The 120,467-nt window shown below is 39.7% G+C and overlaps 7 protein-coding genes and 1 long non-coding RNA gene across 14 annotated transcripts; 5 read left to right on the top strand and 3 right to left on the bottom strand.

The window, feature by feature from the left end:
* Positions 1-1,230: 1,230 nt before the first annotated feature.
* On the top strand, positions 1,231-13,197 carry LOC117991449 (sodium-coupled neutral amino acid transporter 9 homolog). Its single transcript, XM_034979047.2, has 12 exons — positions 1,231-1,532; positions 4,592-4,666; positions 6,331-6,463; positions 8,059-8,162; positions 8,406-8,563; positions 8,929-9,090; positions 9,582-9,785; positions 10,515-10,711; positions 11,355-11,459; positions 11,560-11,628; positions 11,930-12,093; positions 12,997-13,197. The coding sequence occupies exons 1-12, from the start codon at positions 1,453-1,455 to the stop codon at positions 13,163-13,165; spliced, it is 1,620 nt and encodes a 539-aa protein (XP_034834938.1). The 5' UTR covers positions 1,231-1,452; the 3' UTR covers positions 13,166-13,197.
* Positions 13,198-14,266: 1,069 nt separating this feature from the next.
* Pgm1 (phosphoglucose mutase 1) lies at positions 14,267-23,953 on the bottom strand. Its single transcript, XM_034978796.2, has 10 exons — positions 23,592-23,953; positions 23,315-23,396; positions 21,380-21,579; positions 19,710-19,866; positions 19,004-19,192; positions 17,965-18,165; positions 17,346-17,553; positions 16,890-17,073; positions 16,192-16,271; positions 14,267-15,250 (listed from the first exon to the last, which is right to left on the bottom strand). The coding sequence occupies exons 1-10, from the start codon at positions 23,829-23,831 to the stop codon at positions 15,112-15,114; spliced, it is 1,680 nt and encodes a 559-aa protein (XP_034834687.1). The 5' UTR covers positions 23,832-23,953; the 3' UTR covers positions 14,267-15,111.
* A 3,375-nt stretch (positions 23,954-27,328) lies between these two features.
* LOC117991237 (fatty-acid amide hydrolase 2-A-like) lies at positions 27,329-42,814 on the top strand. 5 transcript variants are annotated; one of them, XM_034978804.2, is made up of 12 exons: positions 27,456-27,592; positions 31,731-31,975; positions 32,889-33,012; positions 33,562-33,733; positions 34,482-34,606; positions 35,163-35,252; positions 35,551-35,696; positions 35,783-35,865; positions 38,037-38,214; positions 38,946-39,068; positions 40,282-40,419; positions 42,652-42,814. In XM_034978804.2, exons 2-12 carry the CDS (start codon positions 31,751-31,753, stop codon positions 42,793-42,795), a joined length of 1,548 nt encoding a protein of 515 aa, XP_034834695.1. In that variant the 5' UTR covers positions 27,456-27,592; positions 31,731-31,750; the 3' UTR covers positions 42,796-42,814. The 5 variants fall into 5 exon arrangements, with proteins under 5 accessions (XP_069361289.1, XP_034834695.1, XP_034834694.2 ...); XM_069505188.1 differs by lacking the exons at positions 27,456-27,592; positions 42,652-42,814 and adding an exon at positions 27,329-27,451 and having other exon boundaries at positions 35,542-35,696; positions 40,282-40,443; XM_034978803.2 differs by lacking the exon at positions 42,652-42,814 and having other exon boundaries at positions 35,542-35,696; positions 40,282-40,443.
* Positions 42,815-42,931: 117 nt separating this feature from the next.
* On the top strand, positions 42,932-43,647 carry LOC138403700 (uncharacterized). The gene is made up of 2 exons (XR_011237896.1): positions 42,932-43,195; positions 43,351-43,647. It is a non-coding gene; the product is annotated as an uncharacterized lncRNA (long non-coding RNA).
* Positions 43,648-44,496: 849 nt separating this feature from the next.
* Positions 44,497-66,876, top strand: LOC117991233 (fatty-acid amide hydrolase 2-like). The gene is made up of 12 exons (XM_034978797.2): positions 44,497-44,687; positions 46,043-46,309; positions 46,702-46,828; positions 50,076-50,247; positions 59,086-59,210; positions 59,829-59,918; positions 60,827-60,972; positions 61,682-61,764; positions 62,749-62,932; positions 64,573-64,695; positions 65,078-65,215; positions 65,659-66,876. Exons 1-12 carry the CDS (start codon positions 44,622-44,624, stop codon positions 65,803-65,805), a joined length of 1,668 nt encoding a protein of 555 aa, XP_034834688.1. The 5' UTR covers positions 44,497-44,621; the 3' UTR covers positions 65,806-66,876.
* A 735-nt stretch (positions 66,877-67,611) lies between these two features.
* On the bottom strand, positions 67,612-102,568 carry SamDC (S-adenosylmethionine decarboxylase). Of its 3 annotated transcripts, XR_011237855.1 has the most exons (10): positions 102,244-102,568; positions 99,741-99,827; positions 80,685-80,886; positions 78,267-78,363; positions 77,355-77,518; positions 76,034-76,126; positions 74,702-74,722; positions 73,951-74,106; positions 73,023-73,791; positions 67,612-72,974 (listed from the first exon to the last, which is right to left on the bottom strand). XR_011237855.1 is itself a non-coding variant. In XM_034978821.2 (9 exons), the coding sequence occupies exons 1-9, from the start codon at positions 102,363-102,365 to the stop codon at positions 73,654-73,656; spliced, it is 1,080 nt and encodes a 359-aa protein (XP_034834712.1). In that variant the 5' UTR covers positions 102,366-102,568; the 3' UTR covers positions 67,612-73,653. The 3 variants fall into 3 exon arrangements, 2 of the variants coding, with proteins under 2 accessions (XP_034834712.1, XP_034834713.1); XM_034978821.2 differs by having other exon boundaries at positions 67,612-73,791; XM_034978822.2 differs by lacking the exon at positions 74,702-74,722 and having other exon boundaries at positions 67,612-73,791; positions 102,244-102,566.
* A 1,791-nt stretch (positions 102,569-104,359) lies between these two features.
* Positions 104,360-105,951, bottom strand: LOC117991271 (uncharacterized). The gene is made up of 2 exons (XM_034978848.2): positions 105,566-105,951; positions 104,360-104,688 (listed from the first exon to the last, which is right to left on the bottom strand). Exons 1-2 carry the CDS (start codon positions 105,827-105,829, stop codon positions 104,410-104,412), a joined length of 543 nt encoding a protein of 180 aa, XP_034834739.1. The 5' UTR covers positions 105,830-105,951; the 3' UTR covers positions 104,360-104,409.
* Positions 105,952-106,569: 618 nt separating this feature from the next.
* On the top strand, positions 106,570-119,984 carry LOC117991223 (activating signal cointegrator 1 complex subunit 2). Its single transcript, XM_034978780.2, has 13 exons — positions 106,570-106,731; positions 106,819-106,896; positions 107,434-107,585; positions 107,996-108,176; positions 108,532-108,729; positions 109,164-109,414; positions 110,094-110,273; positions 111,463-111,603; positions 112,268-112,581; positions 115,005-115,242; positions 115,949-116,099; positions 116,767-116,921; positions 118,642-119,984. Exons 1-13 carry the CDS (start codon positions 106,705-106,707, stop codon positions 118,796-118,798), a joined length of 2,223 nt encoding a protein of 740 aa, XP_034834671.1. The 5' UTR covers positions 106,570-106,704; the 3' UTR covers positions 118,799-119,984.
* Positions 119,985-120,467: the final 483 nt, after the last annotated feature.

Here is a 120,467-nt window from a genome sequence, read left to right as displayed (position 1 = left end):
AAGATAAATCACGTTATCGATAATAATAAAAAAACAATAAAAGTTAGACCTTCACTGCAATCTCACCTGGTGGTAAGATGAATGCGTGCTAACTTAAAGAGCTATGGCAGTTTTATTAAACCCATAGGTACCACCTATTTGTCTCTACACGGCCACAACACAGAGAATTCAACCTCAAGAGTACGCATATACAAGGTTTTGCATTAAAACAATATCGTAAAATGTTGGCGGGGGACAGGGGAGAATGCTTTGTTGTGATTGGTGGACTCAAAAGTCACGTAATCAAGATAATGTGCGGAATGAGGGTACCAAACGGGCGTGGGCCAACTTTTATGTTAAGCAACTGCCTAAGCTTTGCGATCGGGGGTGCCCGGCTATTAGGCGTCTTGTGCTCTAATCACTGCTTGTTCGACTTTCTGTCAATTTTAGGACACTAATCATCATCATCATCAACCCATCGCGGGCTCACTACTGAGTATCCTATCAAAAAGAGAACTGTTTAGGCCAGTGGTTCCCAAAGTTGACTGGGCTACGACTCATCTGATTTAAGTTTACAAACTCGGGACCCACCTCTAGGAAATTTAAGCGTTAGCAATATTAATAAAGGACTTTTGAAATAACAAACTGTTTTAATGAAATGAAATGAAAATCTTTTTTATTCGTATAAACTTTTACAAGTGCTTACGAATAGTCGGATGCATCTACCACTGGTTCATCTTACAATCTTATACAATCAATAATACAATCTTATAGGCCATAGGCCACCACGCTGACCAAGTGCGTATGTAAGTTTCCTCACGATGCAAAGTTAAAGCAAGTGATATTTAATTGCTCAAAAAGCGCAAGTCGAGCGAAGTTCGAAAAGTTAGAGGTGCTTATCTGAAGTTTCGTATAGTAGCATAAGTACTCACGCTATCACTACATTAAATAGGTATCTATATATATAAAAGGAAAAGGTGACTGACTGACTGACTGACTGATCTATCAACGCACAGCCCAAACTACTGGACGGATCTGGCTGAAATTTGGCATGCAGATGGCTATTATAACGTAGGCATCCGCTAAGAAAGGATTTTTGAAAATTCAATCCCTAAGGGGTTGAAATAGGGGTTTGAAATTTGTGTAGTCCACGCGGACGAAGTCGCGGGCATAAGCTAGTTATGTATAAAATACCTACTTATTTATTTACCAGACGATTGCCCGATTATCTTCAGTTCCTACGTAGTAACGTGCCTATGCGCAAGTTAACTAATTTTTAACATAAATATTTCTAAATGGACGTTTAAATTTAAACTTAAAGCCTATTTTGTTTGTAAACCGGAATTTCTTTAGTCTAAACTTTAAATTTCAATGTGTTAAACAATGGTTTTTATTTAACTTTCGTCAATTTTCGCCAGTGTTTGAAAATTAATTTTAACAAATAAGTACCTATTACTTAATTAATTAAACAATATGAGGTTAAAAAGAAATTCTACGAAAAACAGCGAAATAGATTCGACGGCCAGTTCAGTGAAATCTGCTGATAGTTTTGGGTAATTACCTACTTTTTTTTTGAATTTTGCACTTGTATTCTTAAATTACATCGATGTCAAATACCTACATATCTAGGTAAGTTTATAATTTTTAGGGTTCCGTACCTCAAAAGGAAAAACGGAACCCTTATAGGATCACTTTGTTGTCTGTCTGTCTGTCAGTCAAGAAACCTACAGGGTACTTCCCGTTGACCTAGAATCATGAAATTTGGCAGGTAGGTAGGTCTTATAGCAGACATTCGGGGAAAAATGTGAAAATCGTGAATTTAGGGTTAGATCACACAAAAAAAATGAAAATATGTTCAAGAACAAGTAATTAGTATTTTCATCTTTCAAAGTAAGATTGCTATACTAAGAGGGGTAAAAATACGACTGTGATAGGGAACCTTCGATGCGCGAGTCTGACTCGCACTTGGCCAATTTTTTAAATATTATTTTTCTCACGAGCAAAGGGACAGCTAGGTAGTATTACTTACTTGGTCATGAACTAATAATTAGTATTTTCAATTTTTGAAGTAAGATAACTATATCAAGTGGGGTATCATATGAAAGGGCTTTACCTGTGCATTCTAAAACAGATTTTTATTTATTTTTATGCATCATAGTTTTTGAATTATCGTGCAAAATGTCGAAAAAATACCACTGTAACATACGGAACCCTCAGTGCGCGAGCCTGACTCGCACTTGGCCGGTTTTTTATGATAGCGTTTTACCTTTAGTCTAAGTACACTTCAAGTTTTATGCAATAAATAATTTTAAATAGGTAGGTACCTACATATATACATATTATATCAAAAATTACGGAACCGGCAGGATTTTTGATATTGTATACCGACTAGGTAATATTATAAAGAGGTAAAGTTTGTAAGTTTGTTTGTAAGAAGTAATCTCTGGAACTACTGAACCGATTTTGAAAACTCTTTCACCATTAGAAAACTACATTATTCCTTAGTGACAGGCTATATTTTATTTTCAAAAAACCGGCCAAGTGCGAGTCAGACTCGCGCACCGAGGGTCCCGTACTCATGTATTTTTTCGACATTTTGCACGATGAATCAAAAAATATTATGCATAAAAATAAATAAAAGTCTGTTTTAGAACATACAAATAAAACGTGTTCACGAAAAATTTTGTAAACACATTTTAATTTTTTTTTGTGATGCCGGTTGTGAGGTTCCTGGTTTATTACGGAACCCTAAAAACTCGTTGCAAAATAATTCTGCAACCACAAGGTTGCATACCTTGTGGCTCCAGAATTTTGCAGAGTGCGATCACCTTAGCTTGTAGATTTTAAAAGCTCCCAGATTACATCTGTCATTCATGACTCAGACTTACATTGTTACCAGTTCAAGAGCTAGTATAGAAAATATTAAGGATTTTGATAAAAGTTTTTTTTGATTGGTTTGTATTTTAATAGGTAGGTACCTACTTATTGTTATTTATTTTCAAAGATAATCTAAAAAAATCAATTAATTACTTTAATAGATATAGTTCGTTGGAAGACAGACCGATAGACGGATGGACAGCGGAGGCTTAGTACCTAATAGGGTCCAGTTGGCACTTTTCAGGTACGGATTTACGGAACCAAAAGCCTATCCCTAGTGGTAATTCAAGAAATAATGATAGGTATTAGGTAGTAAATATCTATATATAGTATTAGCAAGTTGTTAGGTTATTCTTTAACGAAAACTGATACTTATTAGGGTAAATTTTTTTAAAAGTACTTACTACGTTTAATCTCATCACGCACGGTCGACTAGTCGCCCGGCAACTTAGTCGACGGTAACCGTTAGAATTTGTAATTTATATGGAAGTTGCCGCGCGACTAGTTGACCGTGCGTAGCGGCCGCGGCGTAGCCAATACGTAGACTACGTATCGTAGTACTCGGAGCGAGACCAATAATTAATCTATGGTAGTACTATTATATATTCTGTGCCAAGGTATGATTCCGCAGCGCTGCCGCAACAGTGCTGTCGCCAGCTGTCACAGTCCTGTCGCGGCACTGTGGCCCTACCGCGGTTGTTTGACAGCTACAATGTCACGATCGCAATCATCTCTGATTGGTTAATGCTCGCTCACTATTGGCCACAATGCATTGTTTCAACAAGAATCGCACAAATTCAGCCAATCAGAATAATTGAGATTGTAATAATGATTGACGCAGGTTTTAGACAATCGCCCTGCAGGTCCCACTGGTCCCCATGCAATCTCTATAAGCTTTATGACATTATATTCCGAGCTAGGCAGCAATGTTCCGCTACATTGCTGCCGAGACAGTGCTGCCTAGCTCAGAATGTAATGTCATATAACCTTATAGAGATTGTATGGGGACCAGTAGTGCCGCGACAGGACTGTGACAACACTGTTGCGGTAGCGCTGCTGCGTGCAGCGTGGTTCGGAATCATACCTTAAATAATAATTGAAAACGCATACAGCTGCACAAGTGCATAGTTTTAGCTTTTATCAAACATCTGAAATTCCTACGGGCTCTCAGACCAGTACGGAAATGAGCAATAATTGTTTACGATTACATTATTGATATAACAATAATTATTTATTAATATACCGCAATAAATCGTGCAAACAGCTTGTCAATCGTCGCGTTATTATCTGGCAAGCCAAGGATCAAGGGAGTTCGTGTTATCTCCTTGAATTTAAATAAAACTTGCTGCTAAATTAAAATCTGTACCTACTTAGAAATGACTTCAAATATATTAATAAATAGTTATTTATGTGACACTTAATTTAAAAGTCCTTGGCTTGCTGTCCGCGTAAAATTTGGGTCAAGCTCTTTTAGCCAATAACTTATAGTATACATATAAGTCATTGCTTTTAGCCTATAGAACGGGTCTCCAAATTTTTTTAGCCTACGAGTAAGGCAGATCGTTAGCGATGCGATTCAGTAAGTATAACGATACACTCGCAAAAAGACAGTAATACAGTCGCGAGACTACCTCTGGTATTTTACGGTCTGAGACTCTGCGAGTGCCTTATGCGGGTTTATGTCCAAGTCTACTGAATGCCGTAAAGTAACTAAGTATGAATATTTTCTTTACAGAATATTTGCAAGCGCGTGTTCTGATTGCTCAGAATGCGAATACAGCGCGGCAAGAGAAACTCACAACCACTACGGGTAAGTACTTACCAACTTACCAACTTTTATATTCGACTAGCTGATGCCCGCGACTTCGTCCGCGTAGATTTAGGTTTTTATAAATCACGTGGGTACTCTTTGATTTTCCGGGATAAAAAGTAGCCTAATGTCACTCTCCAACTTAAACTATACTTCATCATCATCATCATCAGCCTGTGGACGTCCACTGTTGGACATAGGCCTTCCCTAAAGAGCGCCACCACACCCGGTCCTCAGCCTTCCTCATCCAGCCACTTCTAACTATACTTACTAATGCAAAAAATCACGTCGATCCATTGCTCCGTTGCGACGTGATTGAAGGACAAACCAACAAACAAACACATTTCCGCATGTCGCATTTATAATATGGGTAGGTACCTACTCATGCCGAGGCTCGAACCCCCGACCTCCGAACCGGACGGCTCACGGTTTTTTACTAGGCTATCACAGCCTAATAATATGAGAGACAAATAATGTGGCTTGAAGTAAAGTGGCAAGAACCTACCTAGTACTTATCTAATTGTGAAATCACCCAGTAGGTAAGTGTTCAAACATGAAACTGCAATCACGTGTACCCTCTGGAAGTTTATTAAACCCCTAATCGGTTTCTACGCGGCATCGAACGGCATCGAACCCGAATCTCTCAAAGTCGTAAAAGTTCTCTCGTACAAATCTCGTTTCGTAGAAAATCGCGCCACTTAGGTACTTATCGCTTGCAAGCTTGCTGATATTACTTTCCTGGATACATACTAAGTAATATTGTTCATGATACTAATATTTATGCTAAGTATGTTATATCTGTCTGTATGCCTGACATTTTTTTCCTATTTTCACGGCCCATCCGATAAAAAAATTCTGATGTAATTTGGCACAGATCGATTTGATATTTGCAGATCTGGTAGTATCGCGGAGTTGGACATAGGCTACTTTTTATCCTGGAAAAACAGGTTCCATGGGATTTTCAAAAACCTAAATCCACGTGGACGAATTCGAGGCATCATATAAGTAGTACCTACTACAGAAATAGATAGCATCACGCTTGCATCCTGGGAATTGACGTAAGCTACTTTTTATCCTGGAAAATCTAAGAGTTCCCACGGGATTTTTAAAAACCTAAACTCGGTGAAGCCACGGGCATCCTCTAATTCATCATCATCATCATCATCAGCCTGTGGACGTCCACTGTGAGACATAGGCCTTCCCTAAAGAGCGCCACCACACCCGGTCCACAGCCTTTCTCATCCAGCCACTTCCCGCCAGCCTCTTTATATCGTTGGTCCATCGTGCTGGAGGGCGTCCCACACTACGCTTGCTTAAATGCGGTCTCCACTCAAGAACTTTCCGGCTCCAACGGCCATCGCATCTACGACAGGTATGACCTGCCCACTGCCACTTCAGCTTGCTAATAGTGGGCAATGTCAGTGACCTTGGTTCATCTAATCTCTATATAAAAATGAATCGCTGACTGTGTTGCTGATCGCAAATCTCGAGAACAGCTGAACCGATTTCGCTAATTCTTTTTTCATAACATTCCTTGAGGTACGAGGATGGTTCTTACGAAGAAATTTTTTAAAAAATTCCTGAAAAAGAATCGACTGTTAGGCGGTACGAAGTTCGCCGCGGCAGTTAGTTACTAAATAATAATTAGTTTTGTTATTTTGTAGCAATATATCGAGTTCGAGTTGCACAAACCTGAGTTTCCACAGCGCGGCGGATCGCGAGACGCATCCTCTGCTGCTCAGCCCCAACCTCACCAACAATAATTACAAGTCCATCAGTAGCAGTACAGACACACTGGTAAGATACAAGTACTTATAAGGACAAACCTTGCGGACTTCCACGCGTGGAATTTGAGGCCAGAATCATAGACCTACGAGTACCTATGGAAGAAGTGGTCCATAATAGATCGCGTATTTTTCGAATAGGTTTGAACTTTTCAAACCAACGCAGTAAAGCGAAGTTCGTTCACTCTTAACGAAAATACCTACTTACTTAATTAAATAAAATTCGTTAGGTACCGACCAACGTCATAAACTTTATCAGTTACCGACCGTCCGACGTGTGAGTTTGAACTTTCTGTGGGTGTCGATTCTACTAATTATCTTCCTTATTATAACAATAAAGTAATTGCTAAACATGTAACTTAAGATAAAAAAATATTGTAAACAATAGTGGCCGTAGCCAGAGAGATTTTAGGGAGTTCAAACTTTGGTTCCCTTGAAATCACAGACAAGTGGCAAAATTATTTTTAAAATACACTTTTTTGAATTATTTAAAAAATTTGTGCTCGCTTCGCTCTAATTGTTTTTCTGGCCATTAAAATATCGTGGGACTTGGGAGACGACTGCCACGTGGCTGACGTTCCCCCTTCGTAGTCGCTTTTGTCGTGCAGGTTTGGATGATGCGTACACTGGCATTTGCAACATTTAGTTAGTTGAGTTGAGCTATCATTGAGGTACATTTTAGCTTAATTTTCTCAAAAAAAAAATACTAGCCGGCCCTGGTTACAAATGACGAGCGGACTGTTCCGCTGGTTTTATCTCCTCTCCTTATTTGCTCATAGTAGGTACGTATGTAGCCCGTGAGAATTCGTTGCTTGACAACAGATATCGGGCATTTTTTGTTTAATTAGGACAGTAAGTCTTTAGTAGTCTGTGTAATACTTCCGGATCATTCATCAATGCCTCTTTGTATTTGGGGCGGAGGGGAACATCAGGTCGCCTACTCGTTTGCTCACCATTAATATAAAAAAAACTGAAAGCTCAGCCGGTTGCTTCCACGCAACTTAATCACAGCGCATCACTGTCAAAACCTCACGTTTTTCCCTCGGAGCACTGCAAGAGGCTCCAAGATTTCCTGAACGACGGAACTAGTGTAAGATCACGTGTACGCAATACTGAGCATTTAAACGAAGTAAAAAATCACTATCTGTACAATTTTTGCCATTTATTAATAGTTTTTATCAGCAATTTACGATCTGAACCTTTGAACTGGTGGTCTGCAGATATTTCAAATATGTACCTACGTAGTTGCTTATCTAATATACCTATCACTTATTTAAATCCCATTACGACACTGTAAGCAATATGTACCTAATAAGTTAACTATGTATAAAAAAACATTAATAACTTCTTCGCAAGGTAATCAAAAAATCTCGATAGCTGAGCCTCGATAGCTCAACGATTAAAGGAGCGGACTGTCGACTCCGAAAGGTCGCCCGGTTCAAACCCCACCCGTTGCAATAAAGTCGTACCTACTCCTAGCACAAGCTTTATGCTTACTTGGAGGGGAAAGGGGAATATTAGTCAGCATAATAAACTTGGCTAATATTCTTTAAAAAACAATGAAACTGTTTAACTACTATTATATTAACTATACAATATCCTTCGCAGGGTCCCGGAGAGTTGTCAGCGAGTGATATTATAGCCACATACGAAAAAACTCTGAAGAAAACAGTCATTATGGAGAAGAACAGGCAGAGTTCACTAGTCACAATGTAAGTAAAATTTCATGTATTAAATACCTTATTCAATTGGTTTTACGCCTCCCTACTACATTCACTCATAATAATTACCAATACTAACATTTATTAGGTACTTGAACTCACTCACAACACGTGCATTTGTATGGGCCGGGTTAACGTTTATTTAAAGTCTTCGTTGTCTAAGGCCTAAGTTTTCGTGCCAAGCCAGTTAATTTTGATACTCGAAGTTTTCACTTCTCAATGTTTCTTTCGCAGTTTTTCAGTATGGAATACGATAATGGGTTCATCTCTATTGACCATGGCGTGGGGCGTGGAACGCGCAGGATTGCCGGCTGCGTTATTCCTGATCATATTTATGGCAGCCCTATGTCTATACACCGCCTATGTACTGCTGAGAGTCAATTATCATCATGGTTAGTTATTATTTATTATTATCACTTAGCTATTTCTAGGTTTGGATGTCCAAAAAGAGTAAGCAACGATCATGATAGACAATTTGAAAGCCGTAATCTTAGCGTCTAGATCATTCTCGCATTACCTATCGGTTCAGTGATTTAATCGTGAATTAATATTTGAGATTAGATAATAACATGCAAACTAACTATTATGTCGCAGTACCGTATTTCTCTCATGGTGATCGGCCAATCCGCTAATTATTTAATATATTTTAGTGTGCTTTACTTTATTCTTACCATAAAATGTGCGGTCCTGATCATTGTTTGAACCTTCATTTTATTTGTATTTTTGTTCTCCATTGCCGATGTATTGTATTTCCCAGGCACTGAGACCTGCGAGGTTCCAGCGCTCTGCCGCTTGTTGCTAGGCGCAGGCACGGCAGCGGTCGCACACGCCTTCAGCTTGATGGTACTCCTGGGCGCCAACGTGCTGTACTGGCTTCTCATCTCCAACTTCCTCTACTACACCGTCAACTACCTCATGGGTGAGACCACGGAACAGGAAATGCTTATTTTCTACGACAGTTTCTAAATTAATTTTCAGTTATTATCAGAAATTGAATATCAGAAAACTTTTTGACGCACGCTGAACGTCCATATCCCCGCACATTATTAGAAACGGTTCGACGAATCTGAACTTATCTCACTGATTCTGATGCAAATTTTGAATGGCCTGGTACCAAATGATTGATTGACAAACGAACATCCTCTAAACCTGCACGCCATCCTAACGCGACGCCTAATGGGCTCGTTGCGAGGATATGCCCGACGCTTTCAAGTTTCACTGTTGTGTTTCAATGGTTGCAATGATGATAAAAAAAATAGGCATTTGTTGGTACAATTAGTGAAAGCGCACTATACTTCGCTAAATAACTCCAGATCTTAGGCTGTCTTACACTTACTCCGAACAGCTTTAAAATAACTTCATTATATTTTATCCTAGGTTGAGCATTATAATTTTACCTGTTTTTTCCAGAACTGAGCTCACCAAACTCTACAGCCATCAACGCAACAGTCCTCTGCCCCGCTCAGGACGCACTCATCACTCCCTCCACCCCTCTCGCAGCACCCTCCCCCTACTGGGGGCTCCACACGACTGTCCCCTTCTACGTGGCAATCATCGTGTTCCCACTTCTGAACTTTACAAAGGTCTCCTTCTTCACTAAGTTTAATTCTTTGGGTGAGTTTATTTACCTATTAATTATTTATTTTTGTTGTCTTTGACTTTTGTCATCTTCCTGAAATAACGCGAGTTGAAAAGTTATCCTGAAACCCTGAACTGTAGGAAATTGAATATGCCTGAAAATCCTAGGATCTCTAAATACGTTTCTGTCTGTTTTTGGCTAAAAGTATGCAAAGATAATAATGTAGTTATATAACTAACTACCTAAAGCTTAGAATGGAAAAGCCATTCGTCAGAGAGATTCGATCTTGAAGGGGTCAAAGTTTGTAGTTGGACACGACTCCTTTGACACAAATTTTGACCCCTTCACAGGACAGAAGTACACTATTAATGTTACTAAAAAGTTGAACCCGAAGTTTAGATTTGTGGTCGAGAAAAATGGACTGTGCATATTGCATAACCGTTTTCGACTTCCTTAAAACCTTTAGTTATAAGTCCCGCAAATTGCTAATGCGCGTGGCCGCCTTTTAGTGACGTCAGCACTAGACTGAATTTTCGAGCTGATAGTATATCTTTATTTCGGCTGACGTCAAAATGACGTCATTTCGATGTTAATGAGACATGGTTCCAGCATAATAGCAATTTGCGGGACTTATATTACTGATACCATTCTATTAGAAAAAAAGATTCCGACGAATTGAGAACCTCCTTTTTTTTGAAGTCGGTTAATAAAGAGCGTACCTACATCCTACATAGAGGTATTTGAAGTAAATCTTTCGATTTCAGGTACGCTATCAGTATTCTACCTCATAATCTTCATAATAGTCAAGGGTTGGATGTGGGGCATCAACATGGGCGCGCTCACAGACGGCGTCCACGGCGGCAGCGACGCGGCTGTGCTCAGCGGCATGCTGGCGCTGTCCTTCTACATACACAACATCATCATCACTATCATGAGCAACAACGCACGACAGGAGAAAAATGTACTGCTAGTTATTATTCTAAGAATGTGATGTAAAATTGTCGATCCGTTGCCCCGAGCGAAAAAAGATAGATATTACAGAAACATTATATCATTTTTATAAGTCCCGCAAATTGCTATTGCGCTGGAACCATGTTTCATTAACATCGCAATGCCGAAATAAAAATATACCATCAGCTCGAAACTTCAGTCTAGTGCTGACGTCACTAAAATGGCGGCCACGCGTATTAGCAATTAACTAATCTGTATATTAAGCTCCGGCTACACGCTCCATCTTGCCTGTGAAATTACCTGCACAAGCCAGCGTGTGGACGGCAAGACGGTATCCCGCGCAGTTCACAGATTAAATAGAGGATACTACGTAGATATGCGCAGTTCCAAAAGCGCGGCTTGAACAATCGCCGACTTGCGATTGGACTGCGCAGTTCTCGGTCTTGCCTATACAGTATTAACTGCGCAAGCAAGACGGAGTGTTAGGAATGTGTACCTAAATTATTATCAGTGTTTAACCTAAATCTTCATATTTAAGTAATATTTATTGGATGTGGGCCCTCATAAAGAGCCCCACGTTGATGCCCCAGCTCTTGAGGTATTCAAAGATTTTCTTCAAAAAAATGTGAATGAATGAAATCTCTTTTTTCCAGGGTAGAGATCTGTCGATAGCATTTCTGTTGGTGACTGTGACCTACGCGTTGGTCGGTGTGGTGTTCTACATTTGTTTCCCGCTCGCCAAGTCTTGCATAGAAGATGTAAGTTAAGCAGTTCATACAATCACTTTCTTCAATAGGTCGGTACTTGTACCTACTGTTACTTTTGGTGCCTTTTTAACCCGCAAAATTTTGTTTTCAGAATCTTTTGAACAACTTCGAAATGCATGACGTCATGACTGCGATAGCCAGAGCGCTATTGCTTTTTCAGGTATGTAAGTTCTGTTTTCTGCAACCCATGGGGGGGAACGGCACGGTAGGTAATGGCATTCCGAACCAGTGGTAGATTCATCTGACGATTCAAAAGTACTTGGAAAAGTTTAATTGAGTAAAAAATATTTTTATTTATTTATTTAACCAATAGATAGGTATGCATTTAAAAATGGCTGCCTCCTTAATTCCAACTTTTGAAAAATTGGTGACCAGACCCTCAGACATAGGTACTTACTTATTTTTCGCGACGATAGGTCTAGGTAGACGTAACGCAAGCTATCTTTTTCTTCTCCCCACAGGTAATCACAGTTTACCCGCTAGTAGTGTTCATGATCCGTTGCGAAGCCGCACAGCTGTGTGCCAGAGCGGCGGCGCGTGGCCCCGGGCTTGCCATCAACCTGGCGGTGGTCGCACTCAGCATACTGGTCGCGTGCTTGTGCCCCAACATTGGCACCATCATCAGGTAACCACCAACAGTTTCAGTCAAAAGTAGGTACAGTACGCGGCAGAAAGCGACCTTTAGAAGTAAATAGCAGAGAGCAGTGTTTCAAAACGTCATATTATAGGTATGAGTGACAGAGACAGCGCTCTACAAAGCCGAAATGTCATTCTAAAGGCCGATGTACATTACTCTCTGTCGCGTACTGTAGTTTTGATTGAAATTCCGGCAACTCTTCGCTGGTATAAATCATCGTTAAGGTCATAAATAATGCATGATTAAGTCGAATGTGACCTAGAACGAAAGCAAAGCACCTGACTCCACGCAGTCTAGTCTATCCTAGCCCTAGTATTTTTGTGTCGCGTAATGCTAAAAATTTGTGAAAGTTTTGAGTAAAGAACGCCTATGAGGTGAGTGGGGCGGAAGGTGGGAGTGAAGCGACCCGGGAACGAAAGTCGAGTAGGTGAAGCTGAATGAAGGGGCGAAGGAGTGAGACTTCTGGCGTAGCCAATTCAAAGCACTCTACGGGTAGGACCTTGGACGAATTAACCACTAAATCGTCCAAGGGTATAACAGATATGACCTAGCTGGGGACCTCAAATATAAAAGCTTTTATATTAACCGATGTTTTTCAGTCAAAAGTACTTTAATAAACAACTTCTTATAGTTAAAAGGGAATCAAAACCTATGAGGTACTTCCCGTTGATCTAGAATCATGTTTGGCAGCTGGCAATGTCTATATAACACAAGTAAAACTCCGAAAACCGTGAATTTGTGGTTAGGTAGATGGTAGGTATATCACAAAAAAGTGGTACCTATTTCTTGTTTGATGAAACTGAACCCTTCGTGTGCGAGTCCAACTCGCACTTGGTTTTTTTATAGAATAAATACATAGATAATATTTAACCTGTCATATTTGGTTACCAGGTACACAGGAGCCATAAGCGGTCTAGTGCACGTGTTCGCGCTACCGTCCTTGCTGCAGATGCGCTCCCTCCATCTGCGAGGAAAGTTAACCGTATGGAAAGTACTCTTCTATTCCGCCATTATTGTATTTGGAACTGTCAATTTAGTGATGCAGTTTTTTATTGCGTAGCTTTGACTTTGAGCGTGTCCATACCAATCGAAAAACTGGAATCGCATCGTTGGAAGACCTTCCACTAGGTGGACAGTCGACATCAAACTAGTCGCAGGAAGAAATGAAATGAAATGATTTATTTGCAAGAAACATTGTACATAAGATGTTAACATAAAATTAATAATCTATATATATAAAAGGAAAAGGTGACTGACTGACTGACTGATCTATCAAAGCACAGCTCAAACTACTGGACGGATCACGCTGAAATTCGGCATGCGGATAGCCATTATGACGTAGGCATCCGCTAAGAAAGGATTTCTCAAAATTCAACCTTTTTGTAATTAGCAGTATGACATATTTTATTAAGCTCATAATATGTTAAAATCTCATAGGTAAAGATCAACCCTAAGGGTGTAGTCCACGTGGACGAAGTCGCGGGCATAATAGCTAGTTATCCAATATGTTTCGTCAATTGACATGCAAAATATGTTATCATAGCTCAACGGGTTGCGAAGCTGAAGTGGCAATGGGCAGGGTACATAGTTCGTAAAACCGATAGACGTTGGGGTCTCAAGGTGCTGGAATGACGACCTCGCACCGGAAAGCGCATCGTTGTAAGTTGCAAGATCTTCCACTAGGTGGACAGACGACATCAAACGAGTGGCAGGGAGCCGCTGGATGGCGGCGGCGCAAGACCGTGGCGTGTAGAAGTCTCTACAAGAGACCTATTCCCAGCAGTGGACGTCTATGGGTTGATAATGGTGATGATTATACCAAGCGCTATAGCTACACTATAGAACACGGATCTGCTCTCAGAATAGATAGATAGGAAACTCTTTGGTGTTAATTTCCTAACTTGTAGGACACGACAGTTCGAGATAGCAATCGGGGTGGGGACGCCCCGCACACCTCCCGCACTAACCCGGTGCGGGCGAACGCAGGTGTGCGCCTCATATCCCGATCTGTCGCGAACTATAGTTGCATCTCGAAAACGTTTTTTTTTAAACAATGAACATTATTTGTTCAGAACATACCCGTAATTTGTAAAGTAACATTTAAGTTAATGTCTATTGTAGCTTTTATTTAGGTTTAAGATTCTAGTCAATAAAACAATACTTAAACTTTTATTGTACATTTTATTTATGAAACACTCGTAATTTCTTGTAAAAAGGTGATAAAATTCAATCCATGTATAAAACAAAAAAAAACAGTAATTTCTCAAATTCTTTGGCTAAATAAGTACCTAACTAATAACAATAAATATATAAAATGCTATTTTTCGTCTAAATCTTTATACTTACTTATAAAATATAATGTTACTTCAACAATCCAATATACATATAGGAAACAATTATCTGGAATACTTACAGCTAAGAAATCATTCGAATTATCATAAAAATTTAGAAAAAAAAAAACCGGCAAAGTGCGAGCTAGACTCGTGCACCGATGGTTCCGTACTCGGGTATTTTTTTCGACATTTTGCACGATAAATCAAAAACAATTATGCATAAAAATAAATAAAAATCTGGTTTAGAATGTATAGGTAAAGAAAGCCTTTTTATATGACCCACGTGGTATAGTAATCTTACTTCAAAAGTTAAAAATACTAATTATTTGTTCAAAACACATTTTAATTTTTTTCTCTGTGATGTAACCACAAATTCACGGTTTTCAGATTTTTCCGCTAATGCGCTAATTTTCTGCTATAAGACCTACCTACCTGCTAAATTTCATGATACTACTACGTTTCTTGACAGAACGTCAGACAAACAACAAAGTAATCCTATAAGGGTTCCGTTTTTCCTTTTGAGGTACGGGACCCTAAAAAGGACCCCGGATGGGTTCGAACCTAGTCGCGTCGACGAAACATGTGAGTAAAGCCGGTGTGTGATATATATATACAATGAAAAATATTAAGTTTGTCTGTTATCCAATCGGTTAGTGTATAATATAGCTGTCGTTTATGTGATAACAGTGGGCGCGTCGCGGCCGGTATAGTGCTGCAGCTTGGAAATGTCCAACGCCACCTGTATGAGCGGCTGCAACATCTGCTGCGCGTCGCCCAGTACGTCCTTAGCCTCGTACGAGTCTATGTAAAGTCTGTGGGCATAATTTCCAGGGTCACTAAAGCTGAAATCTATATAGCGCACTTTGACTTTGCTCAGACTTAAGATTGAGTTAAAACGAGACAAACTTATATGAGAGATATAGCTCTGTCTCGTTTTAACTGTCTTAAGTCTAAGCAAACTCAGAGTACGCTCTATAGATCTCACCCTTAGATCTATTTATATGGGGACAATTATAGCAGGTTACTAAAGTTACCTCACGTTCTCTTTAAAGTTAGGGTCAAATATTGTGAAAACTCCGCGGGATTCCGCTACTGCAATCATTAAATCATAATCTTTATTGCCTTTAAGTTGCTGACATAAACATAAGAAAAGTCTAGGTCTAGACCTGATTAGCAAACATCGACTAACCAGGCATGCGTCAATGATTGTTCAAAGAAAATCTAATTTTGCGATCTACAAAATATGTAAAAAAAACCGGCCAAGTGCGAGTCAGACTCGCGTGCCAAGGGGAATTTTTGTCATAACTAACACGGCTAATGTTTAAAAAAGAAAAAAATTGCATCAATCCCCGTCAAGCACGTAAATGCTCAAGCATCAAGCAAACTTTGCAAACGGTCAAGATGCTTGGTTCAAGCAAAAATTTACGTGCTTGACGTCAAGTGGCTTGACCCTCTCGGAAGCCCATTACAATTTATACGTACAGATAAAATAAAGGTGCGAAAGAAGATACGTACCGGTTCAGGGTACCAGCTGAAAATCAGCGCTGTATGTTCTTGTGCAACAAGGCATACAGCATAATGCTGAGCTGGGACCCTTTTTTCGGGTTGTGCCACACAATATGACAGTTTGTTCCGGCGCTTCTTTTGCTTGTTCTCAGGTGGAAGAAGCGCCGGAATAACCAGCTCTTAGCTTAAGTTGTGATGTGTGGCATAATTTGTATTAATAAACGTCTTTTCTTTCTTTCTTTCTTACCGCACAGTGGCTCCCGAACTTCCCGTCCCGCTCAGTCGTACCACTATCCTTGAGCCGTCTTCGAACACTATGCGCAGACCCTGACAACAACACAAGTTCATACTTATAGTCGGACTAGCTGATGCGACTTCGTCTGCGTGGAATTAGGTATTTTAAAATCCCGTTAGAGCTCTTTTATTTTCCGGGATAGAGTGTAGCCTATGACACTCTGCAGGTCTTTATCTATACCCATGCAAAAAATCACGTCAATCCGTTGCACCGTTGCGACGTGATTGAAGGACAAACCAATAAACCAACAAACAAACACACTTTCGCATTTATAATAAGGGTACTGATTTTTAATTAAACAACACGTTTTGACATTAGCTAATGTCAAATCGTGAAATAATGATACCATATTGAAGATGTTAGTGATATATGTGGTTCAGTTGGTTCATGTGAATGAGTCCATGAACCAATTCCTGCTTTTCTATTTTTAACCGACTTCCAAAAAGGAGGTGGTTCTCAATTCAGCCCGTTTTTTTTCGACTTTTTTAACCCTTTTTGAACCCTATATAGCGGCGGAAGTCATTTTCTTACCTGTTTCATAAGTTTTTACCTGCTGCTACAATCTTGCCCGAATTGCTACGTTAAGAGCCCAACTTGATATCTTACTCTTGCCTGTTTCATACTTTCTTGCCTGCCTCGTAGCGCCTTACCTGCTTCATAGCCACGCTTCTGTCAACGGGGTCCATGTAAGAGAAGTTGTCGGCTAACGCTACAGAGTAAGTCTTGCCCGAAGCGCTATGTTGAGATCCAACAAAGCCAGTGGATGTCATTTTCTTCTCTAATTCTTGCATCATTTCGTTGCAGGGATTGCTTGGGCATTCTTCGTAGTCATACCTGGAGGAAAGAAAGAACATAAAGCATTTCAAGCGTGTTTGTTTACAAAAATGGAAATAATACTCCAATATTTTACTCAAATTGCTATTGCGCTGGAACCATGTCTCATTAAAATCGAAATTACATCATTTTGACGTCAAAGGAAATGAAAATATACCATCAGCTCGAAACTTCAGTTCTAGTGCTGACGTCACTAAAATGGCGGATACGCGCATTAGCAATTTGCGGGACTTATAACTCTCTTTACCACGGTAACTTCTAAACCTCTGTACCTCGTAAAGTAATTCCTGCCATATTTCTGCCAGTGTGCCACTAGCATCTCCTCAACGGACTTGCCAGTGGCTGCCAGTACGGAGAGCCAAGCGAGAGCGGCCCATAGCCCATCTTTCTCCCTCACATGGTCCGAGCCAGTGCCAAAGCTCTCCTCTCCGCAGAGAGACAGACGGCCAGCGTCCATTAGGTTGCCAAAGTATTTCCAGCCTGTAGGAGAATTCAAAGCTTAATAATTTGCCATTCTAAGATGTGACAAGCAAAATAGAATGTAAACCTCTACGAATGTGTGAAAAACATGTATGGTGTATCCAGTGGCGTGCAGCTCATAGAGGCATAAACGCACTGCTTACCCTCATTGTAATAAATCAATGCTTATTTTTCATTTTAACCTGCCGTGTAATAAGTTCATACCTAAATGCATACCCTGGTTTGAACTCCTGTGCACGCCACTGGGTGTATCACGTCTGCAAATCAGTACTTGGCTAGCGCGGCGGCGTGGTGGATTATGGACAAAAGCCTTTCTTATTCTGAGACACCCGTCCTCTGTAGTGGGCCGGTGATAGTGTTGATCATGATATTGTTCTGGAGTACGGAATGCCCTGGGGGTGTTGCACTCACCAGTGGGCACCTGGAACATCTCCTTGCCCAGCGCTGCAGCCACCCTGTCCACGGCCGCGGCGGTGGGCATGCTCCGCGCGAAGCCCTTGACCCCTGTGCTCTGGAAGTACGGGATGTGCTGCAGCTGGCTCGCCAGCACTGCGAGGGAATCCGAGGGGGTCACGAAGAAGGCGTCCCGACCGATTATCATGTTACGATCACCTTGAAATTTTGAGAGACACTTAAAATAAAGGTAAATAGAAACGGAAATCATTTTGTACGAATACGGTACTTTACACCAAGCAAGATAAAATCTAAAAATGTAATAAACAAGATAGTATTTGCAATAAGCAATCGAAAAATGTTAATTTCAGTTTATAAAATTATATTATAACTAGCTTATGCTCGCGACTTCGTCCGCGTGGACTACAAAATTTCAAACCCCTATTTCACCCCCTTAGGAGTTGAATTTTCAAAAATCCTTTCTTAGCGGATGCCTACGTCATAATAGCTATCTGCATGCCAAATTTCAGCCAGATCCGTCCAGTAGTTTGAGCTGTGCGTTGATAGATCAGTCAGTCAGTCAGTCAGTCAGTCAGTCAGTCAGTCACCTTTTCCTTTTATATATATAGATTAATATATATAGATTAATTTTAAAGATTTCATTTTTTTATCTGTTCTACAAAATATTCTAAGCGGAAGAAGCTGATGAAGCCATGATGAATTCCGACTGTGACGTCACATGAATTGAAATTGACAATACTGATTGAGTATACTGGCCGCTGTCACCGGGTGGGGTTTTCTGGTTTTTAGTTTTCGCTTTCAAATGCCTATTCAGATGTTAAAGAACTTACCATCTCCATTGAAAGCTGCTCCAAAATCAAAGTCTTCATTCTTCACTTCATTTACCAGCTGCATAGCTCAGGTTAGAATTGGGATGACCCAGCACTTCAAAAGTCTTACAGTGGTACATCATGCGCTGCCTCCAGACTTAAAGGGTTTTTCCTCATATAAGACACCCTATTGCCGTTACCTATCCTGGTGATAAAGAAGCACTTACCATCTCCATCGAATGCAGCTCCAAAGTCAAAGTCCCCATTCTTCACCTCATTCACCAGGTCAGCTGCATATGTAAGGTTAGGGTCAGGATGCGCTCCTCCAAAGTCTTCTAAAGGTATGACCCGACGCACGCTGCCCTCTGACGCGTTGAGTTCGTCAATGAATATGCGTTTGACGTACGGGCCCGTTACTAGAAAGATTTACTGTAGTATATTTCAGAGGATATTTTGAAAGGGATGGTAGTTTTAGTATAGGGACAAATAGTCGTCTTGTCCACGCAGATATGACTTTAAGGAACTCCTCATCGTCGTTGTCAACCGATAAAAATCTTTTGCTGGACATAGGTCTCTTGTGGGAAGACTACCACATGTTGCAGTCATGTGCTGCCTGTACCCAGTGGTATGTCATCGTTCCAGCACCTTGGGACTATGCCTTTTATGTTGCACAATGCCTTTTACAAATTAACACCAAAGTCTAAAACCCATGAATGATGAAACATAATAGAAAAATAATTATTCGACTGTCAACCAATTACGGTTTACGAGACACATCCCACTGACAGACGAGACAGACGGACGGACGGACGGACAGCGGAGGCTTAGTAATAGGGACCTGTTGGTCCTCCGGGTATGGAGCCCTACAAACAAAGATTTTAGGAGCCCATAAAACAAACAAGGAACTCTTAAAGTGTATAGGGTCTGACTCACCTCCACTCATAGAGTCGATGAGAACTTTGAAAGGTTTCCTCTGTTCGGATCCTTGCAGGAGAGTCTTGATTTTGGGGAAGTCGAATATGGATTTCATATATTCCACATAGTCCTTCACTGAATCGATTACTTCCACTACGAATTCACGGTCTTCTACCTGAAACAAATAAATATTTAGCACTATATTCTGGTCTGGTGGGACGACATGGCCGTGGCTAGTTATAGTGCATTCAATATTAACTGGCGTGTTTCCACTTGAGACCGTCAGTAGCAATAACAATAGGATTAAGTCGTGGCAGATGAATTCAAAAGTATCAACACTGGGTGGTTTGTAACAAAATATATAAGGTTGAACCCGCTCCTTTAAAAATGAATGGGCTCTATGAGTGTTTGGTTTATTAAATATAAATAAATAAATAATCTTTATTTTTTCACACAATAATTTCACAAACAATAACAGCTGGGAACGCCCCCTATTGTTTACGTGGCATGTCGAATGTAATCCTATGGTCTCAAGTGGAAACACGCCAGTTAATATTGAATGCACCACCCTACTGGCAAAGCTATGCCGCCAGGCGATTTAGCATTCCGGTACAATGCCGTGTAGAAACAAATGTTATTTTTTACTTTATAGTGGTTTTGGAAGTCGGTTTTTTTTTTTTTTCATAACAACTATTATATTTCCTAAATCCATGATACACCATTAAATTAATGGTGTACAAGTAAGCCTTTCGAAATTTGGAGGATTACAAGTTAAATTCTTCTAGATAAAATTGAAAATGATAAAAATAAAAACAATAAGATATCAATAATAATAAGTACCTACTTAGCCGTAAATGACGGCTACTTATTTGTTTTTACCTATTTTGGAAATTTTAAACTCATAAGCGACTGAGAGATATATCTTGTTGTTGAGTTAGTTTTGCTGTGGAATTTAATTCTGTAATTGCAATCGCGGAAAAGATCTTTGTACCTTGTTTGTATCTGATGACCTTGACCGCAGCCACATCACATAATGTTACAAAATTATGCTGAATCATCAAACTTAACGTAGGAAATACATTGTAATTTTATTTAATGCATTAAACGTATGTGTGTCAATTTTGTACCTTTGTTTTATGGCTAATCCGTTTCTGCCCGTGACTTGCTGGTTCTTCTCGGTAGGAACGGCATTCTGAACCAGTAGTAAATTAGTTTACGTCAATAAAAATATATTCTGTTCTATTATAGGTATTCTTCAACCGCATGGATTATGGTTTTTAACCGACTTCCAAAAAGGAGGTTGTTCTCGTTTTTTTTTAATGTATTTGATATTGGTCGCTGCTTTATTGAGTGAGTTGAAATAATATTTCGTAGAAAACCTTCAATGGATTAAAAATGAATGTAAAATGAGCTCGGTGGCTATCAGTCAGTGTTAGACATTAAGTTAGCGAATCAGTATGTCGGAGTAGAGACCACATACCGGTAAGTGCATTGTAGGTCGACCTCCAGCCCGCTGGGCTGATGATCCGAAGAAGGTGGCGGGAAGCGTCTGGATGAGGAGGCTGGAGGACCGAGTTTGGTGGACCGCTCTTGAAAAGGCTTATATCCAGCAGTGGACGCATACAGGCTGATACATTGTAAAGACGAGAGTTGAAGAAGAGAGAAGAGAGTTGAATATAGCAACTTACCTTGTATCTAGAAACTCCAATCTCATCAATATTACACTGTATGTCCGGTACAATCTTGTACTCTTTAATGGCGGTGGTCAGTTGGTATATCTCGTTGGTGGTGCCGTCGGGCGCGGGGCCTCCGTTGCTGCAGTTGAACTTGATACCAAAGTCGTTGTTGATACCACCCGGGTTGTGTGATGCTGTTAGTACTATTCCACCTGAAAAAATATACTTTGTATAGTTTCTTTCTGTATCTTATCTTATCTAAATATATAAAAGGAAAGGGTAACTGACTGACTGACTGACTGACTGATCTAGCAACGCACAGCTCAAACTACTGGACGGATCGGGCTGAAACTTTGCATGCAGATAGCTTTTATGTTGTAGGTGTCTGCTAAGAAAGGATTTTTGAAAATTTAATCCCCAAGGGGGTGAAATAGGGGTTTGAAATTTGTGTAGTCCACGCGGACGAAGTCGCGAGCATAAGCTAGTGAGTCTATAGAAGTCTAACCTTATCTTCAGGATGTAAAAATAGGTATAAAATCAAGGTGGTAACACATATTCACATTGATAAAATAATTAGCACTGAAAGTGGGTTTTTTCCACGGTTTCAAAATAAAGTTACATAGTGGTTTGCAAAAACTAAGTTTAGAAAAGGTCAATAGATAAGATAAAACTGCTCAGGACTTTTTTTTGTTTGTGTAAGTAAATATTTACCACATAATGTTTTGTTGTGTGAAAATATTTACCACATAATTAAGTGGTACAAGATAAAGAAATGGGGTCTATTAAATTTGCTAGTTTTAGGGTTCCGTACCTCAAAAGGAAAAACGGAACCCTTATAGGATCACTTTGTTGTCTGCCTGTCTGTCTGTCGGTCTTTTAGTATTTTCAATCTTCTAAGTAAGATAACTATATCAAGTGGGGTATCATATGAAAGGTCTTCATCTGTGCATTTTAAAACAGATTTTTATTTATTTTTATGCATCATGGTTTTTAAATTATCCTGCAAAATGTCCAAAAAATACGACTGTAGTACGGAACCCTCATTGCGCGAGCCTGACTCGCACTTGGCCGGTTTTTGTGATAGGAGAAAATTTCAGTATAATTAAGTACCATACACTGTATTTAAACAACAATTTATAAAGTAGTTTGTAACCTGTGACCAAAACATTGTGTACAGAACCCTAAAAAAGTAAGCTCCGACTTGCACTTGGCTGGTTTATTCTATTTTGTAGATGGTAGACCCCACTAAGAAAATATTTTCAAAGACCCAAAGCAAAGCTGGTGCAAGTTTGCTAGTCTAAATCTTTATATCAGTACACTTATTATAAATGCGAAAGTGTGTTTGTTTGTTGGTTTGTCCTTTAATCACGTCGCAACAGAGCAACAAATCGACGTGATTTTTGCATGATTTTAAGACCTGGAGAGGGACATAGGCTACTTTTTATCCCGGAAAATCAAAGAGTTCCCACGGGATTTTTAAAAACCTAAATCCACATGTACGAAGTTGCGGGCTAGTCTATAATATAAAAATGAATCACTAAATGTGTTGCTCATTGCAAATCTCGACAACAGCTGAAACAATTTCGCTAATTCCTTTTTTATAACATTCCTTGAAGTACGAGGATGGTTCTTACGGCGAAAATTTTTTGAAAATTCAACCCCTAAGGGCTAAGGGGGGTATAACCATCATCATCATCATGATCAACCCATCGCCGGCTCACTACATAGCACGGGTCTCCTCTCAGAGTGAGAAGGGAGAAGGAAGGGGACTTCCCACACCTTTGAGAACATTATGGAGAACTCTCAGGCATGCAGGTTTCCTCACGATGTTTTCCTTATAGGGGGTATAATAGGGGTTTGAAATTTGTGTAGTCCATCCATGGGCATAAACTAGTATTTTTATAAGTTTTGATGTTATTTATAAGTATGTACGGCATGGTTATTTACCCAATGTTTGGTATTTCCTGATGATATGTGACACAGCTGGAGTGGACAGGATTCCATTTTGACCAACTAATAGTTTGGCTACCTGAAATATTAGTTACTGTTAAGATAAAATTGAATAAGTTCTCCTACTAAACTTATTAAACTATTACTATTATGCGAACACTACTATCCATATCCATAATAGATTATAGAAAACTATATTAATTATAATAGATGTTTGTAGATAATTATAATATTTTAGAGTACTTAGTCTAAATGTTATCAGTTTATCACGTACCCCATTACCGGCGGAGATCTTAATTATTTTATCCACAACTTCCTTAACCAGATACCTTCCATCACCCCCAACAACAAGCGTAGAGCCAACTATGGCCTGTTTATTAGCGTCCAAGATACTCTGGATAAAGTTTTCCGTATAATTTTCTTGAAGAAAAACTCTAACTTTTTTACGTAAACCACTGGTGCCCGGTTTCTGACCTTCATAGGGATTTGTACTAACAGTTATAACACTAGACATTTTCTATGAATGAAGTAAAGACCGGTGACAAAACTGAGTTGTTATTAATGCGAAGTTGATAGTAAAATGATAAAATTCGTATCGTAGGTCAAAAACCGCGAGTTACAAAAATATACAAGAAAGAGCTGTCAAAACACAATGTCATTCAAGGTCGTTTGGTTAAGCGTTCCGTTCCACGCACAATGTATGTAGGTACCGTGGCGACGGGTAACATTGTAAACATGTCAAACATTTTGAATTGCAGGTTCAGAGGAAATATTGATAAAAAATTGATCGCTTGCAAAAAATAACTAAAAATGTAAAACATCCTTCGTTATAAAGGTACTAAGCACCTAAAGCTCTGAAGTAAGTTGCAAACCAAGCGCCTGAACTATTTTTAATAGCTTGTATAGTATGTACCTATTATGTACGACTTGTTAGAAAAATCACTGATTCGAATATTCATATTTAGCGACTTCACGAAACAAAGAATTCTGAATATTCTGGTAGATTTACTTATCTTCAATCTGTAGGTACCTATAGAAATGGTTGGAATCTACGAACAATTTGGGAGACTCGTGCTCAGTAGTGGGTCGACGATAGGTTGATCATGATGATGATGATTATTATTTTTCTTGGAAAAACTCCAAATTATCGTGACTTTCAGCTGGTTAGGTGAAAGTACAGTGCAATTTGATCCAATGTATGAAGAAAGCATAAAATATTGAAAGACTTCACGTATGACGAACACGGAGGTGTCCGATGTAAAATAGATAGGTAACATATTATGAGAAACTATAAATCTAAGTTCTTCAAGTGAAATAACACGCTTCCCATGTATACAGTTGACGTTTTTTAGAGTTCCGTACCTCAAAAGGAAAACGGAACCCTTATAGGATCACTTTGTTGTTTGTCTGTCTAACTGTCTTTTATCCACAACCTACAGGGAACCTACAGGGTACTTCCCGTTGACCTAGAATCATAAAATTTGGCAAGTAGGTAGGTCTTATAGCAGCCAATAGGGGAAAAATCTGAAAACCGTGAATTTGTGGTTAGGTACATCACATTAAAAAAATTAAATTGTGGTCATGAACTAAAAATTAGTAAGTTTTTCAATTTTTGAAATAAGATGACTACTTATATACCAACTGGGGTATCATATCAAAGGGCTTCACATGTGCATTCTAAAACATATTTTTGTTTATTTTTATGCATCATAATTTTTGATTTATTATACAAAATGTTGAAAAAATACCACTGTAGTACGGAACCCTCGTTGCGCGAGCCTGGCTCGCACCGCGCACGTGGCCGGTTTTATGGACCACTCACGCTTGAACGCTTTAATACAAGTGATGTTTCATTACTTAAAATGCACATAGCTCCAAAAAGTTAGAAGTGCGTGCCCGGGATCGAATCCCCGACCTCCAACTAGAAGGCGGAAGTCCTAACCACCAGGCTATCACAGCTTTAACAAATTATAGGTAACAAAGTCAGTAACAAATAATTATCATTGGTTCGCCCGTGACCCTTGCTTCTTATTGTGCAGTCAAATAATCATGTTTAAAAAATGATTAGAAAATTTAAATAACTAAGTAGGCATATACGTACCTACTCGTAAATACTACGAAAAGCAAAAACGACTTCCTTCAGCTCAAGATTCAATGGAAAATAGCTGGCCGAAAAAGCATATCTTGGCTGAAGAATTTACGCCAATGCATCATCATGATTAACCCATCGCCGGCTCACTACAGAGCACGGGTCTCCTCTCAGAATGAGATGGATTTGCCCATAGTCCACATTTCTTTCACCATTAAAGCAAGTGAAATTTAACAGTAAATATTAAATCGGTTGTTTAAATAACGTTTCGGAAGTAACCAGCCGGTTACCCAACCGTTGGTTGTGTAGCTTCTGATGAACTCGTTTTTTTTTAACGCTGAGAAATGCATTTACGCATCCCCCCCTCCTGGAAGCCCGCCAGCCAACCAACTGAAGGGAAGGTATGTGGGACTCGTCAGCCGAGAGGCGACCGGAATACCTACTAAAACCCAGCGGCACTCCTGCGCGTCGCCTGGTAACTGGGTCACGGGAACGCCGAAGCAAACCACCGCGACCCAGTCAGCGACATCCGCCGAGGCGGACCCTCCACCGGGGACCCGCTCACGAGGTCCCCAGTCGCACGTCCGAGGTGCACCAACTATGTGCACCTCACCTCCCCCGGAGACCCAACGGGCGACAACGCAATCCCGCGCACGTCGCCCGCGTCTCATCCTTCGCCTCGTCCACTGTGCCCTCTGCTAGTCAGAGGGACACGCGGAGAAACCTCCCCCCTGCCTAGGTCATTAGCCATGGCTAACAATATCCCCGAAGAGAGATTATTAGCCATGTTACCGGGGTGCACCGGCCCGAATACTGCTCTTCCCCTCGGATGCCCGATGCACCCAAAAGGGGACCAGCAGCACCCAGGCACACTGAGAGGTTACTTGGCTGGCACCCTTCTGATGAACTCCAGCCAAAAGTCATAAAACGCATACAGCTCTGAAAAATAGGTGCATGCCCGGGATCGTACCCCGGGCGCCCACCCTTATTAACATTATGTAATGGCGCTCACTTAAATTATAGGAAGCTGACTTTACCACTTCTTTTTAGGGTTCCGTACCTAAAAAGGAAAAACGGAACCCTTAAAGGATCACTTTGTTGTCTGTCTGTCTGTCAAGAAACCTACAGGGTAAGCAATTCCGGTGACCTAAAATCATGAAATTTGGCAGGTAGGTAGGTCTTATAGTAGACATTAGGGGGAAAATCTGAAAACCGTGAATTTATGGTTACATCACAGAAAAAAAAATTAAAATGTGTTTTGAACAAATAATTAGTATCTATACCAAGTGGGGTATTATATGAATGGGTTTTACTTTTACCTATACATTCTAAAACAGATTTTTATGAATAATAGTTTTTGATTTTTGTGCCAAATGTCAAAAAAATACGACTGCAGTACGGAACCCTCAGTGCGCGAGTCTGACTCGGACTTGGCCGGTTTTTTTTACGTAAAGAGTAGGTAGGTACGTAACGTATGTACCTACTTGATTTTAGTAGATACTTAGATACCTATTTCTAGGATTAGGAACCCTTATCGGATTACTTCGTCGTTTATACATGTACCTATCGTGATCGTTGTCTATCTGTCTGTCAAGAGTCAAAACTCGTCAAGGAAATAAAACCTACAGTGTAAGTACTTCTGTTACCTACAATCATGAAATAAAAGTAGGTAAATAAAGGGAAAAATCCGGAAACCGTGAATTTTTGCGAGTCCGACTCACATTTGACCTGCTGCGCGATTGTGGGAGAATGACAGAGAGCTACAATGTCACGATCGCAATCATCTCTGATTGGTTAACGCTTGCTCACTATTGGCTACAATGCATTGTTGCAACAAGAATCGCACAAATTCAGCCAATCAGAACAATTGAGATTGAAATAATGATTGATGCAGGTTTTAGACAATACCGTACAGTTAATCTATCTTTTGTTTTATACGTCCAATAGCAGTTGTGCGTCCAATTCACTTCCCCTGCAGTCTTTTATAACTAAGTATGTAAACATAGACACTTATCTAGCAAGTGAATGAAGGAAAAACATCGCAAGTAGGTAGTCATAGCCGCAACACCGGTGTTTTAACTTGTGTGGGCTCGTGTTTACTATAATTCAATTTGCCTATCAAAAATACTTAATATAATTTTACTGTTATTTATCAAATGTACAATTTTGGAGTGTTACAATTAATTGTAAGTAATAATTTATTTGTAAATTTCTAATATTTTGAGTTCCTACATATAAATGTACCTAGGTACCTAATGTAATAAATCATTCCTATACATCGCGTGGAGGTCCTTCGTCTAGGCTTACATAAGAAACGACGGTTTATAATGTCTTCGCCTCAGGTCTTTGCATGTTTTTCATTACAAATTGATTAAAACTTGCATTTTTTTCATTAAAAGTTAAATGGCCAGTTTTTTCAAAATGGGCTCGAATTCGAAGTTTATAGAAACAGACAAAATACATACCTAGTACCTTTAAAATTGGCTCGAATTTCTGAAGTTTATCCCGAACAAACAGAACAATTACCATACCATCAAAATACGTGAAAGGTCATAGTCCCTTCAAAATCGGCTCGAATTTTCGAAGTTTATCATGGAGAAACAAAGAAAATACGAAGTAGGCACTTACCACTACCTTTCAAATTGGCTCGAATTTTATTACAGAGAAACGGACAAAATTAAAATGGCGTTTGGGTTTCTATAACTTGTAAATAAATTAATAAAAAATTAAAGAAATATAGAAATTAAAGACAGACAAAGAAGTAAAATACTTAGGTAGGTACCTACTTTGAGAAACTAACAACGTTTTGGTGTTTTATTTTATCTTTTAATAGGTACCTAGGTATTTACTTATCGGTATTTATTTTAGGTCCAAAAAAATCGGATAAGTAGGTATAGCTAAGGCTAAGCGCACACTGAGATGCGGTTTTTTCCGCATGTTCAATGCGAAATTTAATTGCAATGCGAATATTATTCCTACGCGCACCACGATTTATTTTCGCACCACGAATGACAGGGAGCTGAAATCAGTCAATACTGTACCAACATGAACAAGACGTTAGACGAACATTTAATAAATTATATCAAATAGAGTGAACATCTAAATATGGATACAAAAAAGAAAATATGCATTATTTACTACTTAATATTACATAAAAGGATTGCGATTTTTTCCGAAGTGCGCGGGACTCAAGTATTTTTCCATATACTTATAAAAATTCTTACGAATTCGCATCACACCGCAATTGCGAATATTAATCGCATGCGGTTTTTTTTCGCAGTGCGTGGATGCTAATGTATTTTGATGGTTCACAGAATTGCGATTTTTTTTCGCAAAGATTTTTTTTCGTTGTGCGCACTTAGCCTTAGTAGGTAGCTAGTTCAGTTCAGTTGTGATTTTGTAACTAAAGAATTAAGTAGGTAGGTAGGTACCTATATAATTGCAATAAGTAAACCAGAACTGGTATGACGTAACTATTTCCTATCTTAGATTAAATTTCTGTTGTCGTTAATAAGTGACGTGTGGAATTAATATTCTGGATCATGTTGCAATATCAAGCTCAAACCAAATTGTGGGAGAGTAGAGACGTCATTTGACGTATATATAAGTAAAAATATACTATCAGCTTGAAACTTAAGTCTAGTGCTGACGTCACTAAAATGGCGGCCGCACGCATTAGCAATTTGCGGGACTTATAGCTGATGCCCGCGACACGTGGACATAGATTTCTTTAAAATCCCGTGGGAACTCTTTGATTTTCTGGGATAAAAAAAATTATTAAAAAAACCGACTTCCAAAACCACTACAAAGTAAAAAATAACTTTTGTTTCTAGTTTCTACACGTGTAGGTATGTATGTTGAAGTCGCGTGAGCTGGACGCTTTGAATTCTAGTTTCTTTTATGCTCGCCCGATTTCGTATACATACACGCATTTCACGTGTAGAAACTAGAAACAAGTTATTTTTAGGTATTTTTAGGTTAGGACGTCCGCCTTCTAATCGGACGTCGGGGGTTCGATCCCGGGCACGCACCCCTAACTTTTCCGAGCTATGTGCGTTTTAAGTAATTAAATATCACTTGCTTTAACGGTGAAGGAAAACATATAGTGAGGAAACTTACATGCCTGAGAGTTCTCCATAATGTTCTCAAAGGTGTGTAAAGTCTACCAATCCATACATGGCCAGCGTGGTAGTCTATGCCCAAAACCCTTCTGACTCTGAGAGGAGACCCGTGCTCTGTAGTGAGCCGGCGATGGGTCGATCATGATGATGATGATAGCTACTTTTGCGTGATAAACAGATATACTGCTTTTGCTTTGGCTAATAGATCACATTAGTAGTTAAATAACACACAATAATGAAGGCCCAGTATTATTGCCGTAGAAAGCAAGAAACTGGTTCATGCAGTTGGTTGCGTAAGCTCACCGCTATATATTTCTATGTGGTTACGAATTACGACTAGATTAGCCAATGACCGCGACCGTTATGAGCGACTCATAATATACCTACCTATCTAATTATTGCACCGGTTAAGTATGTTATTAGGAAAGCAAAAAAAATTAATTCACTTCTAAATTCTAATACTTATATGTCGTCTATTCCTCTCTTATTTACTGTTGTATTTTCATTTTTATATATATACGTATGTATATATATATATATATATATATACATACGTATATATATATATATATATATATTGTATATATATATACATACGTATATTATGTGTATTTATTTTATTTAATTAGTACACCCCTTCCGCTTTCTTTAATTTTTATAATATCCTCTACCTTAAGGTTGCCTCGAAGAGATCGCTATTTTAGCGATAAGGCCGCCTATTGTACATGCTGTATTTGTTATATGTCTATTGTTTTTGTTTTGGTGTACAATAAAGCATATTTTACTTTTACTTTACTTTACCTCGGTACCTACCCACCTGGGGTGCGAGCCAGGTAACCTTCCAATGTGCCTGGGTGCTGCTGGCTCCTTTTGGATGCGACCGAGGGGTAGAGCAGTATTCGGGCCGGTGCACCCCGGTAACATGGCTAATAATTTCTCTTCGGCTATGTATTGTCTATGGCTAATGACCTGGCAGGGGGGAGTTTCTCCGCGTGTCCCCCTAACTAGCAGAGGGCACAGTGGACGAAGCGATAGATAGGACGCGGGCGATGTCCGCGGAAACGCGTTGTCGCCTGTTGGGTCCCCGGGTCGGGGGCGCATTTCGTTGGTGCGTTCCAGACGTGCGGTGGGGGGACCTCGCGAGTAGGTCCCTGGTGGAGGGTCCGCCTTGGCGGACGTAGCTGGCTGGGTCGCGGTTAAGTGCTTCGGTGTTCCCGTAACCCAGCCGCCAGGCGACGCGCAGGAGCGCCGCTGGGTTTAGTGGGTATTTCGGTCGCATTTAGGCAGCGAGTCCCACACACCTTCCATGGCATCTGGCTGTCTGGCTGACTGACTGGCTGGCTGGCTTCTGGGGAGGATGTGTAAACGCATTTCACAGCGATAAAAAAATACCTACCTACTTAGTAGGTACTTACTTATTATAAATGCGAAAGTGTGTGTACTGTTTGTCCTTCAACCAATCTGCAACGCACCAATGTGATTTTTTACATGAATCGCTTAGCTAACTATATTTTATATTTATGGCATAGCATAGGTATGATTTTTTTTTTTATTATTATTTTTATTCAGATACAAGTTAGCCCTTGACTGCAATCTCACCTGGTGGTAAGTGATGATGCAGTCTAAGATGATAGCGGGCTAACCTGGAAGGGGTATGGCAGTTTTTATTAAACCCATACCCTTTTGGTTTCAACACGGCATCGTACCGGAACGCTAAATCGCTTGGCGGCACGGCTTTGCCGGTAGGGTGGTAACTAGCCACGGCCGAAGCCTCCCACCAGACCAGACCAGAAATTTAGAAATTATAAAATTCCAAACCCCTGCCAGGAATCGAACCCGGGACCTCCCACTATTAAGACCACAGCGCTCACCACTGCGCCAGGGAGGTCGTCAAAATAGGTACATAGTTAGCTGTTTTACAACAATGCGAACTTAGTTTATCATTGCATGTTATTGAAATAAAATCCCACGCAACAGTACAGTCTTCGAAACGGTGTCGTGAGTTTACGAGTACCCATTTACCTAGTTTTGTTTAGTAGTTAATTTGTGTAAAATTACTAATTGAACACGTAGTTATTTGCGTAACATTTGTCCTACTATACATAAGTTAGTAAGGTTTAAAGAAATTAATGAAACGGTCCTGTTGTATGCAAACATATTGTTCCTTGTTTGTTTTAATTTTATTTTATTTACCTACCCTCAGATTTAGTGTCACCGGTGAAAATGTCTGTATTAAGACCTATATTTGTATTAATTCGGCTGTACCTGGACAAAATGATAGATTTCTTCTTCTCCCTCTACTGGGAAGGAAAGAAGAAGGTTATGCCAGACCTCGAGAAGAAACATGCCTTCCTCACAGAAAGTGCAACCAGTTTAGCAAAGAAGATTAAACAAAAGGAATTGAAGTCAGAAGAGTTGGTACAAGCTGTTATTGAAAGGATTAAACAGGTATATCTAACGCTCATAGTGGGTACATTCTATATTAATGTACTTGTAGTATTTAAAAATTGCTTGATAGAGGCACACTGATCAAGTAGGTACATACTTTTTGGGCTAAGAACAAGTGATCGAATTCATCATCGCTCTGTAAACAGGCATAAATCATTGGTAATAAAACTCATCAAAGTTGAGATTTCACATCTCTGGCAGTAGGTATTTAATTTTTAATTTGATTTATCTATTTTATAGAGACAAACAGTTACAATTACATAAATAAGTAGTTAGTACATATATAAAACACTTAAACCTAAGCACTGAAAAATTTGTACTTATTATAAAAATTCTCACTAGCAAATTTTGTGTCTGGCTTTGGGATTGGGACTCATCTAATTATAGATCCTTACTTTTTATTTTGGATTTATTTACGAACAGGGAACTATTTTATTAACGCGGTTACTATCCTGTGAACCACGTATGACTCAGAAAATAAGATTTTGAACTGATAGAATGACTTTTTGCATCTGTGAGTCACATTTAGTTCACTGGGGTCATGCAAACCCTTCATCATCATCATCGTGATCAACCCATCGCCGGCTAACTAACGGCACGGGTCTCCCCTCAGAGTGAGAAGGGTTTTGGCCATAGTCTACCACGCTGCCCATATGCGGATTGGTAGACTTCACACACCTTTGAGAACATTATGGAAAACTCTCAGGCTTGCAAGTTTCCTCACGATGTTTTCCTTCACCGTTAAAGCAAGTGATATTTAATTATTAAAAAGCACATAACTCCGAAAAGTTAGAGGTGCGTGCCCGGGATAGAACCTCCGACCTCCGATTAGAAGACGGACGTCCTAACCACTAGGCTATCACAGCTTTTTAGCTGTGCAAACCCTTTAGATAATAAAAATTATTAAATGCAGGTTAACCCTCACCTGAATGCAATAGCAGCAGATCGCTTCGAAGCAGCATTAGAAGAAGCAAGAGAAGTAGATAAACTGATCAATGAGGGACTTTCGGAGGAATTCTCCAAAAAACCACTTTTGGGTAAAACATTTTTTTTGGTTAGGCGTTCAAAAACTTTTCGATTGCACATCTACCTACCTACCTAACTAACTACTTACAGCATTATGGTAGGTGACCAATGACATTATTGTGTGCGTCTAATGTCTAACATCTAGGTAATTATACCCGCGATTTCGTCCGCATGGACTACACTCAAACCCCTATTTTACCCCCTTAGGAACTATATTTCAAAAATCCTTTCTTAGCGCATGTCTACGTCATAATAGATATCTGCATGCCAAAAACCCGATCTGTCCAGTTGTTTGAGCTACGTGTTGATAGATCAGTCAGTCAGTTTTTCCTTTTATATATGTACATAGATATGTATGAATTCTGTACTAAAATGGATCATATCCCTTCGCCTTTTTGCGGAAGCGCTTAAAATAACAGTCAGTTCTGTATTTTTATATTAATTAGTTTTGGTATTTCACTGATAAAATTGATAAATAGTAAAAACAGTAAAAATAGTAAAAAAAAATTCATAATGTTGTCACCTAGTATATATATGATCGGGCATTATGCTTTTAATAGGAGTCCCATACACCGCAAAAGAAAGCCAAGCTGTAAAGGGCATGCCGCTTACCTTGGGTCTATGGTGTCGTCGCAATGAGAAAGCTGCAGAGGACAGTGAGGCTGTCGTGAGGATGAGGGCTGCTGGAGCCATTATCGTGGCCGTCACCAATTTGCCGGAGATGCTCATATGGTTTGTTGCTTAGATTTCTTACTATAGTATATGTACACGCTGAAATTGTAGTGGTTGTTTTCCCGAAGCGAAACGATTTAGTCATGGTATTACAATCGATTTATAAATATAAAAAATATTAGAGTTAAAAATGGCAAATTCACAATCGAGAAAAATAATACTTGAATGAGACCTCGAACCAATAGTAGTACCGCGTGCGTGCAGGCTAGTTTATGCCGTATCGTAGCGACGCAGGTTCGAGTCCTGCCGGTTCCGCAATTTTTGATATGTATTAAAAAAACCAGCCAAGTGCGAGTCAGACTCGCGCACTGAGGGTTCCGTACTACAATCGTATTTTATCGACATTTTGCACGATAAATCAAAAACTATAATGCCTAAAAATAAATGAAAATCTGTTTTAAAATGCACAGGTGAAGATCTTTCGTATGCTACTACGTACCCCACTTGATATAGCAATCTTACTTTGAAAGTCGAAAATAGCAATTTGTTAATTAACACAATTTTTTAATTTTTTTCTCGTGATGTAACAACAAATTCACGGTTTTCAGATTTTTCCCCGAATGTCTGCTATAAGACCTACCTACCTGCCAAATTTCATGATTCTAGATCAACGGGAAGTACCCTGTAGGTTTCTTGATAGACCGACAAACAGACAGACAGACAGACAACAAAGTGATCCTATAAGGGTTCCGTTTTTCCTTTTGAGGTACGGAACCCTAATTAATGTTATTACGTTATTTTGTTTCAGGCAAGAAACCCGTAATCCAGTGTATGGCATGACAACTAACCCGCACCACACAGGCAGGTCGCCAGGTGGTTCAAGCGGCGCTGAAGCTGCTCTAACTGCCACTTACGCCACACCTATCAGCATGTGTAAGTTTATAGTTCATCATGTTCCCAGTTATCATCATCATCATCCCATCGCCGGCTCACTACAGAGCACAGGTCTCTTACGGGTCTCCTCTCAGAGTGAGAAGGGTTTTGGCCATATTCTACCACGCTGGCCATAAGCGGATTGGATTGGTATAAATTATTTCAGCACAGCTTGCAAAAGTTCCACTTTTCTCACTTATTGCACAAAAATACAATAATAACGCACGAAAATAGAAATCAGCCAGATGTGGAGGTTGATATCTGTCTATGTACACTCATCACATCACATCACACGTGGTCGGTGGTAAAGTAACTAGACACAGGTAGAAATAAAACACAAGACAGATCTCATATCGAAGTTCGAACTGAACAAATCTAATAACGGTATAATATGTATATACAGGTACAGGACTTAGACAATTGCGCGAGGCAAAGGAAGACAGCGCCATCTAGTATGAATTCTTGTAACTAAATTAACTTTGACGAATTTGACCTAAACAGATATGCTGTAGAGTCTGCAAGTATGTATTCATCTCATTCATTACTTCCTGAACAGGTACTGATATCGGAGGCTCTACCCGTATGCCAGCGTTTTACTGCGGAATGTTTGGACATCATCCTACAGCTGGAACTACAAATACCAAAGGTACCCACATTTTGACCATCTTTGCAATTATTATTACGTGCTTTACGCACGAGTCAGACTCGCGCACTGAGGGTTCCGTACTACAATCGTATTTCATCGACATTTTGCACGATTTTCTGTCTCTGTTTTTAAAGGAGCCGGTTCAACCTCATAGTGTTGATACTTTTGAATTCACTCGCCACAACTTAATCCTATTGTTATTGTTAATGACGGTCTCAAGTGGAAACACACCAGTTTATTTTGAATGCACTATACCCAATTCGAGACTTTGACTTTGATAATAATTTAGTTAATGCAGGTTGCTTCTACCGCAACGGCGATGAAGACAGTATGTTTTGCCTGGGCTTCATATCAAAGCACGTCGAGGATTTAGCTCCCTTGACCAAGATCGTGGCAGGTGATAAGGCCGATCTTCTGAAACTGGATACAGATGTAGATATCAAGGTAAAGATACCAAGAAAGGCTGCGTCTAAAAATGTTTGTAGGTATACCATCATAGAAAATTAATCATTGTGTATTTTGTATTGTAGAATATCAAATTTTATTATGTGGAGACCAGCAATGATTGCCACGTGAGCCCGCTTAGGTCTGAAATGACAGATGCTATGCAAAGGTAATAAATAAAATAAAATCACTTTATTGCAGGTCAAGGACCCGTGTAAAACATGTTTAAAAAATTTTTTTACAAAAAAAATAAAAACCGACTTCGTTATATAAACACTAAAAATTGAAAAATAATTTAATTTATTACCGAATATATTATGTATACAAGAGTTAATATAGTTCCCTAATAATACTTTTTGGTGCCGGTGCCAATTAGCTTTAGCTGCGCGAATCGTCTAGACTTCATATTTTTATGGGACTCCACAATGGCACCTCATTGGCACCGACCCCAAAAAATATTATTATGGAACTATATTAACTCTTGTATACATAATATATTCGGTAATAAATTAAATTATTTTTAAATTTTTAGTGTTTATGTAACGAAGTCGGTTTTTATTTTTTTTGTAAAAAATTTTTATTTCACAATTCTTAGTGGCCCCATGAAATTATGCTATGACTGGTTAAAAATCTACTGTTTACTAAGCTATTACACTGATCGCGAGCAATTTACTCTTATCCGTTGAGGAGTTCCAGTATCTATCTTCGAAGATGTTCATCAGATCTTCACCAAATTGAAATGGGACCAACTTTGAAGTATACCCTTTCAAACAAAAAAAGAATTTTCAAAATCGGTCCAGGCGTTTTTGAGTAATCGGGGAACATACAAAAAAAAAAAAAAAAAAAAAAAAAAAAAAGATTCCGACGAATTGAGAACCTCCTCCTTTTTTTGAAGTCGGTTAAAAATTGAAATATGTGTATAAACAATAGGTAATTAAAATCATTAAAAAATTAATAGTCATTTTGCGTTAGGGATCTGGTGTACCCACAGATGAGAGAGTGGGTGTACCCTTGTCCCTTAGCCAGTGTTTGTAGAACACATTGTCAGGGGATGCCTGAGCGACGATATTAGAATTACGGACCAGAAACCCGCAAATACTTGATCGACTAGCTCCAAGACTTGGTTAACAATTTGAGCCACAAGCGTTTTTGTACGCAACCCCCAATCTATTCCTTTACAATATCCTTGTCTATATCTAAGTAAAGTAAATCCTAAGTAAGTAAATAAAATGCATAATTAAATTATAGAATACTTTTTAATAAATACAATATGTCCGAAGAAAAATCTCAGAACTTCAAAAAAAGGAGGAGGTTCTCAATTCGTCGGAATCTTTTTTTTTTTTTTTTTTTTTTTTTTTTATGTATGTTCCCCGATTACTCAAAAACGCCTGGACCGATTTTGAAAATTCTTTTTTTGTTTGAAAGGGTATACTTCAAAGTTGGTCCCATTTCAATTTGGTGAAGATCTGATTAACATCTTCGAAGATAGATACTGGAACTCCTCAACGGATAAGAGTAAATTGCTCGCGATCAGTGTAATAGCTTAGTAAACAGTAGATTTTTAACCAGTCATAGCATAATTCCATGGGGCCACTAAAAATTGTGAAATAAAAATTTCTTACAAAAAAAATAAAAACCGACTTCGTTACATAAACACTAAAAATTGAAAAATAATTTAATTTATTACCGAATATATTATGTATACAAGAGTTAATATAGTTCCATAATAATATTTTTTGGGGTCGGTGCCATTGTGGAGTCCCATAAAAATATGAAGTCTAGACGATTCGCGCAGCTAAAGCTAATTGGCACCGGCACCAAAAAGTACGCACAAGCGTTTTTGTACGCAACCCCCAATCTATTCCTTCACAATATCCTTGTCTATATCTAAGTAAAGTAAATCCTAAGTAAGTAAATAAAATGCATAATTAAATTATAGAATACTTTTTAATAAATACAATATGTCCGAAGAAAAATCTCAGAACTTCAGACGTATCAAGTAAAAATGTGACCTTTTTTGCCACATATAAAGCTATGAGCTTGAGAATTGAGATGGCAATCGGGGTATGAGGTGGAGGGACGCCCCGCACACCCCCACATCACACGCGCTCGCCCGCACCAGGTTAGCGCGGGGGCTGTGTACTATACTTAAACCAATCTGAAGTTGCGACATATAGGTTTGCTCAAGTCATAAATTAGGGATTAAATACACAAGCCCGGCCGAAATCTGTCCCTGTACAATGCGCAGTCAAACGCCTCGTGTTCAGATTGGACTACTTGTCTTGCGCGCACTACATATATCCACTTGGAAGTTGATGGTATAAGTTATTTATTTTTCAGTGTGGTCAAAAAAATACAAGAAGATTTGAACGCAAGCCCACAAAGCTACTACCACGACGGGTTGGACTATATGTACAAGCTGTGGTGCTACTGGATGAGCAAGGAGCCCGGGAATTATGCTAGCATGCTCAATAATGGCGTGGGGGAGATGCATGGCTTTAGAGAGCTGTTTAAAAAGGTAGGCTTATTGTAGAGAACTTCGTTAGGCAAAGGGTTGACCTTTATCACCTATTCATCATCATTATCATCAACCAGTAGACTTCCAGTGCTGGACTCGTAGGGACTTTCACACGCCACAGTATATTACGGGCGTTGAATCAATTTGAAAAAATGGCTGACAGTGGGAAAGCCTGGCTTCGTATTAATAATACTATTCAAATCCCTTTATTATCGTTGTTTTTTAAGGTTCCGTAGGTACCTCAAAAGGAAAAACGGAACCCTTATAGGATCACTTTGTTGTCTGTCTGTCTGTCAAGAAACCTACAGGGTACTTCCCGTTGACCTAGAATCATGAAATTTGGCAGGTAGGTGGGTCTTATAGCAGACATTCGGGGAAAAATCTGAAAACCGTAAATTTGTGGTTACATCACACAAAAAAATTAAATTGTGGTCATGAACCTAATTACCTACTTAGTAAGTATTTTCAATTTTCGAAGTTAGATAATTATATCAAGTGGGGTACCATATGAAAGACTTCACATGTGCATTCTAAAACAGATTTTTATTTATTTTTATGCATCATAGTTTTTGAATTATCGTGCAAAATGTCGAAAAATACGACTGTAGTACAGAAACCTCGTTGCGCGAGCCTGACTCACACTTGGCCGGTTTTTTTAAATATTGTACTTAACATTAATAAAAAAATCATCTTGTCAAATCCGCAAAATACAGCAAAGTAAACTGTTCCAGATGTTCGGGCTGAGTAAACACTGCTTGTTCACTATCATGCAAGTTCTGGAGAAGCAACTGTCACCGAAGATTGAAGAAGAATGGGCTGAGAATATCACGAAAAGTTTCAAGGAAGACTTGTTTGTAAGTTTTTCAGGGTTCCCGTACCTCAAAAGAAAAAACGGAACCCTTATAGGATCACTTTGTTGTCTGTCTGACTGTCTGTCTGTCTGTCAAGAAACCTACAGGGTACTTCCCGTTGACCTAGAATCATGAAATTTGGCAGGTAGGTAGATCTTATAGCTGACATTTGGGGAAAAATCTGAAAACCGTGAATTTAGGGTTAGATCACACAAAAAAAAATCAATTGTGGTCATGAACTAATAAGTTGAAAAACTTTCGAAGTGAGGGACTACCTATATCAAGTGGGGTATCATATGAAAGGTCTTCACCTGTACATTCTAAAACAGATTTATTTTTTATTTTTATGCATCATAGTTTTTGAATTATCGGCAAAATGTCGAAAAAATACGACTGTAGTACGGAACCTTCATTGCGCGAGCCTGACTCGCACTTGGCCGGTTTTTTAATAAGTAGCGACCCGGCCCGGTTTCGCATGGGTGCAGTGTAGATACTAATGTGGTGTCAGTGAGATTTCAATTTTCCTAGGGATCTCTAATTTTTTGAGACTTAAACTATACCTATAAACCTTCCTCTTGAATCACTCTATCTATTGGTGAACACCGCATTAAAATCCTTTGCGTAGTTTAAAAGATCTACGCGTTCATACATACATAAGTACATACAGACAGGGCCCAGGGGAAGCGACTTTATTTTATACTAGCTTATGCTCGCGACTTCGTCCGCGTGGACTACATAAATTTCAAACCCCTATTTCACCCCCTTAGTCAGTCAGTCAGTCAGTCAGTCAGTCAGTCAGTCACCTTTTCCTTTTATTATATAGACTATGTAAAGAAGGTGTAGAGACTAACGCTTGGATACAATCAGACCTGCTGGCAAGAGATGATAAGTCTAAGATGGAGTGCGCGTTTCTAGTTTTCAACCCCAGTGGTTTTGGCTGTGCGTCGATATATCAGTCAGTCAGTCACTCGGGAGTTCAAGACAAGTCTTTATATGTACATATTACTAGACGATGCCTGCGACTTCACTCGCGTGGATTTAGGTTTTTTAAAAATCACGTGGGAACTCTTTGATTCCGGGATGAAAAGTAGCCTGTCCTTCCCCGGGATGTAAGCCAACTCTGTACCAAACATCAAAATCGGTTACACTGTTAGGCCGTAAAAAGCTAGCAAATAGACACTTTCGCATTTATAATATTCGAATTTATCTGTTTCAGGGTAAACTAGGCGACAACGGAGTGCTCTTGTTCCCGAGCGCTCCACACGCGTCCCCCTACAACTACTCCTGCTACCTGCGCCCCTACAACTTCTCCTACTGGTCGTTAGTCAACGTACTCAAATGTCCAGCTACGCAGGTAAACTAGGCGACAACGGAGTGCTCTTGTTCCCGAGCGCTCCACACGCGTCCCCCTACAACTACTCCTGCTACCTGCGCCCCTACAACTTCTCCTACTGGTCGTTAGTCAACGTGCTCAAATGTCCAGCTACGCAGGTAAACTAGGCGACAACGGAGTGCTCTTGTTCCCGAGCGCTCCACACGCGTCCCCCTACAACTACTCCTGCTACCTGCGCCCCTACAACTTCTCCTACTGGTCGTTAGTCAACGTGCTCAAATGTCCAGCTACGCAGGTAAACTAGGCGACAACGGAGTGCTCTTGTTCCCGAGCGCTCCACACGCGTCCCCCTACAACTACTCCTGCTACCTGCGCCCCTACAACTTCTCCTACTGGTCGTTAGTCAACGTACTCAAATGTCCAGCTACGCAGGTAAACTAGGCGACAACGGAGTGCTCTTGTTCCCGAGCGCTCCACACGCGTCCCCCTACAACTACTCCTGCTACCTGCGCCCCTACAACTTCTCCTACTGGTCGTTAGTCAACGTACTCAAATGTCCAGCTACGCAGATAAACTAGGCGACAACGGAGTGCTCTTGTTCCCGAGCGCTCCACACGCGTCCCCCTACAACTACTCCTGCTACCTGCGCCCCTACAACTTCTCCTACTGGTCGTTAGTCAACGTACTCAAATGTCCAGCTACGCAGGTAAACTAGGCGACAACGGAGTGCTCTTGTTCCCGAGCGCTCCACACGCGTCCCCCTACAACTACTCCTGCTACCTGCGCCCCTACAACTTCTCCTACTGGTCGTTAGTCAACGTACTCAAATGTCCAGCTACGCAGGTAAACTAGGCGACAACGGAGTGCTCTTGTTCCCGAGCGCTCCACACGCGTCCCCCTACAACTACTCCTGCTACCTGCGCCCCTACAACTTCTCCTACTGGTCGTTAGTCAACGTGCTCAAATGTCCAGCTACGCAGGTAAACTAGGCGACAACGGAGTGCTCTTGTTCCCGAGCGCTCCACACGCGTCCCCCTACAACTACTCCTGCTACCTGCGCCCCTACAACTTCTCCTACTGGTCGTTAGTCAACGTACTCAAATGTCCAGCTACGCAGGTAAACTAGGCGACAACGGAGTGCTCTTGTTCCCGAGCGCCCCACACGCGTCCCCCTACAACTACTCCTGCTACCTGCGCCCCTACAACTTCTCCTACTGGTCGTTAGTCAACGTACTCAAATGTCCAGCTACGCAGGTAAACTAGGCGACAACGGAGTGCTCTTGTTCCCGAGCGCTCCACACGCGTCCCCCTACAACTACTCCTGCTACCTGCGCCCCTACAACTTCTCCTACTGGTCGTTAGTCAACGTACTCAAATGTCCAGCTACGCAGATAAACTAGGCGACAACGGAGTGCTCTTGTTCCCGAGCGCTCCACACGCGTCCCCCTACAACTACTCCTGCTACCTGCGCCCCTACAACTTCTCCTACTGGTCGTTAGTCAACGTACTCAAATGCCCAGCTACGCAGGTAAACTAGGCGACAACGGAGTGCTCTTGTTCCCGAGCGCTCCACACGCGTCCCCCTACAACTACTCCTGCTACCTGCGCCCCTACAACTTCTCCTACTGGTCGTTAGTCAACGTACTCAAATGTCCAGCTACGCAGGTAAACTAGGCGACAACGGAGTGCTCTTGTTCCCGAGCGCTCCACACGCGTCCCCCTACAACTACTCCTGCTACCTGCGCCCCTACAACTTCTCCTACTGGTCGTTAGTCAACGTGCTCAAATGTCCAGCTACGCAGGTAAACTAGGCGACAGCGGAGTGCTCTTGTTCCCGAGCGCCCCACACGCGTCTCCCTACAACTACTCCTGCTACCTGCGCCCCTACAACTTCTCCTACTGGTCGTTAGTCAACGTGCTCAAATGTCCAGCTACGCAGGTAAACTAGGCGACAGCGGAGTGCTCTTGTTCCCGAGCGCCTTCCTCCTTTTCCGCAAGCAACATTATGAAAGGGATAGCAATAGATTTAGGCGTGACATTTTAGTTTAGAGATTGTGTACAATGGAATTAGCCACAATTATTAGTCATTTAACATGGCTAATATTCTTTCTAAAAAAAAAAACGCCCGTCGCACGTCGCGGTCTCCTAGTTCAATGTCTACCTGATTGTACATGACATCTTCATTAGATGAGATCGCAGACCGCAGTCTAGGGCTATAACTTGTATCTAAATAAATATTTTCTTTTTGTTTAGGTACCCCTCGGGAAGAACAGCCAGGGCCTCCCGATAGGCATCCAAGTGTTAGCTGCTCCATACAACGATGCACTCTGCTTGGCCGTAGCTAAATATCTCGAGAAGGAGTTCGGAGGCGCCATCGCGGCGTGCAAAGTGAAATAATAAAATTAATTTGGGTTTATGAAGTTTTATTTTTAACACATTGATGGACAGTAACGTCCACGGACGTTCAGATAGTAAATAATGATACGACAGAACGCCTGTAGACGTCAACGCCTGTACTCGTGTCACGGCAGTACGTCTGAGGGCGCTTGATTTTCAATACTTTTACAAGGAAGAACATGTTGTAGTGTCACCGCAAAAGTAATGCGGCTTTCCTACTGTCATCGTACATAGTTCTACAACATGTCAAGTTACACACACATTGACAGAATTCCGGTACCCCTCTCCCCGCACAGTACGCTCGTGGGCGTCGTGTTTTCATACATTTAGTCACGTAGTGCGCGTCGGCGGGAGGATTAGTGTCACCTCATACTTTCGCGCGCAAATAACGGTTCGAGTGGTAAGTTATCAACGTATTTTTGTGTTTTTATTTATCGAAACATTCAAATTCAATTCATGTAACTTACGTATAAGGTAATTGTGCTTCTAATATTAGTAGTTGCTTGTTTTGAATGCAGTTTTTTGGTATTGAAACAATAATGAATTTATCTACAGATGGCGCCTGGAGATCCGTACGAAAGGGAACAAAAACGGTTGTTAGAATTGTTCAATGAAGTTGAAACTCCGGAATCTAGTGAAGATCCATATGCTGATGATGGGGAATACGGGTCCGACAAGGACTACTATCCTTCAGGCGACGCCTATATGCGTTCTGTCACTCAACAACATTGTACATACAACCGCATTGCCACTACGCCCATAGGCAATGTATGAGAATAAGAAGTGTCATTTAGGAAGAAATTCTTAACTTGTACTGTCCACCAACGTGTTAAATAAAAGTTTACTTTTCTACTTTTATTTCCCTTTATTTCTTGCCTTCCTGAATCCTGTTTTAACTGGAATTAGGATAAAATAAGAGTGAAATAGGTAGTAACTAGGTAACTACGTGATAATATTATGTTGAGATGGCAATCGAGGTACCTATGAGGTGGGGCGTCCCCACCCCGATTGTCATCTTGACCTGTCGTGTAATATACCTATCTACCTTTTTACTTTGTTTATATACACCACACCTTTCATAAATTCACTATAAATTCTTATAGCAAGACGAAACAATCAAAAGCATTCAAGGCATAAATGCACAGATTGAATTTGAATATTATTTGAGCAAAGATACAAGATACAAGAGTTCAATGAAAGTCAATGGAGGGTAGTTTTATTTTACAGAGACGTTTATCTCTATGCTTTTATCACTATCTAGATCCATCTATCAATTTTTTAGAAGTTGTCAAAGTCAAACTGACATTAGATCATAAGCCATTTGTATAAAAAAATCTTATTCAAAGTTCAAAACTTGAGTTTTCTGTGTTTTCTAAGTTCTAAATTTCCAAGAAAAATCAACAAAAGTAGACAAAACAAACTCAATTCAGAAGAAAAAGTGCACAGAGAGTTGTAACTTGTAATAATTAATACGATAGAAAGTTTCGAGTTAGTAAGGTGAAAGATCCAGACTCCGTAATATTCAAGTAATAGTTTCTAACAAACGTATAAAGTGTGTTTTATCTAAAAGTTTTAATTACATACATTTTTAGTTGTTACTTCTCTTATTAAATTATCGAAAGTAATTTCAACAAATTTGATTAAAAATATAAAAGTTTGTTTGCTAACTTTTTGCATAATCACGCAAGGTCTTCGAATACTTAAGTTATAGCATTCTAAATAACTTGTTTTACTGTCGTTTCATTACCGTCAGCACGGATCCGCGCTAGGACGCTTGTCAATTGCTCAATCTCAAGTCCTATCAAGTTAATAAAAATCTCTACAAAATGTCCAGAGAAAAAGTTTCCAGAGAAAGAGATACTAAAAAGGAGAGGTCCAAGGAAAGATCCCATGTAAGTTTTTGTGAAAAAATTGCTTATTTTTTACCTGCTTGATAAGACAATAATAATAAGTATGTAGTTCTTAAATAATAATAAAATCAGTATTTATAAATATGTACACAGAATTTCAGTAATTGTAAAGCCATTAAATATGATAAAATCTTTTAATGAGCGTTTAACTTAAGTAATTTGCATCTTAAGTATGACTTAATCTAATGGAATCTAGTTTTTACTTAGTGTTTAATACCTACTCAGTATTTGTAGTTTGTAAAACAAATAAACACATAGATACTTATTTGATTATGTTTTGTTTAAACTGGAAGATGCCTGTGCCTTTGTCCGCATGGATTTAGGTTTTTAAAAATCCTGTGGGGTCTCTTTGATTTTCCTGGATAAAAAGTAGTCTATATCTGGTCTGGCATGCAAACTATCTCAGTACAAAATAGTTTATGCCCACAAGTTTTAAATGTGGATTTAGATTTTTGATTTTTGATTTTTTTCCTTTGATTTTTCGGACAAAAAGTTTAGACTATTACCATCCTCAGGATGTAAGCTATCTGTCATAATGTAAATTTTGTCAAAATTGGTTAAAAAGATGGGCTGTGATTGTGATAGTCACTAGCAGATAGACAGACACACTTTCACATTTATAACATTATAATATGGATTGAAGCAGAATAGAGTTATTTTCCATTGAGTGTTATTTTAAAGTATGAGTCATTTCTAACATAAGTGATTGTTCTACCATTCAAGTTTATAATAACAAACTCAAATAATTGTGTCAGTCAATATTTGTATGAATGTGGAGAAACCATGAATCTATATGATAACTATACCTATAGATAGAGCTCTCCTAATACCTACTTGAAGTAAATACCAACTTATCACACTTCAACCGCTGAACAAGCTAATTTATGGTCAAAGTAGGAAAGCAACAAATAGGTATTTGTTTCAAGTAGGTGTTAGGAATGCTCAATGGCACTGATTTTGAGCACACCTAAAGTTTAGAGTATTCACATCCTCTTCTTACTAATGTACTATGAACAGGACAGACACAGTTTGACAGTTTTAAATTCAATTTAGAGCTGCCATATCTCGTGACTTTAGCTGCCAGCCGCGAGACTACTGTTTAGATTTTAGTCTTTAAATGTAAAGTTCATGTTCCGTCCTTTTTTAGCAATATTAAAAAGAGAAAGATGCAGATACTTTAAATTTAGTTTAGAGAAAGACAAGAGAATGTTCTCAAAAGTGTGTGAAGTCTGCCAATTCACACTTGACCAGCGTGGTGGATTATGGCCTAAACCCTTCTGAGGAGGAGGAAGAGGCCTGTTATCAGTAGGGTATTAGAAATGATGTTTGTTTTACAGAGACGAAAAAGCAAAACCAGCAGAATATGTAAAGAAGTGATGATTAATTTTCTCAAGAAGTTATTCTTCTTCTTTCGAGCATACTTTGACATGATCATAGACTATGTATACTCTATATTCTGGGAAGACCGTCATCAAGCAATACCTGACTTGGACAAGAAGCATGCAATGCTTAAGGAGAGCGCAGTAACATTGGCGGAGAAGATTAGGAATAAGGAATTGAAATCTGAAGAATTAGTTACAGCTTGCATTGAAAGAATTAAATTGGTAAGATGATATTTTTAGGTTTCTGTACCTCAAAAGGAAAAAAACCGGCCAAGTGCGAGTCAGGCTCGCGCTACGAGAGTTGCACGACATTTTGCACGATAATTCAAAAACTATGATTCATAAAAATAAATAAAAATCTGTTTTAGAATGTACAGACGAAGACATTTCATATGATAAGATGTACAATGGCACCTATCAGTACCCTTATTATAAATGCGAAAGTGTGTTTGTTTGTTGGTTTGTCCTTCAATCACGTCATATTTTGCATGGGTATAGATAAAGACCTGGAGAGTGACATAGGCTACTGTTTATCCCGGAAAATCAAAGAGTTTCCACAGGATTTTTAAAAACTTAATTTGAATAAATGATTTGACTTTGAAAATATTTTGTAGGTAAACCCAATGTTGAATGCGGTCACAGACGAAAGATACGAAGATGCTATCAAAGAAGCTCAAGCCGTTGATAAAATGATTGAAGCGGGCCTTTCTGAAGAAGACTTGAAGAATAAACCTTTTTTGGGTATGTACCATTATTTCTCTGTATACCATTATTAGTCTGCCAATCCGAACTTGGCCAGCGTGGTAGACTATGGCCAAAACCCTTCTCACTCTGTGAGGAGACCCGTGCTCTGTAGTGAGCCGGCGATGGGTTGATCATGATGATGATGACCATTATTTAATGACACCTGCAATTACTTGCGGCTCGATTGCGGTAGAATGACAGCTACAATGTCACGATCGCAATCAACTCAATTGGTTGATGCTCATTCACTATTGGCTACAATGCATTGTTGCAATAAGAATAGCATAAATTCAGCCAATCACAACGATTGAGACTGTAATAATGATTGATGCAGTTTTCCACATTCAAGCAGTTGATCAATTGGAACACTTCCACAAATTTAAAGGATTGATTGGCAGTTTAATTAAACCCTTGCAGGAGCTGGCCGCACTTGGCCAGCGTGGCGGCGGACTACGACCTAAACCCATGTCTCTTCTGAGAAGAGACCTGGGTTCATCATGATCATATTTATTAATTCCACATAAACCTACCTACCTCCCTTTCATGTTTCTAGGTCAACAGGAAGTACCCTATAGGTTTCTTGACAGACAGACAGACAACAAAGTGATCCTATAATAGTTCCTTTTTCCTTTTGAGGTGCGGAACCCTAAAAAGCGTGAATTTGACTTGCTCCAGCAATGCGCCAATGAACCAGTGGTTAGATTCTTTGATGATTCAAAAGCACTTGTTTATGTTTGTATAAAAATCTTTGTATTTATCCATAAGTACTAATATTATAAATGCGAAAGTGTGTCTGTCTGTCTGTCTGTCTGCTAGCTTTTCACGGCTCAATCGTTCAACCGATTTTAACGAAATATGGTACAGAGGTAGCTTGCAACCCAGGGAAGGACATAGACTACTTTTATCCCGGAAAATTTAAGAGTTCCCACAGGATTTTTAAAAACTTAAATCCACGCGTACGAAGTCGCGGGCATCAGATAGTATTTTATATAATAAAATTCCATATTTTCCTTTAAATTGTATTATAATAAAAAACTACCACAGCAACTGTGTGCGTCATACAAATACTTGTATCGTTTATTTATATTAATATATTTCAACAGAATAATAATATTTATCATTATGTTAAACAATCTCTTGATGCTCATTCACTATTGGCTACAATGCATTGTTGCAATAAGAATAGCATAAATTCAGCCAATCACAACGATTGAGACTGTAATAATGATTGATGCAGTTTTCCACATTCAAGCAGTTGATCAATTGGAACACTTCCACAAATTTAAAGGATTGATTGGCAGTTTAATTAAACCCTTGCAGGAGCTGGCCGCACTTGGCCAGCGTGGCGGCGGACTACGACCTAAACCCATGTCTCTTCTGAGAAGAGACCTGGGTTCATCATGATCATATTTATTAATTCCACATAAACCTACCTACCTCCCTTTCATGTTTCTAGGTCAACAGGAAGTACCCTATAGGTTTCTTGACAGACAGACAGACAACAAAGTGATCCTATAATAGTTCCTTTTTCCTTTTGAGGTGCGGAACCCTAAAAAGCGTGAATTTGACTTGCTCCAGCAATGCGCCAATGAACCAGTGGTTAGATTCTTTGATGATTCAAAAGCACTTGTTTATGTTTGTATAAAAATCTTTGTATTTATCCATAAGTACTAATATTATAAATGCGAAAGTGTGTCTGTCTGTCTGTCTGTCTGTCTGCTAGCTTTTCACGGCTCAATCGTTCAACCGATTTTAACGAAATATGGTACAGAGGTAGCTTGCAACCCAGGGAAGGACATAGACTACTTTTATCCCGGAAAATTTAAGAGTTCCCACAGGATTTTTAAAAACTTAAATCCACGCGTACGAAGTCGCGGGCATCAGATAGTATTTTATATAATAAAATTCCATATTTTCCTTTAAATTGTATTATAATAAAAAACTACCACAGCAACTGTGTGCGTCATACAAATACTTGTATCGTTTATTTATATTAATATATTTCAACAGAATAATAATATTTATCATTATGTTAAACAATCTCTATTCCGAGGCCTACTCACATACCTATGACGTTGGCCTTCGATTTGGGGAGTCCAGGGTATAACCCTGACAACTTTCGTGTGTGCACATTGAGATTTGAGAGTTTTAAGCAATTAAATATCATTTTGGCTTAAATGGTGAACGAAAACATCGTAAAGAAACTGCATAATATCTGAGAGTTCTCAAAGGTACACGTGTATGTGAAGTCTGGGCAGACTTAAGATTGAGTTAAAACGAGACAGATTTATGTGAGAGATAGCTCTATCTCGTTTCAACCCTGTCTTAAGTCTAAGCAAAGTCAGAGTGCGCTCTATAGATCTTACCCTTAGTCAGTGTCGTGGGCTATGGCCATCACCCTTATAATTCTGAGACTAGACTCTCATTAGACCAGCGGAGTGATTCCCTAACTCAGTTATCATCACTGAATAAAAGCGATCAAGCTCACGATGATGATGATGATGATGATGATGATAATCAACCCATCGCCGGCTCACTACAGAGCACGGGACTCCTCTCAGACTTCAGAATGAGAAGGATTTTGGCCATAGTCACAGAATAATCCATAGTCTACTACGCTGGCCATGTGCGGATTGGTAGACTTCACATACCTTTGAGAACATTATGGAGAACTCTCAGGCATGCAAGTTTCCTCACGATGTTTTCGTTCACCGTTAAATCAAGTGATATGTAATTACTTAAAACGCTGATAACTCCAAAAAGTTAGAGGTGCGTGCCCGGGATCGAACCCCCGACCTCCGATTAGAAGGCGGACGTCCTAACCACTAGGCTATCACAGCGATCAAGCTCATTTGAAACTTGTTTTTAATTCATTGAAGACTTTCTACGAAAAAATATTTTTGTAACGCTCAGTGAAGCAGCAATGTAGACCAATCAATGTCAAACGAGTTTGATGGTTTTCATTTAGTGATAATCACTGAGTTGTGGCGTGTGTGCACTCATCCGTATTCGGTTCGTATCCATGATTCTTCGAAATGGCCAATACGTACTCATTCGATTCGTATTTTTACGGAATCCGTTATTTCACGGATGAGTGCACAAACGCCCTTAGCGAATCACCCCGCAAACCAGAAACAATTTGGAAATTATAAATTCCCAAATTGTGCCTGCCGAAAAGCTTTCGTTTGAAATGCATTTCAATTCTGTGGTCCTACGCCCATTTTGACTATCATTTAATCTTAAGGTGTACCATTCACGGCGAAGGAGAGCCACGCAGTTAAGGGCATGCTGCACACTCTCGGCATCTTGTCGCGGAAGAGCGTGCGCGCGGACGAGGACGCGGAGTGCGTGCGGCTCCTTAAGGCGGCCGGCGCCATTCCCGTGGCCGTCACCAATGTGCCGGAGATCAATAAATGGTAAGTGCAAGAAACAAGCTTAAGGTGTACCATTCACGGCGAAGGAGAGCCACGCAGTTAAGGGCATGCTGCACACTCTCGGCATCTTGTCGCGGAAGAGCGTGCGCGCGGACGAGGACGCGGAGTGCGTGCGGCTCCTTAAGGCGGCCGGCGCCATTCCCGTGGCCGTCACCAATGTGCCGGAGATCAATAAATGGTAAGTGCAAGAAACAAGCTTAAGGTGTACCATTCACAAGGAGAGCCACACAATTAAGGGCATGCTACACACTCTCGGCATCTTGTCACTACAAAGTGATCCTCTAAGGGTTTTCTCCTTTTTTAGGGTTCCGTACCTCAAAAGGAAAAACGGAACCCTTATAGGATCACTTTGTTGTCTGTCTGTCTGTCGGTCTGTCAAGAAACCTATAGGGTACTTGCCGTTGACCTTGAATCATGAAATTTGGTAGGTAGGTCTTATAGCAGATATTCGGGGATAAATCTGAAAACCGTGAATTTGTGGTTACATCACACAAAAACAATTAAATTGTGGTCATGAACTACTAATAAGTATTTTCAATTTTCGAATTTTCACTATATCAAGTGGAGTATCATATGAAAGGTCTTCATCTGTGCATTCTAAAACAGATTTTTATTCATTTTTATGCAACATAGTTTTTGAATTATTGTGCAAAATGTCGAAAAAATACGACTGTAGTACGAAACTGCCGCCTGACTCGCACTTGTTTCCTTTACTTGTGCTATAAGATCTACGTACCCGACAAATTTCTTGATTCTAGGTCAACGGGAAGTACCTACCCTATATTTATTCTTGAAAGACACGACGGACGGACAGACAGACAGACAGACTACAAAGTGATCCTATAGTGGTTTCCCCCTTTTTTGAAGTCGAAATCATTATTAGTCGATAACTCTTAGTATCTTTCCTATCATAAAACTGAAAATGCATTACTTGCACTTTGACACATATATTTAATAATATTATAGAATATTAATTACGGAATCGGCCATTGTGATACATAATGATATGATAATTACCATTACAAAGTGCACCCGATGTGCAGTACAGGCAGTTTAGGATCTGTGCAGACGGACCACTCTCCACTGTTTACTACGAAAAGTATCCAACAAAAAAACTGCATTATAGTGTCCATAATCAGTGTTTATCACCGAGATTCAGTGCTAATGGCAATTCGAAGGCTTCAACACAAAAAGGCGTATATTGAAAAATGCCATTTCCCGTTTCGTGCTGCATGTTCCATGACAAGTTCGAAATATCAGCTTGATACATCAGGCTTATTTGATTTTTTTCACATTTTTGACCCTCTTGTATTCTTGTAAAACTGCACTTTTGAAATAAGAAGTTTGAATTTTAACTGTTATTTGTTGGATCTCCATAGAATTATGGTAAGCAAAATACAATCAAACTATTAAAAACGTAACACGTAACTACAATAAGAATATTAAAAAAGTTTCAGATATGTTCATTTCTAATTAACCCAGAGTACAACTAGTTTTTTTTTCATTTGCCGCTATTTTTCACTCTCAGCTTTCATAATTTCGTAATAGCTTGTCGCCGCAACCGGCCGGTTCGGCAATAGGCTACTTGACAATTTTTTTAAGTTGGTCTTAAATGGTTAATATTTGTCCTATTATATCAAAAAAATTAACACTATATTTTTTTGCGCCCTAAAAACCGTAAAACTTTAATTTAAAAAAATATTTTTCTTAGACAGGTGAAAACACTGTCGGCCATGTTTGGCCGATAGATTATCTGTGCTCTGACGTCATGCATTTGTAAACAACAGTATAACCACAGGGTTACAGGGTTTTTAGGGCGCAAAAAAATATAGTGTTAATTTTTTTGATATAATAGGACAAATATTAACCATTTAAGACCAACTTAAAAAAATTGTCAAGTAGCCTATTCTTACAAACATGTATGGAGTAGGGGTGTTACGGACATCCGCATCCATTAATGTGCAGCTTTTACGGATGCGGATTCATATTTGGAACAAATAACGACCTGCAAAGAAATTGGGCGGGGCCAGAGTGGCGCGTGTTTCGGGCGTGTTTGATATCTTCGTTCGCTTACTGACCAATAAAGATGGGCGTTATTGGCTATTCACGGCAACGGTTAATCAACAGTTACTTAGTTTCAATACCGATATTGTTAACCGTTGCCGAATATCGGTATCAGAGTTGTGTTTCAACTAATTTAATATGCGCAACGCGCAGCGGTTTCCGTAGTAGTAACTAAGCTAGCTGCCGTATCAATACCGTCTGTATAGCTAGCGCGCGCATATTCACTAAAATAAAACCAATTTTACTTTCATGAATATCGTGAAGTAATCACAACCTTAAGTTCATAGCAGTAAAGTTTAATTTGATCATTGACATAGGTCAAACTATAGTGGACGCCTGCACGAATAGTTTGCCACAGTCCAGTTAACCAAAAACATTTCATAAAGATTGATAAACCAAAGAGGACCTTATCTCTATTACTCTAAGGCTAACTGTATTTAGAATGATAGATCAAAGTGTAATGGACAAGTACTTGTACAGTTAAGCCTTAGCGTAATAGAGATAAGGTCGGCTTTGGTTTACCAAGTTCTTAGTTACTAAGCCGGTAGCCAATAACCGCTCCTTCTCAGCTTTCAGTGAAAGAAAGAAAGAGAAGGCATAACTATTGCGTTTCTAGTTACCCAAAAACCAAACAATGCATTGTCGGTTGCCAGTTGGCAGTGTTGCGTTGTCAGGTGGTTCGTCATAGATGATAACTGAAAACCGTTGCTAGCTACGACAATAACGCTATGGTACGCTATAGGCACGGCAGCGGTTTTCAGTTAAGTTAAGCTATAGCGGACACATGTCTAAGTCAGTGAAAAAGTGTACAATGGTACCCAACAGGGTGTTACGGATATTCGCATGCGCATCCGTAAATTCGCATTAATTCAGACATCTGCATCCGCATCCGCGGAATTCAAAGTATTGGCATCCGCAACAACCCTGGTATGGAGTATGAAGTCGGTTGCTTGTTCGTGTGGCGAGTGGCCCGTGTGCGCACAGCCTAAAAAACAAGTATTCGACTTCGTACATTGACTGTAAAGTGAGGTCACGGCCATTGCGTAATAATTACATATTATGAATATACAGAATAGTCTTGTTATTTTTTATTGCATAAAAGATTCGCAATACGCAGCGAGAAAAAACGTGTTTTCAGGTTTTGCGATTTGTTAATAAGTACATTTTAATCAGATCCTGTTGCGACCGTATCTTTGAGGTAAATCACAATTTTATTTGTTTTTAGGGTTCCGTACCTCAAAAGGAAAAAAGGAACCCTTATAGGATCACTTCGTTGTCTGTCTGTCTGTCAAGAAACCTATAAGTATAGGGTAGTTCCTAGACTAGGGTAGACCTAGAATCATGAAATTTGGCAGTTAGGTAGGTCTTATAAGCACGCGTAAGAGGAAAATCCAAAACCGCGAATTTGTGGTTACATCACAAAAATAATTAAAATGTGTTCATGAACAATAATAATAAGTATTTTGAACTTTCAAAGTAAGATTAATTAATATACCAAGTGGGGTATGATATGAAAGGGCTTTTACCTGTACATTCTAAAACGGATTTTCATATATTTTTTTGCATAAATAGTTTTCGATAATATATCGTGCAAAATGTCAAAAAAATACGACTGTAGGATGAAATTTTGCGGTACGCGAGTCTGATTCGCACTTGACCGGTTTTTCTACACTAATATTATAAAGAGGAAGAATTGTATTTTTTTATGTTACTACAACAAATAAACTCAAAAACTACTGGGCTGGTTTCAAAAATTCTTTCACCATTAGAAAGCTACATTATTCTCAAGTGACATACAGGCTATATTTTTTAAACTAGAGATTGTGACGTTGTAAATTTTGAACTACTAATTAGCGTTTCGCTTTTAATTAAAATCTATTTTGTTCAAAGTATGTTGGTGCCACCTAGCATCAAGGTGCAGAACTACGCGTGGGTCGATGTTCAGAGTTCATTCGAGCCACAATAGATGGCGTTTGCTTCGTTGTCAATTGTCGTAAAAATAAAACAAAATAATTAAATAAAACCATAATATCATTTGTTTATTGTTAGGTCATTAACAAAACGGTTCTTATAATATATCCTTAGGTTCCGCAAATATTCAAAAATGAATTGGCTTTATGATCAAACTAACTGAGAGCGGCCACACTCGGGTTGCGTCTGGCAACACCGATTGCTGAGATTTAGAATTTTCCTGGAGTCAACATGTGAAGACAACATGTGAGGATCTGTGCGTAAACCAAATTCATCCACTATATACCCTAAATATTTTTGGCGTGGTATGTATAAGGACGTGGTTGAGTACGTTAAGAATTGTGATACTTGCTCTGCGTATAAACACACGACATCAGCCACTCCAGGTCTGCTTGGGAAGCCTAAAGTCTGCGAGAGACCTTTCCAGGTCATTTCGGCTGATTTAGTCGGACCTTTGCCTAGGTCTAAATCAGGATTTACATTTCTTTTTGTGGTGACGTGTTGTTTTTCGAAATATACAATGTTGTTTCCGTTACGGCGTGCCACAGGTGCCGCTGTTGTTAAAGCGCTAGAGAATTTTGTATTTTTGAACCATAGTGTTCCAGAGACTGTGATTGTGGACAATGGGTCCCAATTTACAGGATCTGAATTCCGTAATCTCATTAAGCGTTATAATATTCCGAAATTACACTACACACCACTGTACACTCCGCAAGTTAACCTTGTTGAGAGGTACAATAAGGTTGTTATGACTGCTGTAGCCGCTTTTGTGAAAGATAACCACAGGTCCTGGGACGAAAACCTGTACAAGGTCCAGTTCGCCATAAACAGTGCGGTTAATGAATCCACTGGATTCTCCCCGTTCTTCCTTGTCCACGCTAGAGAACCGGTTTTAAATGGTTCCTTCTATAAGGACACGGATAAGGAGTACGAGGCCGGAATTCCAAGGGAGGAATACGCAGGAAAGTTTGGAACTTTGGAGGACATATTTGGTCAGGTTAGGAGAAATTTGTTTCAGGCTCATGCAGAGTATGCAACGCATTACAACTTAAGGCGTAGGTCTGCAAGCTATTCTGTTGGGGATATAGTGTGGAAAAAGACCTATCCACAAAGCGACGCTACAAATTTTTTCGCAGCTAAGCTGGCACCTAAGTATGAAAAGTGCAGGGTTGTCAAGGTTTTGTCACCTTTGGTTTATGAACTAGTTAGAGTAGCTGACAACCACCCAATAGGCACTTGGCATATTAAGGATATTAAGAAGTAGATATTTGCCATTACTTAGTTGGTCTAAACTGTTTGAATATTTAAGTTATCAATATTCAATTAGGAATTTGAATGAGTGTAGTGATGTTCTGAGTTAACAGTTACATTACCATGGTTCAGTTGAGGAGGAATGTAGTGGATGTATGTAGGGATGAATATGTGATGATTGGAATGCTTGTGGTAGACCAACCGGTTGAGAAAGTAAAAATGCAAATATCGTACTTTGGGGATAACGAAAAGGGGGGGTTTTGTGTTTTGTTTTCGTTTTCCTTCTAGATAATGGATCATTTCTGTTATTTTTTCCGATTCTGTTCCGAGATCTATTTTCTAGGAGAGTTATTTCGTTTTTTTTTTTTTTTTTTTTCTCATATTCCGATTTTGATTCGGTTTTATTTTTCCGAATGGGATAGAGAACGGTTGCCATATCAGATGGACCCGTTCACAACCAGTTTTTCCGTATTTGTTGAGTAACAAATATTAAGATGGTAGTTTAAAAGAGTGAACCACCGTAGGCCTAGACGCATTCTATCAGTCAGCTGAAGAATGATGCCAAGATGTTTCCACTCAAGTGTCTTAGACACCATGAAGTTTTTTTGTATATATTCTTTTTAGAAGTTAGGGTTGTGTAGTTAAGTATAATGTATAAAACCTTACACTGTTTTCAGTATATTTATTTTGTTAGACAATTTTCCTTGTTAGTAGTAGATGTGCGTTCACGCGTAACTTCTGTGTTTTTTTGTTTGTTTCAGGCAAATTGTTAGTAGTTGTTGGATGACGCTGAGGGCAGCGTGGTTCAACCTGTTGAACCTTTTCGTAGGAGGGGAAGTATTGTGACGTTGTAAATTTTGAACTACTAATTAGCGTTTCGCTTTTAATTAAAATCTATTTTGTTCAAAGTATGTTGGTGCCACCTAGCATCAAGGTGCAGAACTACGCGTGGGTCGATGTTCAGAGTTCATTCGAGCCACAATAGATGGCGTTTGCTTCGTTGTCAATTGTCGTAAAAATAAAACAAAATAATTAAATAAAACCATAATATCATTTGTTTATTGTTAGGTCATTAACAAAACGGTTCTTATAATATATCCTTAGGTTCCGCAAATATTCAAAAATGAATTGGCTTTATGATCAAACTAACTGAGAGCGGCCACACTCGGGTTGCGTCTGGCAACACCGATTGCTGAGATTTAGAATTTTCCTGGAGTCAACATGTGAAGACGAATTTTTTTCGTTCCAGGAAAATCTCACTTCTTTTCGCCCATGGCTTCGCCTGGAAAAATACAATAGTCATAAATTTTAGTCATCCTAACGTATTTTCAATGTTTCATCAGTTATGGTGAGTGAAAAATCAAGTAATGTGGATTCGACAAAATGGCGGTTTGGTTAGAGAAAATCCTAATCTCATGATTTCTTTCAGTTCCAGTTATTTTAACTTCCCAAATAAATGAGGATAATGGGTTGTGGGTGGACTTCTGAAAACCATTGGTGGCCAGGAGTTCAATAGGTGAGTTGTGTTTGATCGGGAAAATTCCACGTGTCGAAATTTTCACACAGCACAAATTATAATCTTGTTTTTCTTTGTTACAGGGTTTACGTTTACGTTTACGTTTACGTTTACGTTTTACGTTTAGCTTCAGTTTTCCGTTTTAGTTTTCCGTTTGCGTTTTCGGTTTTCGTATTTATTTCTTTTGCACATTCACGTTGACAACTTAATTGCTATGGATAAGACTTGGTGAAAATCTTTGTAATGAAACATTTCGGTTGTGAAGAATCAAATAAATTGAGTTTTGGATCTTGGCCGATGCCGTCCAGCTACCTTGCAGTCTTCGCACCTACAAGTAAGCAAATGTTTGTATCCTGCAACAGTTTAGTGAACCTTCTTAGTGTATGTGTACAGTAAGAACCCTGTCTTTACTACTGAGCTTTTATTTTGAAACAATTTTATGAATTTTACTGTGTCATTGTCTATTCCATGCCAATGGCATCTTAAATTTAAAACATAGATTTTATGTACTATCTACCTAAGGCATTCTAATGTATCTAAATTAAGTCTTGGCATTAAGCTAGAATAACTAAGCATTATTAGCCATCACTATGTATTAAGCGACCCCGGTAAAAGTTACATTAAAAACAATTTTGCCTAACATCTAGCAAATTTCATTTATAACACCTCATATACATTACAAGGGAGTCGACGGCTAGCTTCTATTCTTTACTAGGTAGATAGATCAAGTAAAGTAAATTATTATTTTCCTCTAATCTTTGTAAGGTGGTAGATTATTCCGTATCCGGGTATATTTCTATTCCGCCCAATTTACCACCCTTACAAGATTCATACGAAAATGGTAATAAGCTACCCGTGCGAAGCCGGGCGAGTCGCTAGTATTATTATAAACTATCTGATACCCGTTGGATTTAGGTTCTTAAAAATCCCGTGAGTAATGATATTTAAAAATCTAAATTTGGTTTTCATAGGCTATTTTTTATCCCGGAAAATCTAAGCAACCCCAGGATGCAAGATATCTCTGTACACATGATCGGTTAAGCGAAAGGGCCGTGAAAAGCTAGCAGAAAGACAGACCCACTTTCGTAAACTATACTTATAATATTATTAGCTGATACCCGCCCCGCGACTTCGTTCGCGTGGTATTAGGTTTTTTGAAAATCCCGTGGCAACTCTTTGATTTTCTGGGATAAAAAGTAGCCTATGTCACTCTCCTGGTCTTTATCTATACGCATTCAAAAAATCACGTCAATCTGTTGCACCGTTGCGACGTGATTGAAGGACAAACCAACAAACAAACACACTTTCGCATTTATAATACTGATTAGTATAGTATTATAACATATTTTAAAAGTTTTTGTCCCACTGAAAGAAATACATACAATAAATTTAGCAAAATGAATTATGATCGCATAAATGCAAATTAACTGCATGCTTAACCAACAGTTGTAAATGTTCAAAAGATTACTTATCTTTATTTAACATGAAAAATATATCATGAATGATATCGCTGAATATAAATCAGCAATATCTTTACATAATACCTATTCTATTCAGGTTGTTAAAATATAAAGTATATCTGTTATTATCTTTTTAAGCCATATGTATTTACAAATATTACAGTTATAATATGTTTTATAATTTTTATAGTGTTTTTATCTACACTTCAAGGAAATTTCTAAATAATTTTCAATACAAATCAAAACATTTTGAAAGTAGTTTCGATAGCTGCAAAGTGCCGCTACTAGATGGCATAAACAGTCACTTCAGTACTGAGTGAGCATACATATCACAAACTAGCTTATGCTCGCGACTTCGTCCACGTGGACGACACAAATTTCAAACCCCTATTTCACCCCCTTAGAGGTTAAATTTTCAAAAATCCTTTCTTAGCGGATGCCTACGTCGTAATGCCAAATTTCAGCCCGATCCGTCCAGTAGTTTGAGCTGTGCGTTGATAGATCAGTCAGTCAGTCAGTCCTTTGCCTTTTATATATTTAAGATTTCGTCACTTGCAGGCAAGAAACCCGTAACATGGTGTTTGGACAAACAAACAACCCTTACCACACCGGTCGTACTACTGGGGGCTCCAGTGGCGGCGAGGCAGCCCTGTCGGCCTCACTTGCCAGTCCCATATCACTGTGTGAGTACAGACACACTCGTCCGACGGAGAAATCTCCCAGCAACGAGCCACTCCTGAGGGCCTAACATGCGGCCCTACGAGAAAATTTTGTCTACACATTTTCTCGTGTTATTCATAGAGATAAAATTTTCTCGTGGGCGCATGTTTTAATCTAAATCCACGCGGACGAAGTCGCGGGCATCAGCTAGTATTATATAAGCAATGAGCCAAAAACTTAATTTGCTGTAATCCGCTGAAACAGGTCGAATCTGTATGTTGCAAGTGGGAGGGCGGGCGGTGCATGCGAAATGCACCGCCCGCCCTCCCACTGCTTTGCACAATTGCTTTGCTATGTTGCATTGTAAGGTCTACATCTGAGGATGCTCCGGTGTCGGAGCGAAACGTGCGTCGAGTGTGTTTTGGGATTTGTATGGTCCTGCGTGGTGGTGGTGCGTATTGCTTGCCGAGTGGCTGTTTTTCCTGCATTGTTAGCATTGGGAGGGCGGGCGGTGCATTTCGCATGCTGCATGTTGCATCATACAGATTCGACCTGTTTCAGCGGATTACAGCAAATTAAGTTTTTGGTTCATTGTACAATATACAGTATTATATAAGTGTGAAATATGTTTGTTTTTGTAGGCTCTGACATCGGCGGTTCGACTCGCATGCCTGCGTTTTACTGCGGCCTGTACGCGCTCAACCCCACCGCCGAGCACACCAGCATGAAAGGTGAAGCGAGCTAAGTGATAAGCGACACTCATACAGGTCTATAGAGCGTATGATTTTAACCAGCCAGCGTCCAACGACAAGACAGCATCGAACGACATCGAAAGTTAATAATTGTGAGTGTATTTTGCCGGGCAGCTCGTGAAATTCCAACGAAAATAACAAGAAAGAGGGTAGTTCGCTACTGCCCTGGACAGCTCGGACTTCATCTCTCGCAGCACCGCAGTCCCGTCGTGACCACGACCCGTGCAATTGGGTTGAAATATCGACAAATTTGACGACCTCCCTGGCGCAGTGGTGAGCGCTGTGGTCTAAATAGTGGGAGGTCCCGGGTTCGATTCCTGGCAGGGGTTTGGAATTTTATAATTTCTAAATTTCTGGTGGGAGGCTTCGGCCGTGGCTAGTTACCACCCTACCGGCAAAGCCGTGCCGCCAAGCGATTTAGCGTTCCGGTACGATGCCGTGTAGAAACCAAAGGGGTATGGGTTTAGTAAAAACTGCCATACCCCTTCCAGGTTAGCCCGCTATCATCTTAGACTGCATCATCACTTACCACCAGGTGAGATTGCAGTCAAGGGCTAACTTGTATCTGAATAAAAAAATAAAAAAAAAATTAAAACAAAAATTAATCGTGGTATGTACCTGTTATATATGTACATTAAAATATGTCTATAGAGCGTACTTTGATTTTGCTCAGACTTAAGATAGCGTTAAAATGAGACAAATTTATGTAGAGATATATTTGCCTCGTTTTGTCTTCGTGTCTTAAGTCTACAGCGAAAGAGCAGGCGGATAACCTGGCGTTAAGTGATTACCGCCGCCCATGAACATTTGAAGCACCAGAGATCGGCTTTTCAAGAATTTGTTGAACCGCCCCTTGATCTTGAATAACCCTATGTATTTGGTCCCAGGTTCGACTCTCCGTTCGGGCAAGGAGCCGACCATGGCGTCTATCGGGTTCGTGAGCAAACACTGCGAAGACCTCATTCCGCTGACTAAGGTCGTGGCGGACGAGAAGGCGCATCTGTTGAATCTGGACAGACAAGTTGACGTCAAGGTAATAGTTACTTGTGGTAGAGGGGGAAAGCTCTGGGCTCTTATTTGACGACCTCCCTGGCGCAGTGGTTAGCGCTGTTGTCTTATTAGTGAGAGGTCCCGTCTTCGATTCCCGGTAAGGGGTTTGGAATTTTCTAATTCCTAAATTGTCTGGTCTGGTGGGATGCTTCGGCCGTGGCTAGTTACCACCCTACCGGCAAAGCCGTCCCGCCAAGCGATTTAGCGTTCCGGTACGATGCCGTGTAGAATCCAAAGGGGTGTGGGTTTAATAAAAAAACTGCCCTTCCAGGTTAGCACGTTTCCGTCTTAGACCGCATCATCATTTACCACCAGGTGAGATTGCAGTCAACGGCTAACTTGTATCTGAATAAACAAATAAGACGTGGCGCGTCGCGTGGTGCGTTGCGTCACGCGTCGTAAAAAGCAAACGCTTCATACGAATACGCCCCCCGATTGTGTAAGAATAACCATCTCATCGCTATCGCAATCGTCAAGAAATTCTGCCCTTTGATTGGTTGATTCGCTGTTTACATTTTTTCACAGCCAATCAAAGGGCAGAATTTCTTGACGATTGCGATAGCCATGAAATGGTTATTCTTACACAATTGGGGGGCTGATACTTCAGCATACGAATAGGTAGGCTCCCCGTGCGAAGCCGGGGTGGGTCAACTAGTTTCAAAATCCAAACATACTTGCCTTTTTGGTTGCAGGAGCTAAAGTTCTACTACGTGGAAAGCATCAACGATTTACGCGTCAGTCCCGTTGGCAGTGACCTTAAGAAGGTTATGAAAAGGTAACATTGCTATGTAACCACTGACCTCCGCTAATACAAGTACATTAGACTTGCAATTGCTGAGCTGAGGTCTTACTACCACCGCTTAAAGTAGAAATATTTTAATATTGTTTTGTCATTTCATATCATGGCTGGTACAAAAACCGTACTGGGGTATAAGTCCCGCTAAATGCTAATGCGTGTGGCCGCCATTTCAGTGACGTCAGCACTGGACTGAAGTTTCAACCTGATGGTATATTTTGACTTAAATATACGTCAAAATATCGTCATTTTGATGTTAATGAGACATGGCTCCAGCGCAATAGCAATTTGCGGGACTTATAGCGTGGCAGACTAAACTCTCACTTTGAGAGGAGACCCGTTCTCAGTAGTGCGCCGGTAATGGGTTGATCACGATGACGATGGACCACTGCAGCACTGCAGTCCCGTCGTGATCATGACCCACGCAATTGGGTATTTTGACTACATCAATACTAAATTATTTCTCAGTCATTATTAAATAAAGGGTGTTCCAAAATACGCAAAATCCATGTCCTTTGTTAGTTTTAAGTGTAATAACTAATAACCATTTTAAATTATCGATTAAACTAAAAAAGTACGTCATTATGATGTGACGTCACATTGCAGTATTTCATAGAATATCACATACTAAATGCGCATTTTGACGATTGATAAAAAGTTACTGATTTGACTAGTTGTCAAATACCGTATTGAGTTGAAATGTCGATCTCTCAGAATTATCGCATGAATCGTGGTACAGTGCGACAAGACTTTCTTGGCACTTGAATGACATTGACAGGGGGGCGCTGTTGGAGAACAAAGTCTTAGAATATTCAAACAAGAACAAAGGGGACACTTGACGGCAACGTTAGTTCCGTGTGTACATTCCATGTTCCGTGTGTCGTTCCATGTACGCGTTATTTTCATTCTAATATGTCTTTAAACCATGAAATAAGCCTTAAATCGTCTCCATTATTGTTCCAGAGTGGTATACAAGCTGTCAGGTGTGGTGGAACCCTCAGACAAGCCCAAGCCGTACTACCACGAGGGGTTCAACCACTCGTTAGCGCTGTGGCGCCACGCCATGAGCAAGGAGGCGGACTGCTTCGCGGCTCTGCTCACCGACAACCAGGGCGAGGCCAATGGACTCGCGGAGTTGGGCAAGAAGGTAGGCTTTCTAAAGAGGTAGCATCATCATCATCATCATCATGATGATCAACCCATCGCTGGCTTACTACAGAGCACGGGTCTCCACTCAGAGTGTGTAGGGTTTTGGCCATCTACGACGCTGGCAATGTGCGGTTTGGTAGATTTCACACACCTTTGAGAACATTATGGAGAACTCTCAGGCGTGCAGGTTTCCTCACGATGTTTTCCTTCACCGTTAAAGTAAGTGATGATTAATTGAACTCCGAAAAGTAAGAGGCGCGTGCCCGAAATCGAACCCCCGACCTCCGATTAGAAGGCGGACGTCCTAACCACTATAGCCTAGTGGTTAGGAGGTCCGCCTTATAATCGGAATCACAGCTTTTTTTGTGTAGGTTTGAGTACATTCAAATATTGCTATCTCGCTTCCAGAGCCCTCGCAGCACGAACCATTTTTTATTGAATATTCTGTTTATAAGTTATCAGCCTTGATTTCATTGTCTCCCGAGGTGTGAAAAATAAACAATTAACGTGGTACTTGTTGGGATATTTAGAATTTATCGGAAAAATATCAGTAAAAAGAAAAACTTGGACGTCCTGTTTGAGATATATATTTGAAGTGAGTGAATGTCATCGAATGTAAAAACAAAAAACTCTTAGAAAAAATAAGAATAAGAACATATTTCAATATAAACAATTTAGTTTACAGCCAGTTCCAACATCCCCCTTTAAACTAAATTGTCTTACAAAAAAAAACTTAACATAAAATATTAACACACAGGAACAAGAAAAAATAAATTAACATGAGAAAAAACTAAGACCTAAACTACCTGATGATTCTTCAAGTTCAATTGATTCATGCCTATGCGACATAAGTGTCCTAACCATATTATGCCAGAGCTGATACATGCTCAGACGGTCAGAGTGCACCTCGTACGCAAAATCTTCACTATTCATCTTAGGTGGAATATTAACTACGTACATAGTTGATTGTACGTACGTACGTACGTACGTACAATCAACTATGTACACTGTACAGTCCACCACAGGGCGAAAGCATGACGAACAGAATCACCTTCATTGATGCAGCGGCCGTATCTCCTTCTGGATACCCATCAATAGAAAACCACAGGTTCTCATGTAGCCAATAGTTTAATCATTTTCCAAGTGGGATATCCTTCTCTATTTTTGACATTTGGTAAAAATTGATTTTTCTTGTTCGCAACAAATATAATATAAATGGACAATTAACACCACTTTTTCACTTTTATTTTTCCCCTAGAGCCCTTCGTGCTGATAACGTGTTGGGATATTTAGAATTTATCGGAAAAATATCAGTAAAAAGAAAAACTTGGACGTCCTGTTTGAGATATATATTTGAAGTGAGTGAATGTCATCGAATGTAAAAACAAAAAAACTCTTAGAAAAAATAAGAATAAGAACATATTTCAATATAAACAATTTAGTTTACAGCCAGTTCCAACAGTACTTATAGTGTCTTCATCTTGGGCGCTAATAAACCCCGCGCTTCACTCACGATTCTAGATGCAACACCCTCGCTGCGCTCGTAAGTTTCTCTGAAGTCCCACCTTTCTCTTGGGATTTATCCTGGCGTCCGTAACGTACCCCCATGTTAAATAATACTATTAAGTTTTATTTCAGTTAGTAGGCGCGTCTGAGTTCACTCTAGCGGCTATTATAAAGCTACTAGACGACCAAGTGATGCCCGCAGTACCCGCGGCCTGGGCCGACGACCTCACGCAGCAGCTCAGAGATGACCTTATTGTAAGTACTTGTCAAGATTTCACGTACAAATACATCTTGACAAACAAAAAAAGGTTGCCACGGTGATAAGGACAGCAAATAATCATTTTGTCACATTCTAATAAGAGCTTTAATGCATTTAGCTATCTCGCTTTAATAGTAAAAGTCGCAATAGGGCTACTTCTACAGGTATTGTCCTGAGGAGACGATTGTAAGTACTGCTTAATAGTTTTTTTTCAGCTCGTCGGTGTGTCGGAATTCACACTAGCAACTATTATGAAGCAATATTGTTTCAAACGATGAACGATTCAATAAAATTAGGTCAATTCTCATACATCGCCTTTGAGACTTTAATTTCCTATTTTACGCACTCGAGCCATAATACGTATATTATTGTTACCAGGAAACCCTTGGCTCAGACGGAGTGCTGCTATTTCCGTCGGCGCCCACTCCCGCGCCCTATCACTATGCGGCGTATCTGCGCCCCTTCAACTTCGCGCTGTGGGGGATATTCAACGCGCTCAAGTTTCCTACTGCACAGGTACAGTCTTAAAGTGTGGTGTAAAATGTTCACTTTTCATTAAGTATAGGTACGAATAAATTAAAAAATCCATACTAATATTACAAATAAGAAAGTGTGTCTGTCTGTTTTAGCGTTTAAACTATCGTGAGTGATTTCCATTATATATAATATCTGTCAACGGCTTTACTCACATATTTAGTAGACGTTAGCCCGACTAGTTTTGAACTCATCCGGGGTCCTTTTTCAAGGGACTGTCTGAACGGACCGTCATCCGTTCATCCGATTTTGATCAAATTTGGTATAGAGATAGCTTGCATCCCGGGGAATGACATGGGACATACTTTTTATCCCGGAAAATCCAAAAGAGATCCCACGGGATTTTCTAAAAACCCAAGTCTACGCAGATGAAAGCGCGGGTATCATCTAGTAATAAATTAGAACAGACACCTTTTTCCCCACAGGTTCCTCTTGGTCTAAACTGTGACGGCCTCCCCCTCGGCATTCAAGTAGCGGCAGCGCCACACAACGACGCGCTATGTGTCGCCGTTGCAGACCACATCGGCAAACTGTTCCAAGGCTACGTGCCGCCTTGTCGAGTGCCTGAGTAGTGTGCGAACACCTTTATACCCTTCTTCAGTCTGCCCCTAGGTCTTAGCTCTGTGTTGCCGTCGGAGACCCCCCCCCCTTCCCCACCCCCATTGTGTAAGAAAAACGTATTTACCGCGCGTTGCTGCGCGTCGCGACTGAAGAGAACATTGCGAAGCGCAGTGCAGAAACGAAGACAGGTGTCTTCGTTTTTGCTAGCATTTTAATTACACCCTGTAATTAGGTATTTACTTTTGATGATTAATTTCAAAGTTTTTTTAAAATATATATAAAACTACACAAAGTTAGTTTCAGTATAAGCAAAACCTGAAATTAGTTTGTTCAGAATCAGTTACAGAATCGATTGCAATCTTTTTTACATTGTGTTATATTTTGACCTAAAAATACAAACCTGCAAGTTTAAACACCTAGTTGAATGACCGCATGCACCAGCTGATTCAAGCCGCGCGAGCGGGAGCGCGCACGATCGACGCAAGCCGTCCCGTTCGCTCACAGCCGCTCGCTTGGGGTGACCATGTTTTTTGCGAGGACGACTCAACACAACAAGCTTATAACTTTGTTGTTTTTCATCAAATATTTTTGAAATCAGTACCCTTATTTTAATGCGAAAGTGCGTTTGTTTGTTGGTTTATTGGTTTGTCAATCAATCACGTCGCAACGGATTGACGTGATTTTTGCATGGGTAGATATAATTAAAGACCTGGAGAGTGACATAGGCTACTTTTTAACCCGGAAAATGATTTTTAAAAACTTAAATCCACGCGTAGGAAGTCGCGGGCATCAGCTAGTTTTGTATATTCTTTAAAAATATTCGACACGCGTTTCGGTTTTTGCTTATACTAAAACTAACGTATAATACTATAAGCTGGTTGTAAGATTTTCCAAGTATTAATGTATATGAATTCACTTTTTTGTAAGTATTTTACTGTTAGTATTATATTATATTTATAAGTATTATATTGTATTGTTAATGTAATCTCCAAATGTATAAAGACTGTTTTTAATTTATAAGAATTATATTATTAAAGGTGAAGGGAAAGTATTACTTATATTAATAAAATTGTTACAAAATATATCAGATATTTTTCTAATGTGTATTTTTGTTTTTCAATGATTTATGAATTTAACTGTTCTATGTTTAATTATATTTACTAAGATAGCACTGAGATGTTAAAGGAATAATAAAATAAAAATACGTATAAAATAAAAATTAGTGACGTTTCGTCTAAAATTCCCAACCCGCCCTTCAGGCTACTGTATTGCCCAATGTCTGCTAGCAATAACAACTTGCAGCAGAAGTCAGCTCTATCACTTAACGACAGTAAGGGAACTTGTAACAAAACATTGGTGCTTCGACGTCACTCGCAGGCGTCAAATGTTCCTACATTTGTCGCTAGGTAGCCTACAACCCATTTTTCTTTGATTTTATGTCACCTGATATTTGACATATTATCGTCGATTCAGGATTAAACCGAGAGCACCCTGACTCTAGCTCTAGCAAGTTACTTGCACTGTTTCAACACTTGCAGCAAGTCATACTCTGCAAGTTTTCTATTATGGGAAAGTAACTTCCGCAATTTGAGTTCTGTAAGTTTTATTGCTAGTAGTATAAAGTTGCCTGTGGTTAGCGATTTATTTTCGAAAATAATACGTAGCCTCGGCTCGTGAGATGGGGTGGGAAGAGGGTGCGGGTTGCGGAAGTGCGGACTGTGCAGAGCGTTCCCTCCCCGATTGCCAGCTCGACCTGTCGCGTACTATACGTATTGATTGTTATTAACTTTAATATTATAAAATAAAAGAAGTTTTGTTTAAATGAGAAGAAATCTTTTATTCGATTTAAAATCTCCCACGATCGTTTCACACCCCTGCCTGACTAGATGTCGTTACGATACGATAACATCCGCCATTGAATAATACGACTTTATGAACTAGCATTCGCAATAAATTGACCTTTTGCCACAGTGTAACAACCATACAGTTCGGAAAGACATATATGAGCTTGTACCTATTAGAAGTGGTTAGTGACAATAGTGTAACGAGTGTTGCGTCAACCTACGACCTTTCAGGCGTAGTTTATACACGCTCGATATTAACCTATATTATTTCGTAGGATAAGACCCTGTCCTTGATCCAATCAATTGAGTTTCTGTACTGTATGATTGCTGAACTGTGTTTTTTACAACTATTTCTCATACACAATAAATCCTTACAATAGTCATTTTGTACAATAACTCATTCAAATTAAACCACTTTTTTAATTCACCAACGTTGGCTTGTTGGCCCAATCGCTTTGACACAACACAGACTGCAGACATTGGTAATATAACACTTTCATTACCTGCCCATTGTAATATAACATCCCTGTCCATTATAATTGTCCTGAAATAACAAGGCAAAAATTACGTTTACGTAATAATAATTAACGTACATTTTTAAGTAACAACTTATAATTAACAATGATTTAACATGTTTTATAACCCAACACTACAATACGTATACTTAAAGTAAAAATATTTTCATAAACAGCTATTTTAATTCGTTTTTCCCTCTGTGGTGGGGCACTGAATTCGTCAGAGTTGAACCTGCGACTTTATTAATTTGAATGAGTTACACAATTTCGTAAACCATAATATCACCTTATTAATAATAATAATTTGTAGTTTATTTTTATATCAAAATATCCTAACATTTATGAAGCCTTTTTAATTAATTAAATGCCTTTTCAAAAATTTTGTGCATTGACTGATATGTCAAACTAGAATTCTCAAAGGTAATTTCTAATGTCATTTTAGATTAAGAATCAACAGATCATGCTCTCAATTCGATAAATAATTAAAACATCAACAGAAAATATGTATATAACATGTTATATAACGGGAACCACATTGTGTAACATGGTAATATAACAACATTACACGTGTATATAATTGAAATTATATTATGCACATCTACTGTTTTATTGTTACTTTTTGGAAAATCGTTAAATTTTTTTCACTTTTAAATTACACTGTCGCTTAGCAACAACAAAGATTTAATACTTTTTCAAAGACAACATTTAAGGTTAAATTTTTAATATTTTTTTTAAACATTATTTTAATTAATATATTTTTAACACTACTTATCACATATTTTTTATGTGCGCCCCAATTTTTATAAGTTAGATTATAAAAATGCAATTTGATCATTTAAAATTACTGAACTACCAAATTCGTAAAGTCTTTAATGATAGAAACATTGATAAAAATAAAATCAAAAGTATATTTACAATGGCAAGAATTCTTAATTCTGAATCCAAAAGAAGCAAATTATTTAATCTAAAACAAGATAATTAACACATTAAAAAGAATGAATATGAAATATGTGTACTTCAATTATTTTATCAATTAGATACTTGTTGTGACAAACACATTAACTTAAATTATTCAGTAAGCAAAATATTTTGAGACACTAATTTGACCCTCCTTTTTTCGGAACCGTAATTTCTTGTTTTAAAGTAAACTTTTTTTAGGGGCGTCTTGAAAATAACTTAGATTTTAGACTGCCAATTTTTATTTTTATCGTAATATCTGCCACAACCTCAAAGAAGTTTGCGTCGATGTTAGGCCACAGACACACCTGTAAGCTTTACTCACGTAAGTAGCTTACATGATTAACTTACGGCAAATAGGATCTTGGACCGTACAAAATGAAGTGATTTTTTATATAGCGGTAGTTTATGGGGCTAGAATTCATTATTAAAGAGAATGACTTGAAAAAATTGTGGTTTTTATTTATTTTTAACATGAACGTTACACTGTACGGAAGGTGAAAATGGCAATTTTTTTTTTTCAATTTTTTAACATAAGAATAGAGTGATTTCTGAATTAAAAAAAAAAGATATGCTAAAAAATTGAAAAAAAATTGTCGTTTACGCCATGTGCCGTCATTATTCGCTTTCCGTACAGCGTGACGTTAATAATTAATTATTTTAAAAATTAATAACAATTAAGATTTTTAAATTATTCTTTTTAATAATGAGTTCTAGCCCCATAAACTACCGCTATACAAAAAAATCACTTCATTTTATTACTACAGTCCAAGACCCTATAAGTAGTAAATTTGCTGTCAACAGTTGTTAATTAATTACGTAAGCTACTTACGCGAGTAAAACTTACATTTTTAGTCGCGGCCTTACACGCACTGATGTTGTTTACATTCATGTTTACACTAAATATTCTTTATAAGAGCGTGTCAATTCATTGCGAACATAATCGTGTTTGTACACGTCACAACGTCACTACTAGGTTTATTTTTTTATTTTTAATAATTCTATTATCACTTTAGGATCACGCATATCATGGAATGGAACAGTTACATCACATAGAACGACACCCTGCTACGTCTTATATTATATACATTTACTTGTTTGTACACATTGATATTTAGTCAGTTTACAGATTATTATTTTTACAGCCGAATACAGAAACGTATATTTAATATTTATGCTTTGTAGCACTTTAGTGTTATATCGATCACGATGAAGAATTTCTATATAGATGGTGTTGATTTTATAAATGTCAAACGGTCTTACTGCCGCACTCAAGAGTCGCTTAAACGTGAAAGGAATTAAGTAACGATTTAGCGACTCTGAGTGCGGCTGTTAGAGAAGTTAGAATGCTCTTAATTTGTAACTCTACATATATATTGTGTTTCTCTATTCTCTACACATTATAATTTAAAACCTCCGCCGCGCTGAGTTCGTGTTTGTTCGAGCGAATCTCGAACAAACGGCGGCGGTTACGCACTCATCCGATCCGAGTCCGTGAAAATACGTTCCTTTTTGTTTTGTATGGTAGCTTATGACATAATATGTCGTAGATAATCGCTGGTATTCTCACGGATGCCAAATTTCAGCCCGATCCGTCCAGTAGTTTGAGCTGTGCGTTGATAGATCAGTCAGTCAGTCAGTCACCTTTTCCTTTTATATATTTAGATGATGTGATAATTTTTTCGCATCATCTATCAATAATGTGATTGGTCTGCTAAACACATCCGTCATCTTCGCCCATCACCGCTCTGGTGGATACCGGGCCTTAGCGTTTGAGATGCTCTATAATAAAGATACGTTCCAGTATTCAGATGTTAAGAGTTTAGATAGAAAAATATTGTCACATGGTCTACTCTAGTGTTGCAGTATGAAAAAGCAGTGTTAGGAAGTTATTGTATTATTTGATCTTATAATCTACGACTCATAAGGGCCCTTCTATACGTTGGGCCAAAATACTCTGCCACAAATCTTATAAGGACCGACATCAGCTGCGCGATTGCGGGAGAATGACAGCTACAATGTCACGATCGCAATCATCTCTGATTGGTTAACGCTCGCTCACTATTGGCTACAATGCATTGTTGCAACAAGAATCGCACAAATTCAGCCAATCAGAACAATTGAGATTGTAATAATGATTGATGCAGGTTTTAGACAATCGCCCTACAGGGCTCGGAAACTGGTTAATTTTCTAAACCAGTTACAGTCATTGAACCCGAAGCAGAATTGATTGCAGTTTACATTTTGGTTACCGCTATTTGAACTGTTTAATGAGAAAACCGTTTTTTCAAATTCCGATTCTGTTAAACAGATTTATGTGAGAGATATAGAGCTCTGTCTCGTTTTAACTAAACTTAAGTAACGATTAAGCGACTCTGAGTACGGCTGTAAGTGAATCTTTAAACGTTTGCCCAACGTATAGTAGGGTTCTATAGATGTATGGCAAAGTAATTTAAAATTTTTGACGCCTACCAATAATTTTTTATAGTGTTATAGCACATTGATCAACGTATATAATATTAATCGTGTAATTACTTCTTTAAGAAACTTGAAAACGGATAGTAAATGTCAGTCTACTGTCCATTTTAAGTTTGTAAGAGCATTAGAGCCGGAACACCGTAACACGTTGATATCAATGAATAAAGAATGAGTAGAAGTCTCTGACACTATAGTTGGGCCAATATGAACGTGCGAACTGAGTCATAAGTCATTAGCTCATAGTACAGATAAATGAATATGGAAAAATGTGTGCATAAAGCACACATTTTTCCATATTTTACACAGATGTGGAGGAACTGTGTGAAAAAGGTGACTGACGGATCTATCAACGCACAGCTCAAACTACTGGACGAATAGGGTTGAAAGGCATGCAGATAGTTACTATGACGTAGGCATCCGCTAAAAAGGATTTTTGAAAATTCAACCCCTAAAGGGGTGAAATAGGGGTTTGAAATTTGTGTGTAACTAACTGGTAGCTAATTTTGTATTTTCCCCCTCGCTCTTTATAACTTGTTATCGTCTCGATAAATCCTTTCTTTTACTGTTACACACAACACCAAATGTTCCAGTTCCATAAGGCCTGTAAGTGCGAGTGAGAGGTCTGATAAAAATGGTCGATGACCCCGTTTGCACGTTCATAACGGCCCAACTATAATGTAATGTTAGGTAAAATTTTATTTTTATTATTTTCTTCAGTTATACACATTTTCTAAAAATTAAACAGCGGTTGTTTCCACTGTTTATTAATACTTATTAAAAATTAAAAAGGTATCCCGACTCTATTTTTTTTATTATATACAACGAGCTTTAAAAAAGAGACATTTTAAGACGTGTGCAGGAAATTTTAAAGTACACGATATACTTAAAGTAATAAGTACTAAGTACCTATAGTAAGCTAGGGGTGCCGGGTTGAGACAAAACGCGAGACGTGCCATTTCCGGACACGTTTGCAAATGATTGGCATTACTGGTACGGTACTGGCATTGGAGTGCCATTCCTTCACTAGCACGATACTGGTAATGTAGTACATTGCTGGCACGATGCCAAGACGGCAATGCCAAGTTAATGTTAGCAGCCAGAGGATAAAGACAATACGGGCGCATTATAAACACGAAACTGGCAATGTGGCACGTTCGGGTACGGGGCATCGCTGGCACACCTAAGGCGGTCGCGAGTAGCATGCTTCGCCGCGTCACGCGCCGTTGGCACGACAGCGGCACGCTAACAGCACGCACGCGATGCGCCGCAGTAATGCTACGCTCTCACGGCCCGTTGAACGCAGTAGAGCTACACTGTCACGTGCCATCTCAATAGGCGTGCTTTCAGAAAATTTTCTTTGTTCTCCTACGAATGGTACGTCGTGACCTTCTTCAAGTGGCACGTCATGACCCTTTTCAAGTAGCACGTCATGACCTCGTTCAAACGGCACGTGATATCTACCGAGTGTTTCGTCGTGTCCCTTTTCCATTGGCACGTTATGTCTATCGTATCTCACTTCCTCTCCTTTATCTAATTTCACTGGTGTTACGCTAGCTTCTCTTCTGTATGGTACATTGTGTTCCTTCTCATGCACTTCAACTCTGACGTCATTCATTTCAAGTGGCACATTATGAAATGTGCTATCGTGTGTCAAGTCATGCTCCTCGTCGTGTCTTTTAAATGTCATATCATGTTCCTTTTTAAGTTGCACGTTTCCGCTTCTAATTGTCATGTTGTAGCCCTTTTCAAGTGGCACGTCATGAAATGTATCGTCTAGTTTTCTGAGAGTCATGTCGTGTAACTTTTCAGATGGCACATCCTTTTCGAAATACACGTCCCGTTGTTTACAGTTCTGTGACACGGTCTGGCGCAGTCGGTAGGATTTTCTCGGCGAGTCGTCGTACAGTATTTGGGGTGATTGTGCTAAGACGCGTTGGAGGTGGCGCGCGGGGGTCTTGGTCCCGATTTTTGCGGGTTTGAGTATCCCGGGTGGTGTCGCGAGTGGTGTCCCGGTGTCGGGCGAGTGTCGGGCGCGGGCAGGCAGGGGCGGGGCGGAGGCGCTTCCTCAGCTGGGGAATTTAGCGAACAGAGCGTAGTGCAGGTCGTAACCCGAAAATCGGCAGAACTGAGCATCCTTCTGCTCGTACAGACCTTGGGATGAGAACTTCTTGAGTTGCTGCGAAGCGTCCGATGCCGGGGAGTCCTGAAAGTTAATGTATTCAATTAGGTTTTGTGTAAAAATAAAATAATTTTACTGTAGATTCTGAGGACCCTTTGTTAAACATAAACCAAGTATAGAAATATACATAAATTTTAAAAAAAATGTGTATGGTCATGTAGTAACCCTGCGGAGATTACATACCGGAGTAGCGAACACAGTGACGAGGAACTTGTTGGGGCGGAAGGCGGCCAGCACTCGCGCCAGCAGAGCCTCGTAGTTGCTGGCCGACACGTTGGACTCGAACGACACGTACGAGCACGCCGGCTCGGGGGTGATGTGGATGGTCATGTAGCAACCCTGCGGATAGATAGTACTACAATCACGAAACCCAACCCGCACAGTGAAGTACGATTTAATAAAGCATTAATATTATTATTTTCTAGATTTTGAGGTCAAATATGTATCTCAGAAAGTAAATCACTGAACACACCGTCACTCCTCCAAGACCAAAACACTAGCCACTAAAACGAGATTTTTTTTAAATGGCGGACTTGGTTTTATAAAATAAGGAAATCTGTTAAAAAATGGTTCTTTAAAATACTTCTATAAAAGACGGTGGCCTTAAAACAGCTGCACCTCGATTGCGGGAAACCTGCATCAATCATTATTACAATCTCAATTGTTCTGATTGGCTGAATTCGTGCGATTCTCGTTGCAACAATGCATTGTAGCCAATAGTGAGCGAGCGTCAACCAATCAGAGGTGATTGCGATCGTGACATTGTAGCTGTCATTCTCCCGCAATCGCGCAGCTGTTCTGTTGGACAGCCGAGTTGGTCACATATCAACAATATTACTACACAGCCTCAGTAACACATTTTGTTGTTACACATGATATACCTAATTGTCACTTTTTTTTTCGTAAATTGAAATTGTACTTTTTTACAACTTACAGAGGGTAGTTCCAGATTTCGCTTTGGAAGAACAAAAGAAGATTAATTAGTGGATTTATTTACGTTTCATTTGTACGCATGTGTTTATAAATTCTATAGGAATGCCTTTTGTTATAATATTAAAACTGAATTTCGAGTCGAGCGACAGTGGTACCACGTAAGTGACAATACTTAAACTTTCAGAAAGGGCTAGAACCCAGAGCCGTAAAGCCGGTTAAGAAAACGTCAGTGACGCCGCCTGCATAAATAACTGACGTCACAGACGCTCAACTCGAAATCCACCTTTTGGTCTAGACTCAAACAACAAACTTGAGATTTTGCAGGTACGTTAACTTCTACCATGTTAACCCCACTAGGAAAGGATTTTGACAAATTTTACGAAATCTTAAAAAACTAGGACTGATGCCACACGATGCGTTTCCAGTGCGTTGCGGCGCCGCACCGCTGTGGATTGGAGTATTGGGTGCCACACGGGCACTGCGTTACCGCTGCGGCAAAATCGGTATTTTCGGAGAGTGTGCCGAAGAACTTTTCGACCTGGTTCCTCCTTCACCTTTCTACTATCATACCGCAAGACATCGCCAATGTCAGGAACTGTACGTAGTGGAAATTCCACGGATACGTACAAAGCGATTTGCCTCCTCATTTCTAATTCGAACTGCTAAGATTTTGAATACCCTTCCAGCATCAGTTTTCCCCTCCAATTATAATATGGGTACCTTCAAGTCAAGAATGAATAGGCATCTTCTAGGCAAGTGCGCTCCGTCTTAGGCTGCATCATTATTTGCCATCAGCTCGAAACTTCAGTCTAGTGCTGACGTCACTAAAATGGCGACCAAACGTGTTAGCAATTTGCGGGACTTATACAGCGATTTCCATGTAGGATGACGCAACGGCACCAACGTAACGCATCGTGTGGCTTCACTCTAAATCCATGGGGAAAGAACACGCAGACATTTATAGCTATAGTCGACGCTTTTGAAACTGAGTCGTCGAGTTATGTCTGTTTCGCTCGCACTTACCTACGACCTGTAAGTGCGAGCGAAACAGAGAGATAACTCGACGACTCAGTTTAAAATGCGTCGACTTTAAGTTTTTTTTTTAAAATTCAGATACAAGTTAGCCCTTGACTGCAATCTCACCTAGTGGTAAGTGATGATGCAGTCTAAGATGGTAGCGGGCTAACCTGGAAGGGGTATGGCAGTTTTTATTAAACCCATACCCCTTTGGTTTCTACACGGCATCGTACCGGAACGCTAACCGGCGGCACGGCTTTGTCGGTAAGGTGGTAACTAGCCACGTAGGTATATACTTAGTATATATGCCACTCACGTCTTTGGCCACCCCGTTCATGGAATACCCGCACGGATCGAATAGGTAGTCATCGATCACCATCCCCGGGATCAGCTTATCGATGCAGGATGCCTGCAATCCAAATACTTCCATTTAGAGATCAAGTCGGTTGTAGGATTCCGTAAAACCAGCTAAGTGCGTGGCGGGCCACGCGCAGTGTAGGGTTCCGTAGTCAACTTAGCCATGATAGGCAGTGGCGTGCACAGGGTTTGAAGCCAGGGTAGGCATTAGTTAGGGGAACCTGTTTACTGGCAGGTCATAATGTAAAATTTGCATTGCGCTATTACAACTGGGGTAAGCAGTGCATTTATGCCTCTATGATCTGCACGCCACTGATGATAGGTTTCCTTTAAAATTGATTATATATACTAAATGCTGTGAATTTTTTCACGTTCCTATATACTACCATTTGGCTGATAAAGGGGGGGGGGGGGAGAGAATACACTTGACTCATCGAAAAATAATGTTCCCACACCGACAGTATTTTTAAAAGACCTATTCAACGATACCCCAAACTATGGGGTAGTGTACCCCTACACGTAAAGTAAAATCACAATTTTATTTCACCACTTTGTCGGCGTGATTAATATTTATACCCATGCCAAATTACAGATTTCTAGCACTAATAGTCTCTGAGACTAACCGAGGACGGACGGACGGACATGGCGAAACTATAAGGGTTCCTTGTTTACTACGAAACCCTAAAAAGTGTGACATCAAATGAAAGAGCTTGTTGAAAGGGTCCCAAATATATATTTCTTTTATATAATTTAAAACTCAATAGTTTCAAAGTTATTACAGGGTGTAATTATAAGAACGCTAGCAAAAACTTACAACTTTCTAGTACAAAATAAATCCATACTAATATAATAAATGCGAAAGTGTGTCTGTCTGTCTGTCTGCTAGCTTTTCACGGCTCAACAGTTCAACCGATTTTGACGAAATTTGGTACAGAGATAGTTTGTATCCCGGGGAAGGGACATAGGCTACTTTTTATCCCGGAAAATTAAAGAGCCTCAATAGCTCAACCGGTAAAGGAGTGGACTGAAAACCGAAAGGTCGACGGTTCAAACGCCGCCCGTTGCACTATTGTCGTACCTACTCCTAGCACAAGCCTGACGCTTAGTTGGAGAGGAAAGGGGAATATTAATAATTTAACATGGCTAATATTCTGATAAAAAAAAAAAAAGAGCTCCCACGGGATTTTCAAAAACCTAAATCCACGCGGACGAAGTCGCGGGCATCATCTAGTAATAAATAAAACACTACCCTCCCGTAGTCAGATACAATGACCTCTCACCTTAGTGGCCTCCGCGGCGTTGGCGGACGTGGCGCGAGTGAAGATGTCCATGACGGCGGGGTCGAGGTCCGACATGAGGATCTCGATGGTCTGATCGGGTTCCGTGCCGGAGTAGCCAATGTCCTCGTCCTCTTCTTGCTCCTTCTCCAGTGCGTCCACGGTGCCTGAAAATGAGTAAAATAAGGCTACGTTAAAATCAGTACCTCAGTAAGTCAGTACACATATTATAAATGTGAAAGTGTGTTTGTTTGTTGGTTTATTGGTTTGTCCTTCACGTCACGTCGCAACGGTGCAACGGGTTTGACGTGATTTTTTACATGGGTATAGATAAAGACCTGGAGAGTGACATAGGCTAGGCGGAAAATTAAAGAGTTCCCATGGGATTTTTAAAAACCTAATTCCACGCGAGCGAAGTCGCGGGCATCAGCTAGTGTAAAATATTTTCTTTTAATTTTCAATTGGGGTCATAAAACTGGTTACATACAGTGACCTATTAGCTATACAGGGTGTAATTAGAGCGCTAGCAAAAACTTAGCGCTATTGTTGTACTACCTCAACTCAATCCAATACAAATAAGTAGCTAGCTGATGCCCGCGACTTCGTCCGCGTGGGATTTGGTTTTTTAAAATCCCATGGGAACTTTTTAATTTTCCGGGATAAAAAGTAGCCTATGTCCTTCCCCGGGATGCAAGCTATCTCTGTACCAAATTTCGTCAAAATCGGTTGAACGGTTGAGCCGTGAAAAGCTAGCAGACAGACAGACACACTTTCGCATTTATAATATTAGTATGGATTTAAAATGAATACAAATATACACTTTACTAAAATTAATATGTATCTGATACCTATTACAAGATTCTTCCATCATGATCATTAACAAAAGCAAACATCGACTTCGTTATATCTATTTACCTTCCAGAGGCAAAAGTGTGTAGAGGTACCAGCAGTCTTTCTCCGGACCCATGATGTATGCCCGGCCGTCCCCAAAGAAGGAATCCAGAAGTTCAACCTGCAGACAAAGTATTAATTGTTAAACTTCAATAAACACATCATACCGTTATGTGAGGATCCCCCATATCTATCGAACCCAGGACCTCGTTATCCGCAGTAGAGTATGCTAACCAATAGAGTCTAGATTCTATAACATAGACCAACAAGGCAGAAAAACAAGTCCCAACCAAATTTCATATTTCTATTTTTCCAACTTCATACCAAATTTCATAGTTCTAGGTCAACGGGAAGTACCCTATAGGTTTTTTTAACAGACACGACGAACAGACAAACAGCAAAGTGGATCCTAAAACGTTTCCTTTTTCTTTTTGAGGTACGGAAGCTTAAAAATAAAAAACACGACTACCCTGCCAGAAAAACGGACTAAAAAGTAAAATTTTCACATACAGCCGCTATATTAATTTTTTTCAAAAAAATTATAGCCAGTGACACTCAGGATGATATAAGGATTCTAATGATACCCCATACACATTAATTGGATGAAATATTCATGGAATGCCTATGGAATTCATGGAATACCAATAACACAAACCTTCTTTGTCAAAGAAGCAATAACGCTGTTATCAGTTCGTAGAACTTTCAACTTTGTGTTACGTTTTTACGCGTTTTATTCACACCACGTTCCGAGAAAGGCGACAGATAAACAACAAGCGGATGTCAGGGATGCCACCAAAGGTACTCTAAAATATTGTATAGAAGCAGACGTTACTTTGCGGAAGTCCATGATAAACAATGAACCAAAAGCTCCGCTGAAACAGGTCGAATCTGTATGTTGCAACATGCTGCAAATTGCAAAGCTTCTTTGCAATTTTGCATTGTAAGATCTACATCTCCTGAGGATGCTCCGGTGTCGGAGCGAAACGTGCGTCGAGTGTGTTTTGGGATTTGTATGGTCCTGCGTGGTGGTGGTGCGTATTGCTTGCCGAGTGGCTGTTTTTCCTGCATTGTTAGCAGTGGGAGGGCGGGCGGTGCATTTCGCATGCTGCATGTTGCATCATACAGATTCGACCTGTTTCAGCGGATTACAGCAAATTAAGCTTTTGGTTCCTTGTACTCTGAAATAGTTTAAGCGAACCTAAAAAAATCGTTCCGAGTCGGATTCGCACACTAAGGGTTCCGTACCATCCTACACAAAAATAACACTTAAAATTTTTCCATTTTCGTGACAGCCATTTTGTAATTTTTACCCTTCGTGTGCGATTCCAGCTCGCACTTGATCGACTTTTCTATATATCTTAGTAGTTATAATGCATAAAAAATGACTTCTCATGCGCCAGTTTAATTTTGTGTCAAATTTCATGTCAAAGTTCAATTTTAGTCCTTATTTTAAAAGTGAACAGTACTTTTGACATGACAGTTGATCCATACAGTTAAAATGGCGCGTGAGGAGTCATGTTTTACGGACTATCATATTATTTTTCCTTTCTATTTGAAAATGTACGCAACCCTAATTACATTGATAAGGATTAATTACTCTCACTTCTGAGATTTATTTATCTTAATGCGTTTAATTATAACACGCGCCAAATCAAACATCTATACTATATATACTATTTTGTAACATCTATACATTGGTATTAAGCATAATATTATAAATCGAAGATTAATTAAATGATAAATGGCTGTGGATGTAACTCGCTCCAGCGATGCTCGCTACTCAAATCTAAATATATAAAAAAGAAAAGGTGAAAACTGACTAACTGACTGACTGACTGATCTATCAACGCACAGCTCAAACTACTGGACGGATCGGGTTGAAATTTAGTATGCAGATAGCTATTTTGACGTAAGCACCCGCTAAGAAAGAATTTTTGAAAATTCAACCCCTGAGGGGGTGAAATAGGGGTTTGAAATTTTTATAGTCCACGCGGACGAGGTCGCGAGCATAAGCATGTAAACCGACGACCGAGCACAACCAACCGCTCGGTGGGAGATCTCCCCTTTGGTACGGTCGAGCCTGCACACCGCTCCCGTACAAAAGAAAGAAAGAAAGAAAAAACGTCTATTTATACAATTGTGCCACACATCACAACTTAAAGCTAAAAGCTGGTTATTCCGACGCTTTTTCCACCTGAGAACAAGCAAAAGAAGCGCCGGAACAAACTGTCATATTGTAATATCTTGACAATGCTTACTGACACTGTCTTAGTTACCTCTGAATCAAAATTGTCGTGCGGTTTGAGCTGTGCGGCCGGCCGCGCGAACTCCCGCCGCGAATAGAACACGTTCTGCACGCGCGAATGGCCCGCGGTTTCCTGCGCGAGCTGTAACACGGCGCGAACACATCGTGACGATGCTTACTGACACTGTCTTAGTTACCTCTGAATCGAAATTGTCGTGCGGTTTGAGCTGTGCGGCCGGCCGCGCGAACTCCCGCCGCGAATAGAACACGTTCTGCACGCGCGAATGGCCCGCGGTTTCCTGCGCGAGCTGTAACACGGCGCGAACACATCGTAATGGCGTCGTTTTGCCACAAGTCTTCAGAATCCAGCGCCGACGGGAGACGAACATGCTGCTCTCGCTGTAAATAAAAGAAAAAAAATATTTTTTTACAGTTCTTCTATAAATACGATATATATAGTTAAGGAACTACTGCACCCTACTATAGTTTAAAGTTCATGAACTGAAAGAAAAGGCAGAGAATAATAGGACTTTAGGAATAATTGGATTGAACTTCTGTTAATTTTTAGCACAAATTCTTCAACAAACTCATTAAATTCATTTTGAAGAAAGCCTAACATGGCTATGGTTCATGTATGTATGGTTGACTTAGTATGAAAGTTAAATTGCATACTAAGAATATGGGTGTGAGTCAATGATAGATTTAACTTGAACAGTTACATCAGTGCCGGACTTTGTGATAAATTATGTAACACACATACAATCTTATCGTAAGTTACAGAAGTATATATTTATCAACAATTTTTTTTAACTGAACAGTGAACTCTGAACTAGTCTTATTATAAACTTGATAAAAATACATAAATACAATATAACTTCTAACATATAGTGATGTTTTTAGAAATCAGTACTTATTAAAGATAGACCTCAATATTATAAACAGAACAAAGTGTTTGTTGCCTTTTTGCGGTCCATCAACTTAACTGATTTTGACGGTACAAAGAAAAACCGGCCAAGAGCGAGTCAGACTTCTGTACTCGGGTATTTTTTCGACATTTTGCACGATAAATCAAACCCTATCATGCATAAATATAAATAAAAATCTGTTATGGAACGTACAGGTAAAGCCCTTTCATACGATACCCCACTTGGAAAGAATATTTCCCATGTTAAATGACTAATATTCCCCTTTCCTCTCCAACTAAGCGTGAAGCTTGTGCTAGGAGTAGGTACGACAATAGTGCAACGGGCAGGGTTTTAAACCGCCGACGACCTTTCGGTTTTCAGTCCACTCCTTTACCAGTTGAGCTATTGAGGCTCTCTAGTTATAATCTTATTTCGAAAATTTTGAACACATTTTAATTTTTTTGTGTTGTAACCACTAATTCAGAGTTTTCGGATTTTTTCCTTTACTTGTGCTACAAGACCTACCTACCTGCCAAATTTCATGATTTTAGGTCAACGGGAGGTGATGATTTTAGGTTTTCCTTACAGACACGACAGACGGACAGACAGACAGACAACGAAATGATCCTATACCTAAGGGTTCCTTTTTTCCTTTTGAGGTACGGAACCCTAAAAAAGAGAAAAACGTTTATTGTGCCACACTTCACATCTTATACTAAGAGTTTGGTTATCCCGTTGCTCCCTCCATATATTATAACACATAGAAAGGCTTTCTCCATATAATATTAACATGTGCATTCGGTTCATTTTTGGTCTAAGGAAATACGACCATGTATCTGAATATCGTAAAAAACTGAACTGGCTCCCTATTAGGCATCGACGTAATCTGCATGTTCTTTCTATCCTATTTGCCACACTTTTCCATCCCTGGTCACCACCCTACCTTAAAGATCAGTTTAAATTTTTTAGCTCCGTCGAACGTGATCGCGGCCTGGGTTCCTGTTTCGATTTCAAGCTTATAACGACCAAACATAATACGCATGGCTACGCGGAATCATTTACTGTAAAAGCAGCTTCGCTGTGGAATGCACTTCCGGTCGAAATAAGACGCTCCAAATCGCTGGCAATCTTTAAAAACCGTGTCAAGAAACACTATCTATCACTGTAGATTTTCTGCCATAACTATATGTACAGTTAGCTATGTAGTATGTATTATTTATTTAATTGTACTATATTGATTTTATATAGTATTTATATACATGTATATTGTATATATTATATTTTATAGTATGTACCTATTAGAGTGTATGTGTTTATATATACCTATATATATTATATTTATAGCTACATTGCGACTCCCCGTCTTACAGTTCTATAAGTTCTTAAGTATGGGTTGCCTGGAAGAGATCACTTTAGTGATAAGGTCGCCCTTTGTTTTTTAAGTGTATCCTGTATTCTTACACTCTGTAAATCTATTAACAATAAAGTTATTTTAAATTTAAATTAAATTAAATTAATTTTATTGAAGCGAAAAGGCGCTTCTTTACGGCGCATTGCGCGCTCCCCACTAACTGCAATTTTTTTAAAGTACAATAAAAAGTTGTACAGTACGCGACTGAAAGTAATGTACATCGGCCTTTAGAATGACATTTCGGCTTTGTAGAGAGTTGTCTCTGTCACTCATACCTATATGACGTTTTGTCGGTCTCAACGACAGAGACAGTTCACCATTTTACCACCGAACCGCAAGACGTCGGGCGAGTTTCCATCCTTATGTCGTCGACATTCCATCTACACGCACGAAACGTTTTGCGTCATCATTCTTCATACGTATGGCTAAGGTTTGGAATACTCTTCCGCGATATGTGTTTCCTACCAATTTCAACCCGGGTATCTTTAAAACAAGAGTGAATAGGCATCTTCTAGGTAAACGCGTCCCATCTTAGGCCACATCATCGCTTCCCATCAGGTGTGATTGTGGTCAAGCGTACAATTATAACGAATAAAAAAATGAGACAGTGCTCTACAAATCTGCTATCTCCTTCTAAAGATCGATGTTCATCACTTTCGGCCGCGTACTGTAGTATAAATAGCTTGAGTGATATGAACGGACAAAGGTCTATCGCCACGCAAGATAACGGAATGTCTATCGTGCGTAAATTCACAAAAAAGAACTCAACTGATAACATTTCACTGATAAGACTGTTTGAACTCTTGAATTAACTAATTGTATCTTCAATTTAATAAAGACGACTTGACGATGACTTGAGCACGCGACACGTCGAGATGGCAATACCCGCACAGCCCTCGCGCTAACCCGTTGCGGGCGAGCCCGGTTGTGCGGGGCGCCCCGTCACATCAGGTGACCCGCCTGCTCGTTTGCTCGCTATATCTATTTAAAAAAAAAAAACCTACAGGCTACAGCGTATCAGAGAGTTTCTGAGATAAAATAGGTAAGTTATGTGTGAGACAAAGTAACCGCTCCAGCTTATCAAAATTATGACGTAAACGGCACATACAGGGTGTAACCAGAACGCTAGCAAGGCGGTTTTCAGGTTTATCCCCGAATGTACGATATATAAGACCTACCTACCTGCCAAATTTCATGATTTTAGGTCAACGGGAAGTACCCTGTAGGCCGACAGACAGACAGACAACAAAGTAATCGGATGTACGGAACCTTAAAAAAACATCCGGATTAAATAAAAAAAAATTTTTTTATCAGAGGTGTAACTTTTCCGTTTTATTCGCCAGCTTGATTCTAAAAGTCCTCAACGCATATTATTTTGTTTGACCTAGAGGAAAAGTCGAAAGTGGATTTTTCTCTTGAAAAGCTGACATCATTCCAGAATCATAATAAACAACTCGGGAAGGCGTAAGTGTAGTCCCGAAAAATTGAAATGACGTCATTTCGATGTTAATGAGAGATGGTTCCAGCGCAATTGCAATTTGCGGGACTTATAAGTAGCTAACCTATGCCCGCGACTTCGTCCGCGTGGATTAAGGTTTTTAAAAATCCCATGGGAACTCTTTGATTTTCAGGGATAAAAAGTAGCCTATATCCTTTCCCGGGATGCAAGCTATCTCTGTACTAATTTTCGTCAAAATCGGTTGAACGGATGGGCCGTGAAAAGCCAGCAGACAGACACACTTTCGCATTTATAATATTAGTATGGATTTATTGAATGGTCTTACTGCCGCACTTAGAGTAGCTTGATCATTATTTAAGTTTAGTTAAAACGAGACAGAGCTATATCTCTCACATAAATTTGTCTCGTTTTAACTCAATCTTAAGTAACGATTACAGACTGTGAGTGCGGCTTTTAAGGCCTCTCTGTATAATGTGCCTACATAAAATGTGTCTGGCATAAAGATCGTAAGTGTAACAGCAAGCCTCCATAACTAACGTAGGTAAATCAACTGCGTCACTCGTGCAGCGAGCACGAGCGCGCAGGCCCGAATCGATAACCCACAGAGCGGCATTGCATCGACTTACAATTACAGGTATTATACAGCCTGTACTCCACTCTCGATTGCTGAGTTATACAGGGTGTGGCCTGCTTCCAGTCATCATCATCATCATTAACCGATAGACGTCCAATGCTGGACATAGGTCTCTTGTAGGGACTTCCACACGCCACGGTCTTATCCAGCGGCTTCCTGCGACTCGTCTGATGTCGTCCGTCGACCACTGCGTCTTCCGGTGTGAGGTCGCCATTCCAGCACCTTGGGACCCCAACGTCTATCGGTTTTACGAAATATGTGCCCTGCCCATTGCCACTACAGCTTCGCAACCCGTTGAGCTATGTCAGTTACACTGTCAAGGCATACGTAGTCCATCTCACATTGTCAACTACTCAGGTAATGTGTTGGTCTTGTGTTGGTACGAGACACGAGTATGAGTAATTAACCACGTGCCAGAGCACGTTTACCGGTCGTGGCCAAAACACGTTCCCATCGCAGGTATCGTCTTGAATCTTCAATGTAATGTAGTAAGACTAGGGACTTATTTTTATAACAATCATTACTACAATAGTTATGTCGATGGTGTATGACTGAGTACACTACTACACCTACGTAGTTAGTGTACATTAACTACATCTACACATTTCACTTGAAATAAGCTACACTAACCCTACACTACACTAAGCTACACTAAGCTACACATCAGCAAAATAATTATAACATATATACATTGAACTTAAATTAATAATGTAATCACCCTGTACCAGTTAAAATATAATACACGAAGTAGTGTGAGTGAGCGTCTTACGCTCGTGGTATGTTACTACTCCGCTGTGATATTTAATAATGAACGTTTTCTTACCTACCTACATTATATAAATGATTGTGTTTTTTACCTATTATGTATATTAAGTCTAAAATACTTTTTAATGTATAGTAAGTTTAAAATAACCCACATTTAACTTAATGTTGTTAGTTTATATTAAGTAATTGTTAGTTAGCTGTTAAGTATTGAGTATAACAATAAATTAATGTTACGTGTAGGTACCTATCGACTGTCGACGGCACTGGTGTACGGAAAAACTTATTTAAAGTTTATGAATGCACCAAACTTGTTGTAACCTGCAAATATTCTTCTTTAATAAATAAATAAATACAATACAAAATACAATCTCAATTGTTCTGATTGGCTGTATTTGTGTGATTCTTGTTGCAACAATGCATTGTAGCCAAAACGTCAACCAATAACAGATGATTGCGATCGTGACATTGCAGCTGTAATTCTCCCGCAATCGCGCAGCAGTTTGCATTTCACCTAACATTGTATGAAAAAGGTGAGACGCACGATGATTTTCACCGAAAGCGCGCGAAAAGGGTTTAGGAAAATTTTGAGAAAAAAATATTAAATGTATGTTTGCAAAGTAAAGATATTTCAACTGATAAATAAAATAAACTATATCTAAAGTTAAATTGTTTTAGAATTTTCACACTCTTAATCTTATTTATTTACGCCCAAAGTTGTCATAAAAGTGTTAATAAAATAGGAATATTTCGAGGCTCGTAACTTAAAAATCAATATTTTCTCAATGTTTTATACATCAATAACGGCAAGACAAATCGATATAATACTTAGTTTTGAGCGTACAATATCCCGCTTCGACCAAAACTTCGGCCCATTTTGGCCGAAGCCAAAGTTTTTGCCGAAGGTGTTTTTTTGGCCGAAGCCTAAGGTTCAGTCGGACACTATCTTCCGTAGTAGGGCAAAAATAAGACGTGTAATATTTGTCTAGCTAGATCGTTTAAGCGGCCCGCCTGCGCGTCAGGAAGTACGCGTTGTAATATTTCAGTGCTCCCGCTAGATTTAGAAATGTTTCCATTCCTATTCATGACTCCACCGTCACGACTAGATGCTAATGTGGAGTAGACACACCTGTTTGTGACTGTTATTTTACATAACACTTAGAGCTTGTCCAGAAGGAGCGTATTCGCCGCGATTCCCTCGTGCGTATCACGCGCGACCGTTTTGCCCAGAAAGAGCGTACCTACGCGCGAGCCCGTATCAAAATTTTGGCGCTCCATTTCCCTGGATACGTGCATTTGCTCTGGATATCGCGCGTTAACTGGGCGCAACAAGGCGTCCCTAGTATCTCGACTCGCGCGAATTACGCGCGAATCACGCGCGAGTCGAGTCTGGCGTAGTGCACGCAATTTACGCGCGTATTTTGAATTCGCGCGATGCTTGTGGGCGCGATGTATTGGCGCCTAGTATCTCGGTAACACGCGAATGAATTCGCGCGAAACGTTTCGCGACGAATTCGCTCCTTCTGGACAAGGTCTTAGGTTGAGACCTATAGAGCGCACTTTTTATTTGCTCAGACCACCATCCTATAGACGTCGACGAACTGTGTCGTGAACTGTGCTATGAGCTTTTATGTCGACTGTCGACACAGAGAATTCAACATCAATAGTACGCATATACAAGGTTTTGCATAAAAACAAAATCGTAAAATGTTGGCGGGGGATAGAGGAGAATGCTTTGTTGTGATTGATGTGACGTAATCAAGACAATGTGCGGAATGAGGGTACCGAACGGGAATGGGCCGAATTTTATGCTAAGTAAGTGCCTAAACTTGGTGATCGGAGGTGTCCGGCTATTAGGCGTCTATAGGTGGTGGTCGATAACCATCTATCTCTGTTCTGTTGTTGTTATAAAAGTCAAAGACTCGAATCACGAGCAAGCGTAGTCGCACGTTACAACCAGGAATTGGCACTCGACCACGTTTATTTCAATCGCACCCCATTTAATCCGAGTGTTAGTAAACCAACGGCAACGCTAATTTTCGCGAATCAAACTATTGCGAGTATTACAACAATATAGATAACTGAAAACTTCAAGATAAGGGGCATTTTGAGGAAACCTGCAGGCCTAAGAGATCTCTTGAAGTCTACAAACCCGCACTGGGTCAGTGTGGACACCATGACCTACTGAACCTTTCTCATTCGGAGAAGAGACCCGTGCCCAGAAGTGAGCCGGCGATGGGTTGATCATGATGATTTAGGTATACTCCAAGAATTCGATCGACATAATCCCAAAAGTTTGTCTTAAATTAACCCGGCCTCACCACTGTCAAGGTGAACCGGTCGCATGCAATTACGTCCCTGCAATCTTCCCCACTCACATTACATGGTTTTATATAACGCTTGTGTAATGGCTGCATCCGATCCGAACAATTTAGCTTCATTACCATCATCAACAATCGATAGACGTCCACTGCTGGACATAGGTCTCTTGTAGAGACTTCCACACGCCACGTTTTTGCGCCGCCTGAATCCAGCGGATTCCTGACAATAGCCTGATGTCATTCATTCATCTAGTGCCAGGTCGCCATTCCAGCACCTTGGAACCCCAACGTCTATCGGTTTTTCGAACTATTTAGCTTAATGCATTGCAATGTGATAATTTTATATTTCATCACCAACAGAGGACTGGGTCAGTACTATTGCTACCGCTCAGAATGAAAAGGTTTTACTCCGTTGTCAACCACTGCCTAAGTGCGGATTGGCAGACTTCATATAACTATGAGAATATTATGGAGAACTCTCAGGCATGTAGGTTTCCTCGCGATGTTTTTCTTCACTGTTTTAACGGTAAAGGAAGGATATTTAATTACTTAAAACGCACATAACTCCGAAAAGTTAGAGGTGCGTGCCCGGGATCGAACCCCCGACCTCCGATTAGAAGGCGGACGTCCTAACCACTAGGCTATCACAGCTAGTGTGTGCTATATTGTTGTTTAAATACCTACTATGCCCTGCCCGTCTCGGTAACGACTTCGGCCTTGAGGATTGGATGTCCAAAACTCGTCACAGCGCGTTACGAATTCTGGCTACGCTACTTTTTGCTAGTGTTTGTTTTTTTTATTTGTTGGGCGATTGACTAGAGCTTCGAACCGTATTTCTGATATCATGGTTAATTTTGTTACTAAGCTGTTCTTTTTTTTTCACAGCTAAAGCCGAACAAAGTGCTAAAAGCGTAACATCGATATAAATGACAAGATATGGTCAAGCGAACAAAACTTTTCACGGTTTAGAAACCAAATAAATCAGAGCCACGCCACCTCTCAGATACGTATGAATGACCCGTTTGAAATCCAGACGTTACTGAGGTTGCGTTGGTGCATAAGCACCAATTTTGTTTGTTCAATAACTCTGTCCATACGAAATAATATAGAAGTCAAGTAAGCATTTTTTGCTAATCAACCTTTGCAACGTGAGATAAGAACGTGGGTGGACGAACGAACACGTGGATTGTGGGTGTGCTCCGTGTGCCCAACGAAGAATTATACAATACAGAAAATACAATTTTATTTCTTTGACAATTTACCCATTACCCGATGAGACGTCAATCTGTCGCCCGAACCACTTCAGTTTGCGACAGCCTACAGAACTTCTAACAAAACGTTGAGGCTTCGACGTCACCGGCAGACACAGAACTTTAGGTAGCCCCAAAGTAGTCCTATTTTTCTTTGATTTTACGTCACCATAGCTCGGCAGCGTTCAGGAAGCTTCAAGATGTTTTCTTGTCCGAAAATTCCTCAATGATCAAATCAGAAATGAGGAGATCCGTAGGAGAACTAGAATAACCGACATAGCTGATAGCTCAACGGGTTGCGAAGCTGAAGTGGCAATATTTGATATTATCTACCACGTTAGGCAAGTGCTGATTGGCTTACTCCACACACTTTTGAGAACATCATGGAGAACTCTCAAGGTTACGTTTTCCTTCACCTTTCACAGGTGATATATTTACTTAAAACGCACATAACTTCGGGGTTCGATACATAGGTGGTCGTAATTATCAGCACAGGTTATGATTCTGATTAGTCATTTATTCTCAGTTGCGGAATCGATTCGGAAATACAACCAGAGTCCTGGTACTATTTTTCATGCCTGAAAAAGAAAACAGACGACTCGACGCCAGCCCAGCCCAGTGTCCATTGTAGGGCGCATGCGCCAAAGCCACCACCTTGACCTTCCCACCCCCTTCGCCCCTAGTTCCTACGACTGAGTGACACATCACCACTTACACCTTACATACACCTTTTGTTTAATCGATACTGCAATGAAGAATCTTTTCGCTTTGTTGCAACAGCTATTAACTTCAAACTAGCGGATACCCGGCATCTGCTACCTACTACGCTAAAAAAGAATATGCCCAATGCTTTTTTGTTGGTCTAAAACCATATTCGCATTATTGCTTTTCTAATGAAACTGGTCTAGGACACATCGGTTGGATGGTTTCAAAGTCTATAACGGACAAAGGTAGAAACAGTTTTGTGTTTTTAACCGACTTCAAAAAAGGAGGTGGTTCTCAACTCGGCCCGTTTTTTTAAATGTATAATCTTTAAATATATAAAAGGATTAACTGACTGACTGATCTATCAACGCACAGCTCAAACTACTGGACGGATCGGGCTGAAATTTGGCATGCAGATAGCTATTATGGCGTAGACATCCGCTAAGAAAAGATTTTGAAAATTCAACCCCTAAGGGGTAAATAGAGGTTTGAAATTTGTGTAGTCCACGCGGACGAAGTCGCGAGCATAAGCTAGTGTTAAATAATATACATATTGTTGTCTACAACAATAATAAGTTGCTAGTTAACCTGGCTTCTAGGAGAATGAGGTTATGTAACGAATCAATACGACAGACGCGCGGACGTCAGTGCACATGATTGCGACAATGATCAATCATATCTAGGGGTCATTGACATATTGTGTACTTAGTCGATTCTCCACATAAAGTAAAGTGGCAACATCGATATAAATGACAAGATATGGTCAAGCGAACAAAAATTTTAACGGTTTAGGAACCAAATAAATCAGCGCCACCTTTAGATACTAATGAACGACCCGTTTGAAATCCAGACGTCACTGAGGTTTTTGTTTGTTAAATAACCCTGTCCATACGAAGTAATATATAAGTCAATGAGTGGCAAGTTTGTGGCAAATTGAGGGTCAACCCTCATGTGGTAGGATTTTGATACGAAATTAAACGGTGTGTCTGGAATGTAAGATTTCCTTCCTTTGTGGTTTTTTTAATTTATTCAGATACAAGTTAGTCATTGACTGCAATCTCACTTGGTGGTAAGTGATGATGCATTCTAAGATGGAAGCAGGCTAACCTGGAAGCGGTATGGCAGTTTTTATTTAAGCCACACCCCTTTGGTTTCTACACAGCATCGTACTGAAACGCTAAATCGCTTCTTTTCCGGTAGGGTGGTAACTAGCCACGGCCAAAGCCTCCCTCTAGACCAGAACAGAAATTTAGAAATAATGGAGTGGCGACCTCGCATCGGAAGACGCAGGGTTGGAAGACCCCCCACTAGGTGGACGGACGACATCAGACGAGTCGCAGGGAGCCGCTGGAATCAGGCGGCGCAAGACCGTGGCGTGTGGAAGTCCCTACAAGAGACCTATGTCCAGCAGTGGACGTCTATCGGTTGATGATCAAATTGAACAAGTTGTGTTTACACAAGAAAACCACACTATAAATAAGTCGTCTGAATAGGTTTGTAACTTATACCCTATATGACATATTAATAGTGCAGCAAGCCATTTGTCTTCAAGGTCGTATAAATTCAGTGTCGTGGAAACTTCTGATGGTTTGAGAGTTCAATATTATTTATTATTCCAATGTAGGTACGCGTCTTCCAGGTGGTAGGTTTTTTTTCTCTATTGTACCCCGTACAATTAAATATTATGGTTTAAACTGCAGCATCATGCAACATTCATATCTTCTTTCATATCAAAGTGCTGGACAAATTAAAAACACGTGTGCAGTTCACACGCGGTATAAGTTGAATTTCAATTCAATTTCTATATAATATTATATTACTCCTTAAAAATAACTCCTAATATTATGCTACAATAGTCAATCTGTGATCCTGCCAAAGGAGTGCTTAGGCCTTAGACACTCGTAGTTCGTACTATGGTAACTTCCTAGATCAGTGTTTCCTGTCAATTATAATCCGGGTATCTTTAAAACAAGAGTGAATAGGCACCTTCTAGGCAAACGCGTCCCATCTTAGGCCACATCATCACTTTCCTTCAGGTGTGATCGTGGTCAAGCGTGCGCCTATAACGAATAAAAAAATAAAAATAAAAAAACTTGTGTTACGAGCCTTCGTACGTTACGTTGCCTTCCTCCGCACCTTGTTACATAATAATATTATATTACAGTATCTTGCTTGTGTTAGTAACTTCAACTTTATGTGTTGATGTGTTTATTTATTTATTTTTACTTTTTATTCCACTTATCTGTCATCTATTCATCATCTATTCCTCTCTTATTTACTGTTGTATTTTTATTTTTATATATTTTACGTATATTATGTATATTTACTTTATTTACTTAGTACACCCCTTCCGCTTTCTTTAATTTTTATAATATCCTCTACCCTATTTTATTTATCTACGCTATTTTAGCGATAAGGCCGCCTATTGTACATGCTATCTTTGTTATATATGACTATTGTTTTGGTTTTGGTGTACAATAAAGCATATTTTACTTTTTACTTTAATTTACTTTAGTAATTAAGAAATTACTTTTTAAAACATGTTTTTAATAAAGTCAAAGTCAAAGTCAAATGATTTATTCAAAATAGGTAATAAATTACTCTTATTGATTGTCTGGTATAGTGTTAGATTTGTAAGATAATATAGTGGTGATAATTATAACGCAAACTTAAAACTAAAGCTACGAAGCTAAAAAATATGTATTTATAATTATTATAATGTAATCATTATTTCTTACTAGACGATGCTCGCGACCGAAATCAACGCGGATGATCGCGTAGATTTCGGTTTTTAAAAATCCCGTGGGAACTCTTTGATTTTCCGGGATAAAAAGTAGCCTATGTCCCCGGGATGCAAGTTATCTCTGTACCAAATTTCGTTAAAATCGGTTGAACGGATGCGCCGTGAAATGCTAGCAGACAGACAGACAGACACACTTTCGCATTTATAATATTAAGTATGGATTACCGACCATTTAATATTTATTTACATAAATAACTGCCCTGGCGAAGTTCATTCCGCCTAACAGTCGATTAAATTTTTTTTAATTTTTCTCTCCGTAAGAACCATCCTCGTACTTCAAGGAATAATATTATGAAAAAAGAATTAGCGAAATCGGATCAGCTGTTCTCGAGATTTGCGATCAGCAACACATTTAGCGATTCATTTTTAAATATAGAGATAAGAACATTAAATCTTAATTTAAATATAATAAAAATAAACAACTACTAGGTATAGCTTTAAACTGAGTGCGACTAAACTAACCGCAATAAATCACGAGTTAGTCTCGTGGACTGTGGAGTTCACACACAATCTAATAGGTCATCCAGAAACGTGGAGCCGACTGCTCACTATCAATTAGTTGATGCTAGTAAATTGTAACGTTTACTGATAACATTTGTTTAATTTTTAGGGTTCCGTACCTGAAAAGGAAAAACGGAACCCTTATAGGATAACTTTGTTTGTCTGTCTGTCTGTCAAGAAACCTACAGGGTACTTCCCGTTGACCTAGACTCATGAAATTTGGCAGGTAGGTAGGTCTTATAGCAGACATTCGGGGAAAAATCTGAAAACCGCGAATTTGTGGTTACATCACACAAAAAAATTAAATTATGGTCATGAAGAATAAATTAATGTTTTTAATTTTCGAAGTATAATAACTATATCAAGTGGGGTATCATATGAAAGGGCTTCACCTGTGCACTCTAAAACAGATTTTTATTTATTTTTATGCATCATAGTTTTTGAATTATTGTGCAAAACGTCGAAAAAATACGACTGTAATACGGAACCCTCGTTGTGCGAGCCTGACTCGCACTTGGCCGGTTTTTTTCCTTATGCTGTGCTTAATAAAGAACAATTATCGGGTTTAAGATTTCGTGCTGCGTTGAGATAGAGGGGTCAGGGAAACGCCCTAACTGAAATCTTTAAATATTAATAAAAAAAGCTTTTAAAAAGAGATATCCTTATCAAAACGTTCAAGAAATGTATGAAATATCAATAAAGTTTTAAACTTTTACAGTAGGTACATCGTAGATTGTACAACAAGGGCATAAAACAAGCCATTTTATGATCGATTTATACACTCTGCTTTTCTTCGATTGCGGGGAAATGAAACAATAATATTATTATACAGGACGCGGCCGAAAGTAATGTACATCGACCTTTAGAAGGAGATAGCAGATTTGTAGAGCGTTGTCCCTGTCGTTGAGACCGACAAAACGTCATATGGGTATGTGTGACAGAGACAACGCTCTACAAAGCCGAAATGTCATTCTGAAGGCCGATGTACATTACTTTCGGCCACGTACTGTACCGAAGTACATGTCTAAAGTGAAATTCGAGAAATGAGGTGAGTAGGTCGGGAAACCTATACAACTAAATTGTGGTAAATTAAATTAAACTACCTGACGATTCAAAAGCACTTGTAAAAGTTTACTTGAATAAAAATATATTCTATTCTATTCTATTCTAAATATGTTCTATTTTGGTGCTCCAAATGTTCACGGGCGGCGGTAATCACATAAAATCAGGTAACCCAAAGTCTCACTAATAATAACAATTTGGTAGCTTTAACATAAAGCAATCGTCCAAAAACAAACACTTATAAAAACCAATGTCATTGATAAAAACGCGCCTTGAGCAATATCGCAGACCGCAGTCCAGTCTAAATAGATCACAAATTGATATCTACAGAGATCGATGAGGGTCAAATGGGACGCGAAATATTGTCAACTGGGACAATCATGAATAAATCATTTGATGCAATTGATCAGCGTCTGTTCGAAGTTTCCAGGAGCTTGGTAGTTTCAAGGCATCATGCAATATAAGAGATATACTAAAGGTTCGTACGCACCTGAGCGGCGCGGCGCGGCGCTTCAGCGAGCTGCACGTCGCGGCACAGAGTGTCAAAATATCATTTCTATCATTTTGTATGGCGCATATCGCACTAGAGCGGCGCTGCACAGCGCTTCACCGCGCGTTGCCGCGCGGCACGGCTGGAGAGAATATTTTGAAGCGCAGCGAAGCGACGCGCAGTGCAGTGACGCTAGTGCGACATACCCAGCGGCGCGGCACGGCGCTTCGCGCTCGTACGCGAACGGGTATAAAAGTGACGCGCAAGTGACGCGAGGTGCCGCGTACTGAAGTTGTAGTGCGGTAGGCACCGTCGAGCGGCCTGAGGTGACGCGTTCTGCAGTCGGACTGAAGCGCCGCGCCGCGCCGCTCAGGTGCGTACGAACCTTAAGAGCCTCGATAGCTCAACCGGTAAAGGAGTGGACTGAAAACCGTCTGGGAATTACTGGCTGCTAACTATAAATAAATATATGATCACATAATATACGAACCGAATACGGATGAGTGCACAAACGCCCTATGTCAAGAGACTAGTGAAAGACTTGTCCAGAGCATAATATTATTATTTGGTAGCTATGTATCAATCCTACTACAGGTCAGGCTAAGGAGGTTGAATGCATACTTCAAGTTTATCACCCAAAACTTAGCTGATATTAGAAAATATTGTATGAAGTAAACAAATAAAATGTAATGTTTTATCTACCGCAACTTCGTTAATTCTCCAGATATTTATGGGTTTGCTTTCACTATCAGACGGTTCTGGCAGCGTGCCCGGAGCGTCAGAGATACGCAAACAGCGACGAGACGAGACGGCAACGTTCACGAAGCGCGACGTAGTGATAGGAGGAAAGGAACACGTAACGTAACGGCGTATCACCTTTATTTTTATCTTCAGGGAGGTAAATATTTGCAAAGTTTACGGGTATTTGCATAATAACGTCAGTTGTGGACTGCGGATGACAGAGTGATTTAGCTCGGTTTTACCCTTTAAAGCAAAGACTCCGGACTTGTACCTTATGTATATGTTATCATCCGTTGTCCCCGCTCTGAGCCGATGATGAGCGGAGACAAACGGTGCTGAATAGATGGTGTTGATCGAACCACTTCAATCTCTATGATCGAGACCCAAGAGCTATCGGAATATAAAACTACAGAACATTAAGATTTTTTTTATTTTATTCAGATACAAGTTAGCCCTTGACTGCAATCTCACCTGGTGGTAAGTGATGATGCAGTCTAAGATGATAGCGGGCTAACCTGGAAGGGGTATGGCAGTTTTTATTAAACCCATACCCCTTTGGTTTCTACACGGCATCGTACCGGAACGCTAAATCGCTTGGCGGCACGGCTTTGCCGGTAGGGTGGTAACTAGCCACGGCCGAAGCCTCCCACCAGACCAGACCAGAAATTTAGAAATTATAAAATTCCAAACCCCTGCCAGGAATCGAACCCGAATCGACCTCCCACTATTAAGACCACAGCGCTCACCACTGCGCCAGGGAGGTAGTCTACGTCTAATAATATTAGATGCATGTCTGTTGACGAAGATGATGAATGATTGAAAGTAACTAAGTAAGATTATTCTAATTATTATCCAGAATTTTGCAGTCTGAGCACTCTGGGTTTCATAATAAAGAGCATTAATTATTCCTAAGCCGGAATTAATACCGGCTATTTATTGTGGGGAATACAAATATGTCAGCATCACTGGATTTTCAGGCTTGGTACCGCCAGTACATGTTTGACAGGACTTTACCATGACTTTACCACTCCGCCAAAAAAATTACTTCATGACAAATTCGGGATTCCTTTTTCAGGATTTCACCACTCTACTAAAAAATATTTCAAGCTACGAGTAGGTCTTTCGGGACTTTACCACTCCGCTAAAAATTATTTCAAGCTACGAGTTGGTCTTTCGGGACTTTACTACTCCGCTAAAAATTATTTCAAGCTACGAGTAGGTCTTTCGGGACTTTACCACTCCGCTAAAAAATATTTTAAGCTACGAGTAGGGCTTTCGGGACTTTACCACTCCGCTAAAAATTATTTCAAGCTACGAGTAGGTCTTTCGGGACTGTACCACTCCGCTAAAAATTATTTTAAGCTACGAGTAGGGCTTTCGGGACTTTACCACTCCGCTAAAAATTATTTCAAGCTACGAGTAGGTCTTTCGGGACTTTACCATTCCGCCAAAAAATATTTAAAGTAATAGGCAAACGCTTGACCACAATCACACCTGATGGAAAGTGATGATGAGGCCTTATATGGGACGCGTTTACCTAGAAGATGCCTATTCACTCTTGTTTTAAAGAAGTTGGAAGTTAAGAATAGAAGTAAAGTGATAATTCCGCGACATAAAAATGTAACGGGAAGATTAAGTTATCAACAGCTATCAGTATAATGTAGGATTGCCATTAAAGTGACCCACAGAAATGACCCGCGTGTGTTATCAGTTCTGACCCTAAGTCTCTGAGTCACATGGTACCTTATGACGTGCTAAATAATTGTGAGAAGTAGTTTACTCAAGGAGATAACCCCACGGATGGTATCTATTCTTCTGAAATTTGAAGTTTCTGGGGTTTAAAGTTCGCAATATAATTTCAACCTTGGATAAAGACCGCATGTCGCTTTAAATAAGTAGTTTTAACGTATAAATCCATACTAATATTATAAATGCGTCAGTGTGTCAGTCTGTCTGCCTATCTGTTTTATCCACATCCCTTTGGATAAAACAGATAGGCAGACAGACTCGAATATAGGTGATTTTTACTTTTTTTATTCCATCACAAATTAGCCTTTCACTGCGATTTCTGATGATGCAGTCTAAAATGGAAGGGGACTCACTTTAACGGGTATGGCCGTTTTAACCTCATTCTAAAAATCCTTTCCTAGTGCATGCCTACATCATAATAGCTATCTGCATGCCAAATTTCAGCCCGATCCGTCCAGTAGTTTGAGCTGTACGTTGATAGATCAGTCAGTCAGTTAGTGGGTCAGTCAGTCAGTAAGTCAGTCACCTTCCCCTTTTATATATTTAGATTATAAATTTTTCACCGATTACCTACCTAATCGGAAAACTGCGACATTCCTACTAAAATCGGAAAATGAAAATTTCTCATTTTGAATCGAAACGATTTGGAAGGAATAAATCTTTGTATTTAACTACCTAAATGAGTAAATCAGAACGGACGCTAGGAAATTTCTTTCAGTGTAATTCTCCTACGGGAAAACCAGAAATATATGTACTAACTGAAAAAAATACACGTGAAAAAATTAGGAGAACGCGCGCATTTAATTTTATTTCAACCGTGCGTCAAGGTTACGCACTATTTTTTTAGGGTTCCGTACCTTAAAAGGAAAAACGGAACCCTTATAGGATCACTTTGTTGTCTGTCTGTCTGTCTGTCAAGATACCTACAAGGTACTTCCCGTTGACCTAGAATCATGAAATTTGGTAGATAGGTAGGTCTTATAGCTGACATTTGGGGAAAAATCTGAAAACCATGAATTTAGGGTAAGATCACACAAAAAAAATTAAACTGTGGTCATGAACTAATAAATTAGTATTTTCAATTTTCGAAGTAATATTACTATATCAAGTGGGGTATCATATGAAAGGTCTTCACCTGTGCATTCTAAAACAGATTTTTACTTATTTTTACGCATCATAGTTTTTGAATTATCGTACAAAATGTCGATAAAATACGATTGTAGTACGGAACTCTCAGTGGGCGAGTATGACTCGCACTTGGCCGGTTTTTTCATGTAAGAGAAAGAATAATAAAAATAATGAAAATAATGAAAATACATAGTTCCATCAACTCCCACGAGCCATTTAAAATAGCGAGTCACGTGAGAGAGAGTTTTATTTTGTTTTTATGTACGAGTCTATAAATAAACGTGTAAGCTCTGGTCACTGACAAAGCTGCCTCATTTAATACATACAAATAATTTATACAACGTTTAGAAAAATAACCAGCAAACCCGTACGTTTTTAGAATTGCAAGATTCTGCCAAGGCTTATCAAAAGTATAATAATACTAGCGACGCGCCCCAGCTTCACATACTAATGTCACAGTTCACGACAGTTAAGGAACTTCTAACAAAACGTCAAGGCGTCGACGTCATTGGCAGGCGTCAAATTTTAGTACATTTGACGCAGGTAGCCCTAAAGTAGCCCTATTTTTCTGTGATTTCACGTCACCATATTTGACATCATATCGTCGATTCAGGATCACCAAACCGAGAATTCCCTCACTCTAGTTCACTCTGCTAATGTGGTGTCAGTGTGGTTAATGTGACTGACTGACTGATCTATCAACGCACAGCTCAAGTTGTGTTGTCCGCGTGGACTACACGAATTTCAAACCCCTATTTCACCCCCTTAGGGGTTAAATTTTCAAAAATCCTTAGCGGATGCCTACGTCATAATAGCTATCTGCATGCTAAATTTCAGCCCGATCCGTCCAGTAGTCTGAGCTGTGCGTTGATAGATCAAGTCAGTCAATCAGTGACCTTTACTTTTATATATACACATATTTAGATGACGATAGTTGTTCACGAAGCAGTGATAGCCTAGTGGTTAGGACGTCCGCCTTCTAATCGGAGGTTGGGAGTTCGATCCCGGGCACACACCTCTAACTTTTCGGAATCATGTGCGTTTTAATTAATTAAATATCACTTGCTTTAACGGTGAAGGAAAACATCGTGAGGAAACCTGCATGCCTGAGAGTTCTCCATAATGTTCTCAAAGGTGTGTGAAGTCTACCAATCCGCACATGGCCAGCGTGGTAGACTATGGCCAAAACCCTTCTCACTCTGAGAGGAGACCCGCACTCTGTAGTGAGCCGGTGATGGGTTGATCATGATGATGATGATGATGAGTTGTTCACGATGTCAGAAGAAATCAAGCCAAATGAGAGCTTTCATCGAAAATATACTATAAACTTACCTAAGTACATAGGCGTCAACCTGATCGCTCTGCGTGAACGAGATGATTTCGCAGCGAACAATCTTCAGTACATTCTCCCATTGTTGGCTGAAACAACAAAAGCATCATCTTAACAGAAGTAGATATAGTCCGCTTTAGTGTCAGATAAGTTCATAAACCTTAAATTCAATTTTTTTAAATAAAAATAGCGAGCAAACGAGCGCCTGCTCGTAATCACTTAACATCAGTAAGTTATTACTTGTTACATGAATTTGTTACTGAACAAACAAAATGGGACCGACTCATTGGTGCTTATGCACCAATGCAACCTCAGTGATGTCTGGATTTCAAACGAGTCATTCTAATATCTAAGAGGTGGCGCTGATTTATTTGGTTTCTAAACTGTGAAAAATTTTGTTCGCTTGACCATATCTTGTCATTTATATCGATGTAGGTACGTAGGTACGTCCATCTACTAGCAGGTAAGGTAAGTAAATTTAAGTTGTTGGATCAGTTAAAAAACTTGAACCTTTTGGAAACAAGTTCCGAAAGTCTGGAGTCACCGTTAATTTGTGCAGAAACCTGTTTGAAAATCTCGTCAGCTCATCAAATATGACAAATCTACAGTAGCCCACTTCAAATTACCTTCAGTACAGTTCATTCAATATTAACTGGCGTGTTTCCGCTTGAGACCGTCATTAGCAATAACAATAGGATTACATTCGACACACCAAGTAAACAATTTAATTCATTTTTAAAGGAGCCGGTTCAACCTTATATATTTTGTTGCAAATCAACCAGTGTTGATACTTTTGAATTCAGCCGCCACGACTTAATCCTATTGTTATTGCTAATGACGGTCTTAAGTGGAAACACGCCAGTTATTATTGATTGCACTTAACCTAATTGTAGGCGACAGGTTGAAATGGCGACAGGTTGAAATGGCGACCGGTGAGGGAACGCCTCACACACCCGCACAGCACCTGTGCTAGCCCGGTGCGGGCGAGCGCAAGTAACGTACGGGTGTGCAGGGCGTCCACGGGCCTCATACCCCGATTGCCAACTCGACCTGTCACGGAATATACATTGTGTTGATAATTACCTACCTACCTTCAATATTAGACTTATAGTAACATGGTATAAAAACTTTTTGTATTAATTTTATTTAAGTATATTTGTATTTTTTACTAGTCCTGTAGTTTCAGCTGTTTGGACTACAAAAATTTCAAACCACTATTTTACCCCCTTAGAGGTCGTATTTTCAAAAAATCCTTTCTTAGCGGATGCCTACGTCATAATGGCTATCTGCATGCCAAATATTAGCCCGATCCGTCCAGTAGTTTCAGCTGTGCGACGATAGATCGGTCAGTCAGTCACCTTTTCCTTTTATATATTTAAAATGATCATTTCTGCAGGATAAGTACAGATAATACCTATTAATTACTAGATATGGATATTGTTTGAATAGATTTTACCACGGACTGGTTTTATTTACCTATTCTAAATCTAAAGCAGGATAAATAACTGCAAAAATGTTGCTTGCTTAAAATGCACATACTAAACCATCCCAGTAGGAGGCAGCAGTCTTAGCAACTAGGCTATCACGGATCACAGCTTTTTTTCATATAAATATGATAAATGCGTCTGTCTGTCTGTCACAGCTCAACTACACACTGATTTTACTGAAGGGCAATGTAGCTTGCACCCTAGAGAAGGGCAAAGGATTTTGTTTCTGAGGGAAACAAGGTAGTTTCTGCAGGATTCAAAAACCTAAATCCAGGCAGACAAAGTTCGGGCATCAGATAGTGGGAAATATGTAGTTTAATAACTTCCAATGGTAAATATTCAGTTAGTACCTGGTTAGTACATAAGATGTTAAATGCATGGAGTTAGCACTACAACACATTATTAAATAAGTATTATGTAACAATTTTTACAGGAAAGTAAACATGTACCTACCTACTTATCTGACTATAATTACTTCTCAGAAAAATTAATCATCAAGTATTATATTGTAAGTTAGATATTAGGTACATAATTATTGGTATTTCACAGCATTTATTTCACCAAAACTTTCCTACATAAAGAATACATTCAAATTGATGACCTGCCTTTTCGAAGTTGAAATAATTTAATTTCGCGGTACAAATCAATATGTGGCCTAAGTCCAACCAACCAATGATCACACCAGACTTCATGCCCGCGCTGAAACAGCTGATGAGGTACCTGATTCCAGAAGCTTCCATAACAATAACATACGGTCACCATCATTGTGATGTAAAAATAACACATAAACTATCTAATGTGCGGAAATTATCCAAAGAAAAATAATATTCGCTTGCAAAGGAATAGGCTAAAATAGTCGATCATTCCATATTTTTACAAGCTAAAAACTAAGTCGAAAAATTCGCCGGTAACCTATGAATATGATGTTACATCACACGAACAGTTTACTATTGTTTTATATTACTTAGCTTATTGCTGTAATCCCGACTAAAACTAATAAAATTGTTAATGTACATACCGTGTGATTTTTCTCAAATCCGCATGTTTTACCGGCGTAAACCAAATCTCGATCAACTTCTCCACACCCTCGAAAAATTGATCATTATTCTCACTATTAGATATTATTTCCGTTTCAGCCATTGCGATATGTTATAAGATTTATTTTATTTCAATACAAAGCAAAACAATTTTCGACAGAAAATAACCACAACCGCTATGGCTCAACTTCAGAAGTTGACTGATTTTTCAGGGATTTTGACTGAATCAGCTGAATGTGTGAATGAAACAAATTATTGGCAAATGCAGGTTAAGTGAAAGAGATAGCCTGTCAGCATCTCTTTTCCCCAGAGACCCGCTGCGCGATTGCGGGAGAATGACAGCTACAATATCACGATCGCAATCATCACTGATTGGTTAACGCTCGCTCACTATTGGCTACAGTGCATTGTTGCAACAAGAATCGCACAAATTCAGCCAATCAGAACAATTGAGATTGTAATAATGATTGATGCAGGTTTTAGACAATCGGCCTACAGGTACAAGCCGGCGCTTGTCGGCGTGACGCGTGACGCGTTGTTGATGGCGATATTCATTACCGCGATATTACAGTACGACAAGGCTATCTTGGCGCGTGGCGATAATCGAAACTTACGTTCCCGTCAAGTGTCCCCTTTGTTCTTGTTTGAATATTCCTTGGGTACGTCTACGCCTTTGTTCTCCAACAGCGGCCCCCTATCAATGTCATCCAACTGCCAAGAGAGCCTTGTCGCACTTACAATGTGTTGCGATCTGTTGCGATTGGTGGAATCATCTCAAGATCGCTCTGGGTTGCCCTAGATCCATGGGGCTGCCACGATTTTTAAATCCTATGAATGATAAATCACATTTAAATAAATTCCTATTTTAGTTTTCCATGATTTTTATGGATTTTTCATCTTTCACTTCAAAATAAACTACCTCGATAAGAACTGTAATATTTAGTACAGTTCGTAGATAGAGTAATAAAGGTATATACAGGAACGTTTGCTTTCTCATTCACACTAAAAAGAGAGTACAGATAGAGTTACTAATGTGATAAACAGAGACGCAGCTAACCTATTTTTTGTCCCTTATCGTGTAACTGGTTTTTTTCAAGAATACATACAAGGAATGCAACTTTAGTTGCAAAACAAACTTTGAGAATTCGTGGTGTAATTGTATTTCGCAGTAGTTATGTAGTTATTTACTTGTTTTCACATAAAAAAACGTTTACAAATATTGTTGACTACTAAACAATGGTAATAATTGTCGTGTCGTTACGTCGTGATATCGCTATCTCATACGCGGTTACACAGTACTTCAATCTACCTTTAGTACTCTATCTACGGTACAGTTAATGCTACAAAGGCATATTTAAATTTAGAAAAAACAATTTTTGGTGTGTGAATATGAAAAAAACGTGATTTGAACCAAAATTCTTTTCAAATCACAATTTTTAGGGTTCCGTACCTCAAAAGGAAAAACGGAACCCTTATAGGATCATTTAGTTGTCTGTCTTTCAAGAAACCTACAGGGTACTTCCCGTTGACCTAGAATCATGAAATCTGGCAGGTAGGTGGGTCTTATAGCTGGCTTTAGGGGAAAAATCTGAAAACCGTGAATTTAGGGTTAGATCACACAAAAAAAATTAAATTGTGGTCATGAACTAATAATTAGTATTTTCAATATTCGAAGTAAGATAACTATATCAAGTGGGGTATCATATGAAAGGGCTTTACCTGTGCATTCTAAAACAGATTTTTATTTATTTTTATGCATGATAGTTTTTGAATTATCGTGCAAAATTTCGAAAAAATTCGACTGTAGTACGGAACCCTCAGTGTGCGAGCCTGACTCGCACTTGTATAATAAGTACGTGGTAGGTATTATTATTTTTGGGTAATTGCAATAATAGCAAGAAACTATGAAAGAAATTGGCCAAAATTTGATTCTTTATGGATGTTTATAGCTATTCCATCTCCAACTGCATAATTAATTATTAAAGTTTACTTACCTGTTAAGTGAAGTTCCATCATAATTATACGAAGGATTCGTCCAAAAGACTAGCATCTATCAGGCAGGGAATAATAAGAAAATAATCAAGCAAAACCATTAGATATTTACCTACATGTTTATACAATATTAATCATTCATTTATTATTTATTTCTACAAATTTTCAAAAGATGCAACTAATCTATGCAACTGTCCATTTTCAACACTTCTTATTGGCTGAAACTTATGTTTTAGTACTGGAATGTTAGGAACAAGGTCATCTTCTTTTTCATTGTGGCAAAAGTCTTCTATTTTTGGCTCTAGGTCCTTTTTTATTGAAATAGATTTTGTCATTTTATCCTTCCTATTTTTCGTGTTGGCAACATCAATGTTAAGTTCCACAAGATTTTTATATATCCGGTCATTGAAATGGAAGTTCAGCTTTTTTGTTATCTGAAAGAGTACATAAATATTATAAAGGTTATCTTATTAATTCATAACAGATCTTCATCAGCAAAGTATAATGTGTGACAGGTCGAGATGGCAATCGGGGTGGGGATGCCCCACACACCACTACCATAAGTGTTGTGAATCAAACGAGCACTTGATGGGAACTGTCACTTTATTATTAGTTTTGTAACATACCCACTTAGTCAGTACCCATATTATAAATGTGAAAGTGTGTTTGTTTGTCCTTCAATCACATCGCAACAGAGCAACGGATTGATTTTTTGCATGGGTATAGTTAAAGACCTGGAGAGTGACACTTTTATCCCGGGAAATCACGGGCATCAGCTAGTTAAACATAATTATTACAACAATAAGTATTTATTTACTGGTATTAAACAAGGTTTTTTTGAAGATTGAATACACTCAAGTTTCACATACTTAAATAAAGTTTCATGCATGCGCTTGACTTATTTGAAGAACCAAACAATATAGATATAGAATATATAGGTCAAATCTGTAAGTATGGATGTTGAGATCCCCGGAACAGATGACCCGATTCTAAAAACCTACACAGATAGATAGCTAGTAGCTACATCATTACCAAGTGCAGTAATGCTGTTATATAACGTGACGCGGACGAAGTTGCGGTATAAAGCCATTACATAATAAGTGTATGGTAAATGGAAAAACAGATTAACTGGCATCAATGTAGTGCTCATCAAACCACTGGGTCTAAAAAACTTCAGATTTCGTGTGAAGGTACTTCTTTCAATGTAGATCCCACTAAGAAAGGATTTTTAGAAAGAACACCCAAGCGAAGCCGGGCGGGTCAGCTAGTTACTAGAATAGGTATTAAATGAACAAATTTTTTCCAACTTACTTTAGCACTTAACTCAGACTTGCTAACTTTCAAATCATCTTCAGAGAGTGGCGGTGGCACGCTTTTCTTTACATCTGATAAATAATTCGCTAAAGCTTCACTGGAACACAACGTAGGTTGGTCTAGTTCTTTTTCATTGGGACAAGAGGTTTCCTTCGATGACCCGGCACTAACTACCACCGGTTTTCGATCTGGGCGTACTTTCTGCTCGTAGTTACGAAGAAGAGTTTTTTTCACCTTTGGATCAGTGCCGGCTTTCTTCATTTTTCAATAATGTGATTAATGTCCATATTCTAGTTTTGTAAACAAAACCACCGAACAAAACCATTCAAAATTTCAAACATGGGTAACCGTTGCCTTGACCAACTTGACAATTTAAGAAAATATGACATTGACAGTTGTATGAAATCCAGTGAAATCTACAGAGCATATCGAAACCTTAGAGTATTTAAACTAGAAATCGAAACCAATACAGTCCGACAAGGCTCTTTTGGCACGTGAATCACATCGACAGGGCGTAGTTCTAGAACAAAGGTTGCCAGCAAATAAAATCTCCTCAATTTTACGGAATATATTGAAAATGTCAATGTCGAAAATTGAATAAGTTTTATTTAATTTTAAATGAATGAGAAATTGGATGAAATCATACCCTTTTAGTACTAATGTGTCTAGGCCTTAGCCAACGTTGCCACTTGTATTCGCATAAGACTGAAAAATGAAAAATTCATCACAAGGATATTTATAATTTAATTTGTGAAATGATATTGTTTAATAATAATTTTTAACGTCAAGTGATTGTTTAAACTTTAAATGCACCCTAAATCAAGGTATTTAAAAAAAGTTTAGGATAATTTTATATGAATTCCTACAGAAACTAGGGTAAAACTAAACTGGTAAGTGAAAACACTGGTCAGAAGTGGCAACTCCATAGGTCAACCCCATGGTCAACTCACTCAAGCTCCTTCAAGCTCACTAGGTACCTACTCACTCAACCAACTGTCAAACTCAAGTATCAAAAAAAAGGTTTGTTAAATGTCAAATGGTGAGGAGGTTGTGTTTCGGGATTTCCCGTAATTTTAAGCGATTTTCTATTTATTTTTCACGTTTTATACCGTGTTAGTATTAAAGACATTTAAATTATGAGCAATACATCCGTCGAGTTCCGCGTGAGTATCAATATTACTTCATTTTTCGCTAACCAAATCATAATGTTAGTATATATGCCACATAGTTAAGTTTCAAATGTGTTTCAGAATCCTGAAAACTTACCAGTGGAAAATGTAACTATATGTGTATCGAACGCCGGTGTTGTGCAACACATCAAGGCACTGGTAAGCTGCATGAACAATATTCCATATCTCTGTCCTTTGCACCACAGTTTTGCTACCATAGGACGCAGGTTTCATATGGTTGAAAAATTATATGTAAAAAATTAAATTGATTATATTTATACCTACGTTTTTGATAAATGAAGATATATATAAAATATCACGGAAGTTAAGAAAAATCAAATTATGCAATTAGTAAAACTATTTTTCATTTACAACATTGATTAAAGTCATATCAAGCATACAGATATGTCATAAAATGTTACACAAGTTGTGAAACAATGAATAAGTTTAATGTAAAGTGTAATGTAGTGTGACTACATTTTCTATTGTTATTTGAAGGATAAACTAATAAACCAACAAACAAACACAATTTTGCTTTTATGTTTTTATTTTTTATTTATTTTTTACTAAGATACAAGTTAGCCCTTGACTGCAATCTCACCTAATGGTAAGTGACGATGCACGAGTGATTGACCTGAAATTGACTTTATTACCTATACTACCTACCTATAATATTAACTCTTCTGTTATTTTCAGGACTCACTCTGGGTGGAAAAGAGAGATTTAATCCTATATGAAAGACCTCCGTCTGGCTGTGAACTAGTATTAGGGGCACTGGAGACTTGGAAAACAAAGATGGAGGTGTATATTGAAAATTTAAAATGGCTACTAGGATTGGAATATTATAGGTAAGAACAATTTATAATTTATTTTTTAGGGTTCCGTACCTCAAAAGGAAATAGTAACCCTTATAGGATCACTTTGTTGTCTGTCTGTCTGTTGTGTCTATCAAGGAAAGGGTATCAAAATCTATAGGGTACTTCCGGTTGACCTAGAATCATGAAATTTGGCAGGTGGCAATGTTTTATAGCACTGTGCACAATAATGTGTTCTAGAACAAATATGTTTACTAAATCACGCAGATGGTGCTTTCTGTCATTAGCTTGCACGAGGTCACGAGTGTACAGTGGGCTAGGTATGGGATCAAAAAATAAACTTTTTTGCATTGGTACAGAACCACACTTGACCAGTGTTTTATCTGTATCATCCTTCAACATTTGAACCAAGGTTTTAATTTATTTTGTGTAATACATTTAAGGTTTTGGAGTACAGTACTATACCACTCACAATGTATGGACTCTCTAATATCATTCATACAAGAGGCAACCCCTCCATACATTCCACCACACGAATCTAAAGACGTTCAGAAGTTGTATGAGGAAATACGGAGGCTTGTTCTCGTTGTGTTCAGCAGACTTGTCACTAATAAGGAAAGTAAGGTAAGAGTATAAAGTTCAAAGTTCCTTAAAATAACTCTTAGGCGCCATCTCCACGGACGAGAAAATCGCGGCACGAATCGAATGAGTACGTATTTGTATGACGGCCACCTCGAAGAATCATGGAACGAATACGGATGAGTGCACAAACGCCCTAACGGTGTAAACTGACGACAAACAATTAAGCTTATTTGGTCCCAAAAAGGCACCTCAAATGAACATCCACTTTTAAATTTTCAAATTGTTACTTGTTAACCGACTTCAAAAAAGGAGGAGGTTCTCAATTCGTCGGTTTTTTTTTTTTTTTTGTAATTGTAAACAACTTTCAGTGGTAACCTGTAAATATTCTTTGTTACAGTCACAATGGATGACAAAAGAGTACATGGCAGATGTAATATATAATAAGTTTATATTCACAATACCGGTGCTATGGGATATTTGTGTCACATATGGTGCAGATAATCCGCGGCACGTCTCGCGATTGTTGGAGTCCGTGTTCTCTTTGCAGCCGCGATACCAGGCTGATGCAGTGCAAGCGTTGATGTTTGTGCAAGAAGTAAGTTTGTTATGGGACATAATATGTGCCACATATGGTGCAGACAATCCACGGCACGTCTCGCGATTGTGAGTCCGTGTTCTCTTTGCAGCCGCGATACGAGGCTGATACAATGCAAGCAAGCAGTAAGTTTGTATATGGAACACACGTTTGACACAATGTGCAAGAAGCGAGTTTGTTATGTGTTATATGTGTCACATACGGTACTTATAATTTTATTCAGAACACGCCTTATGCCTGCTAGAAGTTGTGTTCTTTTTATTTATTTTAATATGGAAGTGTTTATTTGTAAACTTACGTTATAATTAATGTAAGTTTACTAATAAATTTTTCTTCAATGATTTTTATTTAATAAATAATTGTGGGTAAAATGTATGAGAACTATCAATGTCTTATCATTCAAATAAGATATTAACCTATTACAGTTGTTTTAGTCGTTCAAATACATAATAATGCAAGTGAACAAAGACTACGAGAGCGAAGAGCCGCCGAATCTTCCCGAAACTTTCAAAGGCTTTGGCGAGATCCGGCGACCTTCGGGCACCAAGGGTCAGGACAAGATGACCTTTGGCGTCCTCAAGGATCTGATCATACACATGCTGGATACGGCCATGACCTTGAGGATATTTGTTGAGGTGTATCCCAAAGGCGTGGAAATGATGAGGAAAACTAACTTTGTTTTGAGGTGAGTTTCGCGTCGCGCCAAAGAAATACAAATTACTGCAGTAGTAAAGTTATTTATTTAAAAAAAAAAAAAAAATATTCAACTTGGTCATAAAGTAGGTATAAAGATAACTTAAATAAGTACTTAATAATTACTTGAAATGAGTTCTTGCATCCACATAGGCCCTGGCTCAGCAGTCAGCATTACAATGCTGCAGGTTTTAAAAATACAACCTGAGCACTCAGAAGACCATACAGAAATCCTTATTTATTTACTAGATGATGCCCGCATCTTCATTCGCATGGATTTAATTTTTTTTAATCCCATGGGAAAATGCAGTCTATGTGTTAATTTAGGGTATCCGATGTCCATTCCCAGCCAAATCGATTCAGTCATATGACCTGAAGGAGAAACTAAATACGTGCAGATGAAATCTCTATCATCTAATATTGACAAACACTATCAGATGGAATTTATCTTATAACATGCTTATCCCCGCGACTACGTCCGCGTGGACTTCACAAATTTCAAACTTCTATTTTACCCCTTAGGGGTTGCATTTTCAAAAAAAACTTAACGGATGTACCTACGTCACAATAACTATCTGCATGCAAAATTTCAGCCCGCTCCGTCCAGTACCTTGAGTGTTGATAGATCAGTCACTCAGTCAACTTTTCCTTTATATAAATTTTTTTTCCAGTATAGCCCAGCTCTACGAGTACGGAATACCGCTGTTATATGAGAAGCTGCAGGAGGTAGGGGATGAGACGAGCGTCACATACACAGAGGTGGAGGGCTATATAGACACGGCGCGCGCGGAACTCATAGACACACTGCGGGAAACGCTCGCCGTCTACAAGAACGCCATATTGAATGGAGAGTAAGTATATGACGGCCCGCGCCGTCTTTTGAACAGATGCTCATTGAACATTACATCATCGTCCCCACCCCCACCATTATCGTGAGACTTTAACATCGGATGCGCTGTGTGAAACGAATTATTGGTGTGGCTCTTGCCGAGGGCACGACTCAGTAGACACTGTGTATCATACTGTAGGTTTTATTATTATGGATATTGCTTAATGATGTTCCTGTTGGTTGGACTAGTTGAGGTTGTAATAGTTAGACATTGGTTAGTCTGGGACCGGTGTAGGGGATGGTGGAGCCGGTCTAGGTAGGGACCTAAGTAGGGTTAGTTAGGGTTGTCAAGTCTCATTGGGGTTGTTGGTGTCATGACTCATTTATGAGGGTAGTTTGTGTTGTCTCACGTAATGCGAGATTATCGTTAGTGCGCCCACGAAGGCTCGGTTAATCTAAGACGTTGTTATCCTGACTTATTCCGTTTAATCATAATCATCATTTATGACGACGGAGGCAGCTTTTGCCTTTATATATTAACACTCATAGAACCTACACCTAGAAAAGACAGCCACCAAGCAAGCAATACGCACCACCACCACGCAGTCCGAGGATCTGGTATTGCGTGGTGGTGATGCGTGTTGCTTGCTTGGTGGCTCCCGCGGGGTGATTACCTATCTTGCGAAAGCCGTAAATCTCGCGATCATTTCTGTCATTCGTCACACGTAGCAGACAGCAATAACCACAAAGCAAAATGAACTGTCGCATTGCTACTGCTGTTGCGTTGCTGTCGCTACTGCAACGTTTTACGTAACCACCCCGCCCACGCCGAACCCCTCGAATCCACGACCTCCCGAATAGGAAGCCAAACCAGTAGCCTTTCACGGCTATAAATCAGATCACACAAGAATAATCACCCATTTGCGCCGATTCTCTTGTCTTTCTCTAAACAGAATTTAGATTATCTGCATCTTTTTATTTTTAATATTGTAAAAAAGGGACGAAACATGAATTTTACATTTAAAGTTTTAGTGCACGCTACAAATTTAAACAATAGGCTCGCGACTGGCAGCTAATGTCACGAGGTTTGACAGCTCTAAATTAAATTTAAAACTGTCAAACTATCTGTCCTTTTTTAAATGCATTAGTAAGAAGAGGATGCGAGTACTCTAAAATTTGGTTGTGCTCAGAATCAGAACCATTGTTTACAGCGGCAGCATATCAAGCAACGTGGAAGCGTACCTGTCAGTGATGATGGACGCGCTGTCCGAACGCCTGCTCATCAAAGACTACCAGATGTGCTACCCGGTGCACGAGGACCTGGATGTGCTGCGGCAGGCCTACCCCGACATGTATCCTTTGAACTACTATCGTTTTAGCAGTCAACGTCGTCGTCGTCGTCGTCATAATAATACCTCCGGGTACGGAACCCTAATTAATATTAGGGTTCCGTACCCGAAGGTATTATTATTTTGCCAGTGATGACATGGATCCGAGACATGGTCGCTAACTATGGGCCTCATAAGAAAGCTTTTGAGTCACTCAGCGGGCGATGGAAAGAGCTATGCTTGGAGTTTCTCTACGTGATCAAATCAGAAATGAGGAGATCCACAGGAGAACTAGAGTAACCGACATAGCTCAACGGGTTGCGAAGCTGAAGTGGCAATGGGCAGAGCACATAGTTCAGGACACACAGACCGATAGACGTTGCTGTGACGGTCCCAAGGTGCTGGAATGGCGACCTCACACCGGAAGACGCAGTGTTGGAAGACCCCCCACTAGGTACAACAGACGAGTCGCAGAGAGCCGCTGGATTCAGGGGGCGCAAGACTGTAGCGTGTGGAAGTCCCTATAAGAAACCTACTATGTTCCTTTTGAGGTACGGAACCCTAAAAAGGATTATTTCTTATATGATGGTAAACTAATATTCCTATTTTTTAAGTACTGCGTGCTATTCGTTGACCAATAAAAAAATTAAATCTTTATTATGTTTTACAATCCTCAACTTACACACAGCGATTCTGTAAAGACTGATTTTATTTTACAAGCCATATATTCAAACATAGACGACGAACAATTCAAACACGAAGACGTACCGACCACAGACATAACGAACGGCCATGTTGAAACCACAGACAATATACCAACAACGTCCAAAGACAACGATATACCCGATAAGATAAGAGAGGAGTCTTTAATAAGCGAAGTAAAGGATATTCTGCCACATTTAGGGGATGGGTTTATATTGAAGTGTTTGCAGCATTATGGGTTTAATTCGGAAAGGGTTATTAATGCAGTTCTAGAAGATACCTTAGCAAATAATTTAAGAGGTAATTCTTTTATTTTATACCTAGCTTATGTCCATGACTTCGTCTGCGTTGACTACACAAATTTTAAGGTGACCGATCAATTGACAAAAAACAAATGACAAAGTTTCATTTCCCAAACAAATTTTGGCAAAATTATGAATCGTTTTATGATCGTTATAAAACTTATGTTTCTACAAATAATTCATTTGATAAAACAAATTACCAGACAAATTTTTATTTCATACAATTTCATTTGACAAACAATTGATTTCTTTAATCGTGTTAATTAGTAAAACAACATATCGCACTTTTTTTTTGATAAAATGAATTGTTTGATAAAATGAACTGTTTGATAAATACTTTAAGAATTCACCAAATCTTTTATATGTCGACCGGGCCGACGGAAGAGACCGATTACTATAATGGGGGGTCTCTTTCAACCCAGAAAAAAGGAGCCCCTCCTCCGCTCCGTCGACGGGCCCCGGTCGACGAGAAGAGACCACCACTATGGTGGGGGGGTCTCTCTCATCCCCCCCGCTCCCACCATCAAGAGCGAGCGAAGCGAGCTCGGGACTTGGGGCACTCCGACTCGGAACGGTTAGGTTAGAAGGGGATGGCGGGGTCTGTAAGACCCCGCCATCCCCTTCGTGGGTTATTTCTTTTTTTACCACCCAGAAAAAAGGAGCCCCGCAAAGCGGGGCTCCGTCGACGGGCCCCGGTCGACGAGAAGAGACCACCACTATGGTGGGGGGTCTCTCTCATCTCCCCCGCTTCCACCATCAAGAGCGAGCGAAGCGAGCTCAGGACTTGGGGCACTCCGACTCGGAACGGTTAGGTTAGAAGGGGATGGCGGGGTCTGTAAGACCCCGCCATCCCCTTCGTGGGTTATTTCTTTTTTTACCACCCAGAAAAAAGGAGCCACGCGAAGCGGGGCTCCGTCGAGGGCCCCCGGTCGACGAGAAGAGACCACCACTATGGTGGGGGGTCTCTCTCATCTCCCCCGCTTCCACCATCAAGAGCGAGCGAAGCGAGCTCAGGACTTGGGGCACTCCGACTCGGAACGGTTAGGTTAGAAGGGGATGGCGGGGTCTGTAAGACCCCGCCATCCCCTTCGTGGGTTATTTCTTTTTTTACCACCCAGAAAAAAGGAGCCACGCGAAGCGGGGCTCCGTCGAGGGCCCCCGGTCGACGAGAAGAGACCACCACTATGGTGGGGGTCTCTCTCATCCCCCCCCCCGCTCCCACCATCAAGAGCAAGCGAAGTGAGCTCGGGACTTGGGGCACTCCGACTCGGAACGGTTAGGTTAGAAGAGGATGGCGGGGTCTGAGACCCCGCCATCCCCTTCGTGGGTTATTTCTTTTTTTCGCACCCAGAAAAAAGGAGCCCCATGATATTATTGCTGCGTTGCATAGGGGTTTGCATATGTATGCAAAACAGACTTTTTGTATGTTTTTTGTTAATTAGTTATTTTATCAAATAATAAATTTATCATCTATTATTTTGTAAATCGCGAATTTGAAAAACAAATTATTTGGTGAAATAATAAATTTTTAATGATATTTTAACATTCATAGAATATTTGTCAAATGATCTTTTGTAAAATGATATGTTTGCGGTATACGACGTTTGTGATTTGATTAGTTTTTCAAAAGTTTTTGGTGAACTGATAATTTGTCATACGTTTTTTGTCATTCATTAGTGAACCAAATTTTAACGTACCTATTTTACCCCCTTAGGGGTTGAATTTTCAAAAATCCTTTAGTGGATGTCTTCGTCATAATAGCTGTCCGCATGCTAAATTTCAGCCCGATCCGTCCAGTAGTTTGAGCTGTGCGTTGATAGATTAGTCAATCAGTCAGTTAGCCAGATTTTCCTTTAATATATTTCCACCCCTATTAAAAATGCGAAAGTGTGTTTGTTGGTTTGTCCTTAAATCACGTCGCAACGGAGCAACGGATCGATGTGATTTTTTGCATGGGTATAGTCAATAATCTGGAGAGTGACATAGGCTACTTTTTATCCCGGAAAATTAAAGAAACCCACAGGATTTTTGACAGCATAAATCCACGCAGACGAAGTCGCGGGCATCAGTTAGTTTAGATATGGAACTACCTAGCGACCCGCCCTGGCTTCGCATGGGTGCAATGTAGATACTAATGTGGTGTCATTGAGGTGTCATTGTCTCGGAAACTCTCAAATGAGAGGATTTTTTCCCGACCTAATTCACATTATTTTAATTTCTCTAGGGATCTCTAATTTTTTGAGAATTAAACTATAGCTATAAATCTTCCTCTTGAATCACTCTATCCGTTGGTGAAAACCGCATTAAAATCCGTTGCGTTGTTTAAAAGTTCTACGCGTTCATACATACATACATACAGACGGCGGGAAGCGACTTTATTTTATACTATGTAGAGATACTACAAACTTCAAATTATTCCAGGATTAGATAGAAGTCTTCCAATCATCCCAGACGATATTTTAGACGAGAAATTCCTGGAAACTGGAATCCAGAGGCTAAACGTGTTCGACGGCGACGAGTTCGACATTATGACTCGCGACGATGTGGACCTTTCCAAAATACACATCGGCAAGAAGAAAGAGAAGTTTAGGGACCTCGGTGCGATGTTAAACGACAAGACCGTGGTGAAGAACAGGACAGACATATACAGCAAATATAAGTGAGTATGACTATATCGCCGTAAGCTGTGATAGCCTAGTGGTTAGGACGTCGGGGGTTCGATCCCGGGCACGCACCTCTAACTTTTCGGAGTTATGTGCGTTTTAATTAATTAAATATCATTTGCTTTAACGGTGAAGGAAAACATCGTGAGGAAACCTGCATGCCTGAGAGTTCTCCATAATGTTCTCAAAGGTGTGTGAAGTCTACCAATCCGCACATGGCCAGCGTGGTAGACTATGGCCAAAAACCCTTCTCACTCTGAGAGGAGACCCGCGCTCTGTAGTGAGCCGGTGACGGGTTGATCATGATGATGATGATGATGATGACTTCATCCATTTAGTTAGCAATAGCTAAATTTTTCCCGTTTCGTGTGCTATAAGACCTACCTACCTGCCGAATTTCACGATTCTAGGTTAACAGGAAGTACCCTATAGGCCTGTCTAGACAGACAAACAGACAACAAAGTGATCCTATAAGAGTTCCGTTTTTCCTTTTGAGGTACGGAACCCTACAAACCCCTAGGAATTGTTTGAATTTCCGGGATAAAAAGTAGTCTATTTCCGTCTCCGGGATGCAAGTACCAAATTTCGTCAAAATCGGTTTATCGGACGGGCCGTGAAAAGGTAACAGACAGACAGACAGACTTTCGCGTAATTTATAATAATATTAGCAGTTTTAGTTATTTATGAAATTGTGTATTACAGTTTGGTCTGCGATGAAGAATCAATGTACTCGGACGAATATGACGACACCTATGATTCAGACGGTGTGGCGCCTACGGCAGATGTGGCGGACGACCCTCGCCGACCCTTCGTGACCCCTAGAGCTTTGCAACAGACACAACGAGGAGTAGACGTAAGTCACTGTGTACTAACGACGAGGAGTCAATGTACTCGGACGAATACGACGACCCATATGATTCAGATGGTGTGGTGCCCGCGGCAAATGCGGCGGACGGCCCTCTCCGACCCTTCGTGACCCCTAGAGCTTTGCAACAGACACAACGAGGAGTGGACGTAAGTCACTGTGAACTACGACACGGAATCAATGTACTCGGACGAATACGACGACACATAGATTCAGACAGTGTGGTGCCCGTGGCAGATATGGCAAACGACCCTCGCCGACCCTTCGTGACCCCTAGAGCTTTGCAACAGACACAACGAGGAGTAGACGTAAGTCACTGTGAACTACGACGAGGAATCAATGTACTCGGACGAATACGACGACACATAGATTCAGACAGTGTGGTGCCCGTGGCAGATATGGCAAACGACCCTCGCCGACCCTTCGTGACCCTTTGGGACCATAGCACAAACACAGTAGGTACACAGTACATAAACAACAAAAAAACGGGCCGAATTGAGAACTACATACCTCCTTTTTGGAAGTCGGTTACAGAAACATACAGAAAAAGATCTTAGTCTTAAAATACGGATTCCATACATTTCAACCGAGAAAAACCATTTTATAATATTATATTTTATCTATTTTTTTTACATGCTGTATATGTCTTCTATAGGAGGAGTCGGAAGAAGAAGAGGTAGCTGAAGAGGAGAAACCAAAAGAAGGCAGCAGGAATATGGACTTCTGCAGGAACCCTGAAGAGCTGCGCGCGCGCAGAGAGGCCAATATGCAAGCGAGGCGCGGAAAGGGCTACCGACCACCGCCGACTAGGTAAGCTATTCAGTTTTTTTTTTTTAAAGAATATTAGCCATTTTTTAAATGACTAATATTCCCCTTTCCTCTCCAATTAAGCGTCAAGTTTGTGCTAGGAGTAGGTACGAAAATAGTGCAACGGGCGGCGTTTGAACCGTCGAGCTTTCGGTTTTCAGTCCACTCCTATACCGGTTGAGCTATTGAGGCTTAGTTAACTACTAGCTTTCACTCGCGACGTGTTCCGCCTCATATAATTTATAGTCAACTAGCTGATGCGCGCGACTTCGTCCGCGTGGATTTAGGTTTTTAAAAATCCCGTGCGGGATCTCTTTAATTTTCCGAGATAAAAAGTAGCATATGTCCTTCCCCGGGATGCAAGCTATATCTTTACCAAATTTCGTTAAAACGGTTGAACGGATGGGCCGTGAAAGGCTTTAAGACAGACACACTTTCACATCTATAATATTAGTAGATTAGATTAGATTTATTTATAGATATATTTAAGCAGTACATGAGACCCTGTCAGGGTATTGCAAATAAATACAATTTTAGGTACAATAAAATGATAAATATTAAAGATACAATAAAAGGTTACAATTTAAAATACAATAAGAATAGGATTAAAATTATTAAATTATCATTACTAGATGTTAAATATTATTCATTTGCATGCTCATATATTATACTAGCTTATGACTTCGTCCGCGTGGACTACACAAATTTCAAACCCCTATTTCACCCCCTTAGGGGTTGAATTTTCAAAAATCCTTTCTTAGCGGATGTCTACGTCATAATAACTATCTGCATGCCAAATATCAGCCCGATCCGTCCAGTAGTTTAAGCTGTGCGTTGATAGATCAGTCAGTCAGTCAGTCATTCAGTCAGTCAGTCAGTCACCTTTTCCTTTTATATATTTAGATTAAGATTATGAGAATGTAGACTAGAATTTTTATAAAGCAAGATTAGTACAAAATAAAAATAGAAATACAAAAAAAATTGTATGGATAGCATTCAGGAATAATGTAGCTAGTAGAATAATCTATCAACGAAATAATTTTAGAAACGGACCATTAGGCGCCTCTTGACGGACTAGAGAATCGCAACAAGTCCGTCCTACTTAAGGACGGTTGAAATGTCACGAGACCGCAACGCCTCGTACCTCAACTGTAGCGTATAAGGTGGCGGTATCGCCGCGAGACTCGACGGTATCGCCGCGAGACTCGACGGTATAGTCGCGAGACTCGACGGTATAGTCGCGAGACTCGACGGTATAGTCGCGAGACTCGACGGTATAGGGACAACCCTCCACCTCCCATGGCCCCACCAACCTCTCGGTTATATGGGCCGAATCGCGGGAGGGCGCCCGTTCGGTACTTGCTCTTGGCATTTTCCCGGGGCGCCTTCTTCACTCCCTACAAATTATTTTGTCTTTTCCTTGTCCCTTATGCTCACTCTCCCCCCTTGGGGGCTAGACGTCACTAACTCGACGGTATAGTCGCGAGACTCGACGGTATAGTCGCGAGACTCGACGGTATAGTCGCGAGACTCGACGGTATAGTCGCGAGACTCGACGGTATAGTCGCGAGACTCGACGTTATCGCCGCGAGAAGCGACGAGTCCGTGACGTTATACTCGTCGAGTCACTCGTATCGCCGCGATACTCTCACCCGTGAAGATGGCGCCTTAGTTCTCTAGATGACCTTTGAAGGAAGTTTAGTTTGTACTTGGTTGTTTACAGAAATACAGACGTGGTTGGCAAACAAAAAGGTCAAGGTCAAGAGAAGGAGGTCCTTCAGAACCGGGACAAGAAAGAGAAGCACAAGTCAGCTCGCGGCAACCACAACCGGCGACAGGGCGCGCAGTGGAAGCGGAGCCAGGGCATGATGCCCTCATAACGTTGATAGAGTAATAGAGGTAGATGCAGGAACGTTTGCTTTCTCATTCGCACTAAAAAGAGAGCACAGATAAAGTTACTAATGTGATAAACAGAGACGCAGCTAACCTATTTTTTGTTCCTTTATCGTGTAACTGGTTTTTTTCAAGAATACATACAAGAAGTTGCAAACCATACTTTGAGAATTCGTTGCGTAATTGTATTTCTAATGAGTTATTTACTTGTTTGCACATAAAAAACGTTTAATACAAATATTGTTGATCGGTTAATACAAATATTGACTACTAAACAATGGTAATAATTGTCGTTTCATCGTTACGTCGTGCTATCGCTATCTCATACGCGTTTACACAGTACTTACATCTACCTATTATTTCATCTACATTTCATAACTACCCGTGATTTAGGCTGAGATCTATAGAGCGCACTCTGACTTTGCTTAGACTTAAGACAGAGTTAATACGAGACAGAATTATGTGAGAGATATAGCTCTGTCTCGTTTTAACTCGTCTTAAGTCTAAGCTAAGTCAAAGTGCGCTCTATAAATCTTACCCATAGTGTCACAGTATAGCGATCGTACAGTTAGAAAACTGGACGTATAGTCCGCGACAGGTTGAGATAACAATCGGGGTATGAAGCGGGGGGAACGCGCATGTCACCTCTGCTCGCCCGCACTATGTTAGCGCGGGGGCTGTGCGGGTGTGCGGAGCGTTCTCTTCCCGATTGCTGTCTCGACCTGTCGCGTACTATACATATACAGCGTGTAACCAAAACGCTAGCAAAAACTTCGCGTTAAGCTTCGCATTTTGTAGTTTTAGTGATTCAGTATTTTCAAACCCGCAATGTATAGCGTGCAAAACTCGGGTCAATGCCCCGCCTACGACGCGGCATTGACTCCTAGTGGCCTACTTACGCAACGTTCGTTGACCTCTAGCGTCGGTCAGATGTTTTATTTGCAAAATAATATATCGTGAACTTTTACAATTTGTGATATGATGCCGTTTTTACTCCCCGAGTTATATTGTCACAGTTTACGGTTTATACAGTTAGGAAACGGTACATTCATATTTCATATACATAGATATGTATTGCGACTTGCGATTTTGCCGGTTGTATATAAACAAACAGGCTAACAGGCATAAAATATTTATACCACAATATAATGTTATAAATAAATAAATCTTTATTTATTTCTTTTGTTTTATTTGTTCAATAAGTAGGTATCTACTCGATGTTATGACTTCTAATTAATAGTCTACAAAAAACTAATAGTAAAAAGGATCTCTAAAAAAATTGCAGTCAGAAAAAAAATTGCAGTCAGTGGCGACTGCCGACAGAAGTGACAATCCGGGTTTGATTCCCGGCAGGGGTTTGGAATTTTATAATTTCTAAATCTATGTGTGGTCTGGTGGGAGGCTTCGGCCGTGGCTAGTTACCACCCTACTGGAAAAGCCGTGCCGCCAAGCGATTTAGCGTTCCGGTACGATGCCGTGTAGAATCCAAGGGGGTATGGGTTCAATAAAAACTGCCATACCATACCCCTTATCATCACTTACCACCAGATGAGATCGCAGTCAAGGGCTAACTTATATAGGAATCCATACTAATATTATAAATGCGAAAGTGTGTGTCTGTCTGCTAGCTTTTCACGGCCCATCCATTTAACCGAT

This window comes from Maniola hyperantus, chromosome 19, assembly GCF_902806685.2.
Source record: "Maniola hyperantus chromosome 19, iAphHyp1.2, whole genome shotgun sequence".
In the NCBI taxonomy this organism is placed as follows: domain Eukaryota; kingdom Metazoa; phylum Arthropoda; class Insecta; order Lepidoptera; family Nymphalidae; genus Maniola; species Maniola hyperantus.
The sequence above is the reverse complement of the archived record's forward strand: the minus strand, read 5'-3'. Positions and strand labels throughout refer to the sequence as shown.

Bases quoted from the DNA above. Each gene is read 5' to 3' on its own strand.
- LOC117991449 (XM_034979047.2), top strand. From the start codon at position 1,453: ATGAGGTTAAAAAGAAATTCTACGAAAAACAGCGAAATAGATTCGACG. The intron at 9,786-10,514 runs GTGAGTTTATTT...TTTCGATTTCAG, and splicing joins CACTAAGTTTAATTCTTTGG to GTACGCTATCAGTATTCTAC. The intron at 12,094-12,996 runs GTAACCACCAAC...TTTGGTTACCAG, and splicing joins AACATTGGCACCATCATCAG to GTACACAGGAGCCATAAGCG.
- Pgm1 (XM_034978796.2), bottom strand. From the start codon at position 23,831: ATGTCTAGTGTTATAACTGTTAGTACAAATCCCTATGAAGGTCAGAAA. The intron at 19,193-19,709 runs GTGAGTCAGACC...AAATCTTTCTAG, and splicing joins CATCGACTCTATGAGTGGAG to TAACGGGCCCGTACGTCAAA. The intron at 16,272-16,889 runs GTAAGGCGCTAC...TGTTGTTGTCAG, and splicing joins GAAGCGTGGCTATGAAGCAG to GGTCTGCGCATAGTGTTCGA.
- LOC117991237 (XM_034978804.2), top strand. From the start codon at position 31,751: ATGTCTGTATTAAGACCTATATTTGTATTAATTCGGCTGTACCTGGAC. The intron at 34,607-35,162 runs GTAAGTTTATAG...CTTCCTGAACAG, and splicing joins CGCCACACCTATCAGCATGT to GTACTGATATCGGAGGCTCT. The intron at 35,697-35,782 runs GTAAAGATACCA...TTTGTATTGTAG, and splicing joins ATACAGATGTAGATATCAAG to AATATCAAATTTTATTATGT.
- LOC117991233 (XM_034978797.2), top strand. From the start codon at position 44,622: ATGTCCAGAGAAAAAGTTTCCAGAGAAAGAGATACTAAAAAGGAGAGG. The intron at 44,688-46,042 runs GTAAGTTTTTGT...TTTGTTTTACAG, and splicing joins GGTCCAAGGAAAGATCCCAT to AGACGAAAAAGCAAAACCAG. The intron at 62,933-64,572 runs GTAGGCTTTCTA...GTTTTATTTCAG, and splicing joins TCGCGGAGTTGGGCAAGAAG to TTAGTAGGCGCGTCTGAGTT.
- SamDC (XM_034978821.2), bottom strand. From the start codon at position 102,365: ATGGCTGAAACGGAAATAATATCTAATAGTGAGAATAATGATCAATTT. The intron at 78,364-80,684 runs GTAACTAAGACA...CTTTGTCTGCAG, and splicing joins ACGACAATTTCGATTCAGAG to GTTGAACTTCTGGATTCCTT. The intron at 74,107-74,701 runs GTAAGTTGTAAA...ATCTATCCGCAG, and splicing joins GAAATCTGGAACTACCCTCT to GGTTGCTACATGACCATCCA.
- LOC117991271 (XM_034978848.2), bottom strand. From the start codon at position 105,829: ATGAAGAAAGCCGGCACTGATCCAAAGGTGAAAAAAACTCTTCTTCGT. The intron at 104,689-105,565 runs GTAAGTTGGAAA...GTACTCTTTCAG, and splicing joins AGTCTGAGTTAAGTGCTAAA to ATAACAAAAAAGCTGAACTT.
- LOC117991223 (XM_034978780.2), top strand. From the start codon at position 106,705: ATGAGCAATACATCCGTCGAGTTCCGC. The intron at 106,897-107,433 runs GTAAGCTGCATG...TGTTATTTTCAG, and splicing joins TGCAACACATCAAGGCACTG to GACTCACTCTGGGTGGAAAA. The intron at 110,274-111,462 runs GTAAGTATATGA...CATTGTTTACAG, and splicing joins AACGCCATATTGAATGGAGA to CGGCAGCATATCAAGCAACG.